The following is a 144,179-nucleotide window of genomic DNA, read 5'->3' as shown; positions in this document are numbered from 1 at the left end:
AAGCACAATGGTTTAAACATTAAATTGAGACTGTAAGGCTGAAACTTGTTCCCATCTCACAACGAACCTTTGGTAGAACAAAGACCAGAATCCAATTTTTGTCAATCAAGTTACTTTTCCCCTCTGGGCCTCAGTTTCCTCCTCTGTAGTTGAACATACCTCTTCCTCCACTTCACTCTTCCCAAAGTGCTGGGATTACGGGTGTAAGCCGCCGCACCTGGCCTTCATGTTTATATCTAAAAAAAAAATCACTCACACGTGAACTTTTCTTTAAATAATTGGCTATAGAGGATACATTTTCTTGGGAATAAAAAAGGCACTAGTAGTGCTATTTTTGTTGTGCCGATTGATGCCAGCAGATTTATAGTTGCCCTACTTGTTCTGTTTGTCTTGCCTGCAGAGTGGATAGGTGGCTGGGTAGATTGCCCTCAAATCTTTGAACAATGGCCCCAGCTTTAAAATATGCTTTCTGGTCCTATTTTCACCACTGAATCAATGTTAATTAGAAAAATCCTTTAACCTCTTTATGTCTTAGTTTTTTCACATGTGAAATGGAAAGAGTACCTGGCTCTCCATATGCCTAGAGAAATCTAGCACAGGGTGGTTAGAATTTGTGACTGCTGCCCTGCCAGTTCCATGGAGATGTCTGGCCTCTGGGCAGTATGGAGATGCAGGCTTGCCAGCAGTTTGTGATGCCTCTCTTGCTGGGTCCCATGGAAGGTTGCTAGATGCCCTGACTCCTGGTGTTCTATAGCCGGAGAAGACAGATTCAGTGCTACTACTAGAACCGTGCCTCCCCACAGGACCAAGTCTAACCCAGTCTGATCTGTCGCCAATGAGAAAAATAAAGATAATGTGGTGCATGTGTCTGTGTGTCTGTGTGTGAGTGTGTGAGTGTGAATATTGTCAGTTGTTCTTTCTTCTGAGATAATGTGCTTCCTATTTTTTGGTGTGAAATTGTTTTTTTTTTAATGTCCATAATGCATACTTGTCATAAAATTTCAAAGTCTGCTTTAAAACACTGAGCTGAAGGACAACCCTGTTATTGTTTCCTAGATCTTCTGTGACCTGGTTTTGACAGTCAATGATTAACTTACTTTGGCTAGAAGAGATAATGCTAAGTGTTGGAAGTTTACTCAGCTTCTTTACTAGAATTGCACTAGCATTTACTAAGGGTACACTGCGTGCTAGGAACTGTGTTTGGTGCTTCCATGTACATCATTTTTTCAATCCTCTTAGGAATTCTATGAGGTTGGAAGTGTTATAGCCATTTAAAATAAGGGCAATCTGAAGCTCAAAGAAGACAAACCACTTGGTCAAGGTCCCCAGTTGTTAACGATCAAAGTCTGAATTTGAACTCGGTTTGTCTGAGCCCAAAGTCCATAGTTTTTAACCTCACTAGCCTAATTCCCTAAAGAGATTGGGGATGAACAGGACTCTTTCATCCATGACGCCTTTCTATCTGCTGAGTTTGTGAGAGTCTGAAGAGGGGCCAAAGCCAGGGACAAAGTGAGACCAAGTCCCTGAGTCACACGGTGACCTTGAGTGCATTCCAGAGATCAGCCTGAAACATCCTCGATTATCTCTTCTGTGGTATCATCTACCCTTGATTTTCTATCAATAGGAATAATCAATGTTGACTGGACTGAATGACACAGAAGCAAATGAATTGTTTGTCCTCCAGGACTGTAACCAGCAATCAGCCTTGTATTCAGTGATATTTGGGCCAGTATTTACTTCTTTATCTCATATCTGTTTTGTCTGTGATTAAATTCCACTATGAAGGTGACCAAGAAAGCTAATGTTTTGAATTTTCAAAATTTCATCGTTAAGAAATCTGTTCAAGGAAAGGCCAAGTCTTTGGGCAGAATGACCAAATGCTCGTAAGCCTCAAGTTTGCGAACTTTATTTTAAAAAGTAGAGTACTGGTCTTTTTAGCTAAAGGTTCCCATTCTGTAGGTCTCAAGGGGGTGTCCTGGAATCAAACCTGGGGATTGAATGTAGGCAGAAGATCCAGGAACACACATTGGGAACAGTTCTAAGATACCCACATTTCATTCAAGAGGCATATATAATCATCACTGGCTGGCTGGACACTTTTCCTTTATTGTTTTTCTTTCCAATCGACAGGGATGAAGAATAGCCCTTGTTGACCCTACATGCCAAGAACAAATTGCACGAGCCTCCAAATAATCACTTTTTGGAGGGTATGTTTTAGTACAAAAAATGGACCAAACTGAAGAAGCCTTAGTTGTAGAGTCCAGAGGGTTGAAGTCGGGGAGGGGTGAGAACAAATGTGTCCTCATGGGCCAGGAGAGGACACCCTGGCCCATGCCTTTCTTAAGGACAAAGCATGTGCTGGGCACTGTCAGTGTGGAGTCCATGAATCTGGACGAAGTAGTTGCACTAACTCAAAAGTCCTTTAGCATTTACAGACAGTTCTGTTTTTATCGAGTATACAAGTCAACATATCTCCCGAATGCTGCCTGCAAATGCCAACTCTCTGGCTGGCTGCCATGCTTCTCCAAGGTAACATGCTCTGTGTGCACGGCTGTCTTCATGGCTGTTTATAGGCAGAGAACAATTCTCGTTGATCAACAGCTGGGCTGAACCAGTTGTTCGATATACAGGCATACCTTGTTTTATTGCATTTCGCTTTATTGCACATCCTAGATACTGCTTACTACTTTTTTTTTTATACAAATTGAAGGTTTGTGGCAACCTGGCATTGGGCAAGTCTATTGGTGCCATTTTTCCAACAGCATGTGTTCATTTCATGTCTTTGTGTCACATTTTGGTAATTCTCACAATACTTCAAACTTTTTCATTATTATATTTGTTATGGTGAACTATGATCAGTGATTTTTTTCTTTTTCTTTTCTTTTTTTTTGAGACAGAGTTTCGCTCTTGTTGCCCAGGCTGGAGTGCAATGGCGTGATCTTGGCTCGCCACAACCTCTGCCTCCCGGGCTCAAGCAATTCTCCTGCCTCAGCTTCCCGAGTAGTTGAGATTACAGGCATGTGCCACCATGCCCGGTTAGTTTTGTATTTTTAGTAGAGACGGGGTTTCTCCATGTTGGTTGGGCTGGTCTCAAACTCCCGACCTCAGGTGATCCACCCACCTCAGCCTCCAAAGTGCTGGGATTAACAGGCATAAGCCACCACGCCTGGCCGATTAGTGATTTTTGACATTACTGTTTTATTGTTTTGGGGAGCCATATAAGATGGAGAACTTAATAAATGTATGTGTGCTAACTGCTCCCCCAACTGGCTGTTCCCCCATCTCTCCCTTACCTTGGCCCTCTCTATTTCCTGAGACACAACAATATTGAAATTAGGACCATTAATAACCATACAATGGCCTTTAAATATTCAAGTAAAGGAAGAGGAACACATCTCATTTTCTTTTTTCTTTCTTTTTTTTTGAGATGGAGTCTTGTTCTGTGGCCCAGGCTGTAGTGCAGTGGTGCAATCTCAGCTCACTGCAACCTCCACCTCCCAGGTTCAAGCAATTCTCCTGCCTCAGCCTCCCAAGTAGCTGGGACTACAGGCATGTGCCACGACATCCAGCTAATTTTTGTATTTTTAGTAGAGACAGGATTTCACCATGTTGGCTAGGCTGGTCTCGAACTCCTGACCTCAAGTGATCCACCCACCTTGGCCTCCCAAAATGTTGGGATTACAGGCTGAAGCCACCATGCCCCGCCACATCTCTCACTATCAATCAAAAGGGAGAAATTATTAAGCTTAGTGGGAGGCATGTGGGAGGCCAAGATGGGCTGAAAGCAAGGCCTCTTGCACAAAACAGTTGGCCAAGTTGTGAATGCAAAGAAAAAGTTATTGAAGGAAATTAAAAGTGCTATTCCAGTGAACACATGAGTGATAAGAAAGCAAAAGAGTCTTATTGTTGATATAGAGAAAGTTTGACTGATCTGGATAGAAAATCAAGCCAGTCACAATATTCCCCTAAGCCAATGCTTTGTCCAGAGCAAGGCCCTATCTCTCTTCAATTCTTTGAAGACAGAGAGAAGTGAAAAAGTTGCAGAAGAAAAGGTGGAAGCTAGCAGAGGTTGGTTCATGAGGTTTAAGGAAAGAAGATGCCTCCATGACATAGAAGTGCAAGGTAAAGTAGCAAATGCTGATGTAGAAATTGCAGCAAGTTATCCAGAAGACCTAGCCCAAGATAGTTGATGAAGGTGGCTACACTAAACAACAGATTGTTAGTGTAGATAAAACAGCCTTCTATTGAAAGAAGATGCCATCTAGAACTTCCATAGCTAGAGAAGAGAACTCAAGGCCTGGCTTCAAGTCAGCCTTCAGAGGACTCTTTTTTTAGGGGTTAATGCAGCTGATGACTTTAAATTGAAGCCAATGTTCATTTACCATTACAAAAATCCCAAGGCCCTTAAGAATTATGCTAAATCTACTCTGCCTGTGCTCTAGAAATGGAACAACAAAGCCTGGATGACAGCACATCCGCTTACAGCATGGATTAGTGAATAGTTTTGCCCACTGTTGAGACTTACAGCTCAGAAAAAACAAAAAAAGATTCCTTGCAAAACATGACTGCTCATTGATGATGTACCTAGTCACCCAAAAGCTCTGATGGAGATGTACAGGGAGATTAATGTTATTTTCCTGTCTGCTCACACAACATCCATTCTGCAATCTATGGATCAAGGAGTAATTTTGACTTTCAAATGTTATTATATAAGAAATACATTTTATACGATTATAGCTACCATAGGTAGTGATTCCTTCAATGGATTTGGATAAAGTAAATTGAAAATCTTCTAGAAAGGATTCACCATTCTAGATGCCATTAAGAACATTTTTGATTCATGGGAGAAGGCCAAAATATCAACATTAAGAGGAGTTTGGAAGAAGTTGATTTCAACCCTCATGGATGACTTTGAGGAGTTCAAGACTTTAGTGGAAGAAGTCACTGCAGATATGGTGGAAATAGCAAGATAACTAGAATTATAAGTGGAGCCTGGAGATGTGACTGGATTGCTGCAGTCTCATGACAAAACTTAAATGAATGAGGAGTTGCTTCTTATGGATGAGTAAAGAAAGTGGTTTCTTGAGATGGAATCTACTCCTGGTGAACATGCTGTGAACATTGTTGGAATCACAACAAAAAATTTAGAATGCTCCATCAACTTAGTTGATAAAGCAGTGGCAGGGTTGGAGAGGACTGACTCCCAATTTTGAAAGAAGTTCTACTGTGGGTAAGTAAAATGCTATCAAACAGCATTGCATGCTACAGAGAAATATTTTGTAAAAGAGTTCATCAATAAGTCCATTATTGTCTTATTTTAAGAAATTGCCACAGTCACCCAACTTTCGGCACCACTACTCTGATCAGTCAACAGCCATCAAAAGTGAGGCAAGACCTTCCACCAGCAAAAAGATTAAGACTCACTGAGGGCTCAGATTGTAGCATTTTTTAGTAATAAAGTACTTTTAAACTAAAGCATATCTATTTTAGACATAATGCTATTGCACACTTTAGACTACGGTATAGGGTTAACATAATTTTTATATGCACTGGAAAACCAAAAAAAGTGTGTGACTCACTTTATGACATTATTCACTTTGTTGTGGTGGTCTGGAATCAAACCTACAATGTCTCTGAGGTATGCCTGTACTTAATGTCATCCCTAACTGTGACAGTGCCTCTTGGGCAAGTTTATCTCTGAGGTTATTTTGGACCATGGAAGATCACAAAGAGTGAAGTGTATAAAGGGTTCCCTGAGAAAAGATAGTTGGAACTTGAGGCAAGTTCCAACTTGAGGAACTTGAGGCAGGAGGAAGAGGAGAGAATACAGCTAAAAATACTTAGTATGGTGTCCCTAACTAATTGGTGAAACTAGGCCAAGGTTGGCAAAACTTTTGTAGGATAGTCAAGTCTGAAGGATGGGTTAGTGGCTCCCTGGAGTCCTGATCTGGAAGAATTTCTGCAGTCACAGACAGCCTCAGCAGTGATATCTACAATGATTGATTACTGATGTCTGCCAAGGGCCCAGGAAGAGGTGTGTTTGGCATATTTGTCAGCCATGCTCTGGTGGACATGTGGATACATTTTGAACTTTTTGGCCTTTTGCTGATCTTTATTTTCAGAAACACACGCCAGCATTTCTTTTCTCCTCATGCATATTCATGGCTATCGACTCGCTGCTCAAATAAGAGATTTATAGTAGTTTAGGCAGAATCTCTCAGAGGTATCTGAGCTAATGAGCAGTAAACACCACTCAGCATATGTCTCTAGAAACTCTGGGCAGGGAAGCCTCTAGAAGTTGGTCATCTCTGTGTAGTCACTTTTTCTCTTTGCAACAGATGTCCAATACACAGGTTCTCCCATGCCTTGAAAACAGCTGTCACCCTCAAATCCCCTGGAGTGGATCACGATTGTGGCAGGATCTATGACATCCATTATGGGTTTCACACAGAAGACATGATAGAGTGATATAAACTGTGACTGTGCTGTCACCAGCACTTTTAGTTATAACTGAGCTCTCTGGAAATATCTGCACCACTTGAGGGAGTTGGTGTCCCCAGCTGTGTACTGCTGCATGATGTGAAATGGTAGAGGCAGGCCATTTGCCTCGCTCCCTTAGTGCTACACTGCCTGGCTGTTTGCTATTTTTATAAAAAATTAAGTTTTCCTTAAATATCAAAGAATTTTGGCCAGGCGTGGTGGCTCATACCCATAATCCCAGCACTTTGGGAGACTGAGGCGGGTGGACCACTTGAAGTCAGGAGTTCGAGACCAGCCTGGCCAACATGGTGAAACCCCATCTCTACTAAAAATACAATAATTAGCTAGGCATGGTGGCGCACGCCTGTACTCCCAGCTACTTGGGAGTCTGAGGTGAGAGAATTGCTTGAACACGGGAGGCAGAGCTTGCAGTGAGCCAAGATTATGCCATTGCACTCCAGCCTGGGCAACAGAGCAAAACTCCATCTCAAAAAAAAAAAAGAATTTTATCTTCAGGGAGCCCCTCTGTTTTAGTCTGCTTGGGCTGCTATACCAAAATACCATAGACTGGCTGGATGAAAAAACAGAAATGTGTTTCTTTGTAGTTCTGGAGGCTGAGACATCTGAGATCAAGATGCTGGCTGATTCAGTTCCTAGTGAGGGCCAACATCACAGCCTCTAGACGCCACCTTTTTGCTGTGTTCTCACTTGGTGGGGAGAGAGCAAGCTGCCATCTCAAGAACAGTGATCCCGTCATGGGGGCCTCCCTCAAGACCTCATCTAAACCTAATGACCTCCCAGAGGCCCGCCTCCCAATACTATCACATTGGGGGTGAGGCCTTCCACCTAGAAATGTGAGGGGGATACAAACACTTAGTCTGTAACACCCTCCTTTCTGGAAGGTGTGTTTTCATTAGAAAACACCAATCCTTGATAATATAACCAAACTTTTTAACACTAAAGAGTTTGGCCGGGCGCGGTGGCTCACGCCTGTAATCCCAGCACTTTGGGAGGCCGAGGCAGGCGGATCATGAGGTCAGGAGATTGAGACCATCTTGGCTAACACAGTGAAACCCCGTCTCCACTAAAAATACAAAAAATCAGCCAGGCGTGGTGGTGGGCACCTGTAGTCCCAACTACTCAGGAGGCTGAGGCAGGAGAATCACGTGAACCCAGGAGGTGGAGGTTGCAGTGAGCCAAGATCGCACCACTGCACTCCAGCCTGGATGACAGAGCGAGACTCTGTCTCACAAAAAAAAAAAAAAAAAAAGTTTGACCTGAACATTTTGTGCTTTGGGTTTTAGTGGGATTGGTGTGCTTGTGCTACTGAGTTGAGAGAATAGAGAGCTTTAATAATTTTAGCATTTAGCAAAATAATGATGTTTTCAGTTTTGAAAAGAACAGTTAGTGACTCGATTCCTATTGCTAATTTTAGAAAACATCATGGTGGAACTGCGTGGGGAAATACAGAGGAAACTGCAGTGGGTTGGGGAGGAGGACCGTTTTGAACTGCTTTTTGTTAAGAGAACTGACAATTCTGCTGTCGAGTTGTTAATACAATGTTGAAGTTCAGGTGCTGTATCTGATTTCAATTCCTGACTCCTCCACTTAGCAGCACTGTGACTCTGGGCAAATTACTGAATCTCTCTAAGTCTCAGCTTTGTCATTTCTAAAATGAAAGTAATAATAGTTCCTACTCCATGGGACTCAATGAGGAGAAGAAGATTCAATGAGGAGCTGGGAGTGGTGTCTCTCGCCTGTAATCCCAGCACTTTGGGAGGCTGAGGCAGGAGGATTGCTTGAGCCCAGGAGGTCAAGACCAGCCTAGGCAATAAAGTGAGACTGTTGCTACAAAAAAAAAAAAAGCCAGGCATGGTAGTGTGCACCTGTGGTCCCAGCTACTCAGGAGGCTAAGGTGGGAGGATCACTTGAGTTCAGGAGGTCGATGCTGCAGTGAGCCATGTTCATGTCACTGCACTCCAGCCTGGGTGATAGAGTCAGACCCTGCCTCAGAAAAAAAAAAAGAAAAGAAAGATTCAATGTGAATGTATGCAAAGAAATTCGGGATTGTGTCTGGAACATGGTAAGTGCTCATTAGATGTTAGCTATTATTATTATTACTATCATTAGCAGCATGGTGGGAAAGATACAGCACTAGGAAGCTAGAGCCCTTTCCCCAATTACTGAGGTACGTTGACAGTAACAATAACAACAACAACAACAATAGTAGCAACACTTTTATGTACTAGGCTCTTAATATTATTACTATAATAATCATCCCTTACTTATAACTGAGGAAATTGAGTCACAGAAAGATTAAATAACTTGCCCAAAGTAACAAGGCTAATGACCAGCAAGGCCAGAGCTTGAATCCAGGCAGCCTGTTCCAGAGCTGACATGTTGAACTACCATGATATGTTGCTTTTTTTTGTCTATACAGTTAGGGCCATGGCTGGAGGCAATGTGTGGACCCAGTAATCTGTTGGGATCCCTCCACGTCTCGGATCCTTGGGAATGTCCCTGAGTTTAGATCTACTGTTATGCTCTATATCAGACAATGAAAAACACAGTTCTAAGCCCTTAGCTTGGGAAACTCTCATAACATTTGGCTTAGTGAAGTCAAATGGTACAAAATTCAAAAGTAAAAGGCACATGGTATAAAGTCTTACTTCATCATCCAGCCATCTAGTTCCCTTGCCCGGAGATAGCAAATGTTAGCTAATGGATCAACTTTGAGCAAATTGTTAACCCAAACCTTACCTCTTTATCATCCAAGACAAACACTGCTTCCATGCCTCACCTCCCATCTCTGCTCTGACTTCCTGGCTGGAGACAGAATTCTCAATGAAGGAGAGAAACAGAAGTAGTTTCTCTTCAGTGCCAGCCTCACCTTCCCTTCCCCTCTCTTTACGTCTCCCCTCCCCTACCACTCCTAGGTCTTTCTTTCCCAACTCAAACTATCACCACTTTACACTACACTAAAGGTATCCTCAGGAGAAGGTTGGGACATCTGCTTTAACTTCCACAACTCCTTTGCTACCGTGACTATCATTCTGGGTTTATCACCAATTAAAATACCACTCACGCTGTGAAGTATAAGGGCTGGTGTGGCTGGACCACCAAAGAAGACTCATTCACTGTAATATTCCTAAAGACAGAAAGAAAAAAAAATGGGATCTTCTTTCTCTAAGTATTCTAGTACTAAACCTTATAGCTACATATGTACAGGAACAGAGAGATATCAGGACATGCTATTGATCTCATTTGCAAAACCCCAAAATAATAGCAACAACAAACTCAGCATGCACACATTGACTAGCAGATTAAACTGTTAACAGTGAATATGTTACTTACCAACTATTTTAACTTTTAATAAGAAGCATGAATTTCATATATATATATATATATATATGATTTTCAGATCGCAGATCTTTTCTCCCCTTTTTATTGTGGTAAAATAACATACGCTCTACCATTTTAACTATTTTTAGTTAGTTGTTTGTTTTTAATAGAGATGGGGTCTCACTATGTTGCCTAGGCTGGTCTCAACCTCCTGGACCCAAGCACTCCTCCCGCCCTGGCCTCCCAAAGTGTTGAGATTACAGGCATGAGCCACTTCACCCAGCCTCAACTATTTTTATGTCTACAATTCAGTGACATAAAGTATATTCACAATGTTGTGCAATAGTCACCACTATCCATTTTCATCATCCCAAACAGAAACTCTGTACCCATGAAATAATAACTCCCCATTCCTCCCTCCCCAACCAAGCGCCTTACAACCTCGATTCTACTTTCTATCTCTATGGATTTGTCTATTCTGTAAGTGGCATCATGCAATATTTGCTCTTCAGTGTCTGGTTTATTTCACCAAGCACAATGTCTTCAATGTTCACCAATGCTGTGATATATATTAAAATCACATACATCCTTTATGTATGTAAAAGAATTTTCGTTGCTTTTAAAGGCTGAATGATACTCAATTTTATGTATATACTACATGTTAAAAATCCATGCATTTGTTGGTTGGGTTGTTACCACTCTTTAGCTATTGACAATAGTGCTGCTATGAAATGGGTGTAGGAGTATCTGTTTGAATCCCTGCTTTCAATTCTTTTGGGCATACACCTAGAAGAGAAATTGTTAGATTCTATGGTTTATCTATGTTTAACTTTTTGAGGAAACACCATACTGTTTTCCATAGCAGCTGCACCATTTTACATTCCCACCAGCAATGGACCAGGGTCCTAATTTATACCTATCATCATCAATCCTTTTTTTAAAAAAATAGTTATCCTAATGGGTGTGAATCTCATTTTTTATCCCTCAACCCCCTTTTCCTCCGAGTCCCCAAAGTCCATTGTATCATTCTTGTGCCTGTGCATCATCATAGCTTGGCTCCCACTTATGAGTGAGAACATACAATGTTTGGTTTTCCATTCTTGAGTTACTTCACTCAGAATAATGTTCTCCAGGCACGGTGGCTCACACCTGTAATCCCAGCACTTTGTGAGGCTGAGGTGGGCAGATCACGAGGTTAGGAGATCGAGACAATCTTGGCCAGCATGGTGAAACCCCATCTCTACTAAAATGCAAAAAATTAGCCAGGTGTGGTGGCACGTGCCTGTAATCCCAGCTACTTGCGTGGCTGAGGCAGGGGAATCGCTGGAATCCAGGAGGCAGAGGTTGCAGTGAGCTGAGATCGCACCACTGCACTCCAGCCTGGTGACAGAGCAAGATTCTGCCTAAAAAATAAATAAATAAATAAAAAATAATGGTCTCCAATTCCATCCAGGATCCAGGTTGCTGCAAATGCCATTATTTCATTCCTTTTTATGGCTGAGTAGTATTCCATGGTGTGTGTATGTGTGTGTGTGTGTATCACATTTTCTTTATTCACTCATTAATTGATGGGCATTTGGGCTGGTTCCATATTTTTGCAATTGTGAATTGTGCTGCTATAAACATGTGTGTGCAAGTATCTTTTTTGTATAATTACTTCTTTTCCTCTGGGTAGATAGCCAGTAGTGGGATTGCTGGATCAAATGGTAGATCTATTTTTAGTTTTTAAAGGAAACTCCACACTGTTTTCCATAGTGGTTGTACTAGTTTACGTTCCTACCAACAATGTTAAAGTGTTCCCTTGTTAGCACATCCATGTCAGCATCTATTATTTTTTGATTTTTTTCATTATAGCCATGTGAGTTTCATTTTTTTTTTCTTCCTGAGACGGAGTCTCACTCTGTTGCCAGGCTGGAGTTTAGTGGCGAGATCTCGGCTCGCTGCAATCTCTGCCTCCCAGGTTCAAGTGATTCCCCTGCCTCAGGCTTCTGAGTAGCTGGGACTACAGGCACACACCACCATGCCTGGCTAATTTTTTATATTTTAGTAGAGACGGGGTTTCACTATGTTGGCCAGAATGGTCTCGATCTCCTGACCTCGTGATCCACCCGCCTCAGCCTCCCAAAGTGTTGGGATTACAGGCATGAGCCACCATGCCCGGCCTCATATTTTTTGTAAAAGGTGTGATGGTCAATTGTGTCATCTTGACTGAGCCATGGGGTGACTAGCTGTTTGGTCAAACCCTATTGTGGGTATGTGTGAGGGAACATCTTAAGTTCTGGGCTTCCACAGAGACAGTTTCTATTAATTGCTTTTTTCCTGTGTATTGGCCATACTCTTTTGTTTCTTTCAATGCCTTGTAATTTTTTGTTGAAAATTGCACATTTAAAATGCTATAATGTGGCAACTGTGGAAATTAGATTCTCAACCTTCCTCAGGGCTTGTCATTGTTGCTGTTAGTTATTGTTTGTTTAGTGACTTTTCTGAAATAGTCTGTAAAGTCTGTATTCTTTGTCATGTTTGGCTGCTGAAGTCTCTGTACAGTTAGTTTAGTGGTCAGGTAATGACTGGATACAGATTTCCTTAAATATCAGGGACTAACGAGCTTCCCAGTTTTTGCAAAGGAGCTCTGTGAGTAAATTGGGGCTAGCCTTCAACATCCAGCCAGGGCCTTGACAATTCTGTTTGAGCCTTCACTGCCTGCCTGCACACAGCTTCAAGGATATGTTGCACAGAGGTGAGAACTTAGGGCCTTCTCAGGTCTTTCCTAAGCATCCACACAACCCTGGGCTCATGCACAGCCCTCTGCAGGCATATGGCCTTCTAGCTTTTAGGAATATGTCAAGTTCCTACAGACATCTCATTCCCTGGCTTTTCCTTGAAAGCTTTTTGGTTAGCCTATTGTTTGCCAACCAGTATCCACTACTTCAGGCACCCCTGAAATTAAATGGTTGCCTCCAAATGTTTTCAATAAATGTCCCCAAGTAAAAGGGTTTTTGCACCGGGTGATCTTCAGATCAAGTCAAATAAAGACTGGCTTGCAATTAAAGTCTTCCTGGGAACTCCCAGAGAGGGCAAATCCTGACAGATCTGTGGGAATGAGGTTTTGAAGGAACTCTAATACTACTGTGCCTCCTCTAGTGGCTGCCAGGCTGTTGGCTTTCACTGTGATTGTGGGCTGTTGATTTTCAAGGCTACCACAGAGCTGGAGGAGGTGGGTGATGGGAACAGGGCAAGTTAAGCTTGCTGCTCTTACTGAGATTCAACCATTTTTCTGGAATAAACACTCCCTGGATTGCTGCAAGCCTTGGGTTAATTTACAGAGTTCTGAAAAAGTCGATTCTCACTATTTTTGCTGATTTTCTCACTGCTCTCCTGGAGGAGAGAAGTTTTGGAGATACTTACATTTTTGCCAACAATATCCTAATGAAGTGTTAATGGGGAAAGAGAGTGAGTTATGTGAAAAAGCAGTGCTGGAGTTACTGTCAGAGGTGGAGTCGTTTCAAGTGATGACAGGGCCCAGGGTAAGGCCAGGGGAATGGACACCTGGAATGGAGCACAAGCGAAGGTCACTGCTGCAGGAGGGGGCAGGCAATGGATGTTCAGGCCAGACTGATGGGAGGGTGTCCACATGGAGGGTGAAATCCTCCAGGACCAGGATACTATTTGAGGGGAGAAGGAGACTGAACCAGGTGCCTAAGTCCTCCCTGACTGTAGGAGTGACTTGAGATTGATGGATGATGGCAGTGTCAGTGCTGGGAAATGAAAGTTGTCACAGCATAGCCAGTATGGAAAACAGTGGCAGAGATATTCTGAAGACTGAAGAGGACCAATAAATTTTAAAAGAGAATTATGATATGTAAATAAATATCTTATACCAAGAAGGGAGAATTGTTGTCAATTTGACTAATGTGGTCTACCAGTAGGGAGGATTATTGTCAATTTAATTAATATGGCCTACCAGTAGAAAAATTTCTTAGTGCCAACAAACTATTTTCACTCATCTCTCCATGCATCAGGAGGTGAAGGTAAGAACTGCAGCCTTTGATACATGCATCTTCTTGTGGTTCACCCTTTGTCTTCATTCTTGTTCATCTTTTTTTTTTCTTTTGAGACAGGGTCTCATTCTGTTGCCCAAGCTGGAGTGCAGTGGCGTGATCTCGGCTCACTGCAGCCTTGATCTCCACAGCTCAAGTGATCCTCCCACCTCAGCCTCCTGAGTAGCTAGGATTACAGGTGTGTACCACCATGTCTGACTAATTTTTTTTTTTTTTACACTTTGTAGAGACAGGGTCTCACTACATTGCCAGACTGGTCCTGAAGTCCTGGGCTCAAGTGATCCTCCCATCTCGGCCTTCCAAAATGCTGGGGTTACAGGTGTGAGCCACCACACCCAGCCTCTCTTCATTCTTTAAGGGAGTCTCCTTTCTCTGAGTTTATATTACCTGTTTTATCTCTGAGTTTACATCATGTTAGGGACCACAAGTCCCTGTTGCTGGAGATGACCCACCATGAGGATCAGATTGGTGACCTGCATATCTTTAGGCCAAGGTTAGTGAAGGACTAGAGAATCCCGGAGAGCCACACACTGCCTTTATTTTTGGAAAGCCATATTTTCTGCAGGCTCCGAGGGTACTGATTTAGTCATCTTTGGTCTTACACACAGAATCATGAGTATTCATTATGTAAAATTCTTTTAATCAATCTTTTCACAATGTATAATAGCTGTGATCATCAAATTCTAAGCTATAGCAGCCTACAACAGTAATGTGTAAAAAGCTCTATAGACTGAAATGTCCTAACTGGGCCGTCGCCAAGTTATGTCTGAATACAAACCAAGACATCAAGATTTGGGGCTGGAAAACTCACTCTCAATGTAATTTCTTAAAGCCACCATCACTTGGATTCAACTCTCATGATTGTGAAAAGCACTTCAAGTTCAGCTCTCAAGACTATGAAAGCAGAACCCAGGGGACCCGGGGTGGATTCAGCTGCCTTTTCTCTAATTTTCCAACCACATGTTCACACAAGACCTAGCAGTAAACAGCATGAGGAAAATCAAGCAGGGAAACCTTGCCTCCCTATCAAGTTGCTGTAACTCCCTCTCCTGCCTGTCACTATTAACCTCTGGAAAGAGTGGCCTGTAATTGCCATCTAGTACTCATTCCCATGCAGTCTGCAACATGCAGTGGCCTGTCTTCCATCTCCACCACTCAAAAAAGATCAACACTGATGGATGCTGTGCTCAAGAATGATGCCAATCTTCATCATTCCCTACCTGTTTGCTACTTTTGACATCGTTGAATGAATGACCTTCATCCCAAAAACTTTCCCCTTCTTTCACCCTCTGGGATACCTTTCCTCTATTTTTCCTCCTACAACTCTGACTCCACCTCTTCCTTCCCTGGCTCCTCTTCCTCCACCAGCTCCTTGCCATTTCCTCTAAGTCCATCCTAGGTTTCATATTGTCTCCCTCTTTACCATCTCTCCTTCAGTATTTTGAGCAACTTCCACCTAGTATCCTAACGACCTAATCTACATGTTCAATCCACACCTGTGAGCTCTACGCCTCCCGTTCTAATTGCCTACTGGATGCTGACATAGATATTTAGCAAATATCTCCAGCTCAACATGCCTCAAATTATACAAACTGTTTCCCTAAAACCTGTTTCTCTTCTTGTCTTCCCAGCCCCATGGCACCCAGGCTGGAAGTGCAGAGTCATCATTAGCTATTCTTTCTCTCTCTCTGTCTCCAAGTTTGGTCTGTCTTATTTCTTACAAAACCAGTCCTCTATCTCTCTCCTCTTCATTCCCACTGCCTTCCTAGCTGTCTCCTTGACTGCAGGAACTTCCTCTTTTTTCCAATCCACATTGCTGCCAGAATTCCCTCTACAATAAACAAATTTGATGAGTGTTAGTCCTTAGAGGTTTCCCAAAGCTAGGGTGACTGTATGCCTCTGTTGGCCTGGAACAGTGCTGTTTTCTGCTGAGTGTTTGGTTATTCTATCTGGGTAGCATGCCCATTAACTCTCAAAAGTGGCCCATTTGGATGATGAATTATGTGATCATCCTATCACAGAGCGACAGGTTAAAATCCAAACTCTTTCACCTGGCATACAATCTGTCCCCAAGCTAACTTTCTATTGCCATCTTCTTCCATCCTGTTTAATTGCCATTCCCCAAACACGCCAGGCTGTTTCCCAGCTCACTGTCATTGTTCGTGCTGTTCTCTCTTCCTGAACACCTTTCCCCCATTTGCCACTTCTCAAATCCTCCTTAACCTTCACTGCCCAGCCAAGGTATCACCTCTTATGTGAAACAGCATATCCTGTCTGCCCCATTCCCATCTGTCAAGAGCCTCCTCTCCGTCCCCTGCTCCCCAGTGAGCCTGTAGCAATTTGTTCAACTCTCTGTCACGTATTCTACTTTGAATCTGGTACAACACCTGGCACATTGCAGGTCCTCAAAACATTTTGAAGGAGAGGCTTTCAAGAAGCAGGAAGCCAGGAGGTTTTTTTGTTTTGTTTTGTTTTTTTTTCCTGGCTGTCTCTGATTAGAATTAAAAGCTTTTATTTTCCATATGGGACTTGCTTGAGAAAATCCAACATGTCAGAGCCAAATCTATTTCTTCATCTGTAGAGTAATAAGGAGAATAATTGCTGCTGCCAAAAGCTACCCATGTGAACTCAATAAGGTAATAAAAACAAGCCCTGCTGTTGAAGTAGAACGTATTGAAATAGAGAGTGAGATGAGCCTCCCATCCTCTGTCATCTATTCCTACAATCTGCAGCCTGTGTGGTGTGGGGGCAGGAGAAGATTCTGAGAACTGGCAGATGGTTAAATAGAAAATGTACCTATGGGAGGGAACAATGATTTATCCCAATACAAATGAAACTAATTTGAGGAATAACCACTTATTGAGCATGCACATGGATCGAATATTATGCTAAGAATTTTACGTATAGTTTCTTTATCTTTCCAATCTTATAAGGAGATTGATGGATATTATGATTCCCCATTTTACAGTGAAGGAAACTGGAGCTCAGAGAGGTTAAGCAACTTGCTGATATAGTTTGGCTCTGTGTTCCCACCCAAATCTCATGTTGAATTGTGATCCCCAATGTTGGGGGAGAGACCTGGTGGGAGGTGATTGGATCATGGGGGTGGATTTCCTCCTTGCTTTTCTCACAATAGCGAGTGAGTTCTCACAAGATCTGGTTGTTTGAAAGTGTGTAGCACTTCCCCCTTTGCTGTCTCTTCCTCCTGCTCCTACCACGTAAGACATGCTGGCTTCCACTTTGCCCTGCCATGATTGTAGGTTTCCTGAGGTCTTCCCAGCCATGCCTCCTGTACAGCTTGCAGAGCTGTGAGTCAATTAACCGTCCTTTTTATAAATTACTCAGTCTCAGGTAGTTCTTTACAGCAGTGTGAGAATGGACTAATACACTTACCAACAGCACAAAGCTAGTAAGTGGTGGAACTGGGATACGTAATAATAATGCTAATAACTCACACATGTGTACCAGGGTGTCTGTGGTGGTCTGCTCAGTTCTCACACCCACCCTATGTATTATATTATGTTATATCTCCATCATCAGATGGAGGCAACTTTAAATAACTAGCCCAAGGTCACATCACTAGGAAGAAAGGGTGCCAGGCAATTTACTCTAGTAATCGTATGCCTGGTCACTACCCTTGCTCTCCTCCAGGTCTGTCTGACTTTGCTATCTCAGCTCTTTTTATGTTGCCAGAGAATCCATCAGATGGCTCTTCACTCCTTTCTCAAGATGTGGTCAGCAGACTATCAGCATCAACATCACCTGGAAGCACATTAGAAAGAATCTTGTGCCCCTACTCCAGGCCTAGGGAGGCAGTATCTGCATTTTCACAAGATCCCCAGGACCTGGTCTACATCAGTTACTTTCAATCTCATCTGCATATTGGACTCCCCTTGGGGAGCTTTAAAGAATCTGATGCTGGCTGGGCACGGTAGCTCATGCTTGTAATCCCAGCACTTTGGGAGGCCAAGGCCAGGGAATCACTTGAGACCAGCAGTTTGAGACCAGTCTGGGCAACATGGCAAAACCCTGTCTCTACTAAAAATACAAAAATTAGCTGGGCATGGTGGCATACACCTGAAGTCCCAGCTACTCAGGAGGCTGAGGCAGGAGAATCACTTGAACCTGGGAGGCAGAGGTTGCAGCAAGTTGAGATTGTACCACTGCACCCCAGCCTGGGGTACAGAGTGAGACTCCTTCCCACTGCCCCCTGCCAAAAAAAAGAATCTGATGCCTGGACACCACTGACAGTGCTTCAGCTTTAATTGTCCAGGTACAGTTTGGGTATTGGGCTTTTTAAAAGCTTCCCAGGGGATTCTGATGTGAAGCCAGGTTGTGAACCACTCCCTTAAGCGAATACACTGTTGCTTGCCTCCTTCCTTCACTCATTCAAGTGCACCCTGGCACAATTTGCTGGGGAGATGGATGATTACAATATAGTATGATAAGTAGTATGTCAAACACCATCCCAAAGGCCAGGGGAGCCCAGAGGAAGGCCTGAGGCCAAGTCAGATTGCCTGGAGATACCAGATGGGACCTCAGGCTCAACGACAAAGAGGAGCTCTTGGATTTGTTGAAGGCTATGTTGAGCAGGGTGGGAGAAGGGAGAGTTCTATGCTCATTACCAAAGTGAAATTCATAGAATTTTAAGCTGTAATAGATTATACAGATTGTCGAATGAATCTAATGGTTTTCAAACTTTTTTTTTCTTTTATTTTTGAGACGGAGTCTCATTCTGTCGCCCAGGCTGGAGTGCAGTGGCACCATCTCAGCTCACTGCAACATGTCTCCTGGGTTCAAGAAATTCTCCTGTCTCAGCCTCCCGAGTAGCTGAGATTACAGGTGTGTACCACCATGCCTGGCTAATTTTTGTATTGTTAGTAGAGGTGGGGTTTCACCAGGTGGGCCAGGCTGGTCTTGAACTCCTGACCTCAGGTGATCTGCCTGCCTTGGCCTCCCAAAGTGCTGGGATTACAGGTGTGAGCCACCGTACACAGCCAACTTTTTTTAAAACTATAACCTACATTAGGAGAAATATTCTATGTCTCAGCTCAGAATATATATAAAGTTTCATAAAACAATGTTTAGCTTCACTAAATTCCATGCACTTTGATATTTTTATTTATTTATTTTGTATAGATGAGGCCTTACTATATTGGCCAGGTTAGTCTCCAACTTTTGGCCTTGAGCCATCTTCCCACCTCAGCCTCCCAAAGCACTGGAATTATAAGCATGAGCCATTGCATCCAGCCTACTTTGATATTTTCTAGTCTTTCAATACTATGCCCTTTCATTAGAAAAAAAAAATACTGGTCATGTTTAGCTGGATTCGTTTTCCACTACACTAACGGGTCACAGTGGGCAGTTTGAAAGACCTGGATCTTATCCCTTCAATGTTTCCTTGAGGAAACGATGACCCAGAATAACTACATGGCATGGCCTGAAAGAGTAAAGAAAAGTGTGTCCAAATTCCAGTGTGAAGGACTGGTGTTAGAGACGAAAAAAACATGTATGGCATTGGTTGGTGGATACTTTGGAGGGACTTGCTTTCCGGAGAAATCCTACTCATTTTTCTGGGAAGTGAAGATACAGTTCTGTAGAGAGGGCAAGATGGTAAATTAATAAATGAGGTATCTGGGTCATTTCTAGGCCCACTGGATATATCAGTATTACTGAGTGAGAATTGTCAGTTTAGCTAGGGTTTGGGCCCTATTAGAACCACGTGGGGCCTTTGTCTAGCATATATATGACTTCCAGCCATTCTGATATGCACCCTCCCTCTTCAAGAGCCTAAGTTTCTGCTGATAACAAGTCTTATTGAGGCTCGAGCTGATGGGGGTATATCCTATCTCTCCAGTATGTTGGGGCAGGCAGGGAAAACAAAGGTGAGAAATGCTGATCTCTTGAGCAACAGTTTCCAACATTTTAGATTTCACAGGTCAATAAAAATTCAAAAACAGCTTAGGAATCAATATCAGGGTGCCAATATTTCTTTGTCCCAAAAAAGGAAATCTACATTTAAAAAGGAAGAAACAAAAAACCAAATACTCCCCAAATCTATGGCCATCTACAACTATCATAGGGTAGGAAGGATCTAATCTTAGACTAAAGATAGTCTTGTGCATGAGATACATTTAACTTTTTATGGATAACAAAGCTACTGCACTGCCCTAATTTTTCTTATTTCACTATGAGCACTTTATTACAGACTGGTGCTGGTCTGTAGACCAGTGCCTGGAATTACTGCTCCAACAGATATAAACTTCTTCCTGAGGCTATTCATTCTTCCAATGTGGAAATTTGTATTCTTTATGTCTTGACTGACACGGAAGACAATTATTTTAAATCATAAAAATATCCATTAAGTCGTCTGGAAAATTATACACAAGCCATTAGCTAGTTTACATTAAATCTAAAAAAAAAGACAATTCTTATTATTTAGTTTCTCAAGCCATCACCATTTCAAACTTGGCCATAGATGGCTATCATTCTAGTATTGAGCACTGAAGGTAACAGGCACTTGCTTCCTTCTTTCCTCTACAAGATGACTGAGTTTACCAAAGTCCTAGAGAAGCTGGTCTCACTTTCCAAAACTCTCGTTCCTCTCAAGTTCATATGTGTCAAGCTAAGTAAATTTTCTGCATGGTGGGACTTATTTATTTATTTTTAATTGTTCATCCTGTTTGTGAGCTCCAGAAGAAACTTTTTTTTGCTGCTGAAATTCATGAGTTACTATCAAATAAACATATATGAACATTTAATTCAGTATAAAAATCCTGCTGTATTAAAATGAAATCCTAATTGTAGCTGTCATTCTCCTTATTAATATTGGTCTAGACAGTATTTTTCACTTTTTCACCCCATCATTAGTAGTTGGGGGGGAGTGGTGTTAAGAAACAGAGCAAGATTTATTATTAGTATGCCACCTGTTAAAAACTATACTGGAGAAACCAGCTACGTGTACCTCTAAACGTACTGAAATGCTACGTTTTACCAGAGAAATTCTAGGTCATTTCTAATGCCTCCCCAGAATGTCAATGAATCACTATTTCAATTGATTACAAACAACTCATCATTTTCAAAACCTTTGAATTTGCTGTTTGTACAGGTCAGGTCTGGAGTGCCTTCCTGAAAGTTATTTATTTTCCCCTTTTTCGCTTGCTTCACAGAAGCAACTGAATTCTGTCAGTGTTTTTATCTCTCTCATATGTTTCTGAGAGTCAAAACTGCCTTAGGAGGTTTTTTGTTTTTGTCCTTTCTTTGCTAAGTCTGTATGTTTTTAATGCAGCACATTTTATTTTCTCATCTGTATGATTTGCTTGAAGGTTTTGATATTTACATATTATAAAAGAAAATGTCCAAAGTGTATGAAAAACACATTCCTTGTAAAATCTGATTATTTCCTAATGTTCAGGTCTGTTTGTTTCGATGTGGAGGTTGTAGAAGGTTTTTGGCATTAGTATTCTAAAGAGTTTAGTATTTGTTCATGTGTACATTTTGCCTATGAGAACGATGTGAAAACATATCTGCATCCAATCACTTGATCAGTCCTGCAAAAGCTTCTTCCATTCCTACTGTTACTTATGCTGTCCAGCCTTCATTATTTTTTTAATTGAGGTAAAATAGACGTAACACAAAATTTACCATTTTAACCAATTTTAAATGGTTTAGTGGCATCAAGTACATTCATATTGTTGTGCAGCCCCCCTCATTCTTTTTCACCTGGGTTACTGCAACAACCTTAAAAATGCAGTCTTGCTTCTAACTGTGTCACCATTAAGGAAGGAACTAGAAATCGTATCTCTGCTGACTTATTTTCATTGGTGTATAGAAGTAAAATGGAAAGACAGAAGAAGCATTCTTTATCATTTCTTCTGTACCTTAGACTTCTGAGTTGCTGAAAATGAAGTGCAGACAATGTTCTCAGGGCATAAAAAGGACAAGTACCTGCTGTACTGGTTCCATCCCCTGCTGCAGATCATTCCTTGCTCAGGTCAGCCCAAGCATTTGTTCTGAGAACATATAGAAAATAAAAAAATTCACTTGGCATTAAAAGGTCTGGCCACTGGAAGCACAAAGAAGCTTTTAGAAGTAAATTCTATAGCTTTAAAATGTGCTGAAATGATCATTTCGAAAATTAAGAGGCAAAACTCTTAGATGGCCAACTAAGTTTGTAAGTGAAACATAAAGAAGCCTGAACTACTTTGGCCCCCACCAGGGCAGCTGAAATTGGCTGGTGTGCACTGAGTCTTCAAGCCCTCTTGGGGGGCAGTAGATGCATCAGAATTGAGGAGCCCACTGCTGCAAATAGCTTCGGTTGGAGCCTTTGGCAGTGCAGTTTTGTATCACTAGATGTCAGTGTGGACTTTTCCAACCTCCGCCTTCTTGCCTTTGCAGGAGGTGGACTAGACATCACTTGGGGGCCTTCCTCAAGTCCTGGCAAACATAAGGCTATTTTCAGAACTGTAATTTCACCAAATATTTTGTCCACCTACATATATTGACTTTTAAGAGTTCTAGAAAATACAAACAGAAACTTTGAACCAAAGGTTGTTCTTTTTAATGCTGTGCCCTTCCAATCTCAATGCTTACATTTGGAAGCCTGCTTACAAGGATGTTCCAAGGCCAGCAATGGAAAGTTCCATGCAGGGTCTTTTGACAGCAGCATGCTAGCCCAGATACCTGCAGGCCTAGCTTCAAGAAAGCATGGCTCCCTACACTACCAGGGCTCAGGAGTGAGGACAGGAAGTCAAGAAGAAGTATATGTGATTAATGCCGGATGTGGTGGCTCAGGCCTGTAATCCCAGCACTACAGGAGGCCGAGGCAGGTGGATCACCTGAGGTCAGGAGTTTGAGACCAGTGTGGCCCACTGGCGAAACCCGTTCTGTATTAAAAATACAAAAATTAGCCGGGCACGGTGGCACACACCTGTAATCCCAGCTACTCGGGAGGCTGAGGCAGGAGAATTGCTTAAACCCGGGAGGTGGAGGTTGCAGTGAGCTGAGATCGGGCCACTGCACTCCAGCCTGGGGGACAGATCAAGACTCTGTCTCAAAAAACAAGAAAGAAAAGAAAAAAAAGAAAAGTATATGTGATTAGCCACATAGGGATTTAGTGGCCATATTTATCAGATTTTTTTTCGAAGTAGTTTGTAACCAGCTGCCTTCTGAAACCTTAAAGAATAATCATTGTATTAGTTTTCCCATTGCTGATGTAACAAATTACCATAAATTCAGTGGCTTAAAACAACACAAATTTATCTTACTGTTCTAGAGGTCAGAAGTCTGAAATGGGACTCAAGTTGACTCACCTAAAATCGAGGTGTCAGGAGGGCTGTGTTCTTCTTGGAGTCTCGGGGAGAATCCATCTCCTTGTCTTTTCCAGCTTCTAGAGGCCACCTACACCCCTTGGCTGGTGGCCCTCTTCAGGCTTCAAAACCAACAATAGCCTTGAGCATTTCTTTGAACCACTCTGACCCTGCCTCCCTCTTTTACTTTTAAGGAATCTTGTAAGCACCCTGGGACCACACAGACCACCCAGGTCTAGCTCCCTATCTCAAGATCCTGAATTTATTGACAAATGCAATGTCTCTCTTGCTCCGTAAGGTAACATATTCAGAGGTTCCAGGGATGAGGACATGGACATTTTTGGGTGGGCAGAGACAGCACTTTTCTGCCTACTACAGTCATTACTTTTAAAGTAATATATGATGCAATTTTCCAGGTATGAATTTTTTAACAAACTAATTCAGTGTCACAAACAACTGTTTCTACTGGAGACTATGTTGGAAAATAACAAGGGCTACATTTCCCTCGCTCATGGAGTGATAACAATGAAAATTAATTTGCCACACCCAGCATTCATATTTGGTCACCTTCCAACTGAACTGAGCACTAACTCCACTCCTTTGTTGACCCCTATGCTCAGGGTGTCCATCCCCAGAACAGCACTGAGCAGGCACAGGGTGAACACATACAGAGAGAGCTGGAGACATGATGCCCACACCAAGAAGCACCGAGCAAAGTGAAATCCAGTGCACTGAGGGACCAGACTAGGGTAACCTGTGCTTACCCCTGTGCAAATTCAACATACAGCTGGAGGCCTAAAGCCAACAGAACCTAACCCCAGGCCTTGCCATAACTACAAGGCTGGTTTTGTTCTGCTTACGTAAAGCTGAATTCAGCTCCCTCTCCTCAAATGTGCTCTTTCCCCCATAGTCCTACTTAGTGCTAGGACCAGGGACTATCTGTCCCTGGTCATCTTGACTCTATCATCCTTGACTCTTCCTTCTTGGTAACATAGGACATCCAATTGGCCTCCAAGACCTGTGAAGGCTGCTCTCTCAAGAGTTTTAGAATCTGCCCTACCACCACTCTAATTCAGGTTCTCTTCACTTCTTGCCTGGATGACGACATTAGCCTCTGGACTAGTCTTCCGCTTCACTGTGCGTTCCTCCCTCCCATCAATCCATTCTCCAAAATACCGCTGGAGTTGTCTTTCCATACTGTAAATGCGATCCTGCTACTTCCCTGTTTGGGAAAGTGGTTCCCTTTTGCCTTCTGGATGAATTCCAACTTCTTAGCTCAGCACACCAGGCTGGTTACATGCAGCTTTCCAGCCTATTCTCTCACCCTCTCACCTGTTACTCTTCATTCCAGCTATAATTAACTGCTTGAAGTTCTTCAGCTGCTCAAAGCTCTCCCTTGCTTCATGCTCCCTCAGCCTGGAATGCCTATGGGTGCTGAAGCCAGAAGTCTCTCAAGACTCAGCCCAGCATCCCTTCTCAGACTACATCTTTGTCCTTCACCAATCCCCATCCCTTCAGTCAGCTCCAGTATGCCTTTACCACATGATACTCTGACCATCTCTTCATTTCTATCTAAGTCCCTTGATTAGAAGCTATAAGGTTTTTGAAGCTATATGGTGTTTAGTTGGTTTAACTTTACATCCCCAGATGCTCAGCCACTCTGTTTAAAGAATGAAAATATCTCCAGTGAGGGTCCTAAGGTATTCCGATGTTTCCCTGCACCAGGTATGACCCAGCTCAGGGCTATGTTCCAAAACCTACCCAGTTTAGACTTGTATCCCTAGAGTTCAGCCAGAGCCCAGCTAACTTCTGGGAAACAGAGGGTGGGGTAAATTGACCAGGAGCTCTTGTTGCTCTATCTTCTCATGGTGGAAGAAAGGCAGTTCTGCAACTATGACCTTACCCTTTCCAACCTGGCCTAATTTGGGGGCGTAGATCATTCAATAGCAACTCAAAGGGAATTGGCCCCCTAACGCACAAACTTGCCCTGGCTGAACAGTGTAGAAGGCAGCCAACTTCACACACAAACTTAATGTGGTGATGACAGTCTGTTAAGTCGGTAGTAATTCTGGACATGCATTAATCACTGCTGCCTGCCCTTAGCGAGCCATAGCTGTTACTCAAAGTCTCTTGCATATAGATTGTCTTCGAGCTCTCTAGAAGCAGGCACTCTGGGGAGTTAAAAATAAAGCAGAAATAGAGTTCCTGTACTTGGAAGGCTTAAACAATCTAGTCCTAAAATGTAGGGCTTGCCTTTATGGGGGCTTTTGACTACCTTTGAGGGAGGAAGTGGTAAGGGAAAATGTCTTATAATACGTTTTAATCATTCATGTACAACAGTCATTCACGTACAGTATTCATGATTTAAGCAAGTGACAGGAGGTGGTTTGGAGGGTGCATCTGCACTGGAGGAGGGACCACATGCATTATGTAGCAGAGGGCTATTTTTTCTCCAAGCTAGTCTTCACTTCTGTAGGCTGGGAAAATCCCCTTGGTACCAACCCCATGATACATTTTTCCACTAAATTTTATGTCTTTTCAACAGTATGTCCCCAATAAAGATCTTGGATTCCTTTCAAAACACTATTGTATGGAATCTGAGAGGTTCCTTTATAATGGAGTGAAAGCATCATGGGTTGTGGTTGGTTGGTATTAAGGGTTTTTAAATAAGGGCTCTTAAAGATAAAAAAAAAAATGTTTGAAAGCCCAAGTGAATTAATTGAGAATAGAACACCATATAAATATTTAAGCTCTTAGTAATACTACATACCATTTTGGTAAGCAAAAATTATTTTTATTAGCAGGTGCTGACATTATATCTCAAGCTGTTTTTAGAAAGGAAAATGATTCCGGAATCTATGTTAAACATAGCCATAGGGCTCCAGTCATCGATTAATTAACATGAAATGCTTTTGTGACACATTTAAGCCTATTTAGGACCCAAAGACTCTTTAGTCAAAGTGTTAACTACCCTGTGGAATCAAAAGAAAAAAAAATGTTTAAGGGTTTAAATATTGGAGATTTCAAATAGGTAGTCTCTGATATCTTAATGATAATTTCCTTTCAAATTTCATCTATCTAGCTATCTATGAGTATATGTACATACACACACACACACACACACACACACACACACACACACATCCATCCATCCCATGGTGGAAAGATATAGATGTGTCATGACATATCATACTATCATCATTATTATAGCAGTGATGTAAATACTTATTAGTAAACTACTACTAACGAATTATTACCAATACATCCTTATGCATCAATAATGTATTAAAATTTCAAAAAATGGTAAAATCAATTCCATTGAGTATTAGTATATACTTAATTGTACAATGTCACAACCTGCCAGAGGTGATATGGAAATTATTACAATCTGCTAGGGATAATAACATTGAGATTAAAGTTCGTTTCTCTATTAACACATTGGAAAGTACTCTCAAATAGAGAATGAATCTTTTGAGAATCATAACCACTCTGTGAGACTGGTATTACTATATGATCATCCATGTTTTACAGAAGAAACAGGTTTAGCCAGGTTAAGTGGCTTGCCCTAAATCCCACAACCAGTGTTAGACAAAGCCAGGGCCTAACCCCAGCTTGAGCTCAACCACTTCATGGCATGTACTTTTAATCCTGTCATGATTGGCTTTTGTCTTTTGCTTCTCATTAAAAAACTAATACAAGTACAGGGGAGGGAGGATGAAAATTTGTTAAAGACATTACATAAACTTTTGATGTTTTCTGAACAATTACCCAACAATGTGACTCCTAAATACTACAAGCTAAGATTTTGAATTTAAGATGTAAGTTTCTAATCACCACTAAGATCTTGGACGTGTATGTAGGATGTATTAACACATATGTAGGATGTATTAAGATTCATTTTAATGTTTAGATGGTCCATTTGTTTCTTTAAAAAGCAAAATAATAGAAAATAGGCCTATTTAAAAATAGGTAATTATACATATAGTCCTATTTTGGTAGAGATGAGGTAGTGTATGAACACTTACTTGAATAAAAAAAGCAAAGCCATAACCATCTCTTAAATCCTATAACAAGGGGAAAAGTGGGATGGCAAAACCTTAGCAAAATGTGTAGGGCTACTGCTGGCTGCAGAACAGCCCTGTAGAGAGGCTGTGGTCCCTGACTGAGAGGACTAATGGGTGTCACTATGCAAATTTGCTGTCCCACACATCAAAGGTCTGATCCAGCAGAGTTTTAAAAGAGAAACCAAGAGAGGAAAGAGGAATGCAAAGGAGAGTAAGGGAACACAAAGGGAAGAGGCTTGACCCAACTAAACTTCAAACTAGACAACAACAAACTGATTGGTCAGGCATTTTTATTGAAAGCCCAGAAGTAGCTTACCTGTTCCAGTGTGGGTTTGTGGCCAATGATTTTGTCAATGTGAAGTGCTTTAACAGTACATTCAGACTAATTTTGCACCCCCAAAGCCTTTGGTCAAAATATCATTGAACTGCATCAGGAGGAATATAGTGTATTTTGAAACCTTCAAATTTGAAAAATTTTAAAGAGCTGGGGCTCTCGTCTCTTGATAAGTCGTGAAGGCATTAAAACAACAGTTCTGATTGTAGAGGAAAGCGTCATTTAGACCAGTGCTTCTCCAAACAAGAGTCCGAAGTCTGATGGCAGCAACATCACTGGGCAGCTTGTTAGGATGCAAATTCTCCAGGCCCAACCCTGAGCTATGGAATGAGAATCATTGAGGGTGGGGGCCCAACAGCCTGTTTTAACAAGGTTTTCCTGTAATCCTTGTGTGTGCTAAAGTTTGCAAAGCACTGATTTAGACTACTGTTTATCAAAGTGCAGATTACAACCCCATAGGGGGGTGTAAAATCAATCCAATAAGCAGTGACCAGCATTTTACAACAGTGAAGTCAAATAGAAAGCAGAGTGCATTTCAGGTGGCATGGGTATTATTTCAAAAACCCGTTGCAGTTCTACGTATGTGTATACCTGTGTGTACTCATTTGGATGAAGCAGCACTTTTAATTTTTGAAGAACTGGTAGGTATAATAAAGAAGTGATGGCCAGGCACCGTGGCTCACGCCTGCAATCCCAGCACTTTGGGAAGCCAAGGCAGGTGGATCACAAGTTCTGGAGTTAGAGACCATCTTGGCCAACATGGTGAAACCCTGTCTCTACTAAAAGTACAAAAAAAAGAGCCAGGCATGGTGGCACATGCCTGTATCCCAGCTACTCTGGAGGCTGAGGCAGGAGAATTGCTTGAACCTGGGAGGCGGAGGTTGCAGTGAGCCCAGATCGCGCCACTGCACTCCAGCCTAGCGACAGAGCGAGACTCCATCTCAAAATAAATAAATAAATAAATAAATAAATAAATAAATAAATAAGCGACACATTTTCAACGAAGTCAGAACTGTTTGGTTGACAATAACACACATCGACAGCTTCATGCTGGTGACTGGAGAGAGATGAGAGGGGTGAGGAGAGAGGAAAGAGGGCCAAGGAAAGAACATGGAAGGCCAGCATTTTATCTCCAGAATCTTCGTGGGGAAAGAAACAAAAAGGCTCACCAGAGAGGAGGTGGAAGGGGCACCCACCACAAGCAAAATGTCAAGGAGAATAAGAACATGATAAGTTAATGAGTGACATTCAAGAAAGAATCGTTTTAGTACAGCTGGTGAGGATATGTGTATTCACTCACTCATTCATTCATTCATTCACAAAACATTTATTGTACCATGGCAAGACCAGACACTGGGTTAAACACTGGAGGTACAGACATGAAGTTTATCATGGAGCCAATTGTGTAGTGACAAGCAAGATATCTAATAATAATAATAACATGATCAGAGCTATGAAGGAGGTATTGTACAGCACTGAGTGGGAACACTGAAGTCAGTCTGTGATGCTGGGATGGGGGAGGAGGTGGCAGGAAACATCTACAAGGAGAGGGCACTTAACCAAAATGATGACCATATCTTAACATGATACTGCATATAAAGCACTGAGTACCTTTGTTTTTCCATTTATATATGTGTGTTTGTGTACATAGATACACAATGCATGTCTTTATATGTATACATATATTCTCCATTTGTTTAAAAACTTGATTCCCATACCCTAAGAGTGATGAAAATCATTACATAAATGACTTATTGCAAATAGTGAAAAAAATGACAAAGTATTTATTTCTGTAGTTTTATAAAACACCACTTGCTATTATTTTCAAGTAGAGACTAGACATTTTCAAAATGGGAGTCTCAGAGCAGGCTGTTCCCTGGGTATCCAGACCCTGCTCTGCCGTGAGGAGCCCACACCAACTCCGAGGAAGGAACTGAGGAGAATTTTATTACATTTTAGAGAAGTTATAGGATTTTAAAGAGGCAGGTGCCCTAGGATTTAACACAAACAGTTCAGGTAAGAAACCCAAGGGCCTGGTGCGGTAGCTCACGCCTGTAATCCCAGCACTTTGGGAGGCCGAGGCAGGTGGATCACCTGAGGACAGGAGTTCAAGACCAGCCTGGCCAACATGGTGAAAGACCGTCTCTACTAAAAATACAAAAATTAGCCAGGCGTGGTGGCACGTGCCTGTAATCCCAGCTACTCTGGAGGATGAGGCAGGAGAATCGCTCGAACCCGGAAGGCGGGGGTTGCAGTGAGCCGAGATCGTACCATTGCACTCCAGCCTGGGTGACTGAGCGAGACTCCGTCTCAAAAACAAAACCAAAAATAAACCTAAAGTCCAAAAACGTAAAATAATCTGCTCACTACAGATAATTTAGTTTGGTGTTGGGCCTAGATCCTAGGTTTTGTGAGTCAGGTGCAGCGTTCCTGGCACCACAGTATTTGCCCTGCCACGGAGGGTCAAGCTGGATTATCCCGAGTTCTTCCAACTCCACGCTTCCTCCCAGGTTGGTGTTTCATGAGTAAGTCTAATTGAGATCAAGCTGGCTTTTGAGCTTCTGTTTTTTTAAAATCAGTGTGTAACACCAACACCCACCGAAACCAAATTGCTCTGGGCAGAGGACACAGCCATTCACGCCCCCCGCCAGGAAAAGCTGCAGCTGACACAGGCTCCTACAGCGTCGGAGGGCCACGTGCGGGAGGAGGGGCCGCCTTCTGGTTGGCGCCCGGTGTCCGTTCCTCCTATCGGCGTAGGCCCCGCGAGGAAGACAAGGGCGCGCCCTGGCTGGGAGGGCGGGGCCAGAGACCTGTCCATCACCGAGTCCATGGGTGGCAGCACCTACCACACCGCAGTACCTTGGCGAGGCGGAGCAGGGGCGGGCAGGTCGCGGATGGGGGAGGCGGAGCAAGGCCGGCGGGAGCCAATCGGCCTGGCGGTGCGAGGAGGCGGGGGCGGGGTCACCGCGCGCGACCCAAACACACGGGCCGGGCGCACCCTGCCGCCGCGCGGCTCCGCGGCCTTCCGGCGCGAGGGCCAGGGAACCTCCTCCCCTCTTGGGCACCCCCCGCCTTCGCGGCCCAGATCCTCCCGCCAGCGCGGCCCCTCCTTCGCAGGGGGAGCGAGGCGACAGTTGCCGGGAAGCGCGCGCCACCTCTCCCTCCCATTCTTCGTTCTCCCCTCGCGCGCCACCCGTTTTTCCTCTTTCTCCGTTAATAACAGCTGGGTGGCTGGGGGAGGAGGGAAGGTGGCCCCGGCGGAGTCTGGGCGGGCGCCTCCCACTCAGCCGCCAGCCGCCGTGGGAGCCGGAGGATGGCGGCGGTAGCAGCGGCCGCCCGAGAGGAGGCGGTGCCGATATCGGGGGCGCCGAGCGCGGCGGCAGAGAGCGGTAGCGGCCCGTCGTGGCGCACCAGAACCGAAACCAGCGGCAGCCGCACGGCCACTTGAGCCGCCCCTTCCTGCTGGAGCCAGCGAGGGGTGCTTGCAGCCGGGACCCCTTCCTCACCGCGTCTCCTCGTCTCTCGCGCCCGCGTCAGGCCGCCAGCCTCGCCCACCGCCCCAAGAAGAGCGCGCCGGGCGCCGACTGCACCTCTGGACGCCGGGCGGCGGCTCTGGACGTGCGGGGGCCTCTCTGGGCCGGCCGCGGCGCCTCGGCCCTGCCCTCTAGCTCCTGCGCTCGCTCCCGCCCTCCCGGCTCTCGGGGCGCAGCGCGCGGGCCCGGCCCGGGGCAGGGCGGACATGGGCGCCAAGCAGAGCGGCCCGGCCGCCGCTAACGGCCGCACGCGCGCGTACTCGGGCTCGGATCTACCTTCCAGTAGCAGCGGAGGGGCCAATGGGACCGCGGGCGGTGGCGGGGGCGCTCGGGCCGCCGCCGCGGGGAGGTTCCCGGCTCAGGTGCCCAGCGCGCAGCAGCCCAGCGCCTCAGGCGGCGCCGCGGCGGCCGCGGCGGCCCCGGCAGCACCGGCAGCCCCTCGCAGCCGCTCCCTCGGCGGGGCCGTGGGGAGCGTGGCGTCGGGGGCCCGCGCAGCGCAGTCCTCCTTCAGCATCCCGAACAGCAGCAGCGGCCCGTACGGCTCGCAGGACTCGGTGCACAGCAGCCCTGAGGACGGCGGCGGCGGCGGCCGGGACCGGCCGGTGGGCGGGAGTCCCGGCGGGCCGCGCCTGGTGATCGGCTCCTTACCAGCTCACCTCTCGCCGCACATGTTTGGAGGTACGGACCCCTCTCCGCGCACCCGCGCTCGGTCCTCCCGCGGCTGCACGTGGGCCGTGGCCGCCGGCTATTTTTACCCTTCTCCTTTTCTCCTTCTGCCGGGGCGCCGGGGGCTGCCTCCCGGACCAGCCCGCCTCGGTCTCCATCCTGGGAAGAAACCCGGCGCTTAACACCGGCGGTGCTGCTGCCGCGTAGACGCGTGATTTTGTTTTTAAACACCGTGAGCCACCCTCACCTCAGCGGATGCCCAGTAGAGAAAGTCTGTTTTCCAGTGAGATGACTGGAGCAAATGTTGTTTTACAACAAACCGACGAAACAGCCCTTGTGGTTGTGGTTTTTAGTACCAGGAAGTCAGGAGGAGACCCGTTGCTAAATGTAGTTCTATCTGGGGACTGGAGTGGGGAACAATTTTTAAAAGCCAAAAGTCAAAGCGTCTCAAAGAACACTGAGTTACCATCTTTGGACCGACTTTTAATATAAAGCTGTAATCCTGAAATCTGTGTCAGTAGTCCCACTTACTATGTCACTTTAATTGGATGAATGCGTTAATGAAAAGTTTGTTTTTAAACGTCAGTAAACTACTTAAGATCACAGTTAATGTGAGTCCTGCTTAATTTGGAAAGCATTTAAAAAATGGAAAAGTTTCTTAAGGAAGTAAAAATTTTGCACATCTGCCTACAAGGTACAGTAATTGGCTAGGTTCTTTTGAAGAGCAGTGTTGACTAGAGTTAAGGAAAAGTCAGTTGTGAAAAATGGACATTTTTAATAGCAAAGTAATGTGCTTTACTATAGAAACAGGAGGAACTGTGCGTTGTCCTGGGGAAAATGAATTCTACTGCTTCAGTTATGTTTTATGCTGATCTACTTTATTGCAAAACGCTAATAGTAAATGAATCAAGACCACCTCCCCTCCCCGCTTTATGAAAATAAATAGAAGTATAGAAGATAGGCATTCCTATTTCATCGCATTAGAAATATATCTGGTATTGGAAATATTAGCAACTGAGCACAGATGAGCAGCGAAAACACCATCCCCTACATTTTTCTGCCTCTTTTACTTATATATTTGTAAACGTAGGAACTTTGGAGACTTAGTAAAGTGGAATACGTAGTAATTTATCTGTTCTGATGTTCTGTACGATCAGCACACACGCCAGCATAAATTAAAAATACGAATGTCATGTTTCTTTTTTCCCATCTTTTTAGTAACGCTTTGCACATTCAATATGGAACGACGCTTGACTTTTAATTAGCTACCTTGTTTTAAAGTAATTTTTGCTTCTTAAAAATATTCATCCGTCTTAAAACTGGGCCATTTTCAAAAGTCATTTGCTTTTGAGTAAAAGAACTCTACTGGTGTCCTTAAAGTGATTTAATCACAACTAATCTAACAGTTGAAGTTGCTGTAGTCCACACTGAAGAATATAAAAGGCAGTTTCTGAGAACTGGTGATTAGTGCGAGAATGAAGGGCAAACTGGTTTTTAATATTTATCTTTATCTTTTTAAAGTGAAAATTTGCATTTAGTAATTATCAGAAAATGAATATTTAAGTTTGCTAAAGAAGGGTGAATAGGAAAAGCCTTGTCAAGTTAATAGTTAATATTTATTTGATATGCTGATTTTTAAAAATTCATTTTCTAAGAGCTGATCATTCCCTTTGAGAAACATATTTCTATGGGTTTGTTTTGTTAAGTAAATGCATTCCATTCAGAGCAAGGGACAGTTGAGCCCCATGCTATTCCCTAGTAAGTAAAAATACCTAGTTGCTTAAAGTTGGAGATAAAGCATTTATCTTTTTTCTTATCTAAGTTCTAGATTTGTGCACTCACTATAGTTCTCTTAGTGCTGTTGGGGTTGGGTGACTGGGGCCTAGTAGTACAGTGACACTTTCTGAGGAACTTATACCAGCCTTACTCAACCAGGTTTCTGGAGAGAATTGTGCTATAGTGTGCAATGAATTTTAACTTTTAGCTCCAGTGCATTTAGGACAGCTTTAGTTATGTATCATTCCTGGAACTATTGAGAAAAACAGTCACTGAAATAATTTCCTATGTTTGGTGATTCAGATGAGGAACCTTAGTTGAGAATTGCTGGAAAGGGATCAGAGAAATTACCTGTTCTTATTATATGACAGGATCAGATGAAAGTGCCACATCCTGAAATCTCTGTTGAGGCAGGGAGATGGAATACACTTATGTAAAACCCCATCCTAGTGGCATTGCCTTACTGAGATTTTTATCTATATTTTAGTGGACGGGTTATTAGGAAAACAATAGAAGCATGTTTCTCATCATCTTGAGATTTAGGGAGCTAGATGAAGAATCTTATAATTAAAAAAGTTAGACTTGACTGTACTTCACATTTACTTAACTTTTTAGTATCTGTTATAACATTATTGTGTTTATTCAGTTACAAATTGTATAAATGGTTATATACAAATAACTGCATCTGAAAATTGATAAAAGGATTATTTCAGAATTAGTGGAAAGTTCGTATTGTTTTTTGTAAAATTGTTGTTTTAATTGTTGTTTATATTATTAACATCTCCTAATAAGAAAATATGGTACTAGTAAGATTCAAAATTATTCTCTTGTGAGCTCTCATGTAATTTATAGAAAATGAAAAACAGTCCCCCGCCTTTTATTTTTAACACTTAAGAGTCTAGCAAGTGGAATTGTTAGTAGTTCCCTCATAATGAATTGCCACATTGAACGAGGAAGTTTTCTGTGTTGGTTTTATGTTTTGCTGTCTTTTGGACATCTATTTTGGCTATATACACTCTTATTCTCTCTAGAGAACTGGAAGAAAAATGCTTAATCCAGATATTTCAGTGTGTAGAAATTTCTTAAACTTGAGTTGCCGGACATCAGAATGTGATTATATTTATGTAGGAGTTTTTAGGTGAAGTAAATCTTGTCCTTGTTATTCTTTTCAGACTGGGGAGTGTTAAAGTGAACAGATGCTTTCTTGACTACTGCTAGTATTGTCCATCACCTTTGTTTTAAAACAGGTCTTAAGGGTATTTCCTAATATTTAAAAATCTTGATGGTATCTTAGGGTTTGTTTGGCTTTAATTTGTGTCTACTTTTTTTTCCACTGTTAAGTAGCTTTTGTTCATAAGAGCATAATATGAGTGGTAAAATAGCCTTTAATGATGCAGCAAGGACGGGGTAGATGAATTGGGCTATAGAAATATACCAATACATGGAGATTATTTCCAGAGAAATCGTGTGGACTTCTATAATGTATCCTTGAGTCCGGAAGTGAAAATGTAAAATGACTTAATCTAAGACAACCAGTGGTGCTGGGTTGTTTTTGGCCTCCTGATTTTCTTGAGCTTTTTTGGGTGTGGCTTGCTCATGAGTATTTCAGTAGTCTGATTGTAATTCAGGTGCCTTGCTACTTGTGAAACATGTTTTCTTATATTGAAGGAGTGTGGGTTATCTCTTAAAACTGAATATGTTGAATAAGACCTGTATTTCTCGGGAGATTTCTCTTAATTTTTAAGGCAGATGTGAAGTTTTATGGTGTTAGGTTATTTTCATCAATTAACCATTATGGAATCGGTCTCAGTTATCACTTCTTACCAATATCAAGTGCCAAAATGTTTGAATTTGGGATACTGTAATTAATCTACTTCCTATTCCTGAATGTTATTTTGTGCCATTGAAGGCTTTTATGGGGAGTGGCAGAAAAGGAATGTTTGCCTCTTTCTAAGAAAAATGAGCCTTCTAACCACAACCCTGCCACTCCTGAAGTAATAAGAATTTTGGTGGTTATTGTTTCTCACTTGTAATTTCATACCTTCGTGTTATATGTTTTGCTGTGTGTAAGTGTGGCCTGTGTCATGGAAGTTTCTGCTTTGGGAATTTTTTGGAACTATTGTTGACTGCAAGGTGGGGAGGATTGGTGAGTTGCACAGGGCATCACCTGATCTGAGAGCAGCGGGACCTAAGAACTTGGTATTTTGATGCTTTGCTGGCTGGTGCAGTGCCTGAGGGAGTAAGAGCCCTGTTGTTGTAAGACAGTGTCTTACTCCCTCAGGCACATCTTCAGGCACATCTTACTCTCCTCCAATTTGATTGCTTTGCCTGGCGACCAGTAAGTAAGTTCTTCTGATTACCAAATATCATTAATTAGATATCAACTTTTAAACTATTTATTATTATTTGGGTTTGTAAGGAGAATTGCCCTAATATTAGACTGATTACATGTAGTAAGTATTATGTACAATTGGATATATTGGCAAATGTGTTAAGAGAGAGTGTAGGAACTGCTTTATATAGCAAATTACTTCCTAAGTTTTACCTTATGTGACTATTCTTAAGAACTGTTATTTGAAATGTTAGTCTGTGTTTTAATTTTGCACGTACATGACATTTATTTGTTAAGAAATTGGACAAAACATAGGCCTTTTTGTGAAAAAAGGGTTCAGAAATACCTTAGGTTCTGATTTTATTCGTTTTCTAAGCTGCTTATTCACAAATGACTACAAATTTAGCGGTTCTAAGCAACACATTTATTGCCTTGCAATTTCTGTGGGTCAAGAGGCTGGGCACAACTTAGCTGTGTCCTCTGTAAGACTGCAGTTAAAGTGTAGGTCAGGGCGGGGTTGTTATCTAGAGACTCATCTGGGGAAAGGTCCGCCCCTAGATGTCCTTGGGTTATTGGTTGAATTTATTTCCTTGTGTCTATTAGGTTCAGAGCAGCTTGCTTCTTCAAAGTCAGCAAAAGAAGAGAGTCTATCAAAGGTGAACTGGTGCTATGTTCTTACGTAATCGTGTACATGTAATCACATACAACCCATTGCCTTTGCTGTATTTCATTGATGAGAAGCAAGTCGTAGGTCCAGTTCACGTTGCAGGGGAAGGGAATTATATAAAGGTTTAAATACCAGGAAGTGTAGGAATCAAGAATAATCACATCAGTTCTTTCCGCCACATGGATTATAGATTGGCAGCTGAACATGTAACTTTTTTTTTCAACTCATTTTAATTTACTTTTAAAAAGTTGTACTAATGCATATGGTAAGTATAGTATTAATAAACATGAACTTAGCCCCTTTTAGGGACTGGACATTGTAGATACTGAGGGTACAAATGTGGAGCTTCTTTATGCACTGCTCAACTCTCCATTGAATTTGAGAGATGGATATATGTGATTATTATACAGTGCAACAAATTCTGTAATAGAACTGTTAACAAAATGCTTAGTGAAGTATCTTTGTCTAGGCTGGTCAAAAAATGCTTCACAGAGGAGGGTATGTTTGAACTGTAGTTTGAAGGATTTAGAAGTTTTATGGAGAGAGGGCACTATAGACTAAAGAAAAATCCACAAAAGTGTGGGTTTTGATAGGGCATACTGAAAAGTTAAATATGTCTGGATTGTAGGTTGCATAGAGGAATGATGAGAACCTGAAGCTAGAAAAATAGAAAGTGGAGCTGGTTGAAAGATTTTATAGTGCTGTAGGTTTGTTTTATCTAATGAAGTTTGAAAGCAGGGGGAGTATCATGATTAGGTCATTGGGCACAATTAACACTCATAGTTTATGTGGATGGTGACCTTCTCTAGTGGTGCAGACTTCAGGCTGTATGCAGCATCCCTGATCAGGATTCAGTTCTCAAGGAGGAGAGTGTGATAGCAGGAGAATAAGTTAGGATTCTTTTAAAATATAACTGATAGAAGATGCCTATGTTGAAAACATGGCATTGGTGAGGGAGAAGAAAAGTTAGATTTGATTGAGATTTCTGAGGTAGAACTGATAGAATTGAGAACCTGGGTATATAGTGATGTCTTTAACCAGTATTAAAGATGAAAAGAACAAGTTTTAGGAAATGATAATGAGTTCCTTTCAGGCCTGTTAAATTTGAGTGGCTATCGGATTTTCATCAGGATAGAAGTATACTTTAAGTGGTTGGAAACATGAGTCTCTAATTCAGGATATTACCAAAAACTGAGAAATCAATTTGCAAGTTATAAGTGAATCCAGAAAGTGGGTAAGATTACTAAGGGATGAATATAGATTGACGAAGGACAAGGATGGAATCCAGAGGAGCAAGTATTTTAAGAGACAGGTGGAGGAAGAGGCCAGCAGTTAGAATTCAACCAGAGGGAAAGGAAGTTTTTTAAAAACCTTTTTTTTTTAAATTATAAAAATAATACCTGTTCACTAGAGAAAAACTAACATACGAAAAAGCATGTATAAAAATCGCAAATTGCTTGTAATTTTACCACCAGAAATAACCAGAAAAAAGTGTTAATGTCTTTTATATATGTATTTGTTTTAGACACAAAATTGGGAACATTCATTTTTATATTGTTTTGATTTTAACCTTTCTGGTGTTCTAATACAAAGCTTTAAAGCTACACATTTTCCTCCAAGAATTGCTTTACCTGAATCCCACTGATTTTGAAGTGTTCTTGTTAACATTCAGTGAAAAATGTATTTTAATTTGCCATATGATTTCTTCTTGATCCATGGGTTACATATTCTTTGATAACATGCTGTTCCCATTTCCACCAGTTTCTAACATCACATTAAAATTTTTTATAGCATGATTTTAAATTATTACCCAGTATTCCAAAAATCACTCAAATATTTAATGAGGACCCACTCTTCCAGACACTATTCTGGGGATACAGCAGTGAAGAAATAAGATAAAAATCCCTGCTTTTAGGGGCCTTATTATTCTATTTGGGAGAGATAGTAAACAAACAAGTAAAATACATAGTGTGTTAGGGCATTGAGTGTAATGGAAAAAAATGGAGTGCAAAGGCTGATAGAGATTCTGGGGTGGAGGCCTATCTATAGTTGCTATTTTAAATTGGGTTTTAAGGATGACCTCACTGACAAGGTGACAATTCAAGCAGAAAGTGAAGGAGCAAGCCATGAGGATCTCTGGGAGAAAAACATATTCAGGCACAGGGAGCAGTAACGAAAGGCCCTGAGGCATGAGTGTACCTGATTACTGCAGAGGGCTGTAGAATATGAGAGCATAGTGGGGTGGCATGAGGTTGGGACAGAATCATAAACTGCCTCATAACCACTAACCTGTGGTTTGCGGCTTTTGTTTTAAAGAGGGATGGGGAGACACTGGAGTATTTTTGTGCAGAAGGTTGACATAATCTGACTTGGGTTTTAAAGGATTACTCTGGCTATTGTGTGAGGTGGCAAGAGTCAGCAAGGAGGCAAAAATCCAGATGAAAGGTAACAGTGGCTTGGACTAGGGTGCCAGTGCCGGAGGTGCTAAGCAGTGGCCAGATTCTGGATATCCAGTGTTTTGAAGATAGAGCCACCTGGATTAGATGTGGAGGTATGAGAGAAAATGAAGAGTCAAGGATTTATTTGGTTGTTCCTTATGGTTGAGCATTTAGTTTGTTTGGTACAGTTGTAATAAAATACTGTTGCCATGAACTCCCTGGGAAGCAAATTTTTACAGTTTTTTTTTTTTTTTGGGTTGGAGTCTCGCTCTGTCGCCCAGGCTAGAGTGCAGTAGTGCGATCTTGGCTCACTGCAACCTCTGCCTCCCAGGTTCAAGTGATTCTTGTGCCCCAGCCTCCCAAGTAGCTGGGATTACAGGTGTGCACCACCATGCCTGGCTAATTTTTGCATTTTTAGTAGAGACTGGGTTTCGCCATGTTGGCCAGGCTAGTCTTGAACTCTTGGCCTCAAGTGATTCGCCCACCTCAGCCTCCCAAAGTGCTGGGATTACAGGCGTGAGCGCCTGGCCAGTTCTTAGAAATTTATCAGCGACATGGGATTGGCAGAAACAAAGATACACTTTTGTTCAAGGCATTTGATCTTTATTGCCAAATTGCTCATTAGAAATGGAAACAGCTTCTAGCAAGGTGTAATCTTTAGGACTATGTAAAATTTTTTAACCCATAAAAACTTGTGAGGTTTTTGATATTTATAAGTGCAGATTAGTAGATATATTTCGAGTAATGCCACCTATCAGAGTCATTATTTCATTCAGGGCTCTTTTTTTTTTAGCGATGAAAATATTTAGTGTGTCAGAAAATTATAGATGTATTCAGTCATTTGAATTTCGTAAGTTCTGACCATGTGGAATATCCTAATTTTTGCTTGAATTGTGATTAGTCTGTAATAGTTCTTTAATTTACCTATTTATATGTGAGCTGAGGAAAAATAAAAGAAGAATGAAGCCATATATACATAATGGGTTATTTATTTTTATTTTTATTGTCTTTTTTTTCTTTTCTTTTTGTGGAGAACAGGGTCTCGCTATATTGCCCAGGCAGGATTATGTGTAATATGTTTCAGAGAGCCAGTGCTCAGTTTGAACAATACATTTTGCTATTTTTGTTGGTTTTTAATTTTTTCTACTGTTACCTCTATTCTGTTCTTTCTCATTTTGTAAAGTTAATTTTGTTCTTTCTCTTCACTTCTTTTATTTTTTATTTATTATTTTTTAATGATAAAAGCGTTTAAGGCTGTGTTTACTTCTTGTTACATATAGTCACTTCCCATAGCTTTGGATACTTAACCATTTTCATTATCATTGAGTACACATTTTTTTTTCTTTTAAAAGTCATTTCTATCGAGGAATAATCATGTTAACTGCATTTTGATATTTTCTTTTACTTGGAAGTTATTTTAAAGTGTGGCTTTATTGTGGTGGTCCTTACTACTACCTATCGTTACTTCTAGTGTTAATTTAGAAATATTGCACCGTGGCTGGGCACGTGGCTCACGCCTGTAATCCCAGCACTTTGGGAGGCCGAGGTGGGTGGATCATCCGAGGTCAGGAGTTCGAGACCACCCTGGACAACATGGCGAAACCCCATCTCTACTAAAAATACAAAAATCAGCCGGGCATGGTGGCAGGTGCCTGTAATCCCAGCTTATCAGGGGGTGCTGAGGCAGGAGAATTGCTTGAACCTGGGAGGCGGAGGTTGCAGTGAGCCGAGATCGCACCACTGTTCTCCAGCCTGGGTGACAGAGCAAGACTCCATCTCAAAAAAAAAAAAAAAGTATTGCACCATGGTCAGAGAATCTTAAGTCTTTCAGTTGTAAAGGATAGAAGCATAACTCAAAATAGCATTAAGTGGGAAAACTGTATATTGTTTCAAATTATTGAAAAGGATCCTAGGGTAACTTAGAGAATTGAAGGAACAAATGCAGGACCCAAGGCCCCTGGAGCTGAAATTTAGAGAGAGGGAGGGGGAGGGGGAGAGAGAGAGAGAGAGAGAGTGTGTGTGTGTGTGTGTGTGTGTGTGTGTGTGTGTCTGGGATTGCAGGTGTCAGCCACTGCCCCCAGACAGTATGGACCTTCTTTAAGCTGGAGCCTTGAGACTCTCTGTACTTGCAACTACATGCGATCTTTCAGGCCTGAAGGGACTACCTTTCTCTACCTCCGGCAGAAAGGACTCAGATTAGCTCAGTTTGAGTTCCGCATCTGTCCATAAATTACAAAAGCAGAGATGGGATGCACTTTATATCCAGGCTGTATTCTGTTATTGTGGGGAAGAGTTTAAGTCTTCAAGTCATGTTTCTTGGGCTGACCTTAAGCAAGTTGCTTAGTTCCTCTGTACCTCCGTTTTCTCCTCTCTAGAATCAGGCCAGGTACAGTGGCTTGCACCTGTAACCCCAGAACTCTGGGAGGCTGACGGGGGCGATCGCTTGAGCTCGGGAGTTCGAGGCCAGCCTGGGCAAAGTGGTGAAACCCAGGTTCTACCAAAAATACAAAAATTAGCCAGGTGTGGTGGTGCATGCCTGTAGTCCCAGCTACTCCAGAGGCTGAAGCAGGAGGATCGCTTGAACCCAGGAGGCTGAAGTTGCGGTGAGCCAGGATTGCATCACTGCACTCCAGCCTGGGCGACAGAATGAGACTCTGTCTCAAAACAAAACAAAAACCTGCTTTTGTAGTATTGTGAGGGTTAAAGTAGTCCACATACTTCATACCTCTGTACTTTTAACTATTGAACGAACCTCTTCAATGAATGAAAAAATTAAAACATCCAAGATTTATGCCCCACTTCCAGTCTCACCCTCCTCAGAATGACCATGTGCTTTACTCTGATACCATATTCCTTTCTCTTCCCAACTGCTCAGATTTTGCAAAAACAATCCAGTTTTCATTATTTTTATAATCTGTCTTCCTTATATTTACAAAATTCTCCCCTGAACATTTGAATCGAGTTTTTCAGCACATTTACTATGCCAAACACATGGTAAAAACTTTGTAAATATTGAATGTTTCCCAAAATATATTTGATAACTACATTATTATGTTTTTTTTTCTTTTATTATTATTATACTTTTAAGTTTTAGGGTACATGTGCACAATGTGCAGGTTAGTTACATATGTATACATGTGCCATGCTGATGTGCTGCACCCATTAACTCGTCATTTAGCATTAGGTATATCTCCTAAAGCTATCCCTCCCCTCTCCCCCCACCCCACAACAGTCCCCAGAGTGTGATGTTCCCCTTCCTGTGTCCATGTGTTCTCATTGTTCAATTCCCACCTATGAGTGAGAATATGCGGTGTTTGGTTTTTTGTCCTTGCGATAGTTTACTGAGAATGATGATTTCCAATTTCATCCATGTCCCTACAAAGGACATGAACTCATCCTTTTTTATGGCTGCATAGTATTCCATGGTGTATATGTGCCACATTTTCTTAATCCAGTCTATCATTGTTGGACATTTGGGTTGGTTCCAAGTCTTTGCTATTGTGCATAGTGCTGCAATAAACATACGTGTGCATGTGTCTTTATAGCAGCATGACTTATAGTCCTTTGGGTATATACCCAGTAATGGGATGGCTGGGTCAAATGGTATTTCTAGTTCTAGATCCCTGAGGAATCGCCACACTGACTTCCACAATGGTTGAACTAGTTTACAGTCCCACCAACAGTGTAAAAGTGTTCCTGTTTCTCCACATCCTCTCCAGCACCTGTTGTTTCCTGACTTTTTAATGATTGCCATTCTAACTGGTGTGAGATGGTATCTCATTGTGGTTTTGATTTGCATTTCTCTGATGGCCAGTGATGGTGAGCATTTTTTCATGTGTCTTTTGGCTGCATAAATGTCTTTTGAGAAGTGTCTGTTCATATCCTTTGCCTACTTTTTGATGGGGTTGTTTTTTTCTTGTAAATTTGTTTGAGTTCATTGTAGATTCTGGATATTAGCCCTTTGTCTGACGAGTAGATTGCAAAAATTTTCTCCCATTTTGTGGGTTGCCTGTTCACTTTGATGGTAGTTTCTTTTGCTGTGCAGAAGCTCTTTAGTTTAATTAGATCCCATTTGTCAATTTTGGCTTTTGTTGCCATTGCTTTTGGTGTTTTAGACATGAAGTCCTTGCCCATGCCTATGTCCTGAATGGTAATGCCTAGGTTTTCTTCTAGGGTTTTGATGGTTTTAGGTCTAACGTTTAAGTCTTTAATCCATCTTGAATGAATTTTTGTATAAGGTGTAAGGAAGGGATCCAGTTTCAGCTTTCTCCATATGGCTAGCCAGTTTTCCCAGCACCATTTATTAAATAGGGAATCCTTTCCCCATTGCTTGTTTTTCTCAGGTTTGTCAAAGATCAGATAGTTGTAGATATGCGGCGTTATTTCTGAGGGCTCTGTTCTGTTCCATTGATCTATATCTCTGTTTTGATACCAGTACCATGCTGTTTTGGTTACTGTAGCCTTGTAGTATAGTTTGAAGTCAGGTAGCGTGATGCCTCCAGCTTTGTTCTTTTGGCTTAGGATTGACTTGGCGATGCGGGCTCTTTTTTGGTTCCGTATGAACTTTAAGGTAGTTTTTTCCAATTCTGTGAAGAAAGTCATTGGTAGCTTGATGGGGATGGCATTGAGTCTACAAATTACCTTGGGCAGTATGGCCATTTTCACGATATTGATTCTTCCTACCCATGAGCATGGAATGTTCTTGCATTTGTTTGTATCCTCTTTTATTTCATTGAGCAGTGGTTTGTAGTTCTCCTTGAAGAGGTCCTTCACGTCCCTTGTAAGTTGGATTCCTAGGTATTTTATTCTCTTTGAAGCAATTGTGAATGGGAGTTCACTCATGATTTGGCTCTCTGTTTGTCTGTTATTGGTGTATAAGAACGCTTGTGATTTTTGTACATTGATTTTGTATCCTGAGACTTTGCTGACGTTGATTATCAGCTTAAGGAGATTTTGGGCTGAGACAATGGTGTTTTCTAGATATACCATCATGTCATCTGCAAACAGGGACAATTTGACTTCCTCTTTTCCTAATTGAATGCCCTTTATTTCCTTCTCCTGCCTGATTGCCCTGGCCAGAACTTCCAACACTATGTTGAATAGGAGTGGTGAGAGAGGGCATCCCTGTCTTGTGCCAGTTTTCAAAGGGAATGCTTCCAGTTTTTGCCCATTCAGTATGATATTGGCTGTGGGTTTGTCATAGATAGCTCTTATTATTTTGAGATATGTCCCATCAATACCTAATTTCTTGAGAGTTTTTAGCATGAAGCGTTGTTGAATTTTGTCAAAGGCCTTTTCTGCATCTATTGAGATAATCATGTGGTTTTTGTCTTTGGTTCTGTTTATATGCTGGATTACATTTATTGATTTGCGTATATTGAACCAGCCTTGCATCCCAGGGATGAAGCCCGCTTGATCATGGTGGATAAGCTTTTTGATGTGCTGCTGGATTCGGTTTGCCAGTATTTTATTGAGGATTTTTGCATCAATGTTCATCAAGGATATTGGTCTAAAATTCTCTTTTTTGGTTGTGTCTCTGCCCAGCTTTGGTATCAGGATGATGCTGGCCTCATAAAATGAGTTAGGGAGGATTCCCCCTTTTTCTGTTGATTGGAATAGTTTCAGAAGGAATGGTACCAGTTCCTCCTTGTACCTCTGGTAGATTTCGGCTGTGAATCCATCTGGTCCTGGACTCTTTTTGGTTGGTAAGCTATTGATTATTGCCACAATTTCAGAGCCTGTTATTGGTCTATTCAGAGATTCAGCTTCTTCCTGGTTTAGTCTTGGGAGGGTGTATGTGTTGAGGAATTTATCCATTTCTTCTAGATTTTCTAGTTTATTCGCGTAGAGGTGTTGGTAGTATTGTCTGATGGTAGTTTGTATTTCTGTGGGATCGGTGGTGATGTCCCCTTTATCATTTTTTATTGCGTCTATTTGATTTTTCTCTCTTTTCTTCTTTATTAGTCTTGCTAGCGGTCTATCAATTTTGTTGATCCTTTCAAAAAACCAGCTCCTGGATTCATTAATTTTTTGGAGGGTTTTTTTTGTCTCTATTTCCTTCAGTTCTGCTCTGATTTTAGTTATTTCTTGCCTTCTGCTAGCTTTTGAATGTGTTTGCTCTTGCGTTTCTAGTTCTTTTAGTTGTGATGTTAGGGTGTCAATTTTGGATCTTTCCTGCTTTCTCTTGTGGGCATTTAGTGCTATAAATTTCCCTCTACACACTGCTTTGAATGTGTCCGAGAGATTCTGGTATGTTGTGTCTTTGTTCTCGTTGGTTTCAAAGAACATCTTTATTTCTGCCTTCATTTCATTATGTAGCCAGTAGTCATTCAGGAGCAGATTGTTCAGTTTCCATGTAGTTGAGTGCTTTTGAGTGAGTTTCTTAGTCCTGAGTTCTAGTTTGATTGCACTGTGGTCTGAGAGACAGTTTGTTATAATTTCTGTTGTTTTACATTTGCTGAGGAGTGCTTTACTTCCAAGTATGTGGTCAATTTTGGAATAGGTGTGGTGTGGTGCTGAAAAGAATGTATATTCTGTTGATTTGGGGTGGAGAGTTCTGTAGATGTCTATTAGGTCCACTTGGTGCAGAGCTGAGTTCAATTCCTGGGTATCCTTGTTAACTTTCTGTCTCATTGATCTGTGTAATGTTGACAGTGGGGTGTTAAAGTCTCCCATTATTATTGTGTGGGAGTCTAAGTCTCTTTGTAGGTCACTCAGGACTTGCTTTATGAATCTGGGTGCTCCTGTATTGGGTGCATATATATATAGGATAGTTAGCTCTTCTTGTTGAATTGATCCCTTTACCATTATGTAATGGCCTTCTTTGTCTCTTTTGATCTTTGTTGGTTTAAAGTCTGTTTTATCCGAGACTAGGATTGCAACCCCTGCCTTTTTTTGTTTTCCATTTGCTTGGTAGATCTTCCTTCATCCTTTTATTTTGAGCCTGTGTGTGTCTCTGCACATGAGATGGGTTTCCTGAATACAGCACACTGATGGGTCTTGAGTCTTTATCCAATTTGCCAATCTGTGTCTTTTAATTGGAGCATTTAGTCCATTTACATTTAAAGTTAATATTGTTATGTGTGAATTTGATCCTGTCATTATGATGTTAGCTGGTTATTTTGCTCGTTAGTTGATGCAGTTTCTTCCTAGTCTCGATGGTCTTTACATTTTGGCATGATTTTGCAGCAGCTGGTACCGGTTGTGCCTTTCCATGTTTAGTGCTTCCTTCAGGAGCTCTTTTAGGGCAGGCCTGGTGGTGACAGAATCTCTCAGCATTTGCTTGTCTGTAAAGTATTTTATTTCTCCTTCACTTATGAAGCTTAGTTTGGCTGGATATGAAATTCTGGGTTGAAAATTCTTTTCTTTAAGAATGTTGAATATTGGCCCCCACTCTCTTCTGTCTTGTAGAGTTTCTGCCGAGAGATCCGCTGTTAGTCTGAAGGGCTTCCCTTTGTGGGTAACCCGACCTTTCTCTCTGGCTGCCCTTAACATTTTTTCCTTCATTTCAACTTTGGTGAATCTGACAATTATGTGTCTTGGAGTTGCTCTTCTCGAGGAGTATCTTTGTGGCGTTCTCTGTATTTCCTGAAGCTGAATGTTGGCTTGCCTTGCTAGATTGGGGAAGTTCTTCTGGACAATATCCTGCAGAGTGTTTTCCAACTTTCTTCCATTCTCCTCGTCACTTTCAGGTACACCAATCAGACGTAGATTTGGTCTTTTCACATAGTCCCATATTTCTTGGAGGCTTTGTTTGTTTCTTTTTATTCTTTTTTCTCTAAACTTCCCTTCTGGCTTCATTTCATTCATTTCATCTTCCATCACTGATACCCTTTCTTCCAGTTGATCGCATCGGCTCCTGAGGCTTCTGCATTCTTCACGTAGTTCTCGAGCCTTGGCTTTCAGCGCCATCAGCTCCTTTAAGCCCTTCCCTGTATTGGTTATTCTAGTTATACATTTTTCTAAATTTTTTTCAAAGTTTTCAACTTCTTTGCCTTTGGTTTGAATTTCCTCCCGTAGCTCGGAGTAGTTTGATTGTCTGAAGCCTTCTTCTCTCAACTCGTCAGTCATTCTCCGTCCAGCTTTGTTCCATTGCTGGTGAAGAGCTGCATTCCTTTGGAGGAGGAGAGGCACTCTGCTTTTTAGAGTTTCCAGTTTTTCTGCTCTGTTTTTTCCCCATCTTTGTGGTTTTATCTACTTTTAGTCTTTGATGATGGTGTTGTACCGATGGGTTTTTGGTGTGGATGTCCTTTCTGTTTGTTAGTTTTCCTTCTAACAGACAGGACCCTCAGCTGCAGGTCTGTTGGAGTTTGCTAGAGGTCCACTCCAGACCCTGTTTGCCTGGGTACCAGCAACAGTGTCTGCAGAACCGCGGATTTTCGTGATCTGCGAATGCTGCTGTCTGATCGTTCCTCTGGAAGTTTTGTCTCAGAGGAGTGCCCGGTGGTGTGAGTTGTCAGTCTGCCCCTACGGTGGGGGGGTGCCTCCCAGTTAGGCTACTCGGGGGTCAGGGGTCAGGGACCCACTTGAGGAGGCAGTCTGCCCGTTCTCAGATCTCCAGCTGCGTGCTGGGAGAACCACTGCTTTCCTCAAAGCTGTCAGACAGGGACATTTAAGTCTGCAGAGGTTACTGCTGTCTTTTGTTTGTCTGTGCCCTGCCCCCAGAGGTGGAGCCTACAGAGGCATGCAGGCCTCCTTGAGCCGTGGTGGGCTCCATCCAGTTCGAGCTTCCCGGCTGCTTTGTTTACCTAAGCGAGCCTGGGCAATGGCAGACGCCCCTCCCCCAGCCTGGCTGCCGCCTTGCAGTTTGATCTCAGACTGCTGTGCTAGCAATCAGCGAGACTCCGAGGGCGTAGGACTCTCCGAGCCAGGTGCGGCATATAATCTCCCGGTGCGCCGTTTCCGAAGCCCGACGGAAAAGCGCAGTATACGGGTGGGAGTGGCCCAATTTCCCAGGTGCCGTCTGTCACCTCTTTCCTTGACCAGGAGAGGGAACTCTCTGACCCCTTGCACTTCCCGAGTGAGGCAATGCCTCGCCCTGCTTCGGGTGGCACACGGTGTGCTGCACCCACTGTCCTGCGACCACTGTCTGGCACTCCCTAGTGAGATCAACCCGGTACCTCAGATGGAAATGCAGAAATCACCCGTCTTCTGCGTCGCTCACGCTGGGAGCTGTAGACCGGAGCTGTTCCTATTCAGCCATCTTGGCTCCTCCACCTCGTAATTTTAATTTTTAACTGAATTTTTAATGTTTTTAAAATTTCTGAGGTCTTTAAAAAATAGTGTTTTTTCATATATTCAATTTTTGTTTTGTGGGTACAATATCTTTTTCTAAGAATATTACTGATACGTATTTACATGTGTGTCTGTTTGTGTATATGTGTATATGTGTATATGTGTATGTATATATATGTATGTGTATGCTTTTTTCCCTTTCCTGATGACTCGGTTTCTTCCCACTTGCTTTTTCTGTTTGTTTGGCTTCATTCTTTTGTTAGATATTTTCTTTAAATGTTTGGTGATCTTTGGCTAACTCCTGATACTTTTAAAGTGGGGGGCACCAAAAAGCAAATTGGAAGCTCTCTGTGCATATAGTGTCCTCTGGGCCATTTTCTTAGGAATATTACTGTCTTTTCTCTTGGGCTGGTCATATTTTCCCAAAATGGCTTTTCTTGCCTGGAAGATGCAATCGTTTAAGCTAGTGATCTAGGAGCAGAGTGATAAGAAGATTGAGAGTCTTAATACTCAAAATGATACTTTCATTTAATCTCCATATTTAGTATCAATACAGGACCTCTGCCTTCAGCTATTCCTGTTGTCTGCAAGTCTAGAAACTTTTCCCTCTCCTAATAACAAACTTGTAGTATAGTGCCAGGGTTGGGGTTGCTTAGCTGCTGCAAGTCAGGGAGGACAACTGGGAGATCTCACAGCTTCTTACACAGACTGGCAATGAATCTTTCTCTTTTAGGCCTGCCTTCACCCCTGCTTCCAGGGATATCTTGTGCTTGCCAATTCTTGTGCCTGCTGTAAATCAGTTTGCTTCTCTGCTTTCCTAGTTCTGCAGTGAAAATTATTATTCATTAATTTTCTTTCCAGAGTCTAAAGGTACTGCTTTTTATTTCATCTTCTTGATTTTTTATAGGTGTATTCCCTTTAAAAATTACATTTTTATCATTTTAGTAGGATGTTTGGACTGAGCAGAAACTAATGAATGTGTACAACTAGTTATCTTTACTTAGAGGTTTTCTTTTTTTAATTGCAGAAGAAATAAGAATTCACTCCTATAAAAATTTAGATGATACCCCTGGGCGTGGTGGCTCATGCTTGTAATCCCAGCACTTTGGGAGTCTGAGGCGGGTAGATCACCTGAGGTCAGGAGTTCGAGACCAGCTGGACTAACGTGGTGAAACCCTGTCTCTACAAAAATTAGCCGAGCGTAGTGACGCATACCTGTAATCCCAGTGACTTGGGAGGCTGAGGCAGGAGAATTGCTTGAACCCGGGAGGCGGAGGTTGCAGTGAGTTGAAATCGTGCCATGGCACTCCAGCCTGGGCAACAACAGTGAAACTATGTCTCAAAAAAAAAAAAAAAAAAAATTCAGATGATGCAAAAAAAGTGAAACTCACTTTCAGTCCTCTGGTATGAACGTGTTCAATTAGTCCTCTTTAACTGGAAGTTCTCTTTTTTTAATTGCAAAAGAAATAGGAATCAACCCCAAAAAATCAGATAAGATAAAATGACAGTCACTTCCAGTCTTCCTTTGCTGATCCCATTGTCTTCCCAGATGTAACTGTTATTTTTTATATGTATACTTCCGTTTTAATTCATTTACATGCTTTTAAGTACATAGAAAAAAGTAGTTTCATTTTGTATGTGATTTTGTGATGGAGGCTATGGAGGCCGTTATTGGCAAGAATGTGGTCATACTGTGTTCTTCTAAAAGCTGCTTTTTTTTTTTTTTTTTTTTTGACACAGAGTCTTGCCCTGTTGCCCAGGCTGGAGTGCAGTGGCAGATCTCGGCTCACTGCAAGCTCTGTCTCCCAAGTTCATGCCATTCTCCTGCCTCAGCCTCCCAAGTAGCTGGGACTGTAGGTGCCTGCCACCACGCCCGGCTAATTTTTTTTTTGTATTTTTAGTAGAGATGGGGTTCTCACTGTGTTAGCCAGGATGGTCTCAATCTCCTGACCTCGTGATCCGCCCGCCTCGGCCTCCCAAAGTGCAGGGATTACAGGCGTGAGCCATCCCTGCCGTAAAACCTGCTTTTTCTCCATAACATGTATTTAGAGGAGTTTTCATGGGAGAACATATGAATAAAACTCTTTTTTTTTTTTTGAGACGGAGTCTTACTCTCTTGCCAGGCTGGAGTGCAGTGGCACAATCTTGACTCACTGCAACCTCTGTCTCCTGGGTTCAAGCAATTCTTTTGCCTCAGCCTCCCGAGTAGCTGGGATAACAGGCGCACGCCACCACGCCTGGCTAATTTTTGTATTTTTAATAGAGACAGGGTTTCACCATGTTGGCCAGGATGGTTTCGGTCTCTTGATCTCGTGATCCACCCGCCTCGGCCTCCCAAAGTGCTGGGATTACAGGCGTGAGCCACCATGCCTGGCACAACTCTTCTTTTTAAGTGCTGCGTACTTGCTGTTCCCTAGTACATATGCACCATGGTTTACTTAACTGTTCTTCTATTAGTAAATATTTAGAATGTTTATAATTTTTTACTTTTCCAGTGTTACTGTAAACATCTTTATGAATAAGTCTTTGTACATATGTATGATTTTTTTTTCTTCTAGGATGGTTACTATTCTAATATCAACAAGTATATTGCAGTATAATTCTGGCACTAATTACCTGAAGTTAGTGTCAGATGCCACAGTTGCCTTTGGGAAGGATGCTATCCCAATAAGGCTGCTTTCACTTCAAGTGCCAGCCACACCTCAGGGGTCTCCAGGGCACCTGCATTTCTGCCCACCAGACTACAAAATTTGGGGAATTCTATGACGCCTCAGGTTTGATAGTTGGCTAGTACGACTCACAAAACTTAGGAAAACATGATACTTAACGATTCTTGTTATTTAGTTTTATTATAAAGGATATAGATCAGGATCAGCCAAGTAAGAGACACACAGTGCCAAGTACAGGAGGATCCTGAATGCAGAGCTTTCCTTTGCCCTCCTTGTGGAATCAGGCTGTGGATCCCTCCTGGCACATCTGCGTGTTCATGAACCAGGAAACCTCTCCAAGCCTAGGTGTCCAGACTTATTTGGATTTTATTATGAAGGCATGATTGACTGAAAATTGGCCAATTGATGGAACTCAATCGCTAGTCCACTTCTCCCCAGGGATGGGGCTGACTCACAGTCCCTGCCCTCTAATCACATGGTTGGTCTTTCTGGTGATTAGCTCCCATTCTGAATTGTCTGTTTAAAGTCAGGTGTGATCCAAGGACTTCATGAATAACAAAGACACTCCATCACTTGGAAAATTTCAAGAATTTTTGCTGTGCCAGGAACCAGACAAATTCTTTATTGTACAACAGATACCTAGAAATAGAATTTTCTGATTGAGTGGTAGGCACACTTCAATTTTTAATAAGTATTAAAAACCCCCCTTTACAAATGCATACTAATTTATTCTCTACCAGCAGTATAATTTCCTGTAACTTTTCTGTTATTAGATGGTATTCTATTCTTTTCCTCTATTTTGCTTCATGAAAAATTTGATTTATTAGATACATTTTCCAATTGCTAGTGAAAATGAGCATTTTCCCATGTGTTTATTGTTAACTACATGTTTCTTTTTTCAATTGCCAATTCATTGGGTTTACCCATTTCTCTATTGGGTTATTCATCTATTTTATATTGATTTGTAGTTTGTTAAATATGTATTAGCCCCTTTTTTGTTGCTATGAAGAAATACCTGAGGGTGGGTAATTTATGAAGAAAAGAGCTTTGTTTGGCCTATGGTTCTGCAGGCTGTGCAAGAAGCATGACACCAGCATCTGCTTCTGGAGAGGGCATCAGGCTGCTTTCATTCATGGTGGAAGGTGAAGAGGAGCTGGCATGTGCGGATCAGGTGGTGAGAGAGGGAGCAAGAGAGAAAGAAGAAGGAGTGCTAGACTCTTTTCAACAATTAGTTCTTGCTGGAACTAAGAGTAAGAACTCATTCCTGAGAGAATGGCACCAAGCCATTCATGAGGGATCTGTCCCCACACCCAGACACCTCCCATTAGGCCCCACCTCCAACATTGGGGATCAGGTTTCAACATGAGACTGGGGGTGGGCCAAGGGGCACCAGAAAAACCATATCCAAACCATAGCATTATATTATACATATTAGTCTTTTGTGTTTATATGTTTTAAATATTTCCTCCCATGCCATTTGTTTCTAAAATTAAGTTTTTACAAATTAGATTTTTATTGTGTTAATTATAATAGTAGAAGGCTGTGAATTTAAATTAAAATGGTATTTATAAGATTGTTGTTTCCTGTGAACGAAGAAAGGGCCTTTATTGCCAAGGTATTTTGTGATTTTAGCTAGCTTAGATATGTTGGATTGAATTCCATAGAAATTTAAATTACATAGGTTCCTGTCTGCCTCCTTATTTTTTGGAACATTTGAACTCCTTAAGAGTTGGAAGGAAGAAGAGAAAGAATATTTATTGTGGCAATATGATGGGAGAAGTCTAAAGGTTATAACTAACTTTAAAATTTCTGTGGATGTTATTTATCCAGATCATCCCTCTTTGTTTTATTAAAGGTGATTTAGAATTGGCCATACTCCAAGTGACAATTCTATAAATATCAAATTCTCTATTATAATTTGTTGTATATAATATTTATATACCTTTTACTTTTAGAAGTTTTTACAAATTGCTATGTGATATATTCTGTACTTTGTTCTGTATGGAATATGGAAGTATGTAATAGAAGACTTAATTCTTACATTCACAATCTTATTACCAATTTCTAAGAGATTTTCTAGAGATTAAAATGCTGGTTTTTTTGTCATAAAACTTTCAGAAATACCTATTAGAAATAGCTTCAGTAAATATTAATGAAGCTTTGTTTCTAGAACTCTTCATTGTGTATGGTATTTGAATGTATTTTAATATGCCAGCATGAATGTTATTTTGCTCATATTGATCTTGTATAATAATATTACTTGTTCACATCTGTAGATACTTTATAGCTTACAAAAGCATATTGATATCCTCTGATTAAATTATTCAAGTAACGCTTTGCAAAAGGCAGAGAACATAATTTCCCCACTTTATAAATGAGAAAACTGAGTCTCTAAGATATATATAAATTTGACTTTTAAGTAGTATAACTCATAATAACTCTGAATCCGTCCAGTGTTTTTTTTTTTCATTTCACCATGAGTGTAGTTTCCGACTGATGCTGTAACAAATTACTGTAAACATGGTTGTTTAAAACCGCACAAACTTGTTACCTTTCAGTTCTTGAGGTCAGAAGTCTGAAATGAGTCTCACAGGACGAAAATCAAGGTGTTGGTAGGCTGCTTCTGGAGACTCTAGGGGAGAGCCTGTTTTCTTGCATTTTCCAGCTTCTAGAGGCCACCCACATGTCTTGGCTTCTGGCCCCTCTCTCCATCTTCAGAGCCAGCAACATTGGGCCAACTCTTAGCACACTGCCGTCTCTGGTTTTGACTCTTTTGCCAGACTCTTCCATGTTTTAAGGATCCTTGTGATTAAATTGGGCCTACTCAGAAAATCTAGGATAATCTCCCTATTTTAAGATCAGTAGATTTAGCAACTTTAATTCTACCTGCATCCTTAATTCCCGTTTGCTGTGTAACCTAACATGGTTCCAGGGATTAGAGTATAGACACCTTTGGGAGGCCATTCTGCCTACTACACTGTGATAACTCTTATATATCCTTATTGTATAAGAAAAATTGCAGTGTTTTTTATTACATAGTGAGTTATCAGAAGAGAAAGAAAAATGGTTGAGATTAAACTGTAAAAAAAAGATAATTTGAGTAAACTTTAGTGAGCCATTAGCTGTTACACCTGAGAGAAACTTACGAGTTCTTTCTCTAAAAGAAGGTTAAATGACTTTCTGTGAAACACAATATAAATGAATGGACTTGCAGAATTGGAAAAAAAGGAAAACAAAAGAGAAAACTGCAATGATCATCTGGTTTAGTTCCTAACTTGAATAATTCAAAGCAGAGTTGTCTTTTATTTTTATTTATATTAAGCAAAATGTTAAAATTTTGTCTAGTTATAGAAAGAAGTTTTTAGGGTATAGCGAGAACATCCCCGAGGAGTCAATGAGTAAACTTCAGGTGGTCCATGAAGCTTTTGAAATTGTATATAAAATTTGTGTTTTATGATCATTTTTTTAGAGGAATAATTTATAGTTTTCATTAGATTCTCAAGAGGGATTCTGTCACCCCCGAATTAGTTACAAACCATTGATTAGAATTTTTTTTCATGTCTAATTGGAGTTCTTATTTTTGGGGGTATAGCTCTCTGATGTTTTTGTGCGGTTTTTTAATTCTTGAAAATTCATATAATAAAATATTAAGCTTTTGCTGTGTACTAGGTGATAATAATAGTGGATGTAATATTCATGAATATTCACCTAGCTTCGTGGAGCTTGGTGATTGTCACATTCTTCTTGCAATCTTTTTTAAGTGTTTTGATAATTTTTTTTCTTGAGCTTTAATTTTATCATCACTGGTTGCTGACCTCTTAGTGGGAAGGAAGCAGCTATTTTTTTCATTTTTTAAATTGAGGATTAATTTGCATACAGTGGAATGCACAGATCTTTATTTTACTGTAAGTTCTGGGATATATGTGCAGAACATGCAGGTTTGTTACATAGGCACAAGTGTCATGGTGGTTTGCTGCACCTATCGACCTGTCATCTAGGTTTTAAGCCTCACATGCATTAGGTATTAGTCCTAATGCTCTCCCTCCCCTTTCCCTTCACCCGTGTGTGATGTTCCCCTACCTGTGTCCATGTGTTCTCATTGTTCAACTCCCATTTATGAGTGAGAACATAATGCGCAGATCTTAATTGCCTGATGTGACGAGTTTTGACAAATACGTAAACAGTGTACCAACGTACTGTCGAAACAGAGAATACTTTCATTACCTCAAACACTTCTCTCATGTTCCTTCCCAGTCATTCCTGCCCCACTGCTAAGAAGCTGATTAATATTATGTATTTTTCTTGCCTTTGACTAGTTTTGCTCATTGTTGAACTTCATATAAATGGAGTCATACAACATGTGCTGTTTCATTTCAGGAGTTTGGACAACTGTAAAATGAGGTTAGAAATGGGAGTCATTAGAAAGGTTAAGAAAATTCTTGCTATTGCTCTTTCCCCTTCATTCTACCTGCCTACTCCACACCCTGTCAGTTGCTGTGTAGTAGTAACACTGCACTCTAATTTGTGGGCACTGAATCTAAGAAGACCCCAAGTTGTTGTTTTTTTTTTTGAGACAGAGTCTTACTCTGTCGCCCAGGCTGGAGTGCAGTGGCACAATCTCAGCTCACTGCAGCCTCCGCCTCCGAAGTTCAAGTGATTCTCCTGCCTCAGCCTCATGACTAGCTGGGATTACAGGCACACACCACCATGCCCGCCTAATTTTTGTATTTTTAATAAAGACAGGGTTTCACCATTTTGGCCAGGATGGTCCTGATCTCCTGACCTTGTGATCTGCCTGCCTCGGCCTCCCAAAGTGCTGGGATTGCAGGCATGAGCCACCACACCCGGTCAGAATACCCCAAATGTTTAATTAATGATAGCTAAGTGAGGCTTGAGTATGTAGTTATCTCTAATAAAAGATAAACTTAATTAGAATCTAACACTTCCTGTTTTATCTATTCTTTAATTTTACATTATCTGATTAGCAAAGTTTTTGGATGATATTAAGTATTTTAAATAGGATTCACTACAGCAAAGTAGGATATAGTGGTTGATTCATTTGCAAATTCCAAATCCCCAGGAAAAGGAGGAAGTTCAGAGAACTTTATTTTTAGGATCATTGTTTCCAAATTTGGGAGAAATTTCACTGTCCAAGGAATGCAGAGAAATGGTGGAATGAAGATTGTGAGTTGGGAATTTGTTATGTTTTGTTGTAGTCTGAATCTTTAAATATTAGGTAGACAATGGCTAGATATATGTAGTTTTCTTTCTGCTTATGTGTTTCTTTTTTGTTTTCATATTTAAGCCCAGGAAGTATAAATGAATCAAACAATTTAACTGTAATCCAGAATTACAGCTGGGGCTAAAAAAATTTCAGCCTTGTGCAAGAGGAGCCTGGGGAGTTCTTATAGTTGTTACAACAATCAGACTGTACTGTCTTAAATAAGGACTCTACATTTATCAAAGATGAGAGCAGAGTCTGCTGCTCTGCTCTTACAGCCTTTCTTATCAAGTTGCCTGGATTGAGAAAAACAACTGGGATGACAGAACCTCATCCTGGATTCCTTTAGTATCCATGGGAAGAGAGTGTTTTTAAAGCTAGGAAAGGGGCCAGGTGACGTGGCTCAAGCCTGTAATCCTAGCACTTTGGGAGGCAGAGGTGGGTGGATCACTTGAGGTCAGGAGCTCGGGACCAGCCTGGCCAACATGGTGAAACCCCGTCTCTACTAAAATTATAAAAATCAGCTGGGTGTGGTGGCACATACCTGTAATCCCAGCTACTTGGGAGGCTGAGGCAGGAGAATTCCATGAACCCGGGTGGTGGAGGTTGCAGTGAGCCAAGATCACACCACTGCACTCCATCCTGGGCAACAGAGTGAGACTGGGTCTCAAAATAAATAAATAAATAAAAGCTAGAAAAGGGACTTAAATTACTAAAAGCAATCTGGGGCATGGTTCGCTGCATTCACTTTTGATATATTAAATATTTTTGGAAGAGGCACTGGGCATGGTACTCTGAGGTCAATCAAACTAGCTTTAGAACCTTCATCTTTTGCTTTCTTGGGCTTCACTTTCCAAAATGGACTACAGGATAATGAGGCTTTTTTTTAAAAAAAAAAAACAACTTATCTTTGTCTTAGATTTGAATATACTAGAGCGGGCAAAAATCCTATTATAACAGTTTCCGAAAAGGTAATTAAATGTATAATATAAGAACAGACAATTAGGTCAGTAGCCTAGCTAGTGCAGTGAAAAGAGCTGTGATGAGACATGTGGACAGGAGCATGCTGCTGCTTGTTCAGGAAAGGAGGCTGCTTCACTGTTTCCACAGGGGTGGTGAACCAATTCTGTCGGCTTCACTCCTTGGTGTTCGCAAGGCAGTTTTTGGAATCAGAACCCCTAGAGGAATTTGAGAACACTGACACGCTTACTTCACAGAAAACTGAAGTCTGTTAAGGACCAAATTGTCTGTCATGCCTTTGACATTCCTGCTTTTGCTCTGTGTCCATGTACTTAATATTTTAAAGAGCTCTTACTTTTTAAAAATTACTGTATGTCGCAAGGACTAGAGAAAAGTGCTCTTCATTCTATATGTGAATATGTGATAGTGGACTTTTATAAACCCAAGCTGCACATGGCTTAAATGTTCTTTTGTATTTTAGCTGGCTTAAAATTGAGCATAGAGGAAACTGGAAATGTTCTCTAATATCATACATAGTCTCTGTATCTTATTTTTCTTTGTTTACTTATTCATTTAGTCAAAAAATAATTCAGTGCATGTTGCAATAGGTTAGGGAGGCTTTCTGGTCCTAGGAATGCAAGGATGAAGAAAAACTTCCGTCTTTAAGAAATGTATAGTCTCTAGTGTCCATCTATCAGGGCCTTGGAAACAAATGATTGTGATATAAATTAAAGTACTATGGTTTTTTTTTTGGTAATGTTGTTACCAAATTAGTGTATATGTGTACATAAAAAAGACAAGGTAATATCCATACACTAAAAATTGGTTATCTCTGACTAGTAGAAATATTGCTGTTGTTTTATTCTTGTATATTGCCATTTATTTTCTATGGTAACACATGTATTTTTTAAACAGAAAAGAACTGGTGGCGGTATCATCATCACTGCTACTCTGTAACTGCTCCTTCTCCCATGCTACCACTACTAATGCTTTCAGAGCTCAAATTCATACTCCAGTCTATCTGACTCCAGGTGTGTGCCATTAACTGTCAGGGCCCACAGAGCAAAATGCACTCTGGACAGCATCAGTGAAAGTTTATCCTATAGAATACTGGTCTCATAAGATTCTCCTGGAAGGAAGACTTCAGTAACTGAGCAAATTTGTAACCTATTAAAGTTCTGTAATAAGTCTAAGGCTGGGCGTGGTGGCTCATGCCTGTAATCCTAACACTTTGGGAAGCTGAGGCGAGTGGATGGTTTGACCCCAGGAGTTCGAAACCAGCCTGGGCAACATGGAAAAACCCCATCTCTACCAAAAATAGAAAACAATTATCCAGGCGTGGTAGTGCGCACCTGTAGTCCCAGCTAATCGGGAGGCTGAGATGGGAGGATCACTCAACTTGGCCTCAGCTCACACCACTGCACTCCAGCTTGGGCGATGGAAGTGAGATCCTGTCTCAAAACAAAAACACCTAGTTAACTCATTTTAATTCAGTATCTCCCAAATTAATTTTATAGTAACTTGACCCTTTTTTTAAATCATTAATCTTTTAGATGTTTTATGGCTCAAACAAACTTTTGGCGGGCCTGAGAATCACCCAGAGGGCTGGGCTCCACTCCAAGTTTCTGATTGAGGAGTTTTGGGGTGAAGAATGAGAATTTGTATTTCTAACAAGTTTCCTGGTGTTGCTGATGCCTACTCAGCCTTTGTTTTGTGTCTCCCAAGTCCCATTTTGCCTTGAGGTATAAGCTCATAGACTATGATAAACTGTGATGTTAGTGTTTTCCTGCTGGAAAAAGGTATCTTTAAGAATAGGATATGATTGTGTTGATCACAGAGTATGGGCTGGGTGCTTTATTAACTGAATTACCCACTGTAGCATTATAGTTGGTCCCAGACCAGCAGCATCAGCATCTCCTGGGAACTTGTTACACACATTTTTGGGCCTACCCCAGACCTACTTAAAACTTGGAGGCAGAAAGGGTACCAGCAATCTGTGTTCTAATAAACCTTCCAGGTGATTCTGATGCCTGCCAAAGTGTGCGAATACAGCTTAGTGGTTTTAAACCACTCAGGAATTGTAAATTCAGACTGTAAAAGCAGCAGGAACTCTCTTTGTGGTTCCAGATTCTCATTGGTGATTTTTCTGTCTCTTCCCCACCTGGTGTCATTGTTGAATAGATTTTCCTTAAAGTTGCCTGGGTAGTGGTGGTAAGGAGAGTAATATTATTTTGTAGTTTACCTTTGCAGTGAAGTCATAACCCTTTGAGGGTATCCTAGCTGAAGGCAAAAGCCAACTGCTGCTGTTCACTTTATCTCTTTGGGTTTCGAGTCTCCTCTCCTTTTCTGGCCTAAGCAGCTATAGCTTCTTGCCAGCTCATTCATGTTTTTTAAGGTTAAAAAAAATGCTGGATTTTGAGTTGTTTTAATTAGGATGGCAGGTCCAAGTACTTATTCTACTATATTCCAGGACTAGCATTCCCTATTATTACGTTTAATAGATTTTGCCAGATTGCTTTCTAGGGAAATGCAAACTGAAGTAGTAATGTGATAGCACTTTATGCCTGTCAGACTGGCAGAAAATAAAGTAGTAACATACTGTTGCAAGTGATACGGCTTGTAAATGATATTGGCGTAAATGCAAATTATTTTGGTCTTTTAGGAAACGTAAAAATGCTTGTGAGGCAAAAACCGTTGTGATATTGGAATAGGTGGAGGAAAGTATATTTGCAGCAGGTGCAACTAGCCATTGCTTCATTTTTCTGTGATAAAACTAGGGAAAAGTATGAATGGGTGTTACCAGTCTATTATGTTTAGGGCCATGGGTTGGGTCTTGTTTGAACAGCAAGGATAGGTGGACTTAAGGGATATTCATCATATAAATCATTGAGAGAGCTGATTGATGAAAATAGCATGACTTGCTTCCTCATTAACCCACCAAAAAGTCATAGGAAAATGAGGGAAATAAAGGACTAGGGTGAATTAAAAAGGGAGCTCTGTGCCTCTGGTGTGCTGGAACTAGCTCTTCCTGGAGTTGATAAATTATTAGAACTTCGGCAAGCCAGATGTTAAATATAACCATCATTAAAATTAAATTATATAAATTACATTTAAATTATATTTAAAACAAAGGAAATACTCAAAATTTATGTCCTAGTTTTATTATATTTTACTGTTATCTGTGTTCTTGAGGTTATTGACACCTGTTGTATCTGTGTGGTGGAAATACTGTCTGTCAGTGTGCAGTTGCACATGTCTTTCCTATTCTGTGTTCAATGATACCACTTTGGTAGCTTGAAATAGGACAGACTGTTTATACCATGGAAATCAGCAACTGCTACAAATCAGGATTTTTTTCCCCTGGAGAACAGTTGTTAAATATCTACCTGAATACCACTGAGTATAAAGTTTTGCTGTTTGAGATACTGATTGTCTTTCATCATTGTAAATGTACTTATTTTCTGAAGCTTTGAGCATTCTAATCTTATGTAAAATTTTATTGTTCTTAGGAAAATAGGTAACTATACTAGTTTTACTCATGTTTTAAAAGATATCTTAAGCTTCAAGGGAGATATGGCTTATTTTATTTAGCTTTTATTTTCATGTAGATAGTATTTTTGTAAGTTTGTTCTCCTTGTTTTTTAAAACATTGTCATTTAAAAAGTATACTTGAAAAACCTTTATAACAAATAACCACCCAGAATTTATCTTTCTTATAAGCCATTAGTTTCATTTCTTGAACTCATTTTAGCAAGGAGTACACTTTTTATGTTTATTTTATTTTATTTTATTATTATTATACTTTAAGTTTTAGGGTACATGTGCACCATGTGCAGGTTAGTTACATATGTATACATGTGCCATGCTGGTGTGCTGCACCCATTAACTCGTCATTTAGCGTTAGGTATATCTCCTAATGCTATCCCTCCCCCCTCTGCCCACCCCACAACAGTCCCCAGAGTGTGATGTTCCCCTTCCTGTGTCCATGTGTTCTCATTGTTCAATTCCCACCTGTGAGTGAGAACATGCGGTGTTTGGTTTTTTGTCCTTGCGATAGTTTACTCCACTTTTTCAGTTTTTAATGTGGACATGTTTTTGTGTGTATTATTTAATTCTTATAGCAGTGTTGTAGATGAGGTTGACCAGGTACCAGCAATAAATATTGTTTCTCTAGTATTTTTAGTTAGGGCTAACGTTTGATTTCTTGTAAGATTAAAGTGTCATATTTCCTACTTGTTTATTTGGTTTATGCTCTGGTACTTTAGTAAATCAGTGAATTGGGAGATTTTTTATAAGACTTGTGATTCTTGTTACATTCATCTGTCATACATGTTTCTAGCACTTATGGCAATGAAAATAAGATTGAAACATTGAAAACATTATTCTGGGTATCTTATTTATTACTGTTTGTATAGTGTAGTGGTTTTGATTTTTGGATCTGTAGCTGGGCCTTTGGGGCTTTGGCCCAGTCATCTAAACTCTCTAAGCCGCTCTTTCCTCAATATTAAAGTAATAATAATAGTAGCTACTTCATATAGTGGTTTTAAAGATTAGATGAGATAATGTAGCATTTAGCAAAGTGTTTGGCTTAAAGTGCTTCGCAAATGTGAGCTAACACTCTTACTATCAAAATAATAAATTCTCCTATCTGCAAGTTGCTTTAAATGGTGGGTATAAAGCTAGTAGTAAGTAAAGCATTACATAAAATACTTAAAATAATAAAAGCTATTGAAACAAAGTCAGGAAGAATGAAATTCAGTCTTTTATGGCTTATTATCAAAATAATAAATTCTCCTATCTGCAAGTTGCCTTAAATGGTGGGTATGAAAGCTAGTAGTAAGTAAAGCATTACATAAAATACTTAAAATAATAAAAGCTATCGAAACAAAGTCAGGAAGAATAAAATTCAATCTTTTATGGCATATGAGCAAACTACAATAAGCAGTGTCACTGTTCATTTGTTTAGGATAATGGTTAGGTATCAACCATAACAGCAAATGATAAAACCACCTATTCTAGTCACTGAAATACTAAACCGCTGCTTTAGTTGTGTACCTACATTATGGATAAACATAGATAATTTTCCTAAAACTCTGGATAATCCAATTGCTGTGAAATAGAATTTAGGTAATAAAAGGATTCTTGGTTCCTTTAGTAGTTTAAGTTGCACATTGACTTGCCTGTCGACCATATTTAAAATTACAGACTTTCTTTGCCTTCCCAAGTCCACTTTTTGAAATAGCTGTTAAGTAGCTCAGTGTCCAAATAATAAGTAAAACAGGAATACGAGGCAGAAGGGAGCATTGATAACCCACCTCTCAATACTACTAGAAAGTTGGCTGCCTAATCTCTCATTATTTTGTATTTATTTGCTATTTTATTCTGGGTGCATAGATTTAATATTATGTTGACACTTTTTATCCTTAGTATTGATTGGGTTTTCCCTCTTTTTTCTACTCTGCTACCTCTATCCCTTCTGGAACCAGTAGTTTAATGGTAAGTATTTAAATAAGATTTACAAAGTTTTTGACCTAGTGAGGATTTTTTTACCCTCACCTATCTTGGTGAAAACTTTGTAGACTCCAGATGGTCTCTGTGGTTTCCCAGGTTTTCGTTGTTGCCTTGTTTGTGTGTAGACTGATAAAACTTTAGTTCTGAGGTTCTCCTGTCCTTGCATGCTGTGTCAAATGGCATCCATTGTTTGTGTGTTTCATAGTGATGTTTTTCTTGGAGCTTGCATTCTCTTTTTTCTCTTCTTTCTGCTGTTTTTTTTTTTTTTTTTTTGGCTGGGGGTGGAGGGGGTATTGGAGTGGGAAGGAGAAAAGTCTTTCTCACATCTGTACTACTTTTATTTTCCCTATGGCATTTGGAATCTTCCCAAATTTTGCCAGGTAGATCTCTGTAAGATGTTTGTTCTGTGTACATTAAAAGCATAATAACTAGTATCTTTGGGAAGAATTATAGACTGAGTCGAAGTCCATTGAGTGATACTGTTTTTATTGACCCTTAAGTCTGCTAAATTTGCTATCAAATTCTGTGATGTTATTTCTTGTTTCACATTTCAAGATATTTGAGGCTTTCAAGTGTTTTTTAAAGATATAAATATATTAGGATTTTTCATAGCAATAACCGTTACCCTGTTACCTCAAGACTTTGTATTTTGATTTAATGAAATTTTTATTTACCACCGAGCATAATGTTTCACTCTTAAACTTAGATTGTGAAATATAATTTAACTGATTAAAAGAATGAGGCCAGATTTAATGTGTTAAAACTTAAATAGTAGACTTTGGAAAGCCACTTTCATAAAATTTTACCATCAAAGAAAATGTCTTTAAAATTTTTGTGTGTGAAATATAAATAAGAAAAATGCAGAAAATGGAAGAATAGAGTTAGAAAATGAATACCAATGCACCTGTCATCCATGTACAGTAGAACAGTACCAGCACTCCAGAAATCCTCCCCTTTGTTTTCCTGATTATAAAGCCCTTTTTTCCTCTTAGAATAATCATAATCCGTATATTTGTGATTATTTCTTTGCTATTCTTTGTTGTATCATTTGTATATACATTTGTAAAGAACATGTTTAATTTTGCCAGCTTGATATAAATGGAATCATACTCTTTTTTGGGTCTTGCTGCTTTTATGTTTGTAAGATTCATTTATACTGTGTGTAGTTCCTCATTCTGTAGTTTAAAGTTTATCATTTTTCTTTCTGTAAATACATCAGAATTTTTTCAACCATTCCATTGTTGGGTGTTTGTTTTCATTTTGCTATTATGAACGTTGCTGCTGTGAATTTTTTGTTAACATGTATTCTGGTGCATATGTGCACAGATTTCTTTAGGACAGTATTACTTAAAATATGGTCCTTTAACCGGCACCATTGGTGGTGTCATCTGTGTGAGCTTGTGAGAAATGCAAATCTGTGGGCTCCACCCTCAGTCAGAATCTCTGGGGATGGGGTCTAGGAAACCGAAACAAGCTCTCCACATGAATGAATCTTAAGCACATTAAAATTTGAGGACCACTGCTCTGGGATATATACCTAGAAGTGGAATTGCTGAGTCATAGGTTATGTATACCTTCAGCTTAATAGTGTTTTCCACTGTGGTTATATTGCTTTTTAGTTACACTGGTGTTTGAGAGTTTGTATTTCTTTACATCCTCTGTAACAATTAGTATTGTCAATATTTTATTTTTTTAAATTAGAATTTGAGTATTTTCTGAGTTACTTTTAACTAGAATTGAATTTTGGCTTTTCAGATTTACTGAAAAAATTGACTTAGATTTACTACAGACTTTCTAAAAATATTATTAGAAATCATAGAAGTAGAGGCAAATAGTACAATGAACTAAAAACTTCGTATCTCCAGCATCCACATTCAGTGTTCATTATATTTTGCAGTATTGGCTTCATTTATCTCTTTTCTCTGAATTATTTTAAAGACAGGTCCTAAATATGATGTCTTCACTCCTGTATAAATAAATGCATATATAGAATATGTACCATTTTCTTTACATGATGACAATGTCTTTATTACCGAGGGCCTTTTTACTTTAAAAAGTTAGAATAGACATCATATTAAAACATGTAAAAATTCTAAAATAATGGCAAAGCAGAGTATATAAGCTTTTATTTGGATATCATGAGTGGGACTTTGAACTTTCTCTGAACTCTTCTAATGTATTTAGTCAAATAGTTATACTGAATATTTTCTGTTTCAACAACCAGAGTCAAATTTAGATTTCTTAAAGGGATAATTTAACCATTATTTAGGATAAGAATGTGTTTAGAGTGCTCAGAAATTTGTCACTTCTCTGATAAAACTCAGCATGTATAATGATGATGTCCTAGTTAAAGACTGGAGTAGACAGCTAAAAGACGCCCTGACTCTTTACTCTTAGAAGCAGCTCTTTGAAAACCCAGACATACAAACTTTCACATCTGCCAACCTTTTGCTGTGGTGTTGTGCAGAGTTCGCCATCCTGAATCAGCACATCTCCGTCTAAACTTCCAATAGAATTAAGAGCATTGGAAGTCAGTGTTTTATAGTGAATTAAGCAGTGAGTATTTTTTGAATGTGTGTACTATGTTTGGTAATTGTTGGATAAGAAGGAAAGTACGGGAAACTAACCTGTTATTAAACAGTACAGAAAGGTACCTGGTAATTTTTGTTTGTTTTGCATTGCAGTGATTCAGTTAAATGCTAAATTTTGCTGATCAGGAAAGTATAGATATGTAGCATGTAATATATTTTAAAATGTTATATAATTTATTAAAAATTTGTAAAATGTTTTAGGGTATGGAAGATAAATGAGGCTGGAGTTGGAAGGAAACAGAAGATACATGGCTTTGTATATGAATAAAAAGTTGGTATTTGTATATGTGTATTTTAAACCAGGGAGTGATCAGGTCTGGTTTGTGTTTTGAAGATAGCCTGTGACAACAGTTTGGGGAAGGGCGAGGTCAAGAGCAGATGCATAGAGAGGTTACTGCCATAGTCCAGGAAAAAATAACAGTAGCTACGTTGTGAGGGTGGTGTAGATGTCTAAAGAATTGGTTGAATCTGACAGATACTCAGGAGGTAAAATTGACCAGGTGGGTGATGGCTTGAGAATAAACAGGTATGGCAGCAGGAAAACAGTGGTAACACTGGGCTGACTGGAACATCCTCATTATTCCTTAGCCCTTTGGTTAGACTAAACTTTTTAATCAAACTTACTGGCAGCTTACAGATAAGAGTTTTTGTCATAACCAAACTTTTTCAAAATGGTCTTCTTTCCTCTTTTGAAACAAATATTTGGATCTTTTGAACAGCTCTTAAAGACTTAATCCAGGGGTTGGCAAATGTCTAGTAAAGGGCCAGATAGTAAATATTTCAGTCTTTGCAGATCTTTTGGTCTCTGTTCCCTCTTTTTGTAGTTTGGGTAAGCCATAGAGACAATACATAAATGAATGTGTGTGGCCACGTTCAATAAAAATTGGTTAGTGAGCACTGAAATTTGAATTTCCTATAATTTTCACATGCCATAGCATTTTCTTCTTTAAAAAATTTTTTTTCAGCCATTAAAAAATGTAAAAAGTTCTTGACTCAAGGGCTGTACAAAAATTGGCAGTAGGCCACAGTTGGCCTGCAGACCTATGTAGGGTAAACACACCTGATAGCCATATCTTAAGCATACCTTGAGGATGACCCTGTGTGGCATACAGGACTGAATGTGAGTTGCAAGCTAGGGAATCCGGGAGTGGCTAATTAGGAGAGTCGTTCCTTGTCTAAGGAGAAACATCTGAGCCCCTGTCCTGTCCTGTCCTGTCCTGTGGAACATGAGCTGTACGGGGGATCGAGGTCCCAAGTTTGGGGTTGAAAGAAGGTTGACAGGTGGAGGTTGTTAGTGGGAGGATGCTAACTGAAAATGCTATATAAACTACATGCCTTTTCCAAGCTGTTGTGGTTCTTCTTTCCAGCCTGCCTCCCCTTGACTGTATGTAAGGTGATTCTTCTGTCCAGTCTACTGCCGCAGTACTCTCTGCCCTGTATGTAAGCCTCTAGTAAAACCCCATGTTTTGTTTGCTGGCTCTGGGTCTTGTCTTGGGCCTCTTGAACCTGGTGCCATCCCCCTTGGAGTCAATAGGGGTCCGGCACAAGAACCTGCACTTCACCAACCCCAGAATTTTACCCTGAGTATAATTTCTTTACGAGTAACTTTTAAGATAGATAGTAGATAGGCTGTAGGATGTTAATTCCTTTCATTCCTAAAGAGTCATAAATGCTTAAGTCTGTAATGCTATATTTGATTCTTCCATTTGTGAATTTGGGGGATGTAGAAAAGAACTACCAGCAAACCCAATATAGCTAAGGAAGTATATAATGCAGAGTGAATTTCATGAAGAGCAGTATCTTTAAGAAGGTAATTAACACATACCAATGAAAAGTGGTTTCCATAGGTGAGCCCCAATGGGAAAGAAAGTTAATGAATTTTGTCAGACTAACTACAGATGTGTTAAGAAAGTTGCGCTGGGTTCTAGGATAGTTGTAGGAAACTTGGCTTAAATACTTAGGAGTTGGCATGCTACCTGCTAAGCTTGAAAATCCTTGTAGAACCAGCCCTTCAGTTCTGAATTAATTTTTGACATAACTCTTAAGGATTTTATTATGTATGCGTTGTTTTAGAAAATGCTGGTAGCACTGAGTCCAACTATTTGAGTGCAAACAGTAGTCAGCAAAATTTTATCTACGTAAATGATACTGATTACAGTCAGGTGCCCAACTGCTATACTTTAAATTAGATTTTAGTTGTGATAGTTATCTGTTAATGTATATTTAGCCTTCCTTGTTACCTGTTGATTTGCCATGGTGGCTGTAAAAAAAAATTAATTATTGACAATAACAAAAAATACTTTTAGCCAAGTATATTTAAGATTTTAAGGCCCCAGTTGCTAAAAGGGCATTTAAAATTATTCTATCAAATTTTGTTAGGTACATTTTATATTTGCTCAAGCGATCCTCCCACCTTAGCCTCTCGAGTAGCTGGGACTACAGGCACACACCACCATGCCTGGCTAATTTAAAAACTTTTTTTCCATAGAGACAGGGTCTCATTACATTGCTCAGGGTGGTCTGGAATTTCTGTACTCAAGCAGTCCTCCCTCCTTGGCCTCTCAAAGTGTTGGGATTACAGATGCGAGCTACTATGCCAGGCCTCTGAGGATTTTTAAATAGGTATTTTGTTGCATTTGATACTGGTTACATCCTGATAGTTGACAGCATAGTAAAGTCCTCCTGTTGTGTTTGTGAGTTCATGTGCATATGTTTGTGTGTGTGGAAAGTGAGACAGATAAACGTAGTGAGCCATGCTTTAAAAATGTCTTTTAGCTGTTCGGAGCTGTCTTTGTTCAATTGAGTACTAAGGAGAAAATTGTGAAGACAGAAAAAAACCACTTCATCTTCAAATCTGGGCAAGAAGCAGCATATATTAGAGTGAGGATGTATTTGTTCATTCACCGAATAAATATGTCACTCTGCGTTGACATAGTTCTATGAAGTAAACAGATATTATGATGTGAAACATGAGGAAGGTATGTTTTAAAATTATTCCTTATGTTTTTTTAGTTCAGTATAATTATTTAAAACATTTTTTATTTTTATTTGAAAGTCCTAAAGACATTTAAGTGATAGTTTCATTAAGACTGTAACTACACCTGTGGCTCTTGGATTAATTTTAAGTCTAATGAATTTGTCATCTGGTTGCTATACATTAAAAGCAGTAATTTCTCTTTTGTTTATATTTTAAAGAGGTAAGAGTTTCAGTAAAATTCAACTGAAATTTAGTAAATAGCTTTGGGAATAGCTAAAACATGATAAGACAACAAATGTAAGAGAGGAATAATTTGTGTATCTTATAATATTTTAGGGATTATATGTATACCTTACAGACAGAACCTAAAACGAAACAGTTGATAAGTATAAGCCATGTGAGCTGTACCCAAGTGGATACTTTGGTTCTGGAGCTCACTATCATTCTTTGGTCTTAAGTTTTCTGCAACTGAAGGGAACTGGAAATGTGTTTGTTTAGAAACATTATTCTGGGACATCGAGCTTAATTGAGAATTTTAGCTGTGGCTGGTACAGGTTTTTCCTAGTGTTTTGCTTTAAGCCAATGCGTATAAACAGTAGCCATAGAGCTTAGAGTTCATTGTTGTAATTATTCTGAAATCCATAGTTGTTTAAACCTTTTTTGTCTTCATTTGACTTCTACTATATAAGCTAAGACCCAGGTAAAACTAACATATTGCTCATGTTACGTGCGGCCTCATAGGCTAGTGGGCATTATACATGTGAGAAGTTAGTGTCGGGTGAGAAGCTGTGGCTCAGACATGGCATTTCTCCCTCTAGTTTGTGAATTCCTGGAGCAAATGCCATTACTCCATCCTTCCTCCCTCCCTGCCTTTCTACTGAGAGAAAATTCCCAGAGCAGAGGCTGTTGTCATATTTATGAAAACAAACAAATAGACTCTAACTACTGTTAAAGCTCATGCTCAGTTCCAAAAGTGCCTTGCATACTTAGTCAGATTTCTAAAATTGCCCCCGAGAATATGGACTAAGTTACCCTTGGCACTGAGGCATCCTCCTATTCTGTAGTGAGCTTGTTTCACATCAATGAAGAATAAAAAACTACTTAACCTCCCTGTGTCTGTCTTTTGATCATTTTGTACCCTCATTCACTACCTTCCTCCCCCAGTGGTGATGTGTGGCCATTTCGAGGTTCCCTGGTGGCAGAATATGTTCAGTATATTCGATTTTACAAGGTCCATTTGTATTAGGTAAACCACGATCCCTAGGTCCTTGTTGTGTTATTGGCATACTCTCTCATATTATAAATTAAGGATGCCTTGTTTGTATTGCCACATGGATTTTATTTAGTTTTCCATGAGAGCTGACCTGTCCTGTACTACCATAGTTTAAGCTGACTTTTCTACCATTGTGAATAGTGGTTTAGTTCTTTCCCTTCATCAGCTGTTTGATAAGAGCAATCACATTGTACTCTATTTGACATTATTCTGTAAAATGGATTAATTTATTCATTCAAACAAATTTAAAAGAGAAATTTTTATTATATTATTTGGTTGTTTTCCCAGGGAAATACCCACGTTGCTCAAGATGACCTTTGTTTTCTAATAATGTTGTAATTTTCTGTGTCAGAATTATTTTCTATACATTTTATGGGGCACACGTAACATTACATTACATAACATAACATTGTACAACATAGCATCACAGTGACAGGAAAATACCCTCTGTCAGTGGTGGCCCATGTTAAGATATTTTATAGTTATTTTAATCTATCAGATTTGTAGGTTATATATATATTTAAAATGATCTAGGCAGTAAAGCATGAAGAATAAAGCTAATGGGATATTTTTGGGAGTGAGGTGGAGGAGACAAAAAAGATGGACAGAAAGTTGATTGATAGGCTAGAAGGTAATAAAAGGGTATCAGTAATAAAAGCAAAAAAGGGAAAAAAGGGGGCATCTCTGCAGTGTTATTTTTAAGAGTGTGAATATGCCAAAGACAAAAATGTGTGCCTGCTTTTCTTGCATTTTATGACTTCAACAATAGCTGTCCAATTTTTTAACTTGTGGGGGAATTATTAAATCTCAAATACTTTATTGCTCTGGGTTTCTGCATAGTTTTCCAAATATGGGAAATATATATATATGTATGTATTTTTTTTTTTTTGGAGATAGTCTCATTCTGTCACCCAGGCTAGAGTGCAGTGGCACGAACTCGGCTCACTGCAAGCTCTGCCTCCTGGGTTCACGCCATTCTCCTGCCTCAGCCTCCTGAGTAGCTGGGACTACAGTCGCCCGCCACCATGTCTGGCTAATTTTTTGTATTTTAGTAGAGATGGAGTTTCACCATATTAGCCAGGATGGTCTTGATCTCCTGACATTGTGATCTGCCCACCTCAGCCTCCCAAAGTGCTGGGATTATAGGTGTGAGCCACTGCGCCTGGCCTATGGGAAGTGTATTTGTTAAGATATCCAAGACTTGGTCCCAGTATGGATTTTGATTTGCTCATGGTACCTAAGTGTCTGTTCTTATCTTAGCCATTCATTCCGTTGGTGTTTTGTTTTGGTGTTTTGGTATTTGTTTGTTTTTTTGCCACTATTCACAAGAAATAATCCCTTGGAAATCTCAAAATAGGCCCCCCTATGATGGTTGCATGGTTGTAACATTTTTATATACAAGATATTGTAAATCATTTAATTGGGTATAAATGCTATGAGAGAGATCTGATAGAGAGATGAGTGGACTGCAGAGTGTAGTGAAGAGTCCTAGTTCTGGCCCTAGTCCTGACTAGTTTTATGAGTTTTGGCAAGAATTTTTACTTCACTGAGTTTTCTTATCTGTAAAAGGAGATAAGAGTGAATGTTCCCTTAGAGTGCATTTGCATTCTCACAAAGTTGAGTCTACCTGGCGTGGGAGTAATTACAGTGAACATGGAGAAGTGTAATTCTTTTTGGACAACATGGAATGCATTTGTTAGGTACATAGTGTAAAACTTAAAAATGTCTGATCCTATAAGTAAGTTTGTTTTTTGTCCCTAACCAAAGAAAAAGGTGGGGCGGGGCGGGGGTGGGTGGGTATAAAGACGCCTACAGGGCATACTTAAAGAATCCTTGTAAGACATTTAATGAGTCATTACAGCATACTGATATCTAACATAAAAAACTGCTTTGGATAGCTTTTCATTCATTCAAATATTTGAGTGATAGTGTGTGTCATAAGAGGCACACTAATGACTTTGGGGCTACAAAAAATAGATAATAATTTTCTCTTAAAATTGCTTCATTCATGTTCTTTCCATTCTCATCAGAAGTAGTAGTTTTAAAAAGAGAATTTATGAAAAAAAAAAAAAAAAAAAGAATTGTCAGACTAGGCGCTGTGGCTCACACCTGTAATCCCAGCACTTTGGGAGGCCGAGGCGGGCAGATCACCTGAGGTCGGGAGTTGGAGACCAGCCTGACCAACATGGAGAAACTCCATCTCTACTAAAAATACAAAATTAGCGGGACATGGTGGCGCATCCCTGTAATCCCAGCTACTTGGGATGCTGAGGCAGGAGAACTGCTTGAACCTGGGAAGCGGAGGTTGCGGTGAGTCAAGATCGCACCACTGTATTCCAGCCTGGGCAACAAGAGCGAAACTCCATCTCAAAAAAAAAAAAAAAAAAAAGAATTGTCATAAACAGGTAGATAGTAGGAAGTAATGATTTTCTCTCGTGGAGTGAATATGTGGTCCTGATGTGAACTAAGCTATTCAAGAATGTCTGTTATACAAATTGTTGTATACTGATATTTTATAAGTTCATCAAGGATTGCTTTGGAGGATTTATCAGAGAATTAATTAGACGTTTAGCTATTTAGTCTGGTAAAGCGCTTGTTGAACAAGGTTAAAACGTTTCCTGCTACCTTGTTTCAGAATGTATTCTGCTATATTGTGTTACTGGAACATTTGCTGTCCTGCTATTTTAATTTTATTTCAGATATTTTTGTCCTTTATTAAGTCGCTGTCATTTTTAAGTGTATAGATTTTACTTAAGTGTTTCCTCTTTGGCCTCTTGAGCAACTTTTCCTTTATAGCAGAAAGTTTACCTATTAGAAAACCGTGATAATTTAGAGAGAAGTTAGATCATCTGCAGCTGATCTTGCCTGTGGTTGTAGAAGTTAGTTAGCTTGCATTTTCTGGGAAATTTTTCATAACAGAACAGATCCTACCAGTAAATGAGATAAGTTCATCTTTTCAGTTTAGACTCCAGGCCTTTTGCTACGCTTATGTTTTATATACTGTAAAGTTCTTTGCTTATGGAAGTTGATTTATTTGCCCCCCCCTTTTTTTTTACTGGCATGTTTAAAACAATTTTACCTTTAAACTGAATTTGAAAAAAAATGCAGTGCATTCCTGCAAGCAGTGCTTATAATTGTGATTATAATCACCAGTAATTAGAATTTCCTAATCTGCCTTTAATTGTGCCATTCTTGCCTCTAGAACTGAGGCCAACTGTATAGTTCATTTCCGTATTTATTTGGATATTTATAAAGTGTTGACTGTAGGTCTAGCTGGGTGCTTGGACAGAGTGATCAAATGTAATATACAGAATAATATGCAATTTCTGCCCCACAGGTATCAAATTTGGGAGATAAGATCTACACAGTAGTAGTATTATACATGATATGTCAAATGAGTATTATCAGTAGAAGGAATTCAGTAGGACAGAGAAGGACATTTTGCTTTTGAGTTCTCTGAAAAGATTTCATTGAGATGGTGAGACTTGATCTGGGCCTTGAAGGGATGGGAGTAAATTTTTAGTAAACTAGGATGAGAATATGGGCTTAATCAAGAGCAAAGGCATGGAGATGTAATGGGTGTGTTCTATTGGAGGAAAAGAATTAAATGGCAACACCAAATTTGTATTAGGCTCATAGTGGGAAAGCCTTGTACAGGGAATGGTGGCATGGGGGTGCTTGCATGCATTCAGTAATGCAAAAGAGGACCAACAGCCAGGATGCTGTGGCAGAAAGCTCAAAGCTTAGGAATCCGAAGAGCTGAGTTCTGGCACTTTAGATGTCTTTCCGCTTAGACCTATATTCTCTTTAAGTGAGCAGTTTAAACTGAGAGAGAGCATAGGTTCCTTATGCTTAATATTCTTTAGTTCCGTTATCAAAGACGGAATGACAGCTTCTGTTTTGTATTACCTGAAGAGCTTTGTATGGCCTGGTGTAGCAGATGGAGGTTACTTGCTATAAAAATCTCCTGAACCCATTCCTCTGTCACTGATTCATTCCATTGTTTGTCATATTCGTTGCATTTCTACCTAGGGGAGTGTTAAGCCTATTATTGATTATTTCCTTCTAGAAATAATATAAATTAGTCAAATTACCTAATGGAGATCAGATGGAGTGGAGCTTTGTTTTAGGGACAGTATAAAGGAATGGTTTTGATTTTGGGGAAACTTAGAGTGCTGGCTTTGGATAGAGAACATTTATGGCCAGTGAGGTCGATGACATAGGAGGGAGGTTCATGACATCTGGGGGAGGGTCATAATATTTGGATTATTATAAAGGTTAAAATAGAAGAGTCCAAACATCTGGCATCTCTTCTGTCTCTAATGTAGTCTCTGGTTACCTTTGTTTCTCTTTGGATATAGTGATTGAGAGGATAGGTTCTTCTGTGTGATTTTTGCTGGTGTCTTTATTTTGTTTATGGTTATTGGGAACTCTCATAACTAAGGAAGTTGCATTTACATGGCTTGTTTGCAGTTGTAGAATAATGATTTGGTATGTAAATCTCATAATAGGGCCTTCATCTTCTGTCATGCCTAACAGATCTGACTTGATGGTTGGAGTAATTTTTCTACCACCAAAAAACCCAAAAATCTCACGTGTATTTTTCCTGCCAATTGGTATATTCACCTGTCTCAGGTTTAGGATCAGTCCCTTTTTGTTTGTGGTTGGTTTCTAGGAGGAAACAATGTACAAATACTGAGTTAAAAGTAGGGTTGAGCCACTGCAGATACAACGAAAAATCTTTTTGCCTTAGTCATCAACAGTGGAAAAGCATTTGGTAAAGTAACTTTGATGCAGCAGTATGTGTCATTGAATAGCTACAGAAAGTTTTTCTTAATAGGAATCTGGATTTTATTATTAAAGAATGTCATTATAGAGGCTGGGTGTGTTGGCTCACACCTGTAATCCCAGCACTTTGGGAGGCTGAGGCAGACGGATCACCTGAGGTCAGGAGTTCAAGACGAACCTGGCCAACGTGGCAAAACCCCATCTCTACTAAAAATACAAAAATTAGCTGGGTGTAGTGGTGCGTGCCTGTAATCCCAGCTACTCGGGAGGCTGAGGCAAGAGAATCACTTGAACCCAGGGGGTGAAGGTTGCAGTGAGCCAAGATTGAGCCACTTCACTCCAGCCTGGGTGAAAGAGCGAAACTCCGTCTCAAAAAAAAAAGTCGTTTTAGAACTGTACTTTTTATTTTTAGAGACAGAGTCTTACCCTGTTGCCCAGGCTGTAGTGCAGTGGTAGAATCATAGTTCACTGCAGCCTCAAACTCCTGGGCAAGAACTGTACTGTTTTAAGAATTTTCAAAGAATAGGAGTTGTCTGCAAAGTGAAGGGGAGAAAATTTCAATAAATGATAGCCACTGTTTACTGAATATCTACTATGTTGCAGGCATTATATATACATTATAATCTTTAATTCTCACCAAATTTCTAATGTGTAAGTAGTATTATCAGTGTTTCCAGGGAAGAAGTTAAGCCTGGAGGGCTGAAGTGCCTTCCCTGGGTCACCTAGTCTGTATGCAATAGAAACAGAATTTTTACCAGGTCTATTAAGGATAATAAGGAGATTGACATGTAAATAAACACAGGGCCATGTGCTGCATTGAAGTATTGGAAGTATTGTCCAGGTATGGAAGAAATACAAAGGGAGGGAATGATCGAGTCGACCTTGGGGTGGAGCACTCCTGGAGAAAGATGACACCTTAACAGGATACTGGTGACTATCTAAAAGTTCTTTGAGTAGAAGAGAAGGATTAATGACACTAGTGATTCATTGTCTATATGTTTTCTTCTCTGTTTAACAAGAGCAAAATGATCTGGTTCATCTCTACTGTTGAACCACAGTCTCTCTTGGCCTTTTATACACCAAGATGATCCTGCTGTTCCCATCCCATTTTTTGTTAGTTTGATCATTTTCACACTGTTTACATTTGTAATATTTAGTACTGTTTTGTAGAGATAATTCCTATAGTTTACACGTATTTATATTTTTAAATAGAATCATGCATGTGTGTACTACCTGTATGTCCTTGAGTTTATATATTTATTTAACCACAGCTTATCCGTTCTGGAATTCTTTGTTTTGATTCATCTGTTGGTTGAGTCCTGAGTCTGAGTATTTAAAGATAATACATTTCTTGAGTCCCATTTTTTTCCAAGAGCTCTGAAGACCCCTCTGCCATGTGTCCCAAATAATTATCTATATATGTTATATATGTAGATCTCTATACAGATCTTTCTATATATACATAGAGAAATTTCTCTATATAAATAATTTATCTATAGATACATACATTTATAAATAAATCTACTCAGGTATATAGAAAGATAACTATATAGAGAGAGATGAATCAAGGATGAATCAAAACAAAGAATTTAGAAATGGACAGGCTGTGGTTAAGTAAATATGTAAATGCATACTAGTAGTACCCACATGCATATCATGTATATCTATACAGTTTTAAGAGTGCTTTACATAGATGTTTAACTTAGGATTTTTGACTTTATGATGGTGTGGAGGTGATATGCATTCTGTAGAAACTATACTTTGAATTTCAATATTTTTCGGGGCTAGCAATATACATAATGAAACTTGGTGGTGCTGAGCCAAATATCTCATGTAATTTATTGAATACGGTATTGAAAGGGTTCTGAGCATATTTAAGGTAGGCTAGCCTAAGCTACGATGTTTGGTAGTTTAGGTGTATGCATTTTCAGCTGAAGATATTTTCAATTTACCATCCTAAGTGAAGGAGCATTTGTATATTAAGGATATTGTCCTTTTGTTTTTGATATACATTGCAAATATTTTAAATTTATTATTTGTCTTTTGAATTTGCTTCTGTTGTGTTTAACCATGATACATTTTTTTCTTTTGTTGCATAATGCCTTAGAGATGCCCTAAAAAACTGATTGGAAGCTTTATGTGCAAAGATAAGGCTTATTAATAGGCAAGGATTTTGATGTATCATTCTGGGAGACCTTTTGATTTAAGAGAAGAATCTACCAATTTCTTAGTAAAGATGGAGGCTATGGAATGGGGCCTTTTTCAGTTTGGAGATCTTTATTCTTCTGTTTTCTTCCCTGCCCATTGCCGTGCCTGGTATTCTCAATTCTGAATATTCTTTGTTGTTGTTGTTGTTTTCCCCACAGTAAATCTCCATTCTCATGCTCTAGTGGGGGTATGGTATTTGCTTGGCTGTATGTAATGGATTGGGGACCTGGGGATCTGTTTTTTTATTCAGTCTTTCAGTCAGTCTAGATTTTAGCCTCATGTATCACTACTGTCTTGGGAAGTCATGGAGCTCTAGATGCCTGAGTCCTTTGGGAATTATTTAGTGAGAATTAGCTTACTTGTGCAGACACTCAGCATCTGTGTTTGCTCGGTGCCATTGATGCTTTCATCTATTTTTTTTTTTTCTCATTTGCTGCCGACTTCTCTCAAGTTCTTTAACTCATTTTTATTAAATATTATTTATTTTCGTTTTAGTAGGTTTTGGAGGGGAGGAGAGAGAAACATGTGTTTAATTCACTGTATTTAACTAGAAATCCAGGTGGTTCTTTGTATGTACTGTTTTTCCCCTTAGGCTCTACTTTGTAGGCAGTTGGATGGCTCTCAAGTGAGGCTTTTTAGGTTCACAATATTGCACTTTTGTTTAAGTTTGTTTGCTAGTACCCAGATGATTCTGATGATTCAAATCAGTTGCCTCTTGCCCTCGTTTATGCTAAGTTTAACTTCAGGGAAGCAAATTTTTTAAGTTTCAAGGCAAGAATTCGTTCGTTGACGCTTAAAATCTGGTTGCAGTTTTAGGATCTCTTTGCTTTCTCCCCATAGTTGATCAGTTTCACTGTATTTGATGTAGCCTGTGTTTGGCCATTATAGTGTTTTTGTAGTTTCATTTTTAGGGGTGTCTAATCTTTTGGCTTCCTTGGGCCACATTTTTTTATAGTTTCATTTTTAGGGGTGTCTAATCTTTTGGCTTCTGTGGGCCACACATAAAATACACTAACAATAGCTGATCAGCTAAAAAAAAACCGCAAAAAATCTCATAAAGTTTTAAGAAAGTTAATGAATTTGTGTTGGGCCACATTTGCCCATGCGTTGGACAAACTTGTTTTAATCGAATCCTCCTTCCTGTTTTTTTTCTTTCTCTTTTTGGTGGTTTTCAAGAAGTTGAAGTAAACATACCTTTATTCCTTTCTTTTAAAATGCATGTACTACAGTTTGAAAAACATTGTCCAAAATCATATATTTCATTTAGGAAATTGAATACCTGGAGGATTAGCTGTGCCAAAATCTTTTTCCCAATCCTTATAAAGTTTGGCATGAGGTATAATTCTAGCCTCACTCATTTGGTTGCAGTGAGTTTCACGTCACAGTGAAGGGAGGACAGTTCCTGTGAGAACACACATGTGCTGGAAATAGAGAGCTGCCAAAACGTCTCTTTCACCACCCATCTTATTAGTTGCCTCTCACAGTGCTTCCGTTCCTGTCTACACTCTAGCTCCATGTGGCCTTCTTTCTTGTGCTTGCCTATAGTTTCTGTTCTCTCGTAAGTTCAGCTTACACCTGAGCCGTCATGGACACCACTGTCTCTCTTTTACTTTTGACCTTTATGCTTCAGCTCTTTACTGCTGGCCAATAGCCAATATAGTCTCTCACTGTTTCTTAATCTTATTTCCAAGAAGAAAAAGATTGGCCTATGCCATCTTTTTGTTCCTCTTCTGATTTGTGCCTAGCCAAACTATAAGTTGGCTATCTGGGTTCAGGTTTCCAAACAGCTTAGTGGTGTCAGGGGAGGGAGCAGTAGGACAGCAGGGGAACATGGTATATCTGAGGACTGTCTTAGCAGCAAGAAGGCAGGGATGGGACACTTCACCTTGGTAAGTGAGGGGGCAGAACAGAGCTGAATACATCAAATAGTCCCTATTTTATTATGCTAGTTTATTTTTAATGGAGTACTTCAGGCAAATACTTAGTAGTGCAGATTGAATAATGTAGGAAACTAGCTAATTTTTAAGTGTCAAAAATTGACTGCAAAAACCTGTACCCCGATGTGATGCTAGTTTCTGTTTTCATTAAGACTTTAGTGCCATGGTGTGGCAGAAAGACCATTAAAGTAGAAGTCAGGAGTCTTAGATTCTAGACCTGTTTTTGCTGTTCTGAAAGGCTTCACGTTCTGCATCAGATAAATTTTTAAGGTTATTGAGGTAGAATAGTGTCTAAGGTACTATTTAGCTATAAAACTTGTGACTCACAGTATACTATACCAAGTTGGTAAAGGTAATTTCCACAAGAGTAGTCAGATTACAAAGCTTATAATAACATGAAATCATGAGTACAGGTTAATGTAAAAAATTAAAAACGAGAATACCTGGACCAGTACATTAGAGGGAGATACAGGAGTTTGTAGTGGACTGCATCCCTCTCATTTGAACTTGTTTTGTTTGATGAGATCATCTTCGTAAACTGATACAAAAGTCAGATATTATAATCACAAAATTTTCCTGACTTGAGTTGCACATAAACAGTGTAATGCAGTAAGTGTAATATTGAAGTTTCAAACGCTTTTTGATTTTCCATGCTTTTTAAAAGCCATAGCTGGATATTCAGAATAGTTAAGTAACTTGAGTTTCTTTTGTTTTTTAGGGTTTAAGTGCCCTGTATGCTCAAAATTTGTACCCTCAGATGAAATGGATTTGCATCTTGTAATGTGTTTAACAAAGCCAAGAATAACCTATAACGGTAAGTCCAGTGCTTTAAAATAATATTTTAAGTTAGAATTACCTTACATTTTATGAATTTCATGTTTCAAGTTTAATTTAAAAGGAGGGAAGGACCTTGTTTTCTCTCTATTTTTACTAGTGCATTAATGCAGTGGTTCTCAAATTCTGTGATCTCAAGACTTCTTTACACTTCAAAAAATTATTGAGGACTTCAAAGAGTTTTTCTTTACGTGGGTTATATCTATCAATATTTGTCATATAAATTAAAACAGAATTTATAATTTTTAATTTATTTTGTTAAATATAATTATGTTGACAACTTTTAAATGAAAAGTAAATTTTCTAAGACAAAATATTTAGTGACGAGTGGCATTTTCTGGACTTTTACAAACTCTTTAATATCTGCCTTGATGACAAGGAATTCTCACATCTGCTTCTTCATTCAGTTTATTGTGATATGGCACATCTTGTGTCCTCTGGAAAACTCTACTGCTATACTGGAGAGAATGGGAATGAAAAAGGCAGATATGGCCAGGCACAGTGGCTCACACCTGTAATCTCAGCACTTTGGGAGGCCGAGGTAGGCAGATCACCTGAGGTCCAGAGTTTGAGACCAGCCTGGCCAATATGGTGAAACCCCATCTCTACTAAAAAAAAAAAAAAAAAAAAAAATTAGCTGAGTGTGGTGGTGCACACCTGAAATCCTAGCTACTCGGGAGGCTGAGGCAGGAGAATTGCTTGAACCCAGGAGGCGGAGGTTGTAGTGAGACAAGATTGTGCCACTGCACTCCAGCCTTGGAGACAGAGTGAGACTCTGTCTCAGAAAAAAAAAAAAAAAGCAGATACTGTCTTAGTGTTACCATGAAAATAGTTTTTACTTTGTTAGTCTAAAGGATTTCAAAGGCTCTTCCACTTCTCCTACTTTACAAGATTCTTTGGACCACACTTTGAGAACTGCTGCATTGAAATAAAATCTTTTGGGTTAAGCCTAAGTAAAATGTAATGTTCATAATGGCCATTTTCAAAAGTAAGTAAGCATGGTTGAAATTGCAACTTTTTTCTTACTGGTACCAAAACAGAGATATAGACCAATGGAACAGAACAGAGCCCTCAGAAATAACGCTGCATATCTACAACTATCTGATCTTTGACAAACCTGAGAAAAACAAGCAATGGGGAAAGGATTCCCTATTTAATAAATGGTGCTGGGAAAACTGGCTAGCCATATGGAGAAAGCTGAAACTGGATCCCTTCCTCACACCTTATACAAAAATTAATTCAAGATGGATTAAAGACTTAAACGTTAGACCTAAAACCATCAAAACCCTAGAAGAAAATCTAGGCATTACCATTCAGGACATAGGCATGGGCAAGGACTTCATGTCGAAAACACCAAAAGCAATGGCAACAAAAGCCAAAATTGACAAATGGGATTTAATTTAAACTAAAGAGTTTCTGCACAGCAAAAGAAACTACCATCAGAGTGAACAGGCAACCTACAAAATGGGAGAAAATTTTCGCAACCTACTCATCTGACAAAGGGCTAATATCCAGAATCTACAATGAACTCAAACAAATTTACAAGAAAAAAACAAACAACCCCATCAAAAAGTAGGCGAAGGATATGAACAGACACTTCTCAAAAGAAGACATTTTTGCAGCCAAAAGACACATGAAAAAATGCTCACCATCACTGGCCATCAGAGAAATGCAAATCAAAACCACAATGAGATATCATCTCACACCAGTTAGAATGGCAATCATTAAAAAGTCAGGAAACAACAGGTGCTGGAGAGGATGTGGAGAAATAGGAACACTTTTACACTGTTGGTGGGACTGTAAACTAGTTCAACCATTGTGGAAATCAGTGTGGCAATTCCTCAGGGATCTGGAACTAGAAATACCATTTGACCGAGCCATCCCATTACTGGGTGTATACCCAAAGGACTATAAATCATGCTGCTATAAAGACACATGCACACGTATGTTTATTGTGGCACTATGCACAATAGCAAAGACTTGGAACCAACCCAAATGTCCAACAATGATAGACTGGATTAAGAAAATGTGGCACAAATACACCATGGAATACTATGCAGCCATAAAAAATGATGAGTTCATGTCCTTTGTAGGGACATGGATGAAATTGGAAATCATCATTCTCAGTGAACTATCGCAAGGACAAAAAACCAAACACCGCATGTTCTCACTCATAGATGGGAATTGAACAATGAGAACACATGGACACAGGAAGGGGAACATCACACTCTGGGGACTGTTGTGGGGTGGGGGGATGGGGGAGGGATAGCATTAGGAGATATACCTAATGCTAAATGACGAGTTAATGGGTACAGCACACCAGCATGGCACATGTATACATATGTAACTAACCTGCAAATTGTGCACATGTACCCTAAAACTTAAAGTATAATTTAAAAAAAAAAAAAGTATAAAGTAAATGAAGGGAACATATATAAGGAATAGGGAGAATAAAAGTTTATTCAATAGTAAATAGATGCCTAATGGGAGAAAAAGTCATTAAGAGAAACCCAAAACTCTACCTATGCAGTGCATATGTGTCTCTGTCTTTCCTCCCATAGACAAATTCAGTCTGTGAGCTCTGGAGCTAACTGATATTTTTGTTAGGTCTGACATTTTAGACTGTACCATTCTTTCCTGACCAAAATCTCTAGATATTCCAAAACCTAGGAAAGATTTTAAATGTAGCCTTGGCATACTTTGGAATAGACTGGGGTGGGGGGGGGGAGGGAAATCAAGTAGTTCTGTCCTAACCAATGAATAGAATAAAATGAAGGAAAAATGAAAGTTGTTTTCAAAATTTTATAAAGAAATAGACTTCAAAAGCTTAAGAGAAATTTCATTTTTTTAAAATGTAAATTTTGGCCTGAAATAAAATGTGTAGAAAGGGTACCAGTAAACACTATAGCCAATTGAAAGATTGGCTAAATTCAACAAATATTTTGAGCATCAATTATGTGCGAGGTACTGTGTTAGGAATTAGAGATATAGCAGTGAATGAACAGAAATGGAGCTTACAGCCTACTGATAGTAATAGTCACTTATTTCTTTGAGCTAAGAATTATTGCTTAAATAAGAAGGTTCTATGAAAAACTTAGTAGATATAGCAGCACTTATCTGAGATTTCTCCTCAGGTAACAAAAATGTTGGGAGGGATAGAATTTAACATTGAAATGAGCATATTACTTTGGGTAATGTTTTGCAAGTTGATTTAGGAATCAGTCTCTCAATTCTTCCCTCTCCTTCACTTTTTCTAGTATGGTGGTGCTTCAGCCATCCTATTACAGGATTGACAATAGAGTACTTTTTCCCATCCATTTGCTGATGAAATGTGAAAGTGGTTTTAAACAGTTACTTGGCATAGTAAATGTATTTGTTGGCTATATCCTAACCTTTTTGCATTATGAAATTGAATTGGCTGCTTTGCATTATCTACTTCAAGTTTAGTTATTTAAGAAATAGAAATAGTCTCATTCAAATTGGAGACTAAAAGTATTTGGGTTTGTTTTTCATACCTGCTCCACTATCTTATTATACTCTATAATTGTTTATGTTTAATAGGAGTGCCTTTAAATATCCATAAATCTTAAGCCTCTGGCTTTCAATTTGAAAATCACAAATGTATTTGACCATATAATAATATATTTACACACAGTCTTAGTATTCTGTACGTTTACTTTTTGTGTAATATATCTAGAATACAGTCTTCTTGTGTACTGTGAAATTTAACAATTTTTTTAACTTTTAAGTTCGGGGGTACATGTGCAGGTTTGTTATATAGGTAAACTTGTGTCATGGGGGTTTGTTCTACAGATATTTTGTCACTCAGGTATTAAGCCTAGTACTCATTAGTTATTTTTTTCTGATCCTCTCCTTCCTCCTACTCTCCACCCTCTGGTAGGCTCCAATGTGTATTGTTCCCCTCTTTGTGTCCATGTGCTCTCATCATTTAGCTCCCACTTACAAGTGAGAACATGTGGAATTTGCTTTTCTGTTCCTGCATGAGTTTGCTGAGGATAATGGCCTCCAGCTTCATCCATGTTTCCACAGAGGACATGATCTTCTTTTTTATGGCTGTGTAGTATTCACATGGTGTATATGGACCCACATTTTCTTTATCCAGTCTGTCATTTGATGGGCATTTAGGTTGATTCCATGTCTTTGCTCTTGTGAACAGTGCTACAGTGAACATGTGCATGCATGTGTCTTATAACACAACGATTTACATTCCTTTGGGTATATACCCAGTAGTGGGATTGATGGGTCAAATGGTATTTCTGTTTTTAGGTCTTTGAGGAATTGCCATACTGTCTTCCACAATGGTTGAACTAATTTACACTCCCACCAACAGTGTGTTAAGTGTTCCTTTTTCTCTGCAGCCTCTCCAACATGTATTTTTTTTTTTTTTACTTTTTAATAATACGCATTCTGACGCTTGAAATGGTATCTCCTTGTGGTTTTGATTTGCATTTCTCTAATGATCAGTGATGTTGAGCTTTTTATCATATGATTCTTGGCCACATTTATGTCTTCTTTTGAAAAGTGTTCATCTCTTTTGCACACTTTTTCATGGGGTTGTTTGCTTTGTTCTTGTGAATTTGTTTACGTTCTTTATATATGCTGGATATTAAACCTTTGTCAGATGCTTAGTTTGCAAAAATTTTCTCCCATTCTGTAGGTTGTCTGTTCACTTTGTTGATAGTTTCCTTTGCTGTGCAGAAGCTCTTTAGTTTAATTAGATCCCATTTGTCAATTTTTGGTTTTGTTGCAATTGCTTTTGGTGCCTTTGTCATGAAATCTTTGCCTATTCTTATGTCTATTGCATAAATTGTCTTCCAGGGTTTTTATAGTTTTGGATTTTACATTTAAGTCTTTAATTCATCTTGACTTAATTTTTGTATATGGTTTAAGGAAGTTGGCGCGGGGTGGGGGTCCAGTTTCAGTCTTCTGCATATGGCTAGCTAGTTATCCCAGCACCATTTATTGAATAGGGAATCCTTTCCCCATTGCTTGTTTTTGGTCAGGTTTGGATATTTGACAGTTTTTAATTTCCTGATTTAACTATGCCTAAGTCATTAAACTTTTCTGCTAGATCACTTGTTTGGTGTCTTAAGAACTAATATATAACCTTCTGCTTGGGGATACTGTAACAACCAAATATTTCGAATTTTAAATATTTAACAGTATTTCAATCTAGAAATTAATAAATTTCATGCAATAAGTAAATAAAGTTGCAGACATTCTTAAAGTTGCTGACTGAAACCTTTAAAAAAATAAAAAAATATATATTTTTGTTTTTAGAGTCAGGATCTTGCTGTGTTGCCCGGGCTGGAGCTCAGTAGCTATCTATACACACAGTCGTGGCACATGACAGCCTCAAACTCCTGGGTACGAGTGATCCTCCTACCTCAGCCTCCTAAGTAGCTAGGACTACCAGTGCATGCCACCATGCCTGGCTTCTTTTATTTTTTATTTTGTAGAGATAAAAAATTCAAAGTATGTATTAACTGTATAAACATTCACAGCAAGAAGCAAATACAGCTTCTTAATAAAAACCGTATATAGTTTTTGAGGTTTTAAAACTAGCTCTTAGACAGCTGCCAGTTATGAGTAAGTGAAGGAGAAAAGAGCTTTGCCTGGACTGATTTGGAGGGTTACAGAGAGGTGGCAGATTAATAATGTACTTTCCTATCATAGGCAAGGGGAATTCTGATACCACCTTGTTTTAAAAGCAGACCCCCCCAAAATGTCTATCACAGGTGATGAGTCCAAATGGAAATTGGCATCTTTAATACCTAATAAGCAAACCATCTAGGATTATTATAAAGTAGAACAAGGTAAAGCCAGAGAATCTCTAAAACTGAATCTTTTTAGTCAACTGGGTTCCTCACAATTTTATATTTGAATTCCTACATGTTGATTCCATAGAGAGATGCATCAGATACATTGGGCCTCTAAATTGTGTTAGTGCTCAAACAAGAGCTTTTTTTTCAGCATAGTGCTCATTTAACTTACACTTTTTGCAGCCTTTTCCAAAGTAGCTAGATCTGAAATTTTGAAATTTATTTGTTAAGTGAATGTCAACTGTCTATAAACATTCGTAGTTATAACACAAGAATAGTGGGGCTTGTTTTCTTCAGACTGGATATATTTATATAGATAAGCTCCTGAATTGGATGAGTTCCAGAAATTCAAATATAAGTTGATGATTTAGAGTTTCAGACTCTTTCTCACAGAGATGGTATTTGAAATATTGGTTTTTCAGACTAGCTCATCAAAACCTTCTTATTTTTTTAAATGCACAATATATCTGAACACCCACATCCTAGTACCTGAAGAAGAAATTGGCTAACTAGGTAGAAGCTCTCAGGGCTTGGGCCACTGGCTCGGCAGAGGTCCCAATGGGATGCCCAAGGCTGTCAGGGCAGGGAAGGATTTTGAATGATGTGGGTGGCATTATCTATTGCAGATGGTATTTTGGCAGCTTGAAAAAAAATCAAGAATGCCACAGTGAGTGTTCAACAACATAGATTGCCTTCATGTCAAGGACTGCCTATTTCGTATACTTTTCCCTCTTTCATGTTCTTCATTGTTGAGTTTATGGACCTAATAATTCCTTGTATAGTCTGTGAATCGAATACAAATTTTATGAGTATAGAGGCTCTCTTCATTTCCTTGCTTCTTACCTTCTAGGATATTTCAGACAAGCCAAAAAATGAATTAAATATTATTAGCAAATTCTTAGTTTTTAAAAAAATTTTATTATGTGTACATAATAGTACATTTATGGGGGTACATGTGATATTCAGATACAAATATACAATGTGTAATGATCAAATCAGGATAACTGGGACATCCATCACCTCAAGCATTTATAATTTCTTTGTATTAGGAACATACCAGTTCTGCTTTTCCAGTTATTTTGAAATACACAATAAATTATTGTTAACTATAGTTGTCCTGTGTGCTTCCAGACACTAGGTCTTATTCCTTTTATCTGACCGTATTTTTGTGCCCATTAATCAAACCCTCTTTATATCCCCCTTCCCCAGTACCCTTCCCAGCCTCTGGTAACCATCATTCTTCTCTCTTTCTCCATGAGATCAGTTTTGTTTTGTTTTTTAAGCTCCTACATAATTAATGAAAATATGCTATAGTTGTCTTTTTATGCCTGGCTTATTTCACTTAACATAATGTCCTCCAGTTCCATCCATGTTGTTGAAAATGACAGGATTTCATTCATTTTCATGGCTGAATAATATTCCATTGTTTATAGATACCACATTTTCTGTATCTATTCATCTGTTGATGGATACTTAGGTTGAATCCATATCTTGGTTATCGTGAATAGTGCTGCAGTAAACATGGGAGTGCAGATATTTCTTCGATATACTGATTTCCTTTCTTTTGGATATATATCCAGTAACAGGATTGCTGGATCATATGGTAGTTCTCTTTTTCGTTTTTTGAGGAACCTCTGTATTGTTCTCCATAGTGGCTGTACTAATTTACGTTCCCACCAACAGTGTACAAGGGTTCCCCTTTCTCCACAGCCATGCACAGCCTTGCCAGCATCTGTTATTGCCTGTCTTTTTGATAAAAGCTGTTTTAACTGGGGTGAGATCATATCTTATTGTAGCTTTGATGTAGCAAATTCTTAGTCTTGATTGTATTGGTCTTTAAACTATACCTGATCATGGTATACTTTATATCATTTAAAGTTCAGTTTTTACTTTAGACTTCTGTGATTCAAGGCAGTAAGATTTATTTATATTTAAGGAATCTTTGTTTTACTTGTGGTTGGTACTATGTGCATGTGTACTTAGAAGAGGTACAACTTGAAATAAAGTTGTCTTCTGGGAGTTAAATTATAAACTTGTGAATCGAAACAGAGCTATTCAGAATCATCAGAAAGAAGAACAACTCTATGGACAGAGCAAGATGTGACTATTACCCTGTTAAAGTAAACATGTTTGAAGAAAGATTGAGCCAGTTGGAAGGCAATTTGTTCTGCAATAAAAATGATGAAAAAAGCTGCCAATTTCTACACTGTCTATGGGAGAATCTGTTTTGTCAAGCTCACACAAATATTGCAGGTGATTGTGTCAGGCTGCTAGCACCTTGATTCCAGTGTGCATATGCAGCCTGCTAATCATCTGGGTTTCCTGTCTAACATGTTTGCAGGAAAGAGCATATTTTTTCCCACTGTAGATATAATCTGGTCTTCCAGGGAGTTGAGGTACTATTATAAGTTATAAACCTACCTTCTGCCTTATATACTACATTTTCTTGGTTTTAAGATTCTCCCCTCAAAACATTTTAATCTTTCTGAATTCAGGATGCTTTCTGAAATTGGCATTTTTTTTTTTTTTAACTGAAGTTAAAAAAAAAAAAAAACTTGCCAGCTACTAAGCAGAATTTTAGATAAGAAAGCGTAAGTTATTGCTGCCTGAGCATGTGTGAACTTCGCCTTGTGTGGCAGGTTTCTGTTCTCTGATTTGACGTCTCTGTTCATTTATGTACATTGGTGGTTTCTGTGGTTGAGTTTTAACTTAAATGTGGATCCGTAATTGTAGTCTTAAGTAACTTGATAAAGCTTGCATTGTAAGGCAGAATTGAAGAGCTATTTTTTTTATACTACAAACTGACTGTTCTCCATGGAGTGATGTTAAAGGCAATGGAAAATGTCAGATCCCTTTTACTGCCTTACAAAAATCTCAAAGTTGGTGATATCCCAGAAGAGCCTGGCAGAAACAAATCTAAAACTGTTCGTAAACCCATATGGGATTCCTGTACTAACGTACAGTCTCTATTAACGGTGAACTTGTGATGAAAAATGACAAATAAGGAGTGAGAGTAAGCAGATACGAGAATTATTACCCCTAAGAACATTTAAAATTAACAGCTTTATTTTCAAATAGTTAAAATTATAAACAGATGAATAGGAAATATGGGAAAAAATAAGACACTGTAAAGAACAGGAAGTTTTGAAAAAGATTCAGATTTAACTAGACATTAATCATTGAAATTAAGAGTCTGGCTGAATAGATAGGTTAAGTGGCAGATTAGATAGAGCTGCAAGGAGAATTAGTCAAGTATAAGGTAGTTCTGAGGAAATTACACAGAGTGTAACAGAGAGAGAAGCATGGAAAATATGAGAGAGTACCTGGCATGGAGCCTGGAATGAGAGCATACACCATACATACAGAAATCGCAGAAAAAGAGATGGAATTGTGGAGAGGCAGTATTTGAAGGGAAATGCCGGAGAACCTTATAGAATTGCTCAAAGCTAGAAATTCTCAGATTGAAAGAGTGCAGTGATCCTAACTGGCATAAATAAAAATAAATCCATACCTAGAGACACCATAAACCATAAATACCAAACAAAAAGAGAAAAATGTTATTGTAACCCCAAAAATAAAATTGTTCCGTTTGTGTTAACATTTCTAAAATGCTTCTTGTTTTATGGAGTAATTTGAAATTTAGCAGATGTTTACTTTATAAAGATAATGGACAAGAAATGGTCATATAAGAAACTTGACAGTAGTTACAGTCTCATTCAGTTACCAAAATTGTAAGCCCATTTTATATGGCACTAAATTCAGTTTTACTTCCCTTCTGTAAATACACATAGCTGCCCAAAAGTAGCACCAGTTTGTGTTTAAATTGTTACAAAGTATAGCAGTACTTTGTACAAACTTTAAATTCAGCTTGTTGAGTCCAGATTCTAATTCTGTCACTTAATAGGAGTGTAATCTTAGTCTTGGTTTTCTCTCTTGTAAAAAATGAGACTAGAAATAGTACCTGTCTTCATAGAGTTACTGTGAAAATCAAATGAGAAATCACGCATAGTTCTTCACAGAAGAACTTCATAGGTAATGAGTGCTAAAGTTAACCAGACCTGTTGCTATTACTAAGAAATATTACTTTTGACTTTGAGAGGTAAACATGCTGTAGATGCGCTGTTACCTTTCAAAAAAAAATTTCGGTTGAGGAGGTGGGGTACATGTGCAGGTTTATTACATTGATCTATTGTGTAATGCTGGGATTTGGGCTTCTAGTAAACCCATTCCCCAAGTAGCAAACATAGTACCTAATAGGTAGTTTTTCAACCCTTGTCCCCCTCCCTCTCTTCCCACTTTTGGAGTTCCCTGTGTCTGTTGTTTCCATCTTTATGTCTGTGTGCACCCATTGTTTAGCTCACACTTATAAGTGAGAGCATGGCTGTATTTGATTTTCTGTTTCTGCGTCAATTTACTTAGGATAATGGCCTCTAGCTGCATCCATATTGCTGCAAATTATATTGTTTCATTCTTTTTTTATGGCTGTGTAGTATTCCATGGTGTATATGTACCACTTTTTCTTTATCCAGTCCACCATTGATGGGCACCTAGGTTGATTCCATGACTTTGCTGTTGTGAATAGCGCTGCAGTAAACATACAAGTGCAGGTGTCTTTTTGGTTGCATGATTTCTTTTCCTTTGGGTAGATACCCAATAGTAGGATTGATTGCTGGGTTGAATGGTAGTACTGGTTTTAGTTTTTTGAGAGATCTTCATACTGCTTTCCACAGGGGCTGAACTAATTTACATTCCCACCAACAGTGTGTAAGTGTTGCCTTTGCTCCATATCCTCACCAACCTCTGTTATATTTTGACTTTTTTTTTTTTTTGAGATGGAGTCTCATTCTGTTGCCCAGGTTGGAGTGCAGTGGCTTGATCTTGGCTCATTGCAACCTCTGCCTCCCAGGTTCAAGCAATTCTCCTGCCTCAGCCTCCTGAGTAGATGGGATTACAGGCACCTGCCACCACGCTCGGCTAATTTTTGTAGTTTTAGTAGAGATAGGATTTTGCCATGTTGGCCAGGCTGGTCTCGAACTCCTGAGCTCAGGTGATCTGCCCACCATGGCCTCCCAAAGGGCTGGGATTACAGGCGTGAGCCACTGCGCCTGGCCATATTTTGACTTTTTTTTTTCTCCCTGAGACGGAGTTTCACTCTTGTTGCCCAGGCTGGAGTGCAGTGGCGCCATCTCACTTCACTGCAACCTCCGCCTCCCAGGTTCAAGCAATTATCCTGCCCCAGCCTTCCAAGTAGCTGGGATTACAGGTGCCCACCACTACACCTGGCTAATTTTTGTATTTTTAGTAGAGGCAGGGTTTCACCATGTTGGCCAGGCTGGTCTTGAACTCCTGACCTCGTGATCCTTCTGCCTCAGGCTCCCAAAGTGTTGGGATTACAGGCATGAGCCATCACACCCGGCCCATATTTTGACTTTTTAATAGTAGTCATTCTGACTTGCGTGAGGTGGTATCTCATTGCGGTTTTGATTTGCATTTCTCTGATGATGAGTGGTGATAAACATTTTTTCATATGTTTGTTGGCTGCTTGTATGTCATCTTTTGAGAAGTATCTGTTCATGCCTTTGCCCACTTTTTAAGAGGGTTGGTTTTGCTTGTTGATTCAAGTTCCTTATAGATTCAGGATATTAGTCCTTTGTCGATGCACAGCTTGCAAATATTTTCTCCCATTCTGTAGGTTGTCTTTTTACTCTGTTGGAATTCCTTTTGCTGTGAAGAAGCTCTTCAGTTTAATTAAGTCCCAAATGTCAATTTTATTTTTGTTGGGTTTGCCTTTGAGGCCTTACTATAAATTTTTTTGTCTAGGCCAGTGTCCAGAAGAGTTTTTCCTAGTTTTTCTTCTAGGATTTTTATAATTTGAAGTCTGACATTTAAGTCTTTAGTTCATCTTGAGTGAATTTTGATATATAATAAAAGGTAGGGGTTCAGTTTCATTCATTTGCATATGGCTAGGCAGTTTTTCCAGCACCCTTTATTGAACAGGGTGTCCTTTCCCCGTTGTTTATTTTTGTTGACTTTGTGGAAGATCAGTTGGTTATAGGTATGTGGCTTTATTTCAGAGGTCTCTATTCTTTTCCCATTGGTCTTTGTGTCCATTTTTGTACCAGCACCATGATGTTTCGGTTACTATAGCCTTGTAGTATAGTTTGAAGTCAGGTAATGTGATGCCTCTGGCATTGTTCTCTTCGCTTAGGTTTGCTTTGGCTATTTCTTTTGGTTCCATGTGAATTTGAGAACGGATTTTTTGGATTCTGTGAGAAACGACGTTAGTAATTTGATAGAATTGCATTGAATGTATAGATTGCTTTGGGAGAGGACTCTATTATCTAACATGCTAACAAATCTAAAATTTTTCTTTTGATATTTTATTTAAAAATCTCATAGTTATTTAATTCCAAGTTAGAAGTCTGTAAGTCTTGCATGACAGTATGAATCCTATAATATGTAAGGGTGTAGGGAGTGGGAGGTTAATTAGAAAACTACTGCTATCATATGTGACAACTTAAAGCTACAGTTTAACAGAAAAATATATTTCTACTTTTTATAAGCAATGTGGTGGCCTACACAGCTGACATATAAAGTTTAGATTTGATGACAGACAGATTGCTTACTAGGATTGTAGCAGAAATTAATCTGTGTAGAAGCATAGAACCTTTTCTAGTCTGTATAGAAATAGAAATGCTATAAAAGTACATGGATAAATGTATTTATGTTGAGGTACTTTTTTTTTCTTTATGGGTTATTTTAAAAGAAATGCATAGAAGAGAAATTAAAATAAAAATACTTAGTTTGATGAGAAGGAAGGAAGTCCTGATGGGTCTAGAAGGCCTGAAGTAGGATTGAGGTTCTGTTTCTGATTTCATAATAACGTTTGAGGACTATGACATCTGTTTTCTTTGTTTACTGATTCTTAATTTACCTCATCATTTCATAAATCTTTATATTAGCCCTGCCTTTTGGGAGGGTTCTCGTTTTCCTTCTGTCACTTTCATAAGGTTGACTTTTGTATCATTCCAACATTCCAAGGAAGCTTTCTTGAGTTTAAAAGGAAAGAAGAGAGAAAACAGTGCAAGAGACCAAGTGAAACAGCATGGCTGTCCTCAAACTTTAAAAGCTTTTATTCTCCTGGTCATAGTTTTTATTTTCATTAAGATGTGGTATCGGTGAAATCTGATTTTAAAGGTATAAAATACTTTTCCAAATTTATCTCATTTTTGTGTTTCCTTTATTAAGGAGCATAGCTATGACTCAGCCCACATCTGTCTGCAGTTTTACCCTTTTACAAAATTATTATATACATGTATATGTATGTATTTATATGTATACATACAGTAAAAATAAATTAGGTCTTAAATTCTTCATTCTTGAAAGGATGAAGAAGATTTGAGAGAAAGGGAGGCCATGTTTAGAGGTAACTAGGCAGGGTGTAGTTGGAGGCAAGAGAGAATGCTAAAGGAAAATTGAAGGCAGAAAGATCAATTATAGCTGTATGATGAAGTTCTTTTATAAACTATTTGGAACTTGGAATATTTATCTTATATTAGTATGCAAAAGTATTTGTAAGGAAAAGAATTTGTTTAAAGACTAGTTTGGAGATTGGTTCATTACTTTACATGTTCAGGGTGTAGGTGATGTGTTGGAAGCGGGGAAAGAGGCAAATGTTAGAGGCATCATAAAGAGTGAGCTGTGTTTAGTGAGTGCTGGAAACGACTTGAAGGTTAGCAGTGGAGTGACTCAATTCAGGGGTAAAGAGATTTTGAGAGTACCTAGCTGCTGTAAACCATATGCCAGAGGTGTTGATCTTGGCAAATGTGAAAATTATAAAATGTGATTCTTATGATTTTTCTAAAGGAAGGAGTAAAGATATTACAAAGGATGCTTGAATATTTTGTTAAGTTCAGGAAACATTTTAGAGAAGATTGGTAAAGAAATGACTTGTGAATATTTTTCCAATGACTACATATTACTTGTATAAAACTTTTAAAAGTGCTCCCCCTCCCACCTTAAGTAAACATTGCCCTGATTATCCATAGCACTGCCTTGGATTTGCCTCAGAGGTGGCCATAAGACGTATCTTCTCAGCCACTGAGTAGTTTGGTTTCAGGGAGGGCAATATTAACACAGTGGCTCCATTTTGGGGGGATCTGTATTTAATTCTTAATATTTTAAGTGCTTTAAGGTAACAGGAAAATAATTAAAGTATTAATAATGAAAGTATTTTAGGCATAGAGATGTTTTTCTTATAGCTTTAGTTATCTGAGATTTTAATTTTTTTGTTAATTTCTAGGTAGTTTCTCATTTAATTTTTAACTTTTTCTTTGATTCAGAGATTATGTAGAAAAGATACATTATAATTGCAAAGAAAATTTAGGGGAGCAGGAAGATGTGTAGTGGGAAGTCATTTTGATCTTGATATTAGAGAACGCTGTCCATACTTCTCTATATTTTTAAAATGTTTTGATGTTTTCTATGTGGTCAAGTATATCATTGAGTTCTGGAAATTGTGAATATAAGAGAAGCATATATATTTTCTTCTGTAGAGTGTAAAATCTGCATTTTTCTGACACATACATGTTATGTGTGTATATATGTATGTATAGAAAACATGCGTGTATGTGGGTGTAATTCCCATAAATTGAATTTGGTTGTATTATTGAAATATTTTGTATCCTTTATTCTGTTTGGTCTACATAGTCTAACAAATTTGAAAAGTTTATTAAAGCATCTCTACTGTGACTGTGGTTTTATCAATTTTTTCTCATTTTTAAAGTCTCTTACTTGTTTTGGTAATATTTGCCTTGCAGCAGTGTTTTCTGGTTTTATATATTTCATAACTATGTTGTTTGCACAGATATTTATGACTTATGTTCTTTTTGGCTTGAATCTTTTTATGTTATAAAGTATTCATCTCTATCCCATGTAAGGCTTTTAGCCTTATATTCACTTTATCTAATTTTGTTTTTCTTATGCTTGTTAGTAACTGTGAAGGGTCTGAGATTATAGCCTACTCGCCAGCCAGCAAGTTAGCCTGGCTACATTTTTTTGGATTCCCACAGAATATATGAGACTCCTTAATCAAAATCACGGAACTTTATTACTCATACCAATAGCCAGAATATTAGCATTTTTTGTATCAGTTCCTTAAGCCCCAAGAGGGCCAGGCGACATCTCCACACTCAGTGAGTTGCATTGCGGAAGAGGGAACCCCTGAGATTTGGGGAACTAGATCTTTTATCTTGGGAAGTAGGCATGTCTGTTCTTTTCTCTGGAGTTGACATTGTCTCTGTTTTCCAGGGCTATTCGCTCGTACAAACATGTTTGAAAATATAGTCTAAAACCTGCAGAAACATGAGACACCCATGGAGAATTGTCTTCCCCAATTTTTTTATTTGCATTTGCTTGCTATCTTTGCTTCTTTATTATAAATACATAAATTAATAAAATAATTAATTTTCTGTATTTTAAATTAATTTAAATTTTATTTTTGAATAGGTAATACATTTGCATGGTTCCTATGCAAAGAGATACAAAGTATGCCCAGTGAAAACTCTCCCTCTCACCTGAATCACCTCAACAGAGGAAGCCAGTACTGCCAGTTTCTTGTGATCTTCCAGAGATATTTAATGTATATGCAAAGATACATATACTCTTGCCACAGTACACTTTACACTGTGATACCCTGCTGTACACAATTCTGAACCTATGTAATATATGCTAGCAGTTATTCCAGACGACCTTCATCATTCTTTACAATTGCGTTATATTTCATAGGTGGATAAACTGCAATATATTAACCAGTCTTGTGTCCATTGATGGATATTTAAACTGTTCCTGGTATTTTGTGTGTGTATGAGTATGTCTGTGGGTTGTAATCCTTGAAGCCTTCCTTATTAATCAGGGATTATGTACATTTCTATTTCTGGTAATTATTTGCCAGATTCCTGTCCAAAGATGCTGTGCCCATTTTTTTTTTTTTTTAACTTACTTTAAGTTCTGGGATACATGTGCAGAACACACAGGTTTGTTACATAGGTATACACGTGCCATGATGGTTTGCTGCACCCTTCAACCCTTCATCTATAGTAGGTTTATCTCCTAATGCTATCCCTCTCCTAGCCCCCCACCCCCGGACAGGCCCCGGTGTGTGATATTCCCCTCCCTGTGTCCGTGTGTTCTCATTGTTGAACTCCCACTTATGAGTGAGAACATGTGGTGTTTGGTGTTCTGTTCCTGTGTTAGTTTGCTGAGAATGATGGTTTCCAGCTTCATCCATGTCCCTGCAAAGGACATGAACGCATCCTTTTTTTATGGCTCCATAGTATTCCATGGTGTATATGTGTCACATTTTCTTTATCCAGTCTTTCATTGATGGCATTTGGGTTGGTTCCAAGTCTTTGCTATTGTGAACAGTGCTGCAATAAACATACCTGTGAATGTGTCTTTATAGCAGAATGATTTATACTCCTTTGGGTATAGCTCCCATTTGTCAGTTTTGGCTTTTGTTGCCATTGCTTTTGGTGTTTTAGTCATGAAGTCTTTGCCCATGCCTATGTCCTGAATGGTATTGCCTAGATTTTCTTCTAGGGTTTTTGTGGTTTTAGGTCTTACGTTTAAGTCTTTAATCCATCTTGAGTTAATTTTTATATAAGGTGTAAGGAAGGGGTCCAGTTTCAGTTTTCTGCATATGGCTAGCCAGTTTTCCCAGCACCATTTATTAAATAGGGAATCCTTTCCCCATTTCTTGTTTTTGTCAGGTTTGTCAAAGATCAGATGGTTGTAGATGTGTGGTGTTATTTCTGAGGCCTTTGTTCTGTTCCATTGCTCTATATATCTGTTTTGGTACCAGTACTATGCTGCTTTGGTTACTGTAGCCTCATAGTACAGTTTGAAGTCAGGTAGCGGGGTGCCTCCAGCTTTGTTGTTTTTGCTTATGATTGTCTTGGCTCTATGGGCTCTTCTTTGGTTCCATATGAAATTTAAAGTAGTTTTGTCTAATTCTGTGAAGAAAGTCATTGGTAGCTTGATGGGGATAGCATTGAATCTATAAATTACTTTGGGCAGTATGGCCATTTTCATAATATTGATTCTTCCTACCATTGAGCATGGAATGTTTTTCCATTTGTTTGTGTCCTCTCTTATGTCCTTGAGCAGTGTTTGTAGTTCTTGAAGAGGTCCTTCACGTCCCTTGTAAGTTGTATTCCTAGGTATTTTATTCTCTTTATAGCAATTCTGAATGGGGGTTAACTCATGATTTGGCTGTTATTGGTGTATAGGAAAGCTTGTGATTTTTTCACATTGATTTTGTATCCTGAGACTTTGCTGAAGTTGCTTATCAGCTTAAGGAGATTTTGGGCTGAGACAATGGGGTTTCTAAATATACAATCATGTCATCTGCAAACAGAGACAATTTGACTTCCTCTCTCCCTGTTTGAATACCCTTTATTTCTTTCTCTTGCCTGATTGCTTTGGCCAGAACTTCCAATACTATGTTGAATAGGAGTGGTGAGAGAGAGAGCATCCTTGTCTTGTGCCAGTTTTCAAAGGGAATGCTTCCAGCTTTTGCCAATTCGTTATGATATTGGCTGTGGGTTTGTCATAAATAGTTATTATTTTGAGATACATTTCATCAATACCTAGTTTATTGAGAGTTTTTAGCATGAAGGGGTATTGAATTTTACCAAAGGCCTTTCTGCATCTATTGAGATAATCATGTGGCTTTTGTCATTGGTTCTGTTTATGTGTATGTTTATTGATTTGCGTATGTTGAACCAGCCTTGCATCCCAGGGATGAAGCCAACTTGATGGTAGTGGATAAGCTTTTTGATGTGCTGCTGGATTCAGTTTGCCAGTATTTCATTGAGGATTTTCACATCGATGTTCATCAGGGATATTGGCCTGAAATTTTCTTTTTTTGTTGTGTCTCTGCCAGGTTTTGGTATCAGGATGATGCTGGCCTCATAAATTGAGTTAGGGAGGAGTCTCTCTTTTTCTATTGTTTGGAATAGTTTCAGAAGGAATGGTACCAGCTCCTCTTTGTACCTCTGGTAGAGTTTGGTTGTAAATCCGTCTGGTCCTGGGCTTTTTTTGGTTGGTAGGCTATTAATTACTGCCTCAATTTCAGAACTTGTTATGGTCTATTCAGGGATTCTGCTTCTTCCTGGTTTAGTCTTGGGAGGGTATCTGTGTCCAGGAATTTATCCATTTCTTCTAGATTTTCTAGTTTATTTGCATAGAAGTGTTTATAGTATTCTCTGATGGTAGTTTGTATTTCTGTGAGATCAGTGGTGATATCCCCTTTTTCATTTTTTATTGTGTCAATTTGATTATTCTCTCTTTTCTTCTTTGTCTGGCTAGGGGTCTACCTATTTTGTTAATCTTTTCAAAAAAAACAGCTCTTGGATTCATTGATTTTTTTTGGAAGGGTTTTTTTTGTGTCTCTTATCCCCTTCAGTTCTGCTCTGAGTTTATTTATTGTCTTCTGCTGACTTTTGAATTTGTTTGCTCTTGTTTCTCTAGTTTTTAATTTTGATGTTAGGGTGTCGATTTTAGATCTTTCCCGCTTTGTCCTGTGGGCATTTTAGTGCTATAAATTTCCCGCTAAACACTGCTTTGGCTGGGTCCCAGAGATTCTGGTACATTGTGTCTTTGTTTTCATTTGTTTCAAAGAACTTATTTATTTCTGCCTTAATTTTGTTATTTACCAAGTAGTCATTGAGGAGCAAGTTGTTCAGTTTCCATGTAGTTGTGCTTAATCCTGAGTTCTAATTTGATTGCACTGTGGTCTGAGAAACTGTTTGTTATGATTTCTGTTCTTTTGCATTTGCTGAGGAGTATTTTACTTCCAATTATGTGGTCAATTTTAGAATAGATGCGATGTGGTGCTAAGAAGAATGTATATTCTGTTGATTTGGGGTGGAGAATTCTGTGGATGTCTCTTACGTCAGCTTGGTCCAGAGCTGAGTTCAAGTCCTGAATATCCTTGTTAATTTTCTGTCTCGTTGATCTGTGTAATATTGACAGTAAGGTGTTAAAATCTCCCACTATTATTGTGTGGGAGTCTAAGTCTCTGTAGGTCTCTAAGAACTTACTTTATGAATATGGGTGCTCCTGTATTGGGTGCATATATATTTAGGATAGCTAGCTCTTCTTGTTGCATCCATCCCCTTACCATTATGTAATGTGCTTCTTTGTCTTTTTTGATCTTTGTTGCTTTAAAGTCTGTTTTATCAGAGACTAGGATTTCAACCCCTGCTTTTTTTTTTGCTTTCCATTTGCTTGGTAAATATTCTTCCATTTCTTTATTTTGAGCCTATGTGTGTCTTTGCATGTGAGATAGGTCTCCTGAATACAGCACACTGATGGGTCTTGGCTCTTTATCCAATTTGCCAGTCTGTGTCTTTTAATTGGGGCATTTAGCCCATTTACATTTAAAATTAATATTGTTATGTGTGAGTTTGATCCTATCATTATGATGCTAGCTGGTTATTTTCCCTGTTAGTTGATGCAATTTCTTCATAGTGTTGATGGTGATTACAATTTGTTATGTTTTTGTAGTGGCTGGTACCGGTTTTTCCTTTCCATGTATAGTGCTTCCTTCAAGAGCTCTTGTAAGACAGGCCTGGTGATGACAGAATCTCTCAGCATTTGCTTGTCTGTAAAGGATTTTATTTCTCCTTCATTTGTGAAGCATAGCTTGGCTGGATATGAAATTCTGTGTTGAAATTCTTTAAGAATGTTGAATATTGGCCCCCACTCTCTTCTGGCTTGTAGGGTTTCTGCAGAGAGAGCCATTGTTAGTCTATCATTTTTCTGTTTTCTAATTCATTAATTTAGACTTTCGTTTATATTATTTATTGTGCTTTCCTTAGGTATGCGTTTTCTGAGTTTATTGTGTTGGGGGTATTAATTTTTCTTTCTTGTTTTTCAGCATAAGTATGCAAGCCTATGAATTTTTCTCTGAAGATGTTTTAGCTCTTTCAAAGGTTCTGATAAGTAGTGTTTTTTTTTTTTTAGATGAGGTACTTTGTATTTTGGGGGTGTCTTTTAACTCAAAAGTTATTTGAGAGTATCTTTAAATATCCAAGTGTAGAGGACTTTTTTCCCCCTGGTTTTGCTATTTGTTTCCTAGTTTTGCCACATTGTGATCAGAGTATGTTGTCTGTACTAGTTTTATATTTTCAAAATTTATAATTATTTTCTTTGTGGTTTAATGTAAGGTCACTTTTGGCAAATGTTTCATATTCATGTGTAATTTAAAAGGTCCTTTGGGAGGACAAAGCAGGAGGATCACTTGAGAACAGGAGTTCAAGACCCGACCAGCCTGGGCAACATAGTGAGACCGTATCTCTATTTAAAAAATAGAAAAGTCAGCCAGGCATGATGGTGCATGCCAATAGTCCCAGCTACTGGGGAGGCTGAGGTGGGAGGATCACTTGAGCCCAGGAGTTGGAGGCTGCAGTGAGCTGTAATCGCACCACTGCACCTCAGCCTGGATGACAGAGCAAGACTCTGTCTCTGAAAAAAACAAAAAGACATAGATAAAATTTAATGCCACTGCACTTCATCCTAGATGACAGAGTGAGACCCTGTCTCAAAAAAAGGTCTTCAATATTCATCTTTTTTTTAATTCACTTGATCCTCGTGGACTAAGGTGAATTAAAGTGTACTACTACTCATGTTTCTGTTTTTCTCTATATTGCGTATTTTTTTTTCTTTACAAATGTTGCTGCTGTTATATGGGTATAAACATAACTATTATAACTTGGGTGCAAATTGCATTTTTTAATATTATAAAAGCTCCTCTGTCTCCTTTAATGTTTATGCCTTATGTTCAACCTTGTCAATAGTAAGATTGTAATTAATTCTTTCTTTTAGTTTGTATTTGCCTGATAAGTTTTTTTTTCATTTTCATTTCCTATTTTTTGTTTCATATATGCTTTTTGTATACAGTACAGGGTTAGATTTTGTTTGCAATCCAATCTAATCTTTGTTTTTTGTTTGTTTGTTCTTGTTGGTTTAGCCCATTTATATTTCTTAATATGGTCAGTGCTAATTCTGTCATTATACTTTCTGGTTTCATGACTTTTTAAAAATGTTTCACTGAGTGGCCAGCTTTTTTTTTTTTTTTTTTTTTTTAAGACTGAGTCTTGCTCTGTCACCCAGGCTGGAGTGCAGTGGCGCGATCTTGGCTCACTGCAACCTCTGCCTCCCAGGTTCAAGCGATTCCCCTGCCTCAGCCTCCCAAATAGCTGGGATTACAGGTGCCTGCCATCATACGCCCAGCTAATTTTTGTATTTTTAGTAGAGACGGGGTTTCACCATGTTGGCCAGGCTGGTCTCAAACTCCTGACCTCAGGTGATTGGCCTGCCTCGGCCTCCCAGAGTGCTGGGATTACAGGCGTGAGCCACTGCCCAGCCCCAGCTCTTGTTTCATTTTTTTTTTTAATTAGAAATAACTGTGTTGTTTCTTTTAATTAGAAATAACTGTGGTGTTTCTAATTGTATTTCTTGTAACTATATTTCTGTGTTTAGTGATTACTTTTATAATTTTATAGAATACCTCTTATTTTTAGATAACTTTTTTTCTATGAGCAATAATGAATTTAGTGTATTTCCTATTTTTCTCCTTCCTTCCTGTGTTCTAATTTTAGTTGTTACATTACCTGATGTTTGCTTTTATACTATTAGGTTTTTTTGTACTTCTCTTTGCTTTGTTAGCTTTAAATAATACTTTTTGACACCTAGTTATTTATATCATCTTCCCCCCATCCACCCTCACCTCTTTTAATTTTTGCTAGGCATATACTTTATACATTGTCTAATCAATGTTCCCACTTTTGTTTTAATCTTACCATTACGTAGATTCAGCTGCCCCTATTAATCCTTTTGCTTTAGTTTTTTCAGACATCTCTTGGCTAGCTGAAGTTCATCCTCATAGAAATCCTTTCAGATGGGCTCATGGGAAATAATTACCTAGATGTCTTGCATGTTTAACACAGACTGCTTATCTGTGTGTCTTTTAGTTTTTTGAATAACAGTTTAACTGGGTATAAAATCTTTGGGTTATACCTTCTCTACTTGAGGATATTTTAAGCATTCTTCTGGTCTTACAAGTGTAATAATGTATTTCTGTGGCAAAGTCTGAAACCACCTGGTTTGTCCTCCTTTTAAAATTGACTTAGTCTTTTTGCCAGAATGCCCAAAGAACTCTTTTTTATGACCAGTATCAACTAGGGTTGAAATTGTGTTGATTTTTTCTGGGTCAGTTTTTAGGACTCGGTGTGCCCTTTCAATATGTAGATCTAGATCTACTTTTATTTCTGTAATGTTTTCTTTAATATTATTTTTGACTACAGATAGGCGTTACTGCATTTCCTTTTCTTGTTCTCTGTAGAGAACATTTTTTCCGTCTAATTCTTAACTCTTCATTTTCTATTTATTTTTCTCATTTCTACCCCTTGATGTTCCTGTGATTTCTTCTAGTGCTTCTTCTAGTTTTACCTTCATTTTTGTAATAGCTTTTTTTTATCCCTTCCCTTCAGGTTTCATCCTCATTTGTGATCTCATCTTTGTATGTGCTTTTGGACAGTTGCTTCCTTATTTTCTTTAGTATTCATGGTAAATACATTGATTTATTGAGTGGATACATAGTGTTCTGTTATACCATTCAGAACATACACATTTGTATTTTAACTAGTAAATTTGGTGGTGTTCCTTCTCTTTTTTTTTATTATTTATTATTTACTTTGTTCTTCCTAGCCTTTTCTAGATCAAGTTGCTTTCCCTCTCCTCCAGATTAATTTAGAACTTCTATTATGCACCTTTTTGTTCTTTTAATGGTTACCTTACTTTAGTGTATATCATTAAACATGGTTACTTTATTCTGTCAGAATGAGGGATTGTATCTGAGTTCTTCCCCTGATATACTTGTTCACTTCTCCCACCCTCCACTGCCTCTCTCTTCAAGTCCTAGTTATTAGGAGATAATTTAGACTTCACATTAAGTTTTTACTGGCAGAATATTGCTTTTGTTTCAAAAACCCACAGTTACATTACAGTTCCAGATACAGCATTATCTATTTAGATTTAATTTCGCTTATACGTGTTTTCTTGCTCTCTGCTGTTGTTTACACTGTTTATTTTTCTCTTACTGAGATCTTCATTCTTACTATAATTTTTGTTTGTTAGGAGCTCTTCCATGAGTAATTTTCCTTGGAAAGTCTTAATGGGTAGTATAGTTTCTGAGCTATTAGACGCCCAAAATATTTTTTCATTTGCCTTTACATATGAATACTATCTTGGGTGTATATAGGATTTTTAATTTCAGTTTTTTTTTTTCCGTTAAGTCTAAATTTTTGTTTTTGTTTTTGTTTTTTTGTTTTGTGGTGGCATTTTGCTCTTGTTGCCCAGCCTGGAATGCAGTGGCATGATCTTGGCTCACTGCAGCATCTGCCTCCTGGGTTCAAGCAGTTCTCCTGCCTCAGCCTCCTGAGTAGCTAGGAGTACAAGTGCCTGCCACCACGGCTGGCTAATTTTTGTATATTTAGTAGAGACAGCATTTCACCATGTTGGCCAGGCTGTTCTCCAACTCCTCAGGTGATCCTCCTGCCTTGGTCTCCCAAAGTGCTAGGATTACAGGCATGAGCCACTGTGCCTGGCCAAAGTTATTGTACTTTTTAACTCGCGGTCTTGTAGATAAGAAGTCTGGCTTTGTCTCATTTTTTTTTTTATTTTAATAACCTGGTCTTTCCATTTGGAAGCTTACAACATAATTTCTATTTTTGAAAGCCAGAATTTTTTTGTTTTTTCACCGTACTCCCATCTCCAATTAATCCTGCATCTATTTAAGTGTTTTTTCACTCTATTCATATCTCTAATTCATCTTGCTTGAGACTTCATGAGCCTTTTCAGTCTAAAATCAAGTCTTACTCAGCCTAGGGATTACTTTCTTCTAGTATTTCTTTGATTATTTTTTGTTTGTTCCTTTTATTCTTCCTGTGACTTCTATAATTTTAATATTAGAGTTTTTAGATTTATCTTCTGTCTTACGGTTTTATTAATGATTTTTGGTTTCTTTGTAGTTACATGATATTTATTCTAGACCACTAATTTGTTATTTTCAGTGACTTTTTCACTGCCTCTGAAATATTAGATTGAAAAATTATGGGTTTTTTCGTTCTAGGAATTTTTACTGCTAAAGTTGTCATCATTGTTGTCTCCTTCCTTCCTGTCTTCCTTCATTTATTTTGTCCCTATAGTAGGTGCCTATTTAAATTTTTTGGTGTGATTCCCTCTCATCCATTCCTGCATATACTTACATAGTTAATGATCTTTCTCAGTTATGTAATGTTACGAGTTACAGAATCTCTCATTACCTATGTCGGTCATACTGTTATCTTTTTTCTCAAATAGAAAAAGATAGAATGAAAGTTATTTCTCTTTTGTGAGCCTGTTGGTCAGTAGCCTGTCACACACAGACTTTTTGTTTGAATTTGGAAATTGTTCCTTGGAGCAGAGAGAGTTCATTTTCAGCCCAACTCTGGCTTCTTTCCCGTGCTTTCAGTGTCAGTGAGAGCAGCCTTCCTCCCTGTTCTGTTAGATTCACTTAGGTACTGCTGACTGCTTGGGCAGTTTAAGGATTAGAAGACATTGACCAAGTCCAGTGAAAACAAATAAACCTTTTTCCAAATCAATGTGTTTTTCACCCTTTCCTTAAAACAATTGAAAAGAAAAAAAATCCATGGTGGTACATGCTTGTAGTCTCAGCCACTCTGGAGGCTGAGGCAGGAGAATCGCTTGAGCCCAGGAGGCAGAGGCTGCCGTGAGCCGAGATTGTACCACTGCACTCCAGCCCAAGTGACAGAGCAAGACTGTCTCAAAAAAAATAAAATAAAACAAAATAACGTCACACTTGCTGTTTCTTGATTTTCACATGGTTGGTTACATTACCTGAGGTTTCAGATGAATCTAGATTTATATTCTCCGGGATCCAGCAATTAGTCACAGTTATTTTAGTAGTTTAGGAGCCAGGTAAAGGGGATCAAGAAAGAATTCTCAGTTGTTCATGTTGCGTAAGTTCTAATTTAGCCAGAGCTGCTGGTTCTTAGATACTTGATTTTTCTAAATGTGTTAGAATTTTATGTTTTGCCTTAATATCTCAGGAATGGACATTTAAAATATTTTTCCTGTTCATACATACTTTTAATACTTCACCCACATATACTAATAAACATGCAAGCATTTATTGGTAAACTTGGCATATTTATATATTCAGTACTTTTTGGCTGAGTGGCTGATACGAAATTCCTGTATAAAGAAGTCAATACACTTAAAAATTAAAAAAAAAAAAAAAAAAGATCTGACTTCAGCTGAGTCACCAAAACCACAAGCAGTCAAAGTGCTCAAGTCAGTGGCAACAACAACCCATTGCTTTGGGGCATTTTCTCTGTTCATTGGCTCTTCACTTGTTGCTTGGTGTTTTCTTTAGTCTTCTGAGATCGGTTGCTTCATTAGTTGTTCAAAAAATATTTATTGAGCACTTACTATGTGCAAAACTCTATGCTGCATGCTGGGATAAGCAAAATCTACAAGGGTCCCCTCCCCTCATAGAATTTACCCTGTTTCTTTAATACAGAGGTGGCAAAGTATTGGCCACATCTGACTCACAGCCATGTTTTATTTTGCTTACACAGCATCAGAAATGTTTTTTGAGCATTCACAAATGAGAATATTCATCTGAATACCTATACTTCCACCTGCTTTAATGTACATCTGGCCCTCCCTGGGCCTTTATTTTCCCGTGGCATTCTACTCTTAAAAGCAGCTGCCCCTTTTTGATAGGACTGCATGTACCAGTTTGCTTCTATTCTCTAAAAATCCCTGAAACCAAGACCAAATTCAACAGGCATTTATTGTTACAATTGTACTATTCTTTTTTCTTATGAAATAGTTAAGATGAGCTGCATCTTTAGGCATCTGAGTTTGTGACCCATGCATACTGATTAGAGTCAGCCTGCTAATTATCTCACAGCCTCTAGAAGAAGCAGAAGAGAAAAAGCCTTACTTATATACTTCACTTTCAACAAAAGCAGTAGCAGATATGCACGTTATAATACTACTCCTCAAATTCATTCTAACAAAATGATATCGAATCCTGATTTATAAATCTAATGACAGTTCTGATGTAACATTTGATATTTATTGTTGCATGTTGTCATAGCTGTGTGAATTGGCATTTTCCAGCTTATTTCAATATTGCTGTAGTAAAATTTTATTTACAATCAGCTAACATTTAGTGCCTTTTACACATTTTCACATTCATTAGATTTATTTTTAATCATCAGTATTAAAGACCGTGTGAGATGTAGGTATTATGACTTGCAATTTATTTTATGAAAATGAGGCTCAAAGAGGTTTGTGACTTGTCCAAAGCTCAAGCCTGTTCTTTTTCCATGAGACTGCCTTCATTTGCATTATCTCCTTAGATCTTCACAAGGATCCTAAGAGACAGGTCAAGCAGGTTTTATCACTATTGCCACTTAAGATTGCAGAAAACAAACTCAGACTCCCTTCTTGTGAATAATCACGTAGCTAGTGTTCAGAACATACCTGCTCTGTTCCAGGTGTCTCGCTAGGCATTTGAGAGGTATTATTTATTTCTACCACTACCCTGTGAGGTAGGTACTATTATCCTGTTATATTGCAGAATAAATTGGAAGAGTTGGAGTTTGAAACTAAACTGTAAATTTTTTTAAAAAAATTGCTACGTATTACCCAGATTGCTGGACCCTTTTATTGCCACTATGAGCCTACATACATTAAAATTTAAACATTTGTCTAATTTTAAAAGTATACAGTAATAAGCTTGAAAATAAGATAAGGATATTAGCTTTGTTGTGTTTTCAGGACTGGTGCTTTTCTCTCCATAGTGATTGAAGAGAAATGAACCTGAAATTTTACTTCAAAGTACACTTTATTCTATTTTGGTTTGTATTCAACAGTTCCATTATTTTTCTTGTTCATGTGGACAACTCATTTAGGAAAATATTTGTTTAGGTTTTAACAAATCAGTGTAATTGATTTTAAGTTTTAGTTTATTGTTGATTTGTGACAATGAGAGGGCATAGGAAGATTATCTTAGTTTGATTTGATGGTTGGGAAATAACTTGGTAATCTAATAATTTCCTAGACAACTTGTGTGACTATTTGTGGCTTGTTAGGTAAATACTTAATACTTATAAAATACTTAATCCTGAGTTAGCTTTTTAAGGTAAGTTAGGCGCAAAAAGGCCCAAGAAAGCTATGTCTAAGTGTGGAATTAGTGCTCCTTTTGTATATTGTAGCTTTTAGAGTTTGTGATTTGAGTTCCATTTTATTTTAGTTACATTTTCTTGGCGAATTCACCAAATTTCTATTTCCAGAATATTCCCAAGAGTAGAAACTTTTTTTAAAAAGTCATCATCAAAAGAGTAACAAATTTTATTTCCTCCTAAAGAATTAGTCTTAATTTTGCATTAAGTTTCTAACAGTGCAGATTAAGGGTAGCTACATGTTTAACGATCAATTCTTAGTTACATTTAAACTGGAGAGGCATTGAAAAAGTAATTTTCAGTGGCATCTAGGCAGAGAAGCCCAGATTAATAAACGTTATTCCTATATTTTTATTGATATATTTATCTTACAGTGAAAATGGCAACTTCTCTTTGTTAAATATCATTTCTAAGCCTATTTATATTTGAGTACAGTAATAGCTCATGGATCTGTAATTGAAAGAATTAGTTAATGTTACGTTCTTTTATACCTATGAGATAACTTAATATCTGAAAGTATTTATTATTAAAACTTGTGAGCCCCAACTTTTTGTTCTTTGAGTAATTGCTTTTTACTAATGTTGTAAATTTTTTTAATTCTTGATTTTTCTAGGGATTATTTCACATTTCAGCTGCTTTTGTTTTCTACTGCTATCATTGAGGGTTCAAGAACAAAAAATAAGTCTTCAGGTAAAATGCCTGATCCATAATAGTGCTTGGCATTGTATTTTGCTGAAAAGATCATATACCTGTTTGGATGCTTGATCTGAAAATAAACTTGTGATGATTATGAAATTTTCGCATGAAGTTTCCTTGGCTGCCTAACAAATTCAGTCTTATTTGTTGGTTTGGTTTTTTTTTTTTTTTTTTTTTAAGAATTTTGGCTGTTTGCTTTTTTTTTTTTCCATGTTGTCTTGATCTGCAATAACTATATGGATATGTGCTTGGACCTGCTAAGTATTTTAATTTTGCATATTTGGCTGCTTGAATTTTAAGTAATTTCTTTGGACAATGCAAATTTTAAGAGCTTGAGAAGCTGTAAGTGAAATATCAAGTAACAGAAGTTTGTAACTAGTTTATAAATGTATATTCATTACCTATTATATATTTTAAGGTTTCATATTTTGCCAAAATTAAATTAAAAATTCAGTTTCTCAGTTGCACAGGCCACATTTCAAGTGCTGTTTTCAGGCCATATGTGGCTAGTGGTTACCATTGTGGACAGCACAGATAAAAGATGTTTTTTCATCACTGTCCATAGTTCTGTTGGACAGAGCTGTTTTAAATTGTGTAAGCAGTTAATTGTAAGGTCATTTCAGTTATTTTATCCAGAAGATAAAGCATGTGACCAGTCTTGAGAGTACTTCCTCTAAATATGTAGCTTGAGTATTTAAAACTTAGTTGTTTAAAACAGTCCAGTTGCTTTGGTATTTACACTGCTTTAAAGTGAAATTGTTTCTGGTAGCAGAATTCATGAAGTAGGAAAAATGCCAAGGACTTAGTCTAAATTTGAATCCTGACCTCAGGACTTAACTAGTTTAGTAACTTCTGGTAAGTTACTTTACTTCTTTGAGCCTCAGTTTCCTTATGTGTAAAATGAAGGTAACAATAGTTACTTCATAGGATTAACATGTGACTTAAATATGTCAAAAGCACATTAAAAAGTGCATGTTTTTAATCCTTTTAAAATATAGAATGAAGCCAAAACATAAATTAATTAGACAGTGTCATATGCTTGGAGTTGTTCCCAGCCTGGCAGTTGTAATAGGCGCCTAAGTTCCTGGTCTTCATGGAGTTATTTGATGACATTGTTTAAGTTTGAAACAAGTGGAATACCACGATGGAGAGAAAAAGAAATAGGAAGATGACTGACTTTGTTTTTGGAGAGGTGCATGAAGTACTATCTCATAATAACTAACATTTTGTATAGTGTTTTTTTATAACTTATAAAGTTTTTTCACACAATTCTTTAAAATTTCATCTCTAATATTTTAGAAGAATAAAAGGAAACTTGAGGTTGATGAACATTTTTGTTCATCAGAATGGAAATTCATACTAAGTTTTCAACTTTAAATCTTAGGCTCTTTCTACTTAAACAAGCTATTCTTTGATAGCAGTCGCATTTGTGAGGCAGGCATATATTTCAGAATCTCCAGGGATGGGACTCAGGTACATGTAATTTTTTGCTATATGTTGAAAATGCACCCATTGAAGTGATTCTGTTGCCCACTTCTGGTTAAAAATCATAATCATTGCTCTTTTCCAGTCTTTTAACTTTTCTTTTCCTGTAATCAGTACATCTAAATTAATGCATAGATTACATGAATAAGACAAGGCATTAAACTGATAAGCAATGCGCTGATTTAACTTTTACTACTCTAGATGTTGAGGTATGAGCAACAACACTTTTTAAAAAGCAACACGTTTAGTTCCCTGTTGACAGTCTCTTGTGTCTCCATTGATCATTGCTTGTGGAGGAGGAATCCAGACTAGCCAACTATGGTAGTTAAATCTGTGAGTGTTCCCTTCTCTGCTTCTTTAATATGAGTTTTGGCTAGTTACTAGTCTACCCCAAGATATTCCAGTTCTGAAGTGTTGACTCCTTAATCCCTGTGGGTGTTATCTTCATAAATGTTTTCAACTGATCTTTAGATTTTTAATCTTTTCCCAACTGTCTTGAAGATGCTTTAGTATCCTGGGTTTAGTGGTATTTCTAGGTCCTGTTTTTAAGTATGAATGTATCACATTACTAACAAGTCTTTCACAATTGTGAAACATAGTTACCTATGTGAAGGCAAAAGCTCAAAACTTTCCTCTGAATGAAAGTGTCATTATAGGGGTGAGAGAGGGGACTACTCTAGCAAACCCCCAGGTAGGCAAAAATTAATCACATTCCACAGTGAATTTTCAAAACTGAAAATGTTTTTAAACATACAAAGACACATTCTAGTGGAAACAAGACTTTAAAATGTCAAAATTAAGCATTTGCTATTTGAAGCTGTAATCATGAGGTTTTGAAGTCAGAGTGAACTGTCTTCTAACTCAGAGTTGCTTATCAAAATGCAACTGATCAATGGCTACAATATGTTAACATTAGCTTTTAATGTTCTGAGCAGAGATTATTTCACTAGAAGCTATTTTTAGTGGATATTAGGCTGTTTCTGCACTGAAATCAGTGTGTTTGGGATGTTTTTGTATACAGGTATACTTTTCTTGAACAGAAAATACAATTCTGAAGTACAGTTCTGATTATTTTTTATTGCTAGGGTTTAAGGGAGCTTATTTTTTAAATGACTTTAACCCAGCATTCTGAATTACACTAAAAAGATTGTTTAAACTTAGTACCTGCAAAGCATCTGAGGGATAAGTCTTGCCCCTGTCAATTTTAAAATAGCATTGTGTTCTTAAAAGATGTATCATTCTGTTGATTATAGGCAGGTTGGATTTGTTTTTGTTGTACTATAAATTTTCTTATAAATAGGATAAAATGTAGATCTTTTAAAATATTCTCATCTCAAAGACTTTGAAGAGCTCTGAAAATGAGATGCGTGTAAAATCGATGTTGCATCATAGTTTAATGGAAGCTTTTTTTTTTACTTGGTGGTATATAAAGCTAATGGTGCATATTATGATCATTGATGTTTTAGGTTTGATAAAAAGTGGTGGTTGACTTTTTGAAGTTGGTTGTGAAACTTAAACTCACATAATTCTTTGATAAGAATGGTATATCTTTGTGATGAAAAAATATGTAAGTGGTGAGAATATACCATATTACTTGAAATTATAGACCTTTACCAAGCTTTTTTAGTGTTTCCTTTAGATCCTTTTTCTTTTCGTTCTCACTGCTATCAGTTAGATGCTTCACATTAAACTTGTTCCCTATCTGAATCTCCTACTGAAAGATACTAGAACAATAAGAGAAAAATGGAGATCAAGAGAATGAGAAAAGGCATGGGGTGCAGGATGGGGTGGGAGTAGTGGGTAGGATCTCTAGGGCCAAGAGAAAAAAAAAAAATGGGGAAAGGGAGGGCACTTCAGGGAAGTGGTAATAACATTTTCTGTTTATCCAGCTTTGCTTGTCCAGAAATCTTTACCTGCTTAAGTTTCTGACTGTAATATATTAGCTTGTGAGCTGCCCAGTAGTTAGCTCAAATCACTCCTAACGTATTCAGTCCATTCAGCTGATATAAACCCTTCTTGCTGAGGCCTTTGCTTGTTCTGCAGAAGGTGCCCTGTTACCTCCTCCAGCATTCTGAGTAAATCATCTCCTGGTATCTTCTCTTATGTAGACCAGCATTCTGAGTAAATCATCTCCTGGTATCTTCTCTTATGTAGACCAAATAGAGTCTGTGTTCCTTCTTAATGTGAAGTCTCAAATGAATAATTAAAGGGAAGAACCACTTCTTATAGAATGAATTTTTCTGCAAGGTACTCTTACAGATAATGTACACAATCGAATTTGTTGGTTGGTTTTTATAGGAGGAATGGGCATATCAAACAAATACTTAACTTTAGAAAACTTCCCTGCCTTTCTGTTTCTTTCAGAATTTAGGTAGAGATTGATGCAGTCTTTACCATTTAGCATATTTGATTTTTTATTTTGAAAAGCAGTAATTTGTTTATTTATAGTATAAATTCATACTGCATGTTCCTGCTTTAGCTTTCCATTCTGTAAACGAAGAACATATACTCTGGAGCAGTTTGTCCATGTTCTTCAGTAATGGCATGTTTTATTCTGCATTTAAAAAAGAGTCACAAAGTAAATCTGGCTTACACTCTTATTTTAAGCAAACTGCTTTTAAAAATTAAAATTTAGCATTAGAATATAATTTAAATTTTCAGTATAAAAATGGATTGGGAGAACCTAAACATTTTTTCAAAAGGAACATTTGCATTATAAAGAGATTTAGCCTTGAAGATTTTAAGCACACCATAGAGTTTTTTGTTTGTTTGTTTTTAAATACCCTGCAGATCCTTTTGGAAGCCACTCTAATTAATGCCTGGAGTAGGCTTGGCATTGTCATGGAAAAAGATTATGAAGAATTGGTGCATCCAATTCTGAAATCCTCAAATTTCCAAAAGTCTCTTTCAGAATCTACACAAAAGTTTTGATATTCCTTTGCATTTTCTTGAGTTAAGCAACTTTTTAAAAGTCCCGCATTTGGAGTGATTTCTTGAACTTACCCAATTTTATTATTTTATGTTTTTTAAAATTATAATAGTATTTTATTTTCATGTCTTTTTAGCCACATTACACTGTAAAATTATTTGAACTATCTTGGTCACACTAAAGGAAAAGAAATTCACGGTACAAATAACTAGCTTATTGATAAAGTTATAGAGCAAAATCTGCACAATTTGGGTGATTCTGTACTGTTTTTGCTTACTGTAATGCTTCAATAAAATAGAAATGAAAACGCGAGACAATGGAAGTAAAGGTAAACATTATTCAGTCATTTAATGAATAGTATTTTAAATACACGTGCTGAGTTTTATGTATTTCTGGCGAAAAGATATGCCAAGTAAGGTGGAATCACAACTTTTTATCAATTAGCATTCACATAATTCTTTTTTCAATTTGATGGATAATTTTATTGTCCTGAATTCATTTTCTCTTTCTTCAGAGGATGTACTGAGTAAAGATGCTGGGGAATGTGCAATATGCCTTGAAGAATTGCAGCAGGGAGATACTATAGCACGACTGCCTTGTCTATGCATATATCATAAAGGGTAAGTTCACCAAGTTGGTATTAGAGTAAAAGATTATTCTCACAGTTTCAAACATTGTAATTAGGGCTGAAAAGGAATCTTCATTGAAACCACCCTCTCCCTGTCTCACACACACTTCTTAAAACTTAATGATCTTTTTTCTCTATTTGAACTAAGACTTGAACCCACATCAGTTTGTATCCAAAAGGCTACTATTTTTAAAGCATTTGCTATGACCCAGCTGTTGTCCATAGCTTCTTAAATAAATTATCTCACGTAAGCCTTGTAACCATTGCATTTCACAATTGAGGAAATAAGCTAAGGGACAGTATGGAATTTCCCCAAGGTTACAAGGCTAGTAAATGGCAGAGTTGAGATTCCAGTAGATTTGGAATCTGCTTGACTCCAAAACCTGTCTGCTTTCTCATATGGTCTTCTTGCTTTTAGAGTGATACAGGAAAAATTTGGGGTTAAAAAAAAAAGTTTAAGGTAACCACAAAAAGAAAACTGTAACTTTCAACCTGATGAAAATACGGTACTTAAGTAAAGATGGGGTGGGGGAAAACTTAGAGAAAACAGAGGAAATAAAACAAAATTTGGAGATAAAAATATATCCAAATATATCAGTTATAATAAATACACATAGAACAAACCCACTGGTTGAAAAACAGATTGAAAGGTTGGGATAGGTAGTTGATAAACAACACCTTTAAACATAAGGATACATAACATTTGAAAGTAAAAGGATAGAAAACTATATCCAGGCAAATATTAACTAAAAGAAACTACAGAGCTAAACTAGTATCAGACAAAGCAAACTTTACAGCAAAAAGCATTATTAGGGATAGAATTCCTATAGAATGACAAAAAGTATATAACATTCTATTTTTTTTTTTTTTTGAGACGGAGTCTCGCTCTGTCGCCCAGGCTGGAGTGCAGTGGCGTGATCTCGGCTCACTGCAAGCTCTGCCTCCCGGGTTCATGCCATTCTCCTGCCTCAGCCTCCCGAGTAGCTGGGACTACAGGCGCCTGCCACCATGCCCAGCTAATTTTTTATATTTTTAGTAGAGATGGGGTTTCACCGTGTTAGCCAGGATGGTCTCGATCTCCTGACCTCGTGATCTGCCCACCTCAGCCTCCCAAAGTGCTGGGAATAACATTCTGTTTTTATGTATCTAATAACATCTCAAAATATTTATAAAAATCTCAGACGAAACTGACAAATTTATCATCATAATGGAACATTTCAGTACACCTTTCATTGAGTCAAGCCACATGCACAAAAAATGAATCAAGACCTAGAAAAATAGAGCAATGCAGTTAAGTTTGATCTAATTGATGTGTATATGTATTTGTATCTGTGCCCATCAATTAATTAGAGAATACATATTTTTCAACCACACATGAAGTACTATAGAAATTGATCATGTCCTAGACCATAAAGCAAATCGCAGCAAAGTACAAATAATTGGTACCATAAAGGATGCTATACACTGACTACTATTAGATGTCAGTAATAAAAAGATAAATAATCCTCATACATACTTTTGAGTAACTTGTGGATCAAAGAAAAAATCATCATGGAATGCAGGAAATACTCAGAACTGAATAACAGTGATGTTTTTGACAAGTACCTAGAGTGATCCTCACAAGGTTCATGTTACAGTAGAAAGAAAGGCTGAAAACCCAATAAGCCAAGTTTCTTACTTAAGAAATTAGAAAAGTAACAGCAGAATAAACAAAAGAAAATAGAAAAAAATAGTGAAGATCAGAGAAGAAAATAAATTTTAAAATGACACACTAGAGACCCACAAACCACCAGTTGGTTCAGAACAGGATTGTTCTGCAAAAATGAGGAATGTGAATTCAGACACAGAAGAAATTAAAAATAATGAGAAAAAACAGGCCTATAGAGACAATGCAACAATGAGTTCTACCAGATATCCAAAGAACACCATGCTAACAACCTTAGATTCTTCGAAAAAGTAGAAAAAGATGGAAGGTTCTCCCATTTATTTTATGAGAAAAGTATAAACTTGATACAAACTCAGATAAGGACAGTACAGGAAAGAAAATTAGAAAACACTGTCATGAACATAGATATAAAAGTCCAAAAACATATCAGCAAACCCAACTCAACAATAAGTATCTAACAATATATATCTAAAATAATGCCTCATGACCAAGTTGCATTTATGCTAGGAATGCAAAGATACTGTAAGATAGAAAATGTATAGATGTAATTTACTACATTAACAAAGGAAAGAAACATTAACTCAATAAATGTGAGAAAGCTTTCAGTAAAATTCTATCCTTGCATATTAATGATTTAAAAATAAAAGCTAACAATAAATATTGGATAAATTATTAAAATTCGTGAGAGTTCAGCAGGGTTGCCAGATATGAGATCAACATATGGAAATAAGTTGCATTCATATTGCAACAAGAAAAAAGGAAGTATGTCTTAAACTATAACATTAATGTCAACAGAGACTGAAAGGACTATAAGGCATATTAGGATTAAATTTTATAAAAGATATGTAAGACTTTCCTTTAGATAAAATTTGAAAACTTTATTGAAAGATATAGGCAATCTGAAATTAATCTGGACATCTACCATATTGTGGCTAGAAAGACTCAGTGTCATAATGATGTCATTTTACCTCAGATTGATCTATATAGTTAATACTACCTTAGTCAAATCTCAACTAGTTAGTTCACGTGACTTGACAAGTTGCTGCCAAAACTGCATGGGGACCAGCGAGTGAAGGGCCAGGAACAGTTAAGACACTCATGAAGAAGAACACCATGTTGGTGGGACTTGTCCTGTACAGATTTATTATAAGACCATATTAAGACAGTATGGAAATGGCACAGGTGAGCCAGTGGAACGGAGTGGAGTCCATAAACACTTGTGCCTATCTGGAGAGACAGCATAGCATGGGAGTTAAGAGCATGGACTTTGAAGTCAAGACACTCAGCATTTGAGTCCCAGCTCCTTCACTAATTCTCTGTGTGATCTTGGTCAAGTTAGTTTTTTTTCTCTCTCAATTCATAAGATGAGGACAATAGAAACAACTTCATAGAGTATAAGGGTATAAATGAGTGCTGGCACATACATAATAGATGCTATATAAATGTTGAATAAATGAAAAAAATTGATTTGCCAGAGATGAAATTACAGTATAGGAGAGAAAGAATGAACTATTCAATAAATGGTGCTGGGATCAATTGGTTATTGATATGGAAAAACAGTTGAGTCCTTATCTTGCATTTGAAATAAAAGCCAATTCCAGGTTGACTAAATACCTGCCTCTGAGAACCAAAATCTAAAGTGGTGAGGAAAGAAAATAGTGGAAATGTTTTTGACTTCTTGGTGGGGAATTATTTTTTGTCTGGGATACACTTCTCCCCAAGAAATAATTTCAAGATTGATAAATTTGGCTGTATTAAAATTTAAAACTTACTTGTATCATGACCCAGCAAAAAAGTAAAAAACTAGACTTTATACTAGGATTGTTTTTCAACACACATAATAAAAGAGGTTTGGTATTGGAAATAATGTTCTCCCTCTATGACTTTGTGTAATGCAGTGAACTCGTTGCATTTGGTAAATGGGAGAGTGAAGACAGTCTAATAACAGGATCTTACTGGTTCTACATAAGATTTTCCAGCACATTAATGTTCTGCTTCATCAGATAACAGCAGATGAAAGCATATATGCTAACAACGAGCTATGTAAGAATACAGTATACCCATCTCCCCATGTTCTTACTCTTAGTTTAATTAGACCATGGGCTTTGTTGTGGAGTCCTTATTTCACAGTTCTCACAATTTGTGCATTAGCTTTTTTCTTCATAACTCAGCAGTCTCAGTCCTACCTTAATCCTCTTTCTGTAAGGCTCACTTCACCATTTTAAAAAAAACATATTTACAGTAGTGTTCTATTTATTAGGAATGAGCATGTCTTTGTTCTGGTGATAAAATTGTGTTACTTGAGTAGTCTGCCTTTAACCTGACTTTTCCCGCAAGCCCTGTTACTTTTAGCTTACAGTTTTGTGGAAAGCAGTGTTTATCAAAAACCTGTATATTATAACTGAAATACCTGGATAATAGTTTCCTAGAAAACTATCAGTTAATTCAGAAAAAAGGACCCTCAATTGGCCAATAAATAATATAAATAGGCATATTTGGTAGATAACCCTGTAATAGCTGTGTGGAGTACATATTCTACAACTCAGTAATTCCACCTCTACATATATGCCCTAGAGAAACTCTTGATCTTTTGCTCTAAGACAGTGCTACTGTTCAAAGTACAAGTCCAGAAGGCAATAAGAAGTTTCTGCCAGTTAAATCAACGCTATGCTTCTTTCATTGAGAAAGCCTTGCTGTGATTTTTTTAAGTTATTTGAAACAGTGTGATTAGTGAGGAAATTAACTTGTATTTGGGCGCAAACTCCTTACCTCAAAGAATGTTGATAGCATCATTGAAAATGTCCATCAGTGAAAGAATGTATATGTAAATTGTGTATATTTATATAATGGAATGTTGTGCACAGTGAAAATATAAAAACAGGCCAGGCGCAGTGGCTCACACCTATAATCCCAACACTTTGGGAGGCTGAGGTGGGTGGATCACCTGAGTTCAAGACCAGCCTGACCAACATGGTGAAACCTTGTCTCTACTGGAAAAAAAAAAAAAATAGCTGGGTTTGTGGTAGGTGGCGCCTGTAATCCCAGCTACTCAGGAGGCTGAGGCAGGAGAATTGCTTGAACCCAGGAGGCGGCGGAGTTTGCAGTGATTCGAGATGTTGCCACTGCACTTCAGCCTGGGCGACAGAGCAAGACTCCATCTCAAAAAACAAAAAGCGAAAATGTAAAAACAAGAGACTTACTAACAATTGCAAATCTCAAATTGAGCAAAAAAAGCAAGTTACAAAAAGCGTAATGCTGTTTTATGGTAGCATTTATATAAAATTTTAAACATGGAAACAGTACTATATGTTGTTTTAGAATATACACATATATAGTTATATAGAATAAGAAGATTCCTAGAAATGAAAAATACCAAATTGAGGGTAGTGCTTTCCTGCTGGGTCTGAGAGAAGGGAATATAATCATGTAAATAACAAATGAATATAGCTTAGAATGGAATATACGTAGATTGATAGACGTTTATGTGAAGAGGACCTGGAATTTTAAATGATTACTTTCTCATGATGAGCCAGAATTACCTGGTTGTAAAATAAGGAGTACTCATGTTAGGTCACAAATAGATACTATTCAGATATATTATGAATTAACACATCTGGAGTATTTTATTTGATTCTCAGAATTTTGTTTTAAGAGGTTTTCTGGTAGACACAGTGGAACTTCCAGGGCCAAGTGGTAGAGAGCAGGCTGAAAACAATGTCTTAAGCCAAACTGGCTATATATTTAGAGAACAAAAGTCTTAATGGCAACTGAAATTCAGATATTTGAAAGAACCTGTTGATGTGGTACTCTACCTTTTTTCTTTTTAATTTCATCTGTCACTTTTACCTACCAAACCAACCTATCTGGACATGAGGATGATAAATGTTAATTTTGCCCTTCAGTATATTAACCAAGTCTTGTAGCTTTGTGGCATATGCAAATTTGAAATATGTCACCAATGAAAATGTTGAACAGGTTGAATCCTGCTTGGATAACTTGCTAGCTGTTAGGCAAGTAATAGCTAGTTACCAGACCTTGATTTTGTCACCTATCATGGTACTGTGAAATAGAACTTTCTACCATAATGGAAATGTTCTATATCTATGCTGTCCCCTAGAGTAGTCGTGAGCCATGTTGCTGTTGAGTGCTTGAAATGTGGCTAGTGTGACTGAGGAACTGGATTTTTTAATTTTATTTAAATAAATCTTAAATAACCAGTGTGTGGCTCTTGTCTACTCTGTTGGACAGTGCAGATCCACAATGACGATGATCATATGCACCCTAATATTTAGCTTCTAATAAAATAAGATCATAAAATACTTCATAAATACAAACGATTTATGGTATATTTGTGTATGTATATGTATTACATGGTGGGATAGAATTTAAATATTTAATAATCACATAAATACAGCTTTAAAAATTATGAAATATTGGCAAGGATTAAAATTTAAAAGCCATTTTTTATTACATTTATAGGTGACATGAACAGGTTGTTAATGTGCATAAATGAATAACTGTTTTGAAAAGGGAAATTATGCAAATTTGTCATTCAGTTTTGAATATTGGTAAAGTGGTAGTTCTTCAGATTATCTTTTGGAAGTAGTTCTGTTTGAACTTTAAAGTACTTTATAGCATAATTTTGCAAAGGTTTTTTTCTTAATCGCTTAGAATCAAAATATAATAAACATTCTTATCTGTTGCTTATGTATGCCAAATATAATTTAAAATGCTGATTTTTTTCTGTAAAAAATATATTAAAGTCAAGAAGTAAGTATTTTTACTGTGGCTGTCATTATATAAATAATTAGTATAAGTATCTCAATTTTTCTGGTTTTGTTCCTTTCTAGCTGCATAGATGAATGGTTTGAAGTAAATAGATCTTGCCCTGAGCACCCTTCAGATTAAGCGTCAGCTTCCTGTTTTATAGGTAATTTTTTTTTGTAATTACTTTTTAAAGCATTAGCCCAAATTATACATTCTAAACCATAATTTTTATTTATTCATTTACTCATTGAGGTGCATGAGTGTGTATGTGTATGTTTCAGACACTTAGGCTACTGCATAGAAAACTTACATTAAAAATATTGTATAATTCTAATTGTTGGCTGGGTACGCTGGCTCACGCCTGTAATCCCAGCACTTTGGGATGCCTCAGGCAGGTGGATCACTTGAGGTCAAAAGTTCAAGACCAGCCTGGCCAACATGATGAAATTCTGTCTCTACTAAAAATACAAAAATTAGCCGGGCACGGTGGTGCACACCTATAATCCGAGCTGCTCGGGAGGCTGAGGTACAAGAATCACTTGAGGCCGGGCATGGTGGCTCACACCTGTAATCCCAGCACTTTGGGAGGCCGAGGCGGGTGGATCACGAGGTCAGGAGATTGAGACCATCCTGGCTAACACGGTGAAACCCCGTCTCTACTAAAAATACAAAAAAAATTAGCCAGGCCTGGTGGTGGGTGCCTGTAGTCCCAGCTACTTGGGAGGCTGAGGCAGGAGAATGACGTGAACCCAGGAGGTAGAGCTGGCAGTGAGCCGAGATCGTGCCACTGCACTCTAGCCTGGGCGACAGAGCGAGATTCTGTCTCAAAAAAAAAAAGAATCACTTGAACCCAGGAAGTGGAGGTTGCAGTGAGCCGAGATCATGCCACTGCACTCCAGCCTGGGTGACAGAGCGAGACTGTCTCAAAAACAACCAAACCAAAAAATAATAATTCTAGTCATTTAGTATTATTATGTGCCAGGTGTTGTTGTAAGCATTTTACATCTATTAGTAACTCGTCTAATTGCTACAATAGCCCTTTTGAGCTCAGTACCATTACTATTCCTATTACGCAGATGAAGAAATTAAGTATAGAGAGGTTAAGAAACTTGACTTTTCAAGGTCAGATAACTAGTTTCTTGGTGGGGATGAAATTTGAACCCAGGCATTCTGGTTCCAAAGACTGTTCTTAGCAATTTTGCTTTTTTTAGGTAGGAACATTTTCTTCAAACAGTCGCATCATAAATTTATTCATTCAATTTAATCATTCACTTTTATATCTTTAGCATGTAATACAGTGCCTGTCTATATAGTAGGCAAAAAATAAAGTTGCATTTTACAACTGAAAAAATAACTAGTTTTGTTCTACTGATTTAAGTTTTTCATGGTTCTGCATTATCTGAAAATGTTCAGTGAATTGAATGCTGACCTCAATTGGGTATTTTCATAGGGCTTTTTTTTCACATTTCACAAGTGCATTAAATTGACTTCATTTAGCTTTGAAAAAATAAAGGTTAACTTAATTGCTATCTTCAAATATATGGAAAGCTTTTATGAAAAGACTTGCAGAGATGATATAAAGCATTGGATTGTTATATCAAGGCAGAGCATTTTAGCTAATCCTAGAATTGTTCCAGGAGTTAGAGTCTCTTTGTTTAGGGACTCAAGACAGTAACAGCGGGCTTTTCTGGGAGGCTGAGACTGATGGCAAGGAACTAGACCAGATGACGTCCAGAGGTCTAGTCCTGTGTGGTCCCCCCATGTCCTTTTATTTCAATAACTTCTCTTAAATTTGAGAATAAAAGTGTTGAGGTGATAAACACACTCAAGGAATTCTGTTGCTGTACTGGTGGAAGATGATTTAAGAGTAGCAGATTAGAATATTGACAGAGAAGATTTGAGATAATAGCAGCAATAGCACCTGAAATGAGAACTGCAGTTGAGTGTCATAAGACTATGGATGTGCATGTGAAATGTGGAAGCCTTGGTAAACTGTAGAGTACTAAAAGACTGTCAAATTTTAACCTTTCCTGTGAACTTACTTAGATCATGCCTTGACACATTTAAAATATGAATTGAGGCTGAACACTGTGGCTCACACCTGTAATCCCAGGACTTTGGGCACCTGAGGCCAGATGATTGCTTGAGATAAGGAGTTTTAGGCTGCAGTGAGCTATGAACACACCAGTGCACTCCTGCCTGGGTGACTTAGCAAGTCCCTGTCTAAATAAATAAATAAATAAAATGTGAATGGAAGTAATAATGCTAGGTAAGAGAAGTATAGTGGTGGAGTGGTATTTTGAATATATGTGCACATATGTTTTTATTTCACCATAGAAAAGGTTTGGAATGCCTTCATTGTCATCTTATGTTTGAGACAACAGGAAACGGTGGCTAAAATTGTAGAAGCATTTTAAGGGAAGTACTGAAAACTGATGCTAACAAAATGAAATTTTTGTCTTAGTATTTTACATGCCAAAGTAATACCTCTAAATCCTTCATCTATAGATAAAATTTGTCTTTTTAGTCTTTCTTAGTGCGTTTTGGGCCGCTATAACAAAATACCTTAGATGAGTAATTGATACATGACAGAGATTTAGTGCTCACAGTTCTGGAAGCTGGGAAGTCTAAGACCAAGGTGCCAGCCAGTAGATTTGGTGTCTGATGAGGGCTCATTCCTCATTTATGGCACTTTCTGTGTGTCCTCACGTGGTGGGACAACAGACTCCCTCAAGCTTCTATAAGGATACTAATTGCATTCATGTGGTCAGAGCCCTCATCACCTAATTGTGTCCCAAAGGCCCCACCTCTTAATACTATAGCACTGCAGATTAGGTTTCAACATAGGAATTTTGGGAGTACACAAACATTTAGACCATACAGCTGATAAGCTTTTTTTTTTTTTTTTTTTTCGGTGAGGTGGAATTATATTGTATAAATTTTTTTTCTTTCATTGGCTAAATTTTTCCTTTAGTGTCACAGTGAGCTTATGGGATATGTGGAGCATACATCTCATCTCATAGCTGAAATGCATATGTCTGTTGGTCTTCAACAACATTTCCATTTTCTTATGTTATATATGAGTGTTATATTTGCTTATTTGTTTGTTTTCAAATACAGAACCTGAATTTGAAACTAGCCTACTACTTGGGCAGGGTGAACTCTGTTAATCAGTTGTCTACAGAAATCTGAACCAATGGAGTCTGCTTCTGTGGGTCTTGAAGAGTCATTTTTAAGAGTTTATAGACATGGAATATCTTGACTCTTGTACGTTTTTGCTTCTGTCCTGACTGTTCTTATTTATCAAGTGATACATTCTTGTATACCTTTTAATAGTCCTAGATTAAAGATATATGGGTTTGAGGAGGATTCAGTGTTGTTAAAACATTTTGTAAGGCACTATGTAGCCATAAAGCTCAACGTTTCTGATATCCTTCAGCATAAGAATTTAATAATCAACCCAAAATAGAGAGACATGAATATTTGTGGTCTTGATTAGTTAGAAAATTGCTGTACTTATTTTGGGGTTTTTAGTTATTTGGGAGAAATATTTTAAATCTCCGTGTGTGTGCATTCTTTACTTGGGTGTAGTCCTTATTGTGAAAGGGGGATGACTTTGTTATGTATTTTTTTGTGACTAAACTTCAACTGATCCTTCTGTTTCTTAATCTGTTCTTCTCCAGATCACTGATTTTATGAGTTTTCAGAATAGTAAGTAAGGGTATGAAAACTTACAGTAACTAAAGCAATGTTCATGGGGAAATCTATTTTTACACAGGTTTTCTTGTCTTGAGAAGATGCTTGAAAAACCAAGAGGATATGAAGATCTGTCTGTGGAGAAGCAAAGACACAGGCATACTCAGCCAGAAATCTGAGTTTTGTGAGACTTGGTAATACAGAGATGGACAATCGTACTGGGGTAAAAAACCCTGCTGAAGAGAGGACAGTGACCACAGAACTCAGTGTACCAAACATGCATACAAAGGACACACAGGGATTTTGAAAATGCTGCACATCCCTTAATAGTCAATAGGTAATACTGATAAACATTTTGTATTCAGACGCCAAAGTTAACTGATTTAAAAGTTGATTTACTTTTTATTAAGTTCTCCAGAGCTGCACAGCTAGTTATGTTTTGATTTGTTTTGTTTTTTAATTTGGGGTCTCTTTGTTTTCCCCAACATAATGTTTCTGCATTCATCTGTTCTTAAATTGAAAAACATATAATTTACTTCTTATAAATTAAAGTCTTAAATGTGAAACCAAGAAATGTAATCAAGCAGTAAAAACATTATCTGAATGTAGACCATGATCTCAAGTTCTTCCATTTTTTCCCCCACAAGTGGAAAATAGACTTCTACATAGGAAACCTAAAATATGTTAATATTTTTAAATTAAAGGTTTAATATCAGAATGCAGTCCAAAGAGCAAATCACATTACATAATTACATTTTAATTAAATATAGAATATTCTACTGAATTGCAATTTATTAAATATTCTTATCCTCTTAAATAAAACTGCTCAACAGTTAATCAGCAGTGAATCATCTTGCAGCTATGCAACTTAAAAAAAATACAGATTACCAATTTCAAGTGCTGCCAGCTAAAATAACTGTTTTAACGGGTATCTTTTGTTTGTTCTTTTCACTTAATTGTTTTATTGTGCTTTGCATTTCCAGGCAGTTCTCTCACATTTGGGTAAAATGTTTAGCAGGCTGTAAACTTAAGAAAAGGGTAAAATAAAATTTTCTGGAGTGGAACTTGGAATTTGAGGGAGATTTTATATACCTTTAAAAACTGTAATTTAATTGGGATGCCAGGTTTATAGCAATTTGCATCTTTAATTTTCCAGATAATCTGGAGGTTAGCATTTGATAAATGATTTTTTAAAGTAGATATGAAGATTTTGTTAATTTATAATTTATTCATGTGTTATTACTGTAATTGAAAATGTTATAGACACTTTTAAATTCAGTTTGTGTAGAAAGAAATGTGTTAAACAAAATTATGTTAATAAATATTCCCACATAATACATCTGAATGGTTAAAAATACTGGAAGAGTTGTCAGGGCTACAATAGTGAATGTCTTTTTTTTAAATATCAAAAATATCGATAAGTAGGTTTTGTGTTTTCAACATAGGGAAAATGTTATCAGTGAATAGGTGGTGTACTTTACTTGGTATAATTGAAAGTTGCACAGTAAGTACTGTTTCCTTATTTTAATCTTTCTTTACTCATAATGTATTTAAGAATTTACTGTTTTATTTAACGCTGCTACTGTTAATCTTCTCTAAATTTTTTCCCCTACTTTCTTGCTTCTGTTTCACATTTTTTAAAAGGGCAAGTACAGGAGCAACTGCTGCTACCCAGAAAAATGTGTGTATTATAAATAATTAAAGAGTTTTTAATTGCTTTCTGTATGATTCCAGATCAGATAACATTTTCCCTGAAGTTATGCTGTGAAATGCCTTTTGTTATGCTGCAATTGCTTAAAGGAATCCAAAACCTCCATTGTGACAGCTGAAGGCACAGTTTAATAGGTGCTTTTTAACTAGTTATGGAAAATATTCATCCCTTAAGGAAACGATTCTTTTTCTGTTTCTTTCTGTTACCATGAAATCTTAATTTGAATTCATTTTATTTCACATTTTCGATTTTGTAAGCTTTCATACCCTCCTGCCCAACCCCCTCAAGTAAAATCTCTTAGAATGTGAATAATTGATTCATTTTCTATTGCTGGTATACTCTTGTGATGAGAATTATTTTGTTGTCTTCCATTCTTAAAGGAAGAGATTTATTACAATTGTGGGGATTAACTATATTCTCCTGGAAGTTGATTTTCTGATAGGTTAATGCAAAAGTCATTGCAAAAACTGCCATTACTTTTGCACCAATTTAATAGTTCACTTGTTTACTTTTTAACCTATATTGGCTTAAATTCACTTTTTAGCCCCTCTTTGTCATAAGGTTCTGTGCTGCATTTGCTACAATAGAAGCTCCTATGGTTTTAAAGAAAGTTCAGTGTTTTGTCAGTGTCAAGTGCTACTTGATTATTATATTTGTCTGGAACAGTATTCACTTAAGTCTGTTTATAGCAATCCTTTTTTTGACAGAATTTACAAAGTTGGCATTTTTACTTTAAATTCAGTCTCTATCAGTGACTTCCTAAAAAGAGCAACTTAGAAATTAGGGGAAAAAATGTTTTTAAAGCCCAAATGCTCCAGTTTTTATTCAAAGTCAAAGTCGTTATTCTGGAAAATACAAGTAATATTCTATATAATGTCACTTAAAATATTTGTAAATCTATTATGCAAACACTGAATAGTATAAGTAAGATATAAAATCACAATAGATATTTAAATACTAAGCTGAAACTACTGACAACTAATTATTATGGGGGACACAATAAAGATTGAAAGCCTAGGTTACCAAGTTGGTTTTAGCTTTCTAGAATCTTTGTAAATACTCATGTTCAAATAAGATCACATGTGCATATATAGAAAGCAATATGTTCTGAAATTTCACTTTAGTGCCACTGTTTGTCCATAATGGATTTATTGCCAATTTTGAATCCTCATCTTACTTTGATCTGGCTTTTTTTTTCCCCCCTTTGCCAGAATGTTTAGGAGAAAGTAAAATTATTCCGTTTTACTTTGGCTTTTTGCCAGAGATACAGACTAAGAATAGTCTGAATATGTGTTTTTCAGATCTGGTTACAAGACGGATTATAGATTGTGTTTTAGAGCAATGTTGTGATTGAAATATAAATAATGGTATAACTTTTTTTGTGTTAGCAAAAACAACATTAAAAAGGTTATGTTACATAATATGTAGGTTTTGGTTTCTTAGTGCAAGTCTTATATTTCTTTTAAATTTATATAGTTATTTCAGTTTTCACTCACTAGCTACTTTACTAAAATGTAGCCCAAAATGACGGGCCAGCCTCAGCATATCTGCCATATGTATTTCAAAGATTACAGTCTGAATGAGTTAATGAAAATGGCAGGTTCCTTTTCAAAGTTTATTTGACTCACAGCCATATTGCTAAGTTTGGATATAGTGAAGTTAACAACAGTCACTTAAATTAATATCTTATAGCAAGATATACTGATATTGTTTTAAATGAAAAAGACTGTAAATTCAATGTAAATATTACCTAACTTTATGTACCAAGTTAGGAGAGTGGAAGAGGGGAATTTTTCAAAAAATAAGCTATATTGGAACAAAGCATGAAACTCTTGTTGTTTTAAAATTTAAGAATAATTGAATTTACCATCTAATTGGGATCCGTACTGTGCATTGATAGTAATATCCAAATCATCTTATTCTTTCATAGAGGAAGCTGTCATATAAATCACATTGCTGAGAACTATATAAAACTACATAGAGGTAAATGGTGCTTATTAAATATGAGTATAGTTTGTTACTTGCTGGAAGTCTTCTAGTTCATTTGGACCATTTTCTTACCCTGAGGTGAACTCGGTATCTATTGGCAATGAGTGGTTAAATGTGAAGTCCCCTTGTTCAGTGTCCCTTGTTCTTGTACAGGTATTTCTTAGTTAAAAAAAAAAAATTCTAGCATGCCAACATTTGTCTTTGGCCTATTCTCTTTTTTCTGAAGTGTGTAACTTCTGATTTTTTCTTTGCTATGTTGTGAATAACAGTAGTTAAATTCTCTGTTTTACTATCTACTTTTGTTTTCTTCCCAGATCATTTCATTCTAAAACTAAATTGCTTGGTTTTCTTTAGAGGAAATTGCTACGTGGTATACTCATAGTAGTGATTCATATTAAAGAATAGCTGGTAAACCTTTCTAGGTAGTAACTTATCTAGACAATACTTTGAGTATCATATTTTGTGAATGCCTTGCTTAAACTAGGAAACTGAATATTCTTTTTAAATCATATAATTCCTGTATTAAATGTGAAACACACAGTCTCCAAAGTCACCTGATTCTCTGTGGAAAATGAAAGGCGTTGAAGGAAACCAGATATGTTAATACTTAGTTTTAGTTGAAAGTGCAACATTACTGTACTTAGAGGGGGCTTGGTTTATTTTTAGATATTTAAGCTATCAATTTTAGACCAATGGCTAATAATAAGAGAGATTTTTGGTTGCTCATTTATGGAGAGACAAAGAACAGCATGGCATAAACAAACATCCCAGAAATAAATGAAAAATTTTAAGTGATAAAATTGTGTTTTCTATGAACCAGTGTTGTACATGAACCAACATTGTGTTTCTTAGCTCTGACCTGTACAGTGAGGTTGTACCTGTCACGACCCCTAGTCTTGGCACTGGAAATGACGAAGTTCTCCTATTACTAAATTCTCATGCCTTCCTTTTCTGACTTAGTAGGTTGAAATTGGTAGGTACTGATGATTTATGTTTGATAAACTTAAAGTTCTGCTTATATCCTGTTACTGGTAATTCTGGTACCAAAATGTCAAAAGGTTTGATCATTAGTAGCATTTTGAGTACCTATGTGCATATAATACAGTTAGCAGACCCTTATAGAGTCAAAAGAGATTTTGGAATTTGGTGATACTGTTCTTTATTACACTAGCCTGTTACATTTTCTTTCTTTATAATTACTGTTTATGTGAGTTTCATTGAAAATCGTGGCTCTATTGCTTTATTCATGGTTTCCACAACTCTTTTTGTAACACCTTAATTTTCTCTCTTAGGTATCTTCCTGTTAAATAAGATACCAAAAGCATCAATCACAAGACAGAGAAAACGTATTAGGAAAAACTTGTATTAGTATATTCTAAACTGAAATGGAAAAACTCATTATTCATATTTTAATAAATAAAACTCCCAAATGATCTTGCTAAATTATCCCATTATTTAGAAATAGAAAATAAGAGAAGAGTGCTTTCAAGGAAATTTGTCATATTCTCCCTTCTATCTAGAAGTTGCCAATGAATTGCAATAAAACTAAGAAATAACTGAATGCTGAAAAATACCATGAATTAATGTTATGGCTTCTTTATTTTTGTATATCCATTCCAACAAAATTGAATTTAAGATTATTAATGAAAATTCTATAATAAGTAATAATGCTTGTATTAGTAATGGGCAAAGAAGTCTTTCTTTGTTACATTAACCATTAGTAAAAGATGTACTTTGACATTTCTGATGTAAAACCTATATGTAAATGTTGTAATTGAAATATGATTGGACAGCTGTTAAGTTTTGGGGAGGGAAGCAGATGCCAGTGTTCTCTGCTGAAAAGACAAGATGGTGCTTGATGGACCACAGCAGATGGAACTGGAGGAGGAAAAGGCAGGCAGTGGGCTCTGCCAGTATTATCTGTCCAAGATTGAAGAACTCCAGGGTCAACTGCAATATAAATTGGATGGGGGAAAGCCACAAGGAACAGTTCTGAACTCCAGGTGCATTTGCAGCTGATTTTGAATGATAAGACCCAAAACCTCTGGAGGCGGCAGGTGCACAGGAATGCACTAAATGCTAAAGTGTGCCTATTACAGGAGGAGCTACAGCTGCTGCAGGAACAGGACTCCTGTGTCAGGGAAGTAGTCCAGGCCATGGATAAGAAGAAAGTGTTGGTCAAGGTGCATCTCAAGGGCAAGTTTGTCATAGATGTGGAAAAAAATATCAGCATCAGTGATGTGACACCCAGTTCCTTGGTGGTTCTAAGAAATGACAGCTACACTTTGTACAAGATCCTACCCAACAAGGTGGACTCATTGGTGTCACTGATGATGGTGAAGAAAGTACCAGATTCGACTTATGAAATGATTGGTAGACTGGATAGGCAGATCAAGGAGATCAAAGAAGTGATCAACCTGCCTGCTAAGCATCCCGAGCTTTTCAAAGCACTGGGCATTGCACAGCCCAAGGGAATGCTGCTGGGAAGACACTTGGCCTGGGCTGTGGCTCATCATAGGGACTGTGTACCTTTATTCATGTCTCTGGCTCTGAATTGGTACAGAAATTCATTGGGGAATTTCTGTGATGGCAGAGAAAATGCTCATCTGTCATCTTCATGGATGAAATCGACTCTTTCAGCTCCTCAGAGCTGGAGGGGGATGCTGGAGGGAACAGTGAAGTGCAGCAGACGATGCTTCGAGGATGGCTTTGAGGCCACCAAGAGTATCACAGTTTATCACGGCTACTAATATGGTTGATATCCTGGACTCGGCACTGCTTTGCCCAGGGCACATTGACAGAAAAATTGAATTCCCATCCCGCAATGAGTAGGCCTGGCTGGACACTTTGAAGATTTGTTCTCAGAAATGAACCTGACCCAGGGGATCAACCTGAGAAAAATTGCTGAGCTTATGCCAGGAGCATCGGGCTGAAATGAAGGGCATGTGCACAGAAACCGGCATGTATGCCCTGAACAGCGAGTCCATGTCACTCAGAAGGACTTGAGGTAGTCCAAAGTCCTATCTCATGCCAAAGGACATGCCAAAGGACAGTGAGGAAAAACATGTCCATCAAGAAGCTATGGAATTGAGTGGACATCCTTTGTGTGTATCCCTACAATAAAACTCAATGGGACAAGCAAAAAAAAAAAAAAAAAGGTTTTGGGGAGGGATGATCTGCTAGTGTATAATCAATAACTTTTAAAATTTAGCTTGTATTTAGTAACATTTCATAATGTTTTGAAAAAAAGAGTAAAAAATATTTTGCAGCACAAATTTCATGATGTAAAAGGTTTTGAGTTTCCTAGTGTAAGAACATGAGTTCTGGAAACAGTCTTAGGGACACTGGGCAAGATAGAGGCCTCCACCTCTCCCCCCCACCAACTTTGTAAAAAGAGATAATACTGCCTACATCAGGGTTGGTGTGAGGATTAATTAGAAGAGTACATCTATGTAAGCACCAGACACATAGTAAGCACTTAATAATGTTAGTGGCTATTATAAACAATAAACATATTTGTGCCCATTTATGAATAATTTTAGTATTCGCTCCAGTCATGAGGTGTAGTAGTAATATCTAAGACCTTAACTGAAGTGTTTAAAGAAACCTAGGTATAACAGAGAACATTATGGGTGCTGATTTCCACTCTCACTAAAACCCAGTGACTTTACTATATCAGCAACTATAAAGCACTACTTGATTCTGTAGGTTGTATGGACCAAGAATGTAGATATAAGACAGCCGATCTCTAGGAACTGAATTTTTAGTGAGTAAAGCAAGCAAGCATGTAATAGAGAACAATAAAAGCTCTGATTAGACATATGTACAAGGTGTTGTAGAGGTACAAAGGAAAGTTATTCAGACGAGGCAAGAGAGTGATATTTAAGTATTTAAGAACAAATAGATCATAGCTCTAGGGGATGTGGAACATGCAAAGTGGAAAGTTTGAGAAGAGTATTCCCAAGGCAAAAAGCTTAGCACATACAAACAGGAGGAAAGCGAGACACTCTTAAAGAGTTGCTATGCTTTGGGAGGTGGGGGCGGGCAGATCACAAGATCAAGAGATTGAGACCATCCTGGCCAACACAGTGAAACCCCATCTCTACTAAAAATACAAAAATTAGCTGGGTGTGGTGTGCGCCTGTAGTCCCAGCTACTCAGGAGGCCAAGGCAGGAGAATTGCTTGAACCCAGGAGGCAGAGGTTGCAGTGAACTGAGATTGTGCCACTGTACTCCAACCTGGCAACAGGGCGAGACTCTTGTCTCAAAAAAAAAAAAGTTGTTGGCCAGGCACGGTGGCTCACACCTGTAATCCTAGCACTTTGGGAGGCCGAGGCAGGGTGGATCACCACCTGAGGCCAGGAGTTTGAGACCAGCCTGGCCAACATGATGAAACCCCATCTCTACTAAAAATAGAAAAATTAGCTGGGCGCGGTAGTGTGCGCCTGTAGTCCTAGCTACTTGGAAGGCTGAGGTGTGAGCCCCAGAGGCAGAGGTTGCAGTGAGCTGAGATTGTGCCACTGCACTCTAGCCTGGGCAGTAGAACGAGACTCTGTCTCAAAAAAAAAAAAAAGGCTATGTCTGAAGAGGTAAACAGGTGATAAATCATGAAGAGATTTGTGTCTTAAACTATAATTGAAGGATTTCAAACAGGAAAAAGATAATCACATTTATACGTAATATTAGAGAGGTATGAGACTGGAGGCAGAGAGACCTGTTAGAAAATATATACTAATTCAGGCAAGATGATGAGGGGCAGAGCTAAAGCAATGAAAATAGAGAAAGCAAGTACAGAAGAACAAAACTTAAAGATTTAGAAAGCAGAACTGACCCATCTGGGACAAGTTCTAGTTGTCCATTCCATTGCCAGTGCTGCAGAGTCCAGAGGCAGCACAGTGCATCACTTGGTGAGGGAGTTCACAAGAGAGAACCAAACTAGCTTTTATAACAGACCCATTTGTGGTAACTAACCCAGTCCCTTGATGATAACCATTAATCCATGCATAGATTAATCCATTTATGGGGACATAGATAGCCCTCATGACCCAATCACCATTTAAAGGCCCTACCTCTTAATATGATACGTTGGGGATCAAGTTTAGCACAAGTTTCAGTGGGGGCAAACATTCAAATCATAGCAGTGTCTATTAGGGTGCAGGAGGTGTCTCTACCCAAATGTCAGTATGTGATATTTGGGTAGTTTATCGATGTCTAGGTTGGTTGGGTTGGACTTTTCCTCCTGTCCCCTCCCTGCTTAGCTCTAGCTGCTTATTGGAGTGCAGCCATGCTTTCCTGGGTTTACTTAGTGAAATGCTGAGATGCACTCTGAAGCATTCTTGAGGTTTTCCCTTTGGTTCATTTGTCCCATACTCTCTCCATTATACCAGTCTTCTCAGATCTTTACAACAGAAGTAAATCTGTTGGAAGCAAGGTCTTGTAGAAGTAGACATATGGGAAAGATACAGCCTGCTCTTCTGATGGATGCTGTTAAGATAGGTTGGGTTGGCCTAGGTAAGAGGAGGACCAGAAGAGATTTATGATTTCTTGGAAGGCTATGAGTTGCTGCTGGCCCCATCATCATCTTTTTTGTTTAGCAAAAGTCAGGAAACAAATACTGGTACACTTAAACATTTCTTGGAAGAGCAGCAGAAACCTTGGGATATCCTTGTGGGTCAAGGAGGCAGCTCTCCTTGGATTCCCTGATTTGATAACAACATACTCATGGAAACACCAATCCAAGTTTCACAAGTTTCTCTTAAAGTTAACTTAGGACTTCCTAGACCAAGAATTCCTACAATGCAAGGCCTGTGAAAATATTGTAAACTTAATACCTGAGAGGGAGATACTCAAAGATGCCAAAGCACCTGTTTTTATAAATATTACCACATGGTTTAAGATTTGACTTCCCACATAAAATGAGTAAAAATAACAGTGATTTTTCTGCAGTACCTTAATGATGCTGTATTTATAAAGCAGGATTTTAAAATTCTGCCATGTAGTGCCTTATTTTTATAGTAATGTTTTCTATGAACCTTCTAATTTAATGTGTATTAAGAGATTTAAAGAGTATGTAACTAAAAAATATCTTTCCAACAAAGTCACCTTGAGATTTAATGCTTTCTAACTGGCTTGATCTTTGGTGGCAAGATAACTAGTTGGGTAAACTGAACATAGACTCTACAGTGTTAGCAAATATAAATTTATATTTCAGAAAAATATCAAATAACTAATATCATCAAAGCCTGTGTGCCTGCCTTTCAAGGTAGCACATTAACACTTGGAATATTATTAAATCTGTAAATACTAAGGATATTATCCAAATAGATGATATTCATCAAATGGTGTATAAAGTTCATCTGTTGTTGGAATTCAAATGTTGCAAAGGCCAAAGGTATTTAATATCCAAACTATTGTTTTAGCATATATTTAGTCTTTGAAATCAGGTGTGTATTTTATACTTACAGCCCATCTCTATTCAGGACTATAGCCACATTTTAAGTTATCAAGAGTCATATGTGACCAGTGGCTACTGTGCTGGCAGCACAGGTCCAGATGACTCTGGGAGACACTTCTACTCCTATCGTTACCTGAATATTTCTGAAGGCCTTCTAATTCCAACTTTGTGAAGACTCTTGGGTCTCTTTCAAAGTTTATTGAACTGCTGCACCTGAGCAGAACTTGTCCTAAATTATTACTAAAATTGAGGCAGTTTCCTCATATTTATTTATTTATTTATTTATTTATTTTTAGAGACAGAGTCTTGCTCTGTCACCCAGGCTGGAGTGCAGTGGCGCGATCTCGGCTCACTGCAAGCTACGCCTTCCAGATTCACGCCACTCTCCTGTCTCAGCCTCCCGAGTAGCTGGAACTACAGGTGCCTGCCACCTCGCCTGGCTAATTTTTTTTTTTTTTTTTTTTTTTTGGTATTTTTAGTAGAGACGGGGTTTCACTGTGTTAGCCAGGATGGTCTCAGTCTCCTGACCTCGTGATCCACCCGCCTCGGCCTCCCAAAGTGCTAGGATTACAGGCGTGGGCCACCGCGCCCAGCCCAGTTTCCTCATTTTTAAATGAAAGAGCTGGAAATACCTCTAAAAGGTTGAGGGTCTAATGAATCGTCTTCATGTACCTTCATAGATAGCATTGGCGTTCATTGTGATTATGGTTTTTGGTGACGGCACACGGGCTTTGAACACGTGGTCAGTGATATAGTTAGGAATTGCAGTTTGTGAGACTTTGGTCAAATAATCATCAGGAATTGTAAGTGATGCTGGTGAATAGCTCTAGTCAGATTTGTCCCTTGTGTTGAGTTCTATGGGGACATTTTCATGGGTTTCAGACCTTCCAGCTAATAGTTGGCTTCCTGCCCACGTCAGTGCTTAAACTGTCAAACTTGTCCACCAAACCCTCAATTCATAAAGCTGACTCTTCAAAATCCAGCATAAGAGGCACCAGTAGTCAAGTCTAAACTGTCTTCAGTAAGATGTTCCTTAGTTTGCCTAGAGATTCTGTGCTCAAATGCCGTGTTGAATGGAGTCAGTGGGCAGGGGTTGGCAGGGAGGTTGTCTGTAAGGTTGGCATACACAGTGGGGAGGTAGACATTAGATTTCTCTTCTTTGAGATCCCCATAAGCCAGTGGTTCTCAACACCTGGCTTAACATTAGGTCAACTCAGGAGGTAGGAAGGACGTATAGAGGCATCTCTTTAAATATATTAAGGTCTTGACCTCACCCCAGAGATTCTGAGTTAATCTAGTGCGATTCTGTTGTATAGCCAGTGTAAAACCTATCAAAGGTTTTCTCATACACCTCAAAAATAGGGGTGAACCTATGAAGAGGAAAGGGTGCCAAGAATGTCTCAGACCTCTGTAACTAAGCGGTAGCTATATTCCTTTCAATTTTCTTTCCTGCTTGATCAAACTCTTGACTCTTTTTGGATGAGAAAACTGCTCTGGCATCGTTACGCATTCTCCCCAAATCTGATTTATAGGACAATGTCTAATTCAGCCAGGCTCCGATCCTTAATTTTCACAAAGAATTTGTAGATTCCCAGAAGCTCTTTTTACCTCCAGAATGGCTCTGACAAAAGCCTTTGGCTTCCAGACACTTCTCTTCCTTTGGATTTAAAGAACTTGACTTTGACATTGAAAATAATACCTGATTTGTCCTCATTTTCTCTCCCTTCCGAAGCAGTGACCATCAATGAGTCATTGAATAAAATGTCATAAACAACTAGAAACACGAACTAGGAATGAAAAATGTTCAAAAATAGTCTTCTGCTACACTTACATCAATCACTAGAAAGCTACTGCAGCCTAAATATGTAACTCTAGTCTGATTTTCATTCTTAAAGTTACCTGGTAATCTTCAGAAGTCTTATCTCCCTGAAGAAGAATGTGTATAGGAGTTACTTGAACTAGAATGCAGACACTATCATTCATTCATTTAGCATTCATTCATTTAGCACATATGGTTGGTTGTGTTGGTTCATTCATTTAGCATGTATTTCTTGAACATTTGATAGATGAAAGACACTGTGTGAGACACTACATATACATTGATGGGGAAAATGAATAGTGCCTGCCCTAATGGGGCTTAATCATTTATAGTATCACAAATCTATAAATAGCAGGCTGTTTGAGACCTAGTTCTTGAATAAGTATTTGTGTCAGTTCTTATAAGGTATGAGGTTATTAAGGTCATTGGAAAACCCTTTATTTGACTCTACATCCGGTAAGACTTTTATACCTTGTACCAGACCTTCCTGTGTGTCAGTGCTACTAAAACAAAGGAGAAGGTAGGTGAAAGTACTTCAAACACTAGGATTGAGGTAGAGCCAGCCAGACACAGATTTCCTAACTTGTTTACATTTTTAGAGGGCTGTTTCTTCAGTAAGAACAATATTATATTTCTAATCAGCTTTTTCTTCATTGCTTTGTAAAGGCAACTTTATTTTTTTAAATTAATTAATTTGTATATTTTTGAGACAGTCTCTCTCTGTTGCCTGGGTTGGAGTGCAGTGGCGAGATCTTAGCTCACTGCAACCTCTGTAAAGGCAACTTTATTAAGTTACAATTTACATGCAACAAAAACATTATGCATGTACAGTCTGATTAATTTGGACAAGACATATGAACCAGTGTGACTATCATCACAACCAAAATGAGAATATTTTCATCACCCCTCAAAAGTTATTCAAGTCTCTTAATACTGGGTTCCCACCCATTAACCCACAGCCCTAGGCAGTCATTGATCTGCTCTTCATTGATCTGCTCTGTGTCACTGTGGATTAGATGAAATCATTCAGTATGTACTTTATTTGTGTAAATTTGTTTTGCTCAGCATAGTGTCTGAGAAACATCACAGATGCAATGATGTTGCCTGAATCATCGCAGTACATCGCTTGAATCAGTAGTAGTGTTCCATTAAATGAATATGCTCCGGTTTGTTATTCTCCTATTGGTGGGCACCTGGGCTCTTTCTAGTTTGGGGCTATTATGAATAAAGTGACTATGAACGTTTGAATATAAATCTTTGTGTGAACATGTGATTTCATTTCTCTTCAATAAATTCCTAGGGATGAAACTGCTGAGTCATGTGGTAAGTATTTGTTTAACTTTGTAAGATACTGCCAAACTGTTTTTCCAAAGTAGCCGTGCCATGTTACATTTCCACCAGCAATGTATGAGGGTTGCAATTTTACCACATTATTGCCAACACATGCTGGTGTTGGTCTTTTTAATTTTGGCCATTATAGTGGGTATGTAGTGGTATCTCGTGGTTTTAGTTGGAATCTACTTAACCACTAATGACATTAATCATCTTTTATATGCTCATTTGCCATTCCTGTAGCTTCTTTGGTGAAAGGTCTGTTCGGTTCTTTATACCATTATTTTTAACAGGTTTATTGAGGTTTAATTTACATACCATAAAAATCTACCTACTAAAAGTATACAATTAAATGGTTTTTCATATATTTTTGGAGTTGTACAGTCCTTAGCATAATCAGTTTTGGAATATTTATATCACCCTAAAGATATCTTTTACTCATTAGCAATCACCCTCAATTTTCCCCTCCTCTAGACCTAGGCAACCACTAATCAGCTTTCTGTCTCCATAGATTTTCCTTGACTAGATATTGTATATAAATGGTATGATACAAAATAGAGTCATTTGCATTTGGCTTCACCTAACATAATTGTTTCTGAAGATCACCCATGTTTAGCATGTATAATTCTTCCCTTATTTTTGCTGAATAGCAAAAATAATTTTTAAAAACTCATTCTATTGTATAGATATACCACATTTGTTTATCCACTTGCCAGTTGATGGATTGTATCGTCTCCACTTTTGGGGCTTTTATGAATAATGCCTGTATGAACGTTTGCCTTCAGTTTTTTGTTTGGACATATGTTTTCATTTGTTTTGGATAAGTATTTAGAAGTACAATTGCTGGGTCATATGTGTGCAGCTTTACACACCAAGCTCACTGTTATCTCATTCCCTAGGTCTTTTAAATTCCTGGCTGTTTTGCCCATCTGTGGCTTGCCCCAGCCAGTATCTCAATCTAGGTACAATGTTGGCCTTCCCTGTTTGCTGTCCAGATAGGTATTGTTTTCGACAACACTCCTGCATGTGTATTTTTCCCACATTCTGCTCCATATCAGTTTAGCCCCCTCCAGCAGGGAGGCTGCAGGACTTGACAGCCTGCCCACCCTGGTAGAACTATAGTGCCACAGAACTTGAAGGACTGGGGGAGAGTGAGACGGGGGCAGCCTCAGACTATAATGCCACAGACTCTCACTGTTCTAACCAAGGTTCAGTAGGTTTTCTTGAGTAAATGTTTCTCAGCTTGTTGCATGCATTAGTGAGTTCTCAGAATTCTGAAATGAGTATTTTCACAGTTTTGTCAAGTTTATCATTGCTTTTTGGGGAGAAAATTTGCCAAACTCATTACTCAGACATTCCTGAAATCTCATTGGGATGCTTTTTTTTTTTTTTTTTTAAATTATGCTTTAAGTTCTGGGATACATGTGGAGAACATGCAGGTTTGTTACATAGGTATACACGTGCCGTGATGGTTTGCTGCACCCATCAACCTGTCATCTACATTAGGTATTTTTCCTAATGCTATGCTTCCCCTAGCCCCCTACCCCCCGAGAGGCCCCAGTGTGTGATGTTCCCCTCCCTGTGTCCATGTGTTCTCATTGTTCAGCTCCCACTTATGAATAAGAACATGCGGTGTTTGGTTTTCTGTTTCTGTGTTAGTTTGCTGAGAATGATGGTTTCCAGTTTCATCCATGTCCCTGCAAAGGACACGAACTCATCCTTTTTTATGGCTGCATAGTATTCCATGGTGTGTATGTGCCACATTTTCTTTATCCAGTCTATCACTGATGGGCATTTGGGTTGGTTCCAAGTCTTTGCTATTGTGAATAGTGCTACACGTGTGCATGTGCCTTTATAGCAGAATGATTTAATAATCCTTTCGGTATATACCCAGTACTGGGATTGCTGGGTCAAATGCTATTTCTAGTTCTAGATCCTTGAGGAATTGCCACACTGTCTTCCACAATGGTTGAACTAATTTACAGTCCCACCAACAGTGTAAAATTGTCCCTATTTCTCCACATCCTCTCCAGCATCCATAGTTTCCTGACTTTTTAATGATCGCCATTCTAACTGGCATGAGAATGGTATAACATTGTGGTTTTGATTTGCATTTCTGTAATAACCAGTGATGATGAGTTTTTTTTCCATAAGTTTGTTGTCCACATAAATGTCTCCTTTTGAGAAGTGTCTGTTCATGTTCTTTGCCCACTTTTTGATGGGGCTGCTTGTTTTTTTCTTGTGAATTTGTTTAGGTTCCTTGTAGATTGTGGATATTAGCCCTTTTCAGATGGATAGATTGCAAAAATTTTCTCCCATTCTGTAGGTTGCCTGTTCACTCTGATGATAGTTTCTTTTGCTATGTAGAAGCTCTTTAGTTTAATTAGATCCATTTGTCAATTTTGGCTTTTGTTGCCATTGCTTTTGGTGTTTAAGTCATGAAGTCTTTGCCCATGGCTATGTCCTGAATGGTATTGCCTAGATTTTCTTCTAGGGTTTTATGGTTTTAGGTCTTATGTTTAAGTCTTTAATCTGTCTTGAATTAATTTTAGTATAAGGTATAAGGAAGGGGACCAGTTTCAGTTTTCTGCATATGGCTAGCCAGTTTTCCCAGCACCATTTATTAAATAGGGAATCTGTTCCCCATTGCTTGTTTTTGTCAGGTTTGTCAAAGGTCAGATGGTTGTAGAAGTATGGCATTATTTCCGAGGCCTCCGTTCTGTTCCATTGGTCTGTATATCTGTTTTGGTACCAGTACCATGCTGTTTTGGTTACCATAGCCTTGTAGTATAGTTTAAAGTCAGGTAGCGTGATGCTTCCAGCTTTGTTGTTTTTGCTTATGATTGTCTTGGCTATACGGGCTCTTTTTTGGTTCCGTATGAAATTTAAAGTAGTTTTTTCCAACTCTGTGAAGAAAGTCAGTGGTAGCTTGTTGAGATTAGCATTGAATCTATAAATTACTTTGGGCTCTATGGCCATTTTCACAATATTGATTCCTCCTATCCATGAGCATGGAATGTTTTTCAATTTGTTTGTGTCCTCTCTTATTTTGAAGAGGTCCTTCATATCCCTTGTGAGTTTGTATTCCTAGGCATTTTATTCTCTTTGTAGCAGTTGTGAAGGGGAGTTCACTTATGATGTGGCTCTCTATTATTGGTGTATAGGAATGCTTGTGAATTTTGCACATTGATTTTGTATCCTGAGACTTTGCTGAAGTTGCAGTTGTATATCTTATTAATGAGTTGTAATAGTTCTTTGTTTTTTATACAACTCTTAGATATGTAATTTGCGAATGCATTCTCAATCTGTGCTTGCCTTTCCATTTTCTTAATAGTGCCTTTGAAAGAGCAAAAGTTTTAAATTTCGATGTCAAATGTATTAGTTTATTCTTTCCTGTTTTCTTGCCTTTTTTTGTCCTAAGAAATTGTTGCCTAATACCAAATCACAAAAGATTTTCTCTATGGCTCTTAGATTCAGATCTGTGATAGAATTTGAGTTAATTATTGTCTGTTGTGAGGATAAGGGCTGAGGTTCATGCTTAACCATATCACTCTCCAGTTTGTTCCAGGTCATTTGGTAAAATGAATACCTTTTCCCTATTGAATAAACTTGCCATCTTTGTTGCAAATCAGATAACCTTCTATGTGTAGACCTGTTTCTGGGCTCTATTATATTCCATTAATTTATATGTCTATGTTAATGTAACACTACCTTGATTACTGTAGAATTACAGTAAATCTTGAAATAATGACCTTCAGTTTTGAAAGAAATTTTTGCTAGGCCTAGAATTCTAGATTGTCTTTTGTTTTTGTTGTGTTTTCTTTCAGCACTTTAAAGTTGTTGTTCTACTCTTTTGCCTTATATAGTTTCAGACAAGAAGTTTGCCATTATCCTTTTTTTGACGTTTTTAATTGAGATATTTATATGCCATAAAATTCACCATTTTGAAGTGTACAATTCAGAGTGTTTTTTTAGCATATTCACAAGATTGTACAGCCATCACCATGGATTCCAGAACATTTACATCACTTTAAAAAGAAATCCTATGTTCATTAGTGGTCGCTCTCCATTTCCCCCTTCGCTCTTTGCCCCAAAATAACCAACCTACTTTCTGTCTCTATGGATCTGTCTATTCTGGACATTTTATTAAAGGGAATCATACAACAGGTGGCCTTTTATGTCGATTTCTTTCATTCAGCATAATGTTTTCAAGGTTCCCTTATGTTGTAACCCATGTTCATACTTTATTTTTTTTCATGGTTGAATCATATTCCATTGTATGTACCACATTTTGTTTATGGAAATTGGGACTGTTTTCACTCTTTGGCTGTTATGAATAATGCTACCATGAGCATTAGTGTATAGGTCTTGGTGTGAATGTGTTTTCAGTTCCCTTGGGCGTATACCTAGGAGTAGATTTGCTGGGTCATATGGTAACTCTGTGTTTAACTTCCTGACAACTGCCAAACTTTTGACTCCACCATTTTACATTCCCAACAATGTCATTATCAGGGTTCCAGTTTCTCCACATCTTCGCCAACACTTGTTATTGTCCATCTTTTTTGTTATAGCCATCCTATAATAAAACAGCTATCAGGTTGCATCTCATGGCTTTAATTTACATATCCTAGTGACTATGTTGAGCATATTTTCATGCTTATTGGCCATTTATATATCTCTTTGGAGAAATGTCTATTCAAATCCTTTGCTCATCTAAAAATTCTACTGTAGCATTTTAAGAGTTCTTTATATGTTCTAGAGTCACCAGGGGTGTCCAAGGGAGAGAATACAGTCATGTGTTCTTAGTTTCTGTTTCTGGTTGGGCCAGTAAAGCCCCTTCCTCATCCCTCTTTTCTGCTTATCACTAGAGACAGAAACTAAAAACCATGGCTTCAGGCTGCTAAACTCTAAAAACAAAACAAAACAGAACAATAACAACAAAATAAGGTGGACTAGACAAACGTGTATCTAGACCCTTATCATATATGTGATTTGCAAATATTTTCATTGTGTGGGTTGTCTTTTTACTTTTTTAATAGCGACCTTTGCAGCACAGAAATTCTCACTTTGATGAAGTCAAATTTATCTAACTTTCATTTGGCTGCTTATGCTTTCAGTGTCATCTAGGAACCATAGCCTAATTGAAGGTCATTAGGATTTGCACCTTTGTTTTCTTCTAAGGATTTTATAACGTTGGCTCTTATTTAGGTCTCTGATACATCTGCTGTGAATTTTTATGTAGGGTACGAAATGGGACGGGGGAGGGGTGTCCAACTTTAATATTTTGCACATGGATGTCCAGTTGTTCCAGCATCATTTGTTGAAAAAACTATTCTTTCCTCATGAACTGTCATCTTGCCTCTGTTGTTGAAAATCAATTGACTGTAAATGTATGGATTTACTTCAGAACTGTTAATTTTATTCCATTGAGCTATATCTATTATGCCAGTACCATACAATCTTGATGACTGCATCTTTGTAATAAGTTTTGAGATTGGAAAGTGTTATTGGGCTGAGAAATGTAAGAATTTTCCATGGTGTTTGACCTTGAGATTAGATCATTCCAGTTCATAAGTATTTGTATATGTCTTAGTCAGTTTTGTATTGCAATAAAGGAATACCTGAGGCTGGGTAGTTTATTAAAAATAAATAAATAAATAAATAAAAAAGCCAGGCGCGGTGGCTCATGCCTGTAATCCCAATACTTTGGGAGGCCGAGGTGGGCGGATCACAAGGTCAGGAGATCGAGACCATCCTGGCTAACACAGTGAAACCCTGTCTCTACTAAAAATACAAAAACTTAGCCGGGTATGCTGGCACGTGCCTGTAGTTCCAGCTACTTGGGAGGAAGAGACAGGAGAATCACTTGAACCCAGGAGGTGGAGGTTGCAGTGAGCTAAGATCGCGCCACTGCACACCAGCCTGGGCGACAGAGCAAGACTCCATCTCAAAAAAAAAAAAAAAAAGGGAGAAAGAGAGCAAGGTTAATTTGGCTCATATTTCTACAGGCTGTACAAGAAGCATGGCACCAGCGTCTGCAACTAGTGAGGTCTCAGGCGGCTTCCACTCATGGTGGAAGGTGAAGGGTAGTCTATGTGTGTAGGTATCACAGGGTGAGAGAGGAAGCAAGGAGAGGGTGTGTGTCAGGCTCTTTTTAACAACCAGCTCTTACAGGACCTAATAATACAGGAAGAACTCACCCCTGAAGGAAGGTATTGATCTATTTATGAGGGATCCACCTTCATGACCCAAACCCACCTCCCATTAGGCCCCCACCTACAACATTGGGGGATCATATTTTAATATCAGGTTTGGGGAGACAAACCAAACCGTAGCAATGCAGCTTTATATTTTTAAATATAGTAAATGATGGTGATAATATCAATGACAGGAAAGACCTTAGTTGGGCATTCTTTAATAGGAGTTGATCACCATCTTGGCTTTAAAGAATTTTCATTAACTACACTGTGCTTTCCCTTGACTGGCCAACTGAGAACTCAAACCGTGTTGATTTTTGCTGGTAAGTATTTGAATTGTTAGTTGACAGTCAAGCCAGTAGCTGTTTGAAAAACCTTTCTTTGGGACGACTACAAAAGCAAAAATATAAGTACCTACAAATGCAAAGAAAAATAATACTACCTGAAATCCTACTGTATATGGATAACCACTGTTAATATTTGATGAATGTACTTTCACTTAGTAGTCTGTGCAAATGCAATTTTACATAAATGCTGTCATACCATACATGCTGTCTTTCAACCTGCGCCCTCAACAGAACATCATAAATATATTTGTCATTAAATGTGGGTCTACTTCATTATTTTGATGACAGCATTAAACCACTATTGAACTATACTATTTCATATAATTTCATTAATAGTTTTTTACTATTGAAATTTTAAGTTACTAGTTTATACTCTCACCAACAGAACATGTGAATTAAAGTTTCCTCATACTTGAGGCAAAAGAGAGTTTTGTCACCCTTTTACCATCTTTGCTATACTGTAAGCAAAAAATAAGTTTCCGTTGCATTTCTTTTATGATGACTGTAGTTGAATGTCTTTCATTAGTGTCCTGGCCATGTGTATTTCCTTGTGAATTACTTGCTTATGACTATTGCCTGTTCTTTTTTTCCTTAGTGATTTATTTTTATATATTTTTTAATGTTAGACTGTTAATCTTTAATATATGTTGCAAATGTGTTTCTCAGTTTGCCATTTATCTTGGAATCTTCATGGCAGTATATTTTCTTGTGGTGTTTTTGGGTATTTTGTTGCTGTCCAATATTTTTGCCTTCTTATAAAAGTAATCACACTTTTCAGTCTTTGCTGTATGTTTTTGAACTTTGTGGTCATGCTTAGAAGGATTTTACCCATCTCAAGTTTACATAAACTTTCACTTGTATTTTCTCCTGGAACTTTTATATGTGGTTCATATTTAAAAACATTTAATCCATCCATTATAACAGCAGCTTTTTAAAACTGCAGAACTTTTTATTCTGCCCAATATGTTTGAGAGATTTGTGTCTTAGCAAGTGGATTTTTGCTTTAAAGTCCCATTGAACCAGTGCTGGAATAAGGATTAATAGTGAGATACAGTTTTTTATATTATAATATTTATGCTCTTCCTCCACATCTTCATTTGGCTGGCTGTTTCTTTGTTCAGACCTCTGCATAAATCTTACACTCAGAAAGGCCGCCTGTGGCTACCCCATCTTTATAAAATAGCCTCTCTCTGATCATTCTGTCTAAAGAAGAAGACCACCCCCATTGTTCTGCATCCTGTTCCTGTTGAACTTCTTAGCACTTAGCACTGTCTACCTCATCGTGTTTGTTTCCTTGTTTATCTTATCTCCCTTCTCCCACTAGAATGAGGACTCGATGAAAGCGAGTTTTTTTCTGTCTTGTTCATTACAGTATCACAGAACCCAGAAAAGATTCTGACACATGATAGTCATCTATAAATATTTAAGTCAGTGACGGAATATTTAGAAAATTATTGTGGTATTTTTTCAGAGTGTTAACTTCTGTTGAAGTGTTGTGTGAAAGACTTACATCTATTAGTATTTCTGAAATTATGAATTAAAAAGAAGGCAATAGACTGGGCGCAGTGGCTCATGCCTGTAATCTCAGTACTTTGGGAGGCAGGAGGATCACTTGAACCCAGGAGTGCAAAAGCAGCCTGAGCAACATAGTGAGACCCCATCCCTATAAAAAATTTAAAAATTAGCCAGGCATTGGTGGGGCATGCCTGTAGTCCCAGCTATTCAGGAGGCTGAGATGGGAGGATCACTTGAACCCAGGAGGTTGAGGCTGCAGTGAGTCATGATTGCACCACTGCACTCCAGCCTGGGCAGCAGAGCAAGATCCTGTCTCGAAAAAAAGGCAGTAGGCAAATATAATTCAATATAAAATAAAACTTTGTGGAGTCATCTAATGCCAGGGACATAGGTGGACCACACCTAATGATGATGAAAATAAGACTATTAATGAAGCAGTTCACATCAGCTTTTTGATACTATGCTGTTATCAAGGTTTGCGTAAATGAGATTATACGAATAATAGTGATGGCTCTCACTTTGGAGCACTCACCTGAGGTCAGGAGTTCGAGACCAGCCTGGCCAGCATGGCAAAACCCCAT

At 38.3% G+C, this 144,179-nt stretch overlaps 1 protein-coding gene and 2 pseudogenes across 1 annotated transcript; all 3 read left to right on the top strand.

Annotated features, from left to right (window-relative positions):
- The window catches only part of LOC134761734 (tigger transposable element-derived protein 1-like), a 13,036-nt pseudogene extending 7,584 nt beyond the window's left edge, over positions 1-5,452 (top strand).
- A 25,658-nt stretch (positions 5,453-31,110) lies between these two features.
- Positions 31,111-123,571, top strand: LOC100938632 (E3 ubiquitin-protein ligase ZNRF2). Its single transcript, XM_009242889.4, has 5 exons — positions 31,111-31,797; positions 79,086-79,181; positions 111,992-112,097; positions 118,622-118,701; positions 122,317-123,571. Exons 1-4 carry the CDS (start codon positions 31,326-31,328, stop codon positions 118,677-118,679), a joined length of 732 nt encoding a protein of 243 aa, XP_009241164.3. The 5' UTR covers positions 31,111-31,325; the 3' UTR covers positions 118,680-118,701; positions 122,317-123,571.
- A 2,546-nt stretch (positions 123,572-126,117) lies between these two features.
- Positions 126,118-135,461, top strand: LOC100447441 (26S proteasome regulatory subunit 8-like; annotated as a pseudogene).
- Positions 135,462-144,179: the final 8,718 nt, after the last annotated feature.

Source organism: Pongo abelii, chromosome 6 (genome assembly GCF_028885655.2).
Source record: "Pongo abelii isolate AG06213 chromosome 6, NHGRI_mPonAbe1-v2.0_pri, whole genome shotgun sequence".
Lineage (NCBI taxonomy): Eukaryota > Metazoa > Chordata > Mammalia > Primates > Hominidae > Pongo > Pongo abelii.
Note: the sequence above shows the minus strand (reverse complement) of the source record. Positions and strands in the feature narration are given on the sequence as shown.

Bases quoted from the DNA above. Each gene is read 5' to 3' on its own strand.
- LOC100938632 (XM_009242889.4), top strand. From the start codon at position 31,326: ATGGGCGCCAAGCAGAGCGGCCCGGCCGCCGCTAACGGCCGCACGCGC. The intron at 31,798-79,085 runs GTACGGACCCCT...TTTGTTTTTTAG, and splicing joins CTCGCCGCACATGTTTGGAG to GGTTTAAGTGCCCTGTATGC. The intron at 79,182-111,991 runs GTAAGTCCAGTG...CTCTTTCTTCAG, and splicing joins GCCAAGAATAACCTATAACG to AGGATGTACTGAGTAAAGAT.